At 41.0% G+C, this 144,179-nt stretch overlaps 7 protein-coding genes across 9 annotated transcripts in view; 2 read left to right on the top strand and 5 right to left on the bottom strand.

The window, feature by feature from the left end:
• The window catches only part of cenpt (centromere protein T), a 6,466-nt gene extending 3,177 nt beyond the window's left edge, over positions 1-3,289 (bottom strand). Inside the window, exons 1-7 of the mRNA XM_058400141.1 lie at positions 3,075-3,289; positions 2,223-2,334; positions 1,972-2,116; positions 1,800-1,893; positions 1,249-1,385; positions 873-951; positions 152-303 (exon numbers count right to left, since the gene is read on the bottom strand). Of these exons, the coding sequence (XP_058256124.1) occupies positions 152-303; positions 873-951; positions 1,249-1,385; positions 1,800-1,893; positions 1,972-2,116; positions 2,223-2,334; positions 3,075-3,166 (811 nt within the window). The 5' untranslated portion in view covers positions 3,167-3,289. The remainder of the gene's footprint in view (positions 1-151; positions 304-872; positions 952-1,248; positions 1,386-1,799; positions 1,894-1,971; positions 2,117-2,222; positions 2,335-3,074) is intronic.
• A 1,627-nt stretch (positions 3,290-4,916) lies between these two features.
• On the top strand, positions 4,917-7,434 carry thap11 (THAP domain containing 11). Its single transcript, XM_058401864.1, has one exon. The coding sequence runs from the start codon at positions 5,033-5,035 to the stop codon at positions 5,840-5,842; it is 810 nt and encodes a 269-aa protein (XP_058257847.1). The 5' UTR covers positions 4,917-5,032; the 3' UTR covers positions 5,843-7,434.
• Positions 7,435-7,936: 502 nt separating this feature from the next.
• cog4 (component of oligomeric golgi complex 4) lies at positions 7,937-16,674 on the bottom strand. The gene is made up of 19 exons (XM_058401426.1): positions 16,494-16,674; positions 15,948-16,030; positions 15,389-15,503; positions 15,135-15,309; positions 14,766-14,959; positions 14,581-14,686; positions 14,298-14,455; positions 14,164-14,222; positions 13,710-13,843; positions 13,420-13,538; positions 13,183-13,349; positions 10,910-11,075; positions 10,577-10,639; positions 10,369-10,485; positions 9,942-10,034; positions 9,064-9,147; positions 8,889-8,990; positions 8,331-8,459; positions 7,937-8,229 (listed from the first exon to the last, which is right to left on the bottom strand). Exons 1-19 carry the CDS (start codon positions 16,632-16,634, stop codon positions 8,095-8,097), a joined length of 2,340 nt encoding a protein of 779 aa, XP_058257409.1. The 5' UTR covers positions 16,635-16,674; the 3' UTR covers positions 7,937-8,094.
• Positions 16,675-25,334: 8,660 nt separating this feature from the next.
• LOC131360737 (myosin-4-like) lies at positions 25,335-34,796 on the bottom strand. Its single transcript, XM_058401425.1, has 16 exons — positions 34,506-34,796; positions 32,977-33,047; positions 31,081-31,287; positions 30,754-30,924; positions 30,290-30,532; positions 29,257-29,427; positions 28,793-29,035; positions 28,054-28,224; positions 27,855-27,947; positions 27,509-27,679; positions 27,310-27,402; positions 26,903-27,145; positions 26,557-26,727; positions 26,358-26,450; positions 25,631-25,741; positions 25,335-25,436 (listed from the first exon to the last, which is right to left on the bottom strand). Exons 1-16 carry the CDS (start codon positions 34,687-34,689, stop codon positions 25,344-25,346), a joined length of 2,529 nt encoding a protein of 842 aa, XP_058257408.1. The 5' UTR covers positions 34,690-34,796; the 3' UTR covers positions 25,335-25,343.
• nrn1lb (neuritin 1-like b) lies at positions 33,576-64,317 on the top strand. 2 transcript variants are annotated; one of them, XM_058401429.1, is made up of 5 exons: positions 33,576-33,624; positions 33,716-33,783; positions 60,904-60,972; positions 61,987-62,128; positions 63,972-64,317. In XM_058401429.1, the coding sequence occupies exons 2-5, from the start codon at positions 33,771-33,773 to the stop codon at positions 64,246-64,248; spliced, it is 501 nt and encodes a 166-aa protein (XP_058257412.1). In that variant the 5' UTR covers positions 33,576-33,624; positions 33,716-33,770; the 3' UTR covers positions 64,249-64,317. The 2 variants fall into 2 exon arrangements, with proteins under 2 accessions (XP_058257412.1, XP_058257414.1); XM_058401431.1 differs by having other exon boundaries at positions 33,619-33,783.
• Positions 61,998-69,053, bottom strand: dnaaf1 (dynein axonemal assembly factor 1). 2 transcript variants are annotated; one of them, XM_058401428.1, is made up of 12 exons: positions 68,996-69,053; positions 68,810-68,894; positions 68,536-68,599; positions 68,064-68,155; positions 67,763-67,984; positions 66,954-67,120; positions 66,644-66,765; positions 65,233-65,402; positions 65,069-65,148; positions 64,823-64,867; positions 64,484-64,738; positions 61,998-62,122 (listed from the first exon to the last, which is right to left on the bottom strand). In XM_058401428.1, exons 1-11 carry the CDS (start codon positions 69,017-69,019, stop codon positions 64,505-64,507), a joined length of 1,305 nt encoding a protein of 434 aa, XP_058257411.1. In that variant the 5' UTR covers positions 69,020-69,053; the 3' UTR covers positions 61,998-62,122; positions 64,484-64,504. The 2 variants fall into 2 exon arrangements, with proteins under 2 accessions (XP_058257411.1, XP_058257410.1); XM_058401427.1 differs by lacking the exon at positions 61,998-62,122 and having other exon boundaries at positions 64,276-64,738.
• Positions 69,054-74,677: 5,624 nt separating this feature from the next.
• On the bottom strand, positions 74,678-138,634 carry dok4 (docking protein 4). The gene is made up of 9 exons (XM_058401590.1): positions 138,297-138,634; positions 116,564-116,823; positions 81,776-81,883; positions 80,401-80,515; positions 79,784-79,903; positions 79,224-79,413; positions 78,362-78,500; positions 78,158-78,275; positions 74,678-76,009 (listed from the first exon to the last, which is right to left on the bottom strand). The coding sequence occupies exons 2-9, from the start codon at positions 116,627-116,629 to the stop codon at positions 75,921-75,923; spliced, it is 945 nt and encodes a 314-aa protein (XP_058257573.1). The 5' UTR covers positions 116,630-116,823; positions 138,297-138,634; the 3' UTR covers positions 74,678-75,920.
• Positions 138,635-144,179: the final 5,545 nt, after the last annotated feature.

Raw genomic sequence — 144,179 nt, 5'->3', positions numbered from 1 at the left:
TGGAAACGATAAGGTAGTAGAATAAAAGCAGTAATTATAAATAAATCCATGATGTGAGGCTGCTCTACTGTCAGAGCTGCTGTATAGAGAATTAATTGATTCATTAATCAACACCTTCTGGCCAATCAGAAGTCAGAGATCAGCGCATCACCTTGGTCATCCTGTCTCTCTAAACGTTTCTGGACGGCTTGGTCAAACGCGTCCACAGAAAGCTGCTTCCGTCGTCCGGCCGCTCTTCGCATCAGCCCCGCCCTCTCAGACGGAAGGCTCACGAACGGAGTCTTTAAGGTGAGGCTGAGTACGCTGAGACAAAGACACAACAAGAAGACACGTGAAGGTGAGCATACAATGCTGAACAGGAAGTTGTTTAAGAATTCAGCCGATCCTAGGAATCATTCGTGTGTAAACAGGACAGGGTGAGGGTGTTTCTGTGGCTCGCCTAGGCAAAAAAAAGAGTTAATTATTAGAGACAGGCAGTCATCATTACGGTGAAGTAAAAAAAAAAACCTGGTTAAATTGACTTTCATTGCTTTTTTGACACTTATATTCGACACACTCATTAATATTCATCATATGCTCATTAATATTCAAAATGCTCACATTTTCAACATTCTAAAAATAAATGTAATCTGGAATTTTAGCATTTTTTTATTTCATAAGTATTAAATAACCATAATGAAACTCTGAATGTTTGTTCTGTCATTTTCTCAGAGGAGGAGAAGAAACTGAGATCTGAATGATGATAAAATCTCACACGAGTTTGTCAGATTCCCCGAGGGTCATCGTGACAGAAAGAAAAGTCAGGTAGTAGCAGCTGTAGAGATTTATAGATTAATGACCCAGAGTAAAACCACTAGAGTGGGATGGTTTACCTTTTGGAGCCAGCAGAGAGATCCTGCTCCTTACTGACATCCGAATTCTCCTGAGAGACCTCCATCTCTTCTTCTTCACCTAAAACAGAATAAAATCCATTTGTCTCCTATTAAATCTTCTGTACTGATGTCACTGCCTCCTGCTGCTTTAAGTCAGTCAGATGGATGTGCAGAGCAAACTGCTGTGTGATGATTTCTACTGTTATACATTAAATCTCTATTTAACAAACACACAGAAGGTTAATAATCCATCACAGATCTTTTCTGAACACTGATCAGATCCCAGAAACTGTTACTGTCTTATAAATCTCCTACTGGATCATTCTGTAAAAAATGGAATAGAAGTTAATGTCTAAATGATGCTTGGATACGGAACCTGATGGTTGGTCCAGCTGTTTCTCGAAAACTGAGACGTTAAAAGTGGGCGGCGGCCTCCTGCGGCTCATCCCCCGGATAACGTGAGTCAGTGGCTCTGTGGCCAAGTCAGGCAGCTCGAGTCCCGACATGCCATCACTGAAACACACACACACACAATAAAAACAAAACTATTTTACCCAAGTATTCATATACAAAAGGAACCTTTTTTTCTTACTTCTGGGTTCAAGTCAGCAGAGGTGCATCACGTAGCTGAGCAAATCTGTTCAGAAAACTAACCTCTGATCCAGAATGCTTGTTTCAGCTTGGACGTGCCTCCTGTCAGCACTATTTTTTTATACTCTACAGGCCAAAAACCCTGGGGGTGGGGTTTTGGGACTATGGGCAGAGCTCAAACCCTGAATTGACTAATCTTAACTAATGACCTTTAAATAGCCTTAGTGTTTATTTATCAGAGGTGTGTGCTTTATACACTGGGTGCCAATAATTACTAAAATTATTTCAATGTTGAGAGACCTAACTGATCTGTATCTAGATGGTAGACATGCCCACCTGCGTCTGTTGCTATGGATACTGGCCTCGACGTCCTGCTGATCCGCTTGAGGTACCGCAGTCTGACTGGACAGCAGCAGAGACGCCTCCGCTTCTGAAAAGCACAACAAAACTCAGGAGGTGTTCACCAAGCAGACGTGAGATCCGAGCGAAGAACCTCTCCTGCACTCACCGGTCTGGATGATGCCCCTGAGCAGCCCACGAGGTGTGACATCATCATCATACAGCGCAGGAGAGGGAAGCACCGCCGGTGTACTCAGCATCCTGCCCTGAGACCTCGCACGTTTACTGGGTGGGAGCGGAGACTTAGCGGCCGACTGGACACAGAGATCAGATGTGAATGTTAACTTTTAGAACAAGTCAAAACACACAACCAGAAAAACACACATCCGGAAAAACACACATCCGGAAAAAGAGTCATACTTCGTGGACTTTTTGCTTAAGTTTGTGACGAAGAGCGACGTGAGGCATCTCAGGAGTGTCCCTCAGTCTGGAGCTCCTCCGTACACGTGACAGGTACTGATTACGGGACGTGCTGAAGGATAAGAAGATCCATTAACTACACGCAACAAAAGAACGCTACATTTCCTGCAAATAAAAGTAACCACAATGTTAAACAATGTTATTGTGAGTATCACAATAGGTGTCGTTATTTACACCGGTCAGCCATAACACTCTGAGCAGTTCCAGGTGAAGAAGACTGAGTATCTCCTCATCATGGCACCTGTTAGTGGATGGGATATATTAGGCAGCCAGTCAACATTTTGTCCTCAAAGTTGATGTGTTAGAAGCAGGAAAAATGGACAAGAGTAAGGATTTGAGCCAAATTGTGATGTCTGGACCACTGGATCAGAGCATCTCCAAAACTGCAGCTCTTGTGGGGTGTCGATATCAGGCAGGTGGTCATAATGTTATGGCTGATCGGTGTAAATGATCCTTTGGTCTCTTCAAAATATTTTGTTGATTTGTTTTGAATTGTGAATACACAAAGGGTTTCACTGGTAAATTCTTTATATATTAGACTTATATACTTTCTATCTAACTATCTACACTTAACTATCTAGCTTTTCATCTTTAGGATTAAATTATTAATTCTAAAATTATATAAATTCGAATATAATAATATAATATATATATTATTTATTATATAATATAATATAATAAAGAATAAACTGTGTAAATGTGATCATAACCGATTTATTTTTATGACAAATAGAAACACATAGCTATGCTAAGCGCTATGCTAACTAGCATAATGCAGTGCAGAGACATCACCTCCTGGTGACTGGAGAGCGCTGGGTTTCTGTGTGCAGAACATTTCTGAGTAAAACTCGAGCAGAAACATCCTCCTCCTCCACAGAGTCCATCGGTGATCTCCCTCAACTGTTTTATAAAGACGAATATCTCTGAAGTTTCACTTGAACACAGTAGCTGAGCCTTCACTTCTAACGATAACAGTCAATTCAAATACGCCCTGTGATTACGTCATCTCCCGCGCGGACTTAGGCTCGTGCATGCTTCATGGGACGTGTAGTTTTTGTAGTTCCACTTCCGGGTAATTAGGACTACAATAATGCGCCATCCGTCAATCACAGGAAAGTTTAGTATTTTTACAGTTAGATTATTTATTTATTTGATCGTTTGCTTGTTTAAAAGTGGACATTAATTGTCCTTAACTGATGTTGTGTTGCGTAGTGTAGGTATTTATTAAGTGTAATATTTAATAATATTTTGTATATTTATTTATATATTACAGCTTTTGTGCTTTATTTATAAATATAACATTATAAAAATCTGTACTATTTATTTCTCATAAAATCATAAACTGTATTTCTAGTTAAATTTCACCAAATAAATAAATAAATAAATAAATCTCGTAACAAAACAAACCTTTTATATTTATGAATATTTGTGATTCCTCCGCCCACATATTTTGTAAATACGACCCAGATTTTTCATATTAAAAAGTTTAAACAGTGCAGCTTTGTGTGTACATTTGTCTGAATAATTAAGATTTTGTTTCTTTTACGTTCACAAGGTAAGTAAATGTTGTGACGCCTCTTTTTTTATCTGTTTTTAAACAAATTTATAGATCTACGATTAATCTCACAAAAACATTTTGCAGATTTATTCGTGTGAATGTTTATTATTTTTCTTGATGTTGTAAATTTGATATTTCATTAACTGTCCACAAATATCTTTAATGAAATTTAATTACTGAACAATAATAAAATTAATAATAAATTTGTAAAATTTATATCCATAGAATATGAGAGCAAACTCATTTAGCTGTTAAATTAAAATTAAAATTTTATTTTTCACACACGCTTTTTACGACTGTCCTACATTTGAAAAAAGAAAAAGAGAGCGAAATTACAATTATAGTGTGTGGACATGAAAAATATAGGGATATAGGTAAAATATACAGAGAAAATAGGAAAAATAAAAACTAACAGTAGAAATTAAAGACATGTTAAATTATGAAATACTAATAATTATGAAAAGCCAATAGTTATTGGGTATGCATATACAAATATATGTCTATATATAATGTCTATGTATGTATTAATATATAAATAAATAATAATAATTATATAATAGAATAATATAAATAAAATATTATATATATATAATATATAATATAGTATAATATATACAACAATATATAAATAATAAATCTATAATATATAAAAATACAATATATACATATGTAAAAGACAAATATAAATGTTATGACAATAATAAATACAGTATACAAGATACAAGAATAAATATATAAAATACAAGATAAATATATATATAAAAGGCAAATATGAGTGTCCAATTGTGCAGGAATATCAGAGTAAAGTGACAGTGACGGTAAGATGAGATCCAAACGTTTTTTTTTTCATTCCAAAATTAAAACAGTTAGATTTACACCACTAAGAGACTTGTCTTTATTTGTTAAGAATTAAAAGTATTATTTTACAGGCAGTTAGATCACGAGATATATAATGTCAGTTCTGCACAGTCCTCAGCAGAGAAAAGTCTCGAACATGCGCATGTTGTGCGCAGACTACGTGCTCATGAACGCGCTCGCAGTAAAACAAAACAGGAAGTCGTAAGTATTGTGGGACGTGTAGTTCCGCTTTTAGGCCGCTGCATTTGATAACAGCGCACGGAGGAGATCAACAAAACAAAACCCAGTGAAACTTGTGAGAGGTTTTGCTTTGAGGGGGAAAAACGGCGCCGTCATGCCAGGCTTCACGTGCTGCGTGCCCGGATGTTATAATAACTCACACCGGGACCGCGAGCTCCGCTTCTACACCTTCCCGAAAGACCCGACTCAGCGGGAGATCTGGCTGAAGAACATCTCCCGGGCCGGAGTCAGCGGCTGCTTCAGCACCTTCCAGCCCACCACCGGACACCGCGTGTGCAGCGTGCATTTCCCCGGGGGCAGGAAGACCTACACCATCCGAGTACCGACGCTCTTCCCGTTACGCGGAGTGAACGAGAGAAGAAGTCGGCGCGGCAGGGGCAGGAAGGTGTACGCTGCGTCTGCGCCTGCGCCTGCGCCCGCGCCAATTCTCACCAGCGTCGGCGCAATCCACAGCGAAGCGCAGGGCGAGTCCGAGTTCGTGGTGCAGATCGGACAGAACGGCCAGTACCTCTCTCCCATCACCGGCGTATCATCTTCATCATCATCGTCATCGTCATCGTCATTAGCTGCAGCAGCGGCGGCGGACGGCTCGTGCTCAGTGTCGGCGCTGAAGTCTGAGGAGTCCTCCGAGGTGGTGGTGACGGTGTTACCGGATCAGCCCGGTCCGCTCCTGGCGCTGTACGGCGAGGAGCACTCGTACTCCCTGACCAACGGCACGACTTCAGCCGAGCTCCTGAGGAAACTCAACGAGCAGCGCGACATCATCGCTCTCATGGAGGTGAAGATGAAGGAGATGAAGAACACCATCCGCCAGCTGCGCGTGAACGAAGCGCGCCTGCAGGAGGAGTTGCGCGAGCGCGACCGCGTGCTGTCTGGTATCGGTGCCGTTCGGAAGAAAGTCTGACAAAGCATCCGGAACCGGAGCAGAACAATGGGTGGGGAGGGATCTTTTTAATTTTTTTGTTTTGAATTTTCAGTGTTTCAAAAAAAATAATTAGGAGTGAGTGATGTGTCAAAAAGCGGATGATATCGCGATATATCGTGACATTTTCACCACGTGTTCTTATGTTTCGCTTTGATAAACACCTGTGACTTCTGTGGAACATCAGTGGAGTGACGCCATGACAAAAAATGACCGGGAAATTCATTGTTTACAAACTTTTTAATGTCCGAGAAAGGAAGGTCCGCATCACGACTTATACATATGCACGAGTATGCAAATACGAACACGCCCCCAATTTCCCCGCCCCAAACACCACTAACATGAGCAGAGCTGTATTAAAGAAACCTCTAACAACCTCTGACATTTTTATACAACATTTCACAGGAACTCAGATGGTACAGAATGGAGTCGAGTTGTTCAGTATGAAGATAGAAAAGCTATGACGCCGATACATCACTGTTTATGTCAATGTATATCGCAATATCGATATCATATCACCGCATTACTCAGCCCTACACTCTCAGACCAAAAAAAAAAAAAAAAGAGTACCACACGGCACTGTGCCCTGTTTCCGGGTCAGTTCTGCCAAGTACCTTTAGTGTGTATTCGCTTTAAGGTAAATGAAGGTCAATTGATGAACATTTAGGTCAGATTTCTGGTTGAAAAATACAGACTAAAGGTACAGAATGGGTTCTGTAGGGACGTAGTTCCACCTCACGAGTACAGTTAAGTACACTGCTTTCCCAAAAAAGAAATAATTCTGCTAAAGTTTTATGATGAACCAACTTCCTGTTGTGTTTAGGGATGCACTGACCTCCATTTTTGACACTATATTCATCTCTGAGTTTCGGTACCAGTCTGATCCCGATATCCGACATCGTCTCTGTGAAAAATCAGACCCGTGATTACAGAAGAGAACTTTTTTAACCAGCGAAATCGACAGTCGGAAAAAAACGTCAGGTTTTAAAGTGTAATTAGTGACTAAAATGGCTCTGCAAAGTCTGTATCATGAGTTATGAGTTATGAATATGTATGTTTAGGCAAATTCTGGACATGACCTCCGGGCATTCCTGTCATCATAAGAGATTGAAATGATTTCATTCCAGGTTTATTTAAAGAGTAGATGAACCTGAGGGAAGATCATGCCAAGGCATCGTGTAGCCTGATGAACACCAGAGTAGTGTGTAGTGACCGAACCATGGCAGGAGCAGAACAGACTGAAGTGGACAATACACAGTTGATCTAATCACCTTGTCCATTATTTTTAGTTTGTACCAACTTTTCCCAGCGTGTATAAATTCAGTGTAGCCTTCTCTCTCTCTCTCTCTCTCAGATGTCATTATTGTATATTTAACTCCCTGTCATATTTTGATACGATTAGAAAGATCTGAGGAATCCATCCAAATCCACGGATCTTCATTGATGAATTCAGAAAGATTTCAAACAAATTCAAGTCTATATTTTTTTGATGTAGTGATCCTGTAATATTTTCAGGCGCTTGTGTTATTCCTGTTAAAATGTTTGTTCTTATTTTTTAATAAATTCTTGCAAAACCTGGCTTCATCTGCTTTATAGTCCCACATTAATATTCATAAAGCAGAGTTAGAGAAGTAAAATCGTCACTTTTCTACTGTCACATCTATTAAATGTCAGTTTGTCATTTTTTTCAATCATCTTTAAAGTCTCAGGGTCCTCACACAGCTCATTTGCATTTTGCGACGCCCACAAAACTCCATATAAGGTAAAGCGCACAGCCAGAGTGGAGCATGAAATGAGCACTCAAGGGTAAGACTGAAGAGTTATCCTGTCTCAGTTCTCTGCCAATGAAATATTTAATAATATAGAATATTAATAATATTTACTGAGTTAAATTTACACACCTTCATCAGAACCGATTTGTTTTATTTGTCTTAATTTATACGTTTGTTTCGGCTCACTTTCTTTCTTTCTTTCTTTCTTTCTTTCTTTCTTTCTTTCTTTCTTTCTTCCTTTTTAAAATTTTTTTTTAAAAAAAGTTTTATTTCTTTGAGGGAAGTAAAATGAAAAAGATGAACATTTTGATACAGAACTTTTTTAATATTTCTTTCTTTAATAGCTAGGATACAAACGAAAAAAAAACCCAAATAACCAAAAATCCCTCGATTGTGAATACCCTTTTTGTTCCATTACAATCATAAATAATGAAAAATGATCCAGTAAGATTCAGTAGCGTATTAAAGGCGGAGTCTTTTGATGTCCTCGCTGCGAAAGTCCACTCTGAGAGCCAGGACCTGTCGAACCTCAGCAGGAGTCAGACGCCATGTCAGAGGCCCCGAGTTCGGGCCCCAATAATCCAGGATCTCAGACACCTGAAACCGGACAAAGCGAACAAAATCCTGCTTAGAGCTGGACATTATCAACTGAGCTACAGATTTAACTACACATGAAATAATGTGACACAGATACGAACCCTCTCCAGGTTCAGGATGGTTGCAATCTGAGTGAGACGAGCAAATTTATCACGAATCGTCCATGAGGTGACCGAGGAGAGATACGCGACCAGAGAACGCAACTCCTTATCAAACTGCAGACCACCCAACTGTGGGGGAGAGACAGAGAGAAATAAGGAGAATGTGAGAGAGAGACACACAGAGAGGGACAGAGACACAGACAGACAGAGAAAAGAGGGAAATAGACAGAGAGACACAGAGAGGGACAGAGAGACAAAGAAGAGGGAGAGAGAAAGAGAGACAAACAGAGAGAGAGAGACAGTAAGAGAGAGATAGTAAGAGTTAGATAGATAGAATAAGTGGAAGAAAATAGCAGAGACAGAAAAAAGGAGACATAGAAAAAGAGAGAGACAGGATAAAAGAGAGAGAGAGAGAGAAAGAGAGAGAGAGACAGCTTTAGAGTGATGCTCCAGTGAGTAACATCCTGGTTTGTCCAGATGTTGCTGATGATGTCCTCAGAGGGAAGAGCTGAGCAGAGATGAACCTGAAGGAGGTGAGGGAGTTACAGAGACTCTCACCCTGCTGAAGCTGCACTTAAAGACGGTCTTCTCCAGCTCCATGGCGATCAGGCTGGTCATCAGGCTGGTCAGCATGTCATAGATGACAGGAGACAAGCCGGCCTGAGGACACACTCTCAGTCAGACGTCACGTCTCGGGAATTGTCCAGAAAGAACATGAGTGATTTTTCTTTACCTTAAACTCAGCCATGAGCTGCTCCAGCTGCACCACCAGCTGCTGAACCCACGGATCGTTCGCCTCATACTCACTGAACTCCTCCTGAAACCACAGGAAGAAACTGACTGGAATTAGTCAGAAGGTGTTGAGAACCTCACGGCTGCTTCTATAGCGATGGTCATCGTTTCTATAGCAACAGAGGACGCTACAGTTTATAATAAATGGATTAAAAACATGACATCATTGATTTGTTAGAGATGTATTCAATATTTATGGAAGGAGTCTCCAGTGTCAGCACTGTGTAATAGTGTGTGTGTGTGAGATGTGGTGAAAGGAGTCTCCAGTGTCACTTCTTTGTATCAGTGTGTATCAGTGTGTGTGTGTTTGTGTGTGTGTGTGTGTGTGTGTGTCAGTCAGAGATGAAGCTGGACCTTGAAGTTCTCCACATCTTCAGGACAGAGGAGTTTACACTTCTGTGTGTTTCTCAGTAACATGTGGAACAAACTCTGATTCATTTTTTCCCTTATTCTCTTAAAAGACCGTTTAGAGCTGATAGAGAGAGAGAATAAAGAGAGACTGCTGAGGGAAAGACTGTCTAGAGCTGATAGAGAGAGAGAATAAAGAGAGACTGCTGAGGGAAAGACCGTTTAGAGCTGATAGAGAGAGAGAATAAAGAGAGACTGCTGAGGGAAAGACTGTCTAGAGCTGCCGTAACAGAAGACACAACAGAAAGGAACATGTTCCCAGACATAAATATAACTTTACACAGATGAAGTACAGGTCTTTAACAAATAAAATATGTCCTTTTGCTGTGGAAGAAGAGGAATAAAGCACCTGAAGGCACATCCTTGTGGAAACAGAAACTCTGCTTCATCAGAACTGGGTTTATTTCTCACCTCTTCAATGTTGTGTGAAACAGACAGGAAGCTGCTGATCCACGGCTTCACCTGGGGTCTGATAGCTGTGTTATTAAGCTCCTGAAGACCCTCCTACACACACACACACACACACACACACACACACACACACACACACACACGCTATGGTAGCTTCTATACATTCATATAAATCATGAATATCATTTCTTTCCAAGAGGCAGATATCATAATTCATATAAAATCCTTCATCATAGAAATATAATTTAATCACAATCAGTTTCAGATAAAAATGAGACAATAAAAAGTTTAGAAATAAACTAAAAATAACTAAACCTTTAAAAAAACTAAAAACAGATTATTGAGAGATCTTAAACCTTCATGTATAGATATTTTTCTCAAAATTCTGACAGATCTAACTAAAATAAAGATGCTCCAGTTCTCTGACCTGGAGGAGATCCTTGAGCTTGCTGGATGTGTTCACCAAGTCAGACAGACAGCTGTCTATCTTAGCCTGAGCTTGTTCTGAACCCGCTACCTGACTGAACAACTTGGCGCAATCACTCTGAGCAACAGAGGGGGAAAAAAATAAAGTCAGAGAGAGGACACCGGTTTAAAGAACAATACCGTGGATAGATCAGATTACAGAAACAGACCTCCAGGTTCTTTTTCAGAGTGCTGATGTTCTCACTGCAGACCTGCACATTATTCAGAGTCACCTGGAAGAAAAAGTGGAAAAGATTTACTTTTAAACTCACATCTCTACCAGCTACTAAGATCTGGATCTTTTCAGATCATTTGACTCAGCTCGACAAAAAGAGTCGGCTCTTTCAAACTCCAGATCTTTCTAGTGAATCAAATCATTTGGCTCAGCACATTAATAAGATTTCAATTCTGACTCAGTGAGTCAAATCACTTGGGATGTTTCATCTCTGATACCCTCATGAATATGTTTTTTTTTTTTTATGATTTAAGATGTTATTCTTCACCAGATAAGCAGTCTTGGCTTGTTCCTGACTCTCGATGCCCAGAGATTGGATTTTTCCCTGCTGTAAGCTGCTCTGCATCAGACTGACGGCGCTGGTGACACCACGATGTAGATCCTGCAGAGTGCTGGCTGGATAACCGGCTCTCAGTTTAGTCACCAGCACTTCTCTACACACACACACACACACACACACACACACACACACACACACTATAAATGCATTTCCTGTTGCTTCTTTTCATGATCATGCAGCACATGTTAAAGCATCACATGCAAATAAAAGATTCATTTTAATGAGCCCATGTACTGAATCAGAGCAAATCATTTGACTCAGCCCATTAAAATAACTGAACTCTTTTGATTTCCAGCTCGTTTCAGTGAGTCAAATCATTTAGCTCTGCTGATTAATAAGAACTGACCCTTTTTTTTTTTTTAATCCGACTCTTTTTACTGAGTCAAATCATTTCGTTCAGTTCACTAATAAGTGTCGACTCTTTCACAGAACAGAAAAACTCCAAACTCAGTTATAATGAAAGACTAAGAGATGATGCTGAAATTTTTGTATGAATGAAGCTGTAAACGTGTCGAATCGCTCCTTTAGAGACCGAACTACTTTTTTAGAGGGAGGAGTTTGTGAGTCTCTGATGGTATACAGTGAGGGAAAAATGATTTGATCCCCTGCTGATTTTGTACGTTTGCCCACTGACAAAGAAATGATCAGTCTGTAATTTTAATGGTAGGTTTATCTGAACAGTGAGAGACAGAATAACAACAAAAAAATCCAGAAAAACACATTTCAGAAAAGTTCTACATTGATTTACATTTTATTGAGTGAAATACGTATTTGATCCCCTATCAATCAGAAAGATTTCTGGCTCCCAGGTGTAACGAGCTCCCAGTAAGGAGCTGAGATTACAGTAGGAGCACTCTCGGGGAGTGCTCTTAATCTCAGCTCCTTAACTGTATGAAAGACACCTGTCCACAGAAGGAAGCAATCAATCAGATTCCAAACTCTCCATCACGGCCAAGACCAAAGAGCTGTCCATGGATGTCAGGGACAAGATTGTAGACCTACACAAGGCTGGAATGAGCTACAAGACCATCGCCAAGCAGCTTGGTGAGAAGGTGACAACAGTTGGTGCGATTATTCCCAAATGGAAGAAACACAAAAGGACTGTCGATCTTCCTCGGTCTGGGGCTCCATGCAAGATCTCACCTCATGGAGTTTCAATGATCATGAGAACGGTGAGGAATCAGCCCAGAATTACACTGGAGGATTTTGTCAATGATCTCAAGGCAGCTGGGACCACAGTCACCAAGAAAACAATTGGTAACACACTACGCCGTGAAAGACTGAAATCCAGTAGCACCCACAACGTCCCCCTGCTAAAGAAAGCACATGTACAGGACCATCTGAAGTTTACCAGTGAACATCTGAATGATTCAGAGGAGAACTGGGTGAAAGTGTTGTGGCCAAATGAGACCAAAATCCAGCTCTTTGGCATCAACTCAACTGTTTGGAGGAGGAGGAATGCTGCCTATGACTCCAAGAAGACCATCCCCACCGTCAAACATGGAGGTGGAAACATTATGCTTTGGGGGTGTTTTTCTGCTAAGGGGACAGGACAACCGCACCGCATCAAAGGGACGATGGACGGAGCCATGGACCATCAAATCTTGAGTGAGAACCTCCTTCCTTCAGCCAGGGCATTGAAAATGGGTCGTGGATGCAGAGAGGAGTGGGTCCAAATTCCTTGAGATGTGAGATGTGTGCAAACCTGGTGGCCAACTACAAGAAATGTCTGACGTCTGATTTCCAACAAGGGTTTGCCACCAAGTACTAAGTCATGTCTTGCAAAGGGGTCAAATACTTATTTCACTCAATAAAATGCAAATCAATGTAGAACTTTTCTGGAATGTGTTTTTCTGGATTTTTTTGTTGTTATTCTGTCTCTCACTGTTCAGATAAACCTACCATTAAAATTACAGACTGATCATTTCTTTGTCAGTGGGCAAACGTACAAAATCAGCAGGGGATCAAATCATTTTTTCCCCCTCACTGTATGGATACCACACAATCTTCAGGAATGTTTAAAGTAACTGGAACTACTTTTTACTCTGTGAAAGTCGATAAAAGTCCATAAGAACAGCTTTTGGGAAGATTTTCTCTTAAGATTGTCTTATGGCTGCTGTGGAACAGCTGCAGATGTACACTCTTGTTTTATCGTGATATCTCGTATTATTTGGAGTTTGCAGAAATTCGTAGGTGCATACCTGAAATCCGTCTCGAGTACGCTGATGGCGTGATTGATCATCGCGCACACGCAGTCCGAGTTGCCGCTAGTCAGCGCTCGACTGATGCACTTCTTCACAATGTAAAACACGTCGTCCACCATGCTGGAGCTCATCTGCCCCACCTCGGCTGTATCCATGGCGACGGCCTGAACAAAAGCTGTTGTCGTTTATGAATTCTAACACACAAGACAGGTGTACTGTTTTTTACGTGTGTACCTTATTCACAGTCTCTCTCATGTAGTACTCCTCCATGGGGATGTAGTAACCAATCAGCTCCTGCATGGTGCAACTGAGCTGACAGTCCTTCAGCAATCGCTCTAAACACTGCTGATGCTCTGTAAACAAAAATAAACAGCACAACCTCATTCATTAACTTTAACACTCAAACTAAACGCTCGCTGTGGTTTCACATGCTATCGATTATACAGGCTGAGGACGGAGGGGTGCCAATATTTTGTGCAGAGTCACAGTGCCCTGCAGGAAACAAGTTAACACAAGTTCTCTACCTCGGATTACGGACTCGACTGCTGTTGCGTCCGCGACCTCGAAATCTGCCGCGATGCGGCGCTTCAGGAAGCGCAGGTACAGTTCAGCTCTGGAGTTCATCAGGGTGACCTCACATAACACCGGGTCAAGCTCTCTACACACACACACACACACACACACACACACACACAATATACTATTTGCTACAGATTTTGCATTTCTTAGAATGCATTTAGTTTATGTACTGAGAAGTGATTAATAATTCATTATGATGAAATATTTCTACAACCAGTAATTATGAAGGGTGCCAATATTTATGGATACACATTTAGCTATGCAGTTGAAGCCATGAAATCATAATACACACTTTACACAGATGTCTTTGATATCATTTATCCATTACGCACATTTTTCTCAAATTTAATAATTTAATTTGTTTACTCAACAATCCAGAATCGTTATGAAACTCGGTACCTCGGCTCGATCTTCTCCGGAGACATGCCCCTCATCATGCTGCTCTGAACAACCTGGAACTACAGAAACATCCCAGTGTCACACACACACACGCACACACACATGTAGAACCTGAGCACACAAGAAACACACACTTTGTTGAGATAGCCTCTCTGCTGCATGAACTTCTCCACCACTTTCTGCGCCTGTGCGTCACACTCTTTCTGAAGGTGTGTGAGAAGTGTGTAGAGTCGACCCGGGCCGTAGTACGTCTCCACAATGGGCTGGTGCGTCTCCACGATCCGAGCAATACCTGACACACACACAAACAAACACACCATGAGACACACAGAAAAGCACATCATGCTGTAAATCATTGTAAGTTCTTTCACCTTAATAAATAAGTGATTAATGATTGTGTATGTGGTGTGTTTTTACCCTCCAGCAGGAGTGTGAGTGTGTCTGCGAAAATCAGCGGTGCACGGCGGTCACTGAGGTCAGATCCTACAGCCAGGTGCAGGTTCTCCTCCGCTTTAGTCGCCAGCTGAGTGAGGAGCGCAAGAGAAATTTCAGGGATCAGAGAGAACATCAACACCATGTAGTTTATAAACACACACACACACCTGACTGCAGAGGTACTGGGCAAACTGTGCGAGTCCCTGCTCATGAAGGCCCAGCAGAGGGAGGATTTTAAAGAAGCGTTCCACCTGAGGCAGGTCACCTGTGGCAACCGCTTCCTCTAGTCGCTTAGTAACCAGCGCTTTCAAACTAAGCTCCGCCTCCTGCAGTAAAGCGAGACTGGCGTCGACTGCAGTGCCTGCAGAGCAAAAATTATTTTTAAAAAATAAAAATATCATCATTTGTCTTTTTAATATGCTACCTGGCAACCCGTTGCTTGGAAACAAACCCTTCAGTTCAGGAGGTTGTGCAGCGTGTAAGTGTCAGGAAGAACGTCTGCGTTAAACCCGTTTATCATCAGTTAAAGTACTCACTCTCTCCACCCTGCCTGCTCAGCTCGATCACTGATTGGTCCAGAGACAGGTAGCGGTGGATGTGGGCGGCAGCTTGTTCGTAGTCCTGATTGCGGAGAGCAGTCTGAACCCCGTCTGTACAGAACTTCAAGTCCAGAATATCGTCAGCGCGCTGGATCGCCTGGTACAGCCTTTTCTGAAGGGAACAAACACCTGCAGTCAGTCGCTTCTGAGATGTAAGTAAGCAGATGTATGGGTGCAGGAGTGTGTGTAACCTTAGTGAGGTCCAACTGTCTGACTTTACTGCTGACGTTTTCTGCAAGGCTGCAGGTGAAGCTGATCATCCCGGATAATTGTGTGGCGTCTCCTTCAATCAGCTGCAGGTTGGGCCTCGACACACAAACACACACACACACCTTATACAACTCATGCAGGATGTGAGAGCAGAATGTTGTCTTTCTGTCAACAGTGCATACTCAGCTTTGATTTATTTGTATTGGGTTTTTTTGGTGTTTATTTTGTAATACAATAATTACACCGGTCAGCCATAACATTATGACCAGTGCCAGGTGAAGTGAATAAGACTGAGTATCTCCTCATCATGGCACCTGTTAGTGGGTGGGATATATTAGGCAGCAAGTCAACATTTTTTCCTCAAAGTTGATGTTAGAAGCAGGAAAAATGGACAAGCGTAAGGATTTGAGCTTTGAGTTTGATGAAGGGCCAAATTGTGATGGCTTGTGGGGTGTTTCCGGTCTGCAGTGGTCAGTATCTATCAAAAGTGATCCAAGGAAGGTTTGCTGTTCTGTTACATGTCCAAACCCACACACTCACCCAATCCTCTGGAGAGCGAGCATCTTGGTTTCGATGGTGCTCTGTTGTCCAGAAAGAACCTCCAGCTCCTTCTGGACCTCCACCTGCACAAGTGACCACATCACACTGTTTAAAAAAACAGGGTCAAAAAATACGGAATGATCCAACATCATCTCAGGGGGAAATATGCAGAGACCAGGATTAAAGCGGGAACAGAAATACATACATTAAAAAACAAAACAAAATAAACCCCACTTCATTTTAAAGTGTTATTGACGTTACAGTATATGTATGTGGGCGTGGTTAGAGACTACTTGTAGGGGCGTGGCTAATGAAGTGACTGACAGCTGAACTGAGCACAAGCTTTTCCAATCGTTTGCCAGCCTTAAGACGTCGCCAGCGTTAATAATTCATGTCTGAAGTCTCGTACTTTCATACTAAATGTTCTAGCTGCATCATGATTAATTGCAGATAATAATGAATATAATGACGGATGAAGGAGCGGCGCTAATGTAAACACTCCTCAGTTCTGAGGAATAATAAGCTGAATGTAAAGCGGAAGTTCACCTCTTCAGCACAGAGCTGCGCATAAACCCGCTCCAGGTCTTCCAGGTCTGTAAGAGACTCGATGGTGTCGGTTCGGACGGAGGAGGAGAGCGCTGGAGCGCTGGAGCGCGGAACCGCCGGAGAACCCACTTCATCCATCATACCACGGCTCCCACATCCACACAAACCGCGTCACTTCCTTTACTTCTTCTTCCTTTGTCTCCCTCTTCTCCTCCTATAGCGCACACTGCCACCTATGTCTGCTGCACGCATTACACCTCTCTATAGCGACATTCCATTCTTTTTATGAACTCGTCCATCTACACACTTCTCTGTTATCTTCACTCTTCACACTGACCACACTGCAGCCCATCTCTCGCTTTGCGAATAGTTTTGGCGCCCGTCTACCACGTCCAATAGAGATGCACGTGCTCTGCAGTCTGAGCTGCAGTTTCTGAGAATTAATCAACACCTTCTGACTGATCACAATTACATAATCAACAGATCTGTGGATAAAGCTGGGTTTAAAACATCAACAAGAACATGATACAGCAGCAGTCAGATAGATAGATAGATAGATAGATGATAGACAGGCGGACGAAAGGACAGATAGATAGATAGATAGATAGATAGATAGATAGATAGATAGATAGATAGATAGATAGATAGATAGATAGAGGCAGACAGACAGATAGATGGATAGACAGACAGATAGATAGACAGCCAGACAGATGGACAGACGGACAGATAGATAGATAGATAGATAGATAGATAGATAGATAGATAGATAGATAGATAGATAGATGATAGACAGGCGGACGAAAGGACAGATAGATAGATAGATAGATAGATAGATAGATAGATAGATAGATAGATAGATAGATAGATAGACAGGCGGATGAAAGGACAGATAGATAGATAGATAGATAGATAGATAGATAGATAGATAGATAGATAGATGATAGACAGGCGGACGAAAGGACAGATAGATAGATAGATAGATAGATAGATAGATAGATAGATAGATAGACAGACAGGCGGACACATAGATAGATAGATAGATAGATAGATAGATAGATAGATAGATAGATAGATAGATAGAGGCAGACAGACAGATAGATAGACAGCCAGACAGATGGACAGACAGACAGATAGATAGATAGATAGATAGATAGATAGATAGATAGATAGATAGATAGATAGATAGATGATAGACAGGCGGACGAAAGGACAGATAGATAGATAGATAGATAGATAGATAGATAGATAGATAGATAGATAGATAGACAGACAGGCGGACACATAGATAGATAGATAGATAGATAGATAGATAGATAGATAGATAGATAGATAGATAGATAGATAGATGATAGACAGGCGGAAAAAAGGATAGATAGATAGATAGATAGATAGATAGATAGATAGATAGATAGACAGGCGGACACATAGATAGATAGATAGATAGATAGATAGATAGATAGATAGATAGATAGATGATAGACAGGCGGACGAAAGGACAGATAGATAGATAGATAGATAGATAGATAGATAGATAGATAGATAGATAGATAGACAGGCGGACACATAGATAGATAGATAGATAGATAGATAGATAGATAGATAGATAGATAGATAGATAGATAGATAGATAGATAGATAGATAGATAGATGATAGACAGGCGGACAAAAGGATAGATAGATAGATAGATAGATAGATAGATAGATAGATAGATAGATAGATAGATAGATAGACAGGCGGACACATAGATAGACAGGCGGACACATAGATAGATAGATAGATAGATAGATAGATAGATAGATAGATAGATAGATAGATAGATGATAGACAGGCGGAAAAAAGGATAGATAGATAGATAGATAGATAGATAGACAGGCGGACACATAGATAGATAGATAGATAGATAGATAGATAGATAGATAGATAGATAGATAGATAGATGATAGACAGGCGGACGAAAGGACAGATAGATAGATAGATAGATAGATAGATAGATAGATAGATAGATAGATAGATAGATAGATAGATAGATAGATAGACAGGCGGACACATAGATAGATAGATAGATAGATAGATAGATAGATAGATAGATAGATAGATAGATAGATAGATAGATAGATGATAGACAGGCGGACAAAAGGATAGATAGATAGATAGATAGATAGATAGATAGATAGATAGATAGATAGATAGATAGATAGATAGATAGATAGACAGGCGGACACATAGATAGACAGGCGGACACATAGATAGATAGATAGATAGATAGATAGATAGATAGATAGATAGACAGGCGGACACATAGATAGATAGATAGATAGATAGATAGATAGATAGATAGATAGATAGATAGATAGATAGATAGATAGATGATAGACAGGCGGACAAAAGGATAGATAGATAGATAGATAGATAGATAGATAGATAGATAGATAGATAGATAGATAGATAGACAGGCGGACACATAGATAGATAGATAGATAGATAGATAGATAGATAGATAGATAGATAGATAGATAGATAGATAGATAGATAGATAGATAGATAGACGGACGGACAATCAGATAGATAGAGACAGACAGACAGTCAGATGCTCAGCGTAAACGAGTACCCCCTTTGAAAAGTACCATTTCAAACAGTATCTCCAAAATGTTGATAAGTTTAATATAACATCTGTTTAACTTAGAACATGAAAGTAAGGTTAATAATATAACTTAGATTACACATTTTTCAGTTTTACTCAAATTAGGGTGATGCAAAAATGAGTACACCCCACAACAAAAATTACTACGTCTACTACTTTGTATGGCCTCCATGATTTTTAATGACAGCACCAAGTCTTCTAGGCATGGAATGAACAAGTTGGCGACATTTTGCAGCATCTATCTTTTTCCATTCTTTAAGAATGACCTCTTTTAGAGACTGGATGCTGGATGGAGAGTGATGATCAACTTGTCTCTTCAGAATTCCCCATAGGTGTTTGATTGGGTTCAGATCAGGAGACATACTTGGCCACTGAATCACTTTCACCCTGTTCTTCTTCAGAAATCCAGCAGTGGCCTTAGTTGTGTGTTTAGGATCATTGTGATGTTGGAAAAGTGCATGATGACCAAGGGTATGGAGCGATAGTAGCATCTTCTCTTTCAGTATCGAGCAGTACATCTGTGAATTCATGATGCCATCAATGAATTGCAGCTCCCCGACACCAGCAGCACTCATGCAGCCCCACATAAGGACACTGCCACCACCATGTTTCACTGTAGGCACCATGCATTTTTCTTTGTATTCCTCACCTTTGCAATGCCATACAGTTTTTAAGCCATCAGTTCCAAAAACATTTATCTTGGTCTCATCACTCCAGAGTATAGAGTCCAAGCAGTCTTCATCTTTGTCAGCATGGGCCCTGGCAATCTCTAGGTGGGCTTTTTTGTGCCTGGGCTTTAGGAGAGGCTTCTTTGGTGGACGGCACCCATGCATGCCATTCCTCTGCAGTGTATGCCGTATTGTGTCACAGGAGACACACACCCCAGTTTGGCTTTCTACTTCTTTAGATAACTGCAGTGAACTCGCATGCCAATTTTCTTCAACCCTTCTCATCAGAAGATGCTCCTGTTGAGGTGTTAACTTCCGTGGACGACCTGGACGTCTCTGTGAGATGGTTGCAGTTCCATCTTTGTTAAATTTTTGTACCATTTTTGCTACAGCAGTCTGACTGATAAGTAAAGCTTTGCTGATCTTAGCCTTCACCTTTCTGGTGTAAAGAAATGATTTTCTTTCTCAGGTCTTGTGACATTTCCATTGCTGACAGCATGAAATGGGAAGGGGTTTTCCTTAAGTAACACCCTTTTATAGTCCACTGTCTGCTGGACACCTGTGTAATGAATAATTAGACTGACCTGTGATTAAATTCTTCTTAAATTAGACATTTGTAGTCTAAAATTTAGCTTTGCTCCAGAGACTTTCAGTGGGGTATACTCATCACCCTAATTTGAGTAAAACTGTTCTCTAAGTTATATTATTAACCTTAAGTTAAACAGATGTTATATCAAACTTTTTCAACATTTTGAACATTTTTTGTGTTTATTGAGATACTGCTTAGAATCTTACTTTTCAGAACTGCACTTTAGATAGATAGATAGATAGATAGATAGATAGATAGATAGATAGATAGATATAATATAAATTAAAAATCCAGGGCAAATCTATAATAATCATAAATTCCTGGTACTATTAGTAACTAATAACTAATGTTAATAAATGATATTAACTTGTAATAATGCAGAGCTCACTTGAACAGATATGATAAACAGCACTGTGTCTAACTTGAAGGTCAGTGATTGGTATCCACAGGGTCATCAATTAAAATAAAAAGATAGACATATGCTAAAGAAAGGAGGGTTGTTTTTATAGAGTAAATTAATTCTCAGGAAAGTTTGTTAACGAGTCAAAACAATCACGAGATAAATAAGAGATAGGAGGGGTAAGGGTGCCAGGATAAATAGAGGGGATTTTTTTATTGGGGGGCACTTGACCGCAATAGGTCATTGGAGAAGACTTCAGAACCACCCTGTAGTGTGTCCACTCAGAGGGGGACTGTGAGTTACATCAGGACTCTTCATGGCCAGCCCAATCTCCAGACCTGAACCCCACTGAAATGTGATCAAGAGGAAGACGGATGGGCAGAAGATCAAACAAAGATGAGCTGCTTGAAATTCTGCACCAGGAATGGCACCAACAGCAATGTGAAAGATTGATGGAGAACATGCTAAGACTCATGACAGCTGTGACTGAAAATCAGGGTGTAAGGACGCACTCGAGGCAGGCGTGGTAGAATCCATATGCAGATCTTTATTCACAAAACGGCAGGCAAGAATCGGAATCGATATGGCAAGGCGAAAGGGTCAAAAACCGGAAAATCAAGAACTAGCGAACAGAAACCAAAACCGCAAAACCGAGACTCGTAGAAAACAGTAACAGGCAAAGATCATACACGTAGCAGGCAATCAGGAACAATAAACAAGGCTTGGTAAGTAATCCACTCGAGAGAACAATACTTCGCAGGGAACAATAGGCAGCGTGCTGCTTAAATACCCGAGTAAGACAGGAAGTGAGTTTGCAAATGTCAATATTCGGGTGATGGCTCCCTCTGGTGCTCTGGTTCTGCAAGCATCGTTACAGAACCCCCCCCTCTAGGAACACCTCCAGGTGTTCGTCGACGCGGGTGCCCCCGTGGACGAGGAGCAGGTCGATTCGGGAAGCTCAGATGGAATTCCTCAGTGAGCGAGGGGTCGAGAATGTCCTGTGCATTAACCCAACAACGCTCCTCTGGGCCGTAACCCTCCCAATCCACCAGATACTGAAGGCGGCCACCTCGACGACGGGAATTCAGGATGGTGCGCACCTGGTAGGCAAGGGAGCCATCAATGTCCAGTGGTGGGGGAGGTTCAGTGATAGCGGAGCCGGTGGTTTGAGGCTCGTGGAAGGGCTTGAGTAAAGACACATGGAAGGTAGGCGAGATACGATACGATGCTGGAAGCTCAAGGCGGAAAGAAACTGGATTAACTTGGCGTAGAATTTTAAACGGGCCAATAAACTTGGGGCTTAACTTATGACAAGGAAGTTTTAGTTTTATATTCCTAGTAGAAAGCCACACCTTCTGACCCACTCGGTAACCTGGGTGGGGGCGCCGACGCCGGTTAGCTTGGAGCTCTTGTCGTCGGATCGCTCTCTGGAGACGAACATGGGCTCTTTCCCAGACCTCCTGACTACGTCTTGCCCAGTCTTCAACTGTAGGCACATCCGAGGGTTCCCCGGACCAAGGAAAGAGCGGAGGTTGGTAGCCCAATACACATTGGAAGGGAGTTAAGCCGGTCGAGGAGTGGCGCAACGAGTTTTGGGCATACTCAGCCCAGGGGAGAAACTCACTCCAACGGTGTTGCTCATGGCTGCAGTATGTTCTTAGGAACCTCCCAATTTCTTGATTAAGCCGTTCCGCTTGGCCATTGGACTGGGGGTGATACCCTGAGCTGAGGCTGACATTGATCCCGAGTTGTTTGCAAAACTCCGACCACACACGAGATGTGAACTGTGGGCCGCGATCAGAAACAATGTCCTCGGGTAAACCATAGTGACAGAAGATGTTTTGGAAAATGGCTGTGGCTGTTTCCATGGCAGTAGGCAGACCTTTCATGGGGATTAACTTGCAGGACTTGGAAAAGCAGTCGATTACAACCATGACTGTGGTGAAACCTCGAGAGACAGGGAGGTCTGTGAGAAAGTCTACTGAGATGTGAGACCAGGGTCGGCGTGGAACTGGCAGTGGTTGAAGTAGACCTTCTGGTAGCTGACGGCTCGTTCGGGACTGTGCGCAGACCGAGCAGGAACGGATAAACTCCTCGACATTGTGGTTGAGCGATGGCCACCAGAATCTTTGTCGTACCAGCTGAATGGTTCTACGGGTGCCGGGGTGTCCTGAACTCAGGCTCTCATGGGTCCATCGTAACACTTGTTGGCGGAAACCTGTGGGTACATAAACTTTGGTCGGTGGACACGTTGGGGGAGGAGCCTCTGTTGATTGAGCCCGTTCAATTTCACTCATCAGGTCCCACTGCACAGGAGCTACTTGGACAGATGGTGGAAGGATAGGCTCTGGGCTGGATGGTGGCTCCAGGGTTTCATGGATTCGCGACAGGGCATCTGCGTTCCCATTCTTAGACCCGGGGCGGTAGGAGACTGAAAACTTGAATCGTGTAAAGAATAGCGCCCACCTAGCTTGCCGTGGGTTGAGACGCTTGGCTTCCCGAAGATAGGCCAGATTTCTGTGATCGGTAAGGACCAGGAACGGGTGGCGGGCCCCTTCGAGCCAGTGCCTCCATTCTTCCAGGGCAGCCTTTATCGATAGTAGTTCCCGGTTCCCTACGTCATAATTCATTTCGGCCGGTGTGAGCTTTTGGGAGAAAAAGGCACAAGGATGCAGTTTTCCGGACTCTGGTTGACGTTGAGAAAGCACAGCCCCTATCCCACAGCTCGAAGCGTCCACCTCCACTACGAATGGCCGCTCAGGGTTAGGATGACGGAGTATCGGAGCGGAAGAAAAACTTTTAAGTTTCTGAAAAGCAGCTCTGGCATGATCAGTCCACTTTAATTTCTTGGGCTTGTCTTTCAGCAGTGAAGTCATTGGGCTAGCAATGGTACTGTAGTTCCTGATGAATCTCCTGTAAAAGTTCGCAAATCCAAGGAAGCATTGCAAACCCTTGATGGAGGTAGGTTCGGGCCAGGATGTAATGGCGGACACTTTCGATTGATCCATTTCTACTCCTTCATGCGGGATTACATATCCTAGAAATGTTACTGTGGAACGGTGAAACTCACATTTCTCCAGTTTCACATAGAGATTGTGGTTGGTGAGGCGTTGGAGGACAGCACGAACATGAGAAACGTGTTGATCTAGGCTGGCGGAATATATGAGGATGTCATCTATGTAAGCAATGACGAATTTGTTTAGCATATCCCTGAACACTTCATTGATAAGTGACTGGAAGACGGCGGGGGCGTTCGTGAGTCCATATGGCATGACCAGATACTTGTAATGTCCATGTGTTGTGTGAAACGCTGTCTTCCATTCGTCGCCCTCCTTTATCCGGATGAGATTGTAGGCACTGCGCAGGTCAAGCTTGGTGAAGATTTTGGCTCCTTGTAACTGTTCGAGGGCTGCGGGAACCAGGGGAAGAGAGTAAGGATACGGGACTCCATATGCAGATCTTTATTCACAAAACGGCAGGCAAGAATCGGAATCGATATGGCTAAGCGAAAGAGTCAAAAACCGGAAAATCAAGAACTAGCGAACAGAAACCAAAACCGCAAAACCGAGACTCGTAGAAAACAGTAACAGGCAAAGATCATACACGTAGCAGGCAATCAGGAACAATAAACAAGGCTTGGTAAGTAATCCACTACAGAGAACAATACTTCACAGGGAACAATAGGCAGCGTGCTGCTTAAATACCCGAGTAAGACAGGAAGTGAGTTTGCAAATGTCAATATTCGGGTGATGGCTCCCTCTGGTGCTCTGGTTCTGCAAGCATCGTTACACAGGCTTATTTTAACAAAATCTATCTATCTAATACTTACCTAGAAATAGTAAAACCAGAGAAACTGATCATTTTGCAGTGGTCTCTTAATTCTTTACAGAGTTAATAAAAATTTAACAGCTGCAGTGTCAATATGACAAGAATATGGAATAATAGAGAAGTGAAAAAGAGAAAAAACAGAATTAAAAATTTACCGGAAAAATTCCTGTTAAGATGTCTGTATAAAGATCAGGAAGCTATTTAATACATTATATTTCTTATATACACAAAGAATTTGTTCTTTTTTTCATTGTTTTTTCTGCTTTCTTTCTTTCAGTGGGAGTATCACTTCTTTGTGGTCATTTCTGTTGTTGTTTTTTCTCGTAGTCTAGCTGGAGTGAGGGGTGAACAATGAATGCAAGTTAATGTCAAATGTATGGAAGTTAAAATCAGACTGGAAATCATTTGAAGGAGCCTAACGAATTCTAATTTGTTAGATAAAATGGACTACACAGTGTTCTAACTATAACCAGTCCCTGTCACTGTTCGGACCGTCTGTCTGGCCTGCTTATAGGCCAAGGTGATTATGACCCTGGATAGTGAGGGAGGAATCCATGATGACCATCTCACTCTGCTGGGGCACTGCTCCAAGGTGCTAAGAAATTAGAAAATCTACTATTTTAATGAAATCCTCTTCAGATTTCTCGAGTCATTTGAAATTTTAACATGAAGAACAGCGTGACTTTTTTTTGTTTATTTTTTTATTTTCACATCCTATAAACATCAATCTGATTCTGATAAGCATCCGCTACTTTTCAAAACGTTTTCTGGCTCAGGAAGTCTATTCTTCTTGCTTCTATGACTTTTGCCAGGTTTCTGGAAAAAGGAGAAAAAAAACAGATTTAATGCATGAAGCTTCAAAATATCCATATTCCTGCTGGCCATAACTGAGGCAGCATTTACTACAGCAGACGTGGCTTAGTGAGAAAAACATTTACCTTAAACTAGTAACTTTAAATAGAATTTAACAACACAAGTCATCATAATGACAAAGACTTTTACTTTTTTACCTTTTTAAAGATCTTCTTGAATTTGTCCCATACTGTGTCCTGCATGGCCACGTTGGTCAGACCGGACATGCCAGCTTCATGCTCATCAGTGGACTGCACAGCCATCGACTCCTGAAAGTACAGTTAAGGCTTGTTGGTTTTATTTATGTCTACAAAGGCATTCACACTCAAACTCCTCATACTCAGCATTCATGAGATAAGCAGAGAGCCATTTTCAGTTAATTATACTCCTTAAATACAAGAGATTTATATCTGAGTGCTTAATGCTTAAACATACATAAAGCCCTCCTATTATTACTAAAGAAGCTTTTTCTCACTTACATCCATGAGCTTATCACAATCCCTGTTTATCTCAACCTGCTCTTTACAGCTGGTGTTTCAGAGTATAGTACTATTAATATTTCCCATTGCAAATGCATATGAATGCTATAAAAATACTATTATTTAATCACATGAAGTCTAATACAATGTCAGGTCTCTGATTTCAAAATGAATATTGCCTTCAATATCAAAGGTGTTCACTTTTTACAAAAAGAGTCTTTTTCAGTCTGGCTGAGGTCATCAGGGTATGTTCCAGGGTACATAGAGGGGTACAGAGGTAAAAAGGGTGGAGACCCCTGCCCTGAAATGTACTGGGGAAAAGGACAAAATGTCTCTAAAAACAAGTGCGCACACACACACACACACACACAAATAGCTATTGTAGCTTCATGATAAGAATATGTACCTTCAGTAACTTCTCATTATTCGTCAGATTTTCCATCCTCTCCTGGTACTGGGACTTCAGAAGCCTGTGAGCCTCCTGCTTGTCCTCCCACTCCTAAAACACACACATTAAAAGAGCCTCAGCATGAACATGAAAAGTCCTCATACAGTCCACTTCAATTAAAAGGAGCTGCTTAATGAAAGAGTTTCTTCTCACTTACATTCTTTAGATCATCACACCGAAAGCGAATATAACAGAGCTGGTTCCCCATGTCCTCCACTATGTCTTGCAGTGTCTTCACCTGGTCTGTCAGGTCAGACTTCTCCTCCTCCAACCGAGTGATGGTCTCCACAGCCTTCTGGTGTTTCTCCTCAGTTTCAGACAGGGAGACCTGAAAAGAACAACAATTAGTGCTTATTGTCTTTATTTCCTTTTACACACACATTCAGATATTTTAAATACTGACTCATTACTCATGAGAATATCTTAAGCTGGAGAATGAACACACACACACACACACACAGAGTCCACAACAGCTGTCATAGTTTCATCACAAGAATATTTACCTTCAGTAACTTTTCACTGTTTGTCAGAGTCTCCATCATCTCCTGGTGCTCTGACTTCAGAAGCCTGTGAGCCTCCTGCTCTTTCTCACAGTGCAAGCGAGTCTCACAGAGCTGGTTCCCCATGTCCTCCACTGTTTCTTGCAGTGTCTTCACCTGGTCTGTCAGGTCAGACTTCTCCACCTCCAACAGGTTGATGGTCTCCACAGCCTTCTGGTGTTTCTCCTCAGCCTCAAAAAGGGAGACCTGAAAGAAGAACAATATTGACTTTATTTAATTTTACATACACATTCAGATATCTTTAAATAGCGACTCATTACTCATGAGAATAGTCAAAAATGTAAAAAAAAAAAAAAGTACACACACACACACACAAATAGCTATTGTAGCTTCATGATAAGAATATGTACCTTCAGTAACTTCTCATTATTCGTCAGATTTTCCATCCTCTCCTGGTACTTGGACTTCAGAAGCCTGTGAGCCTCCTGCTCTTCCTCCCACTCCTAAAACACACACATTAAAAGAGCCTCAGCATGAACATGAAAAGTCCTCATACAGTCCACTTCAATTAAAAGGAGCTGCTTAATGAAAGAGTTTCTTCTCACTTACATTCTTTAGATCATCACACTGCAAATGAGTCTCACAGAGCTGGTTCCCCATGTCCTCCACTGTGTCTCGCAGTGTCTTCACCTGGTCTGTCAGGTCAGACTTCTCCTCCTCCAGCTTAGTGATGGTCTCCACAGCCTTCTGGTGTTTCTCCTCAGCTTCAGACAGGGAGACCTGAAAAGAACAACAATTAGTGCTTATTGTCTTTATTTCCTTTTACACACACATTCAGATATTTTAAATACTGACCCATTACTCATGAGAATATCTTCAGCTGGAGAATGAACACACACACACACACACACAGAGTCCACAACAGCTGTCATAGTTTCATCACAAGAATATTTACCTTCAGTAACTTTTCATTGTTTGTCAGATTTTCCATCCTCTCCTGGTACTCGGACTTCAGAAGCCTGTGAGCCTCCTGCTCTTCCTCCCACTCCTAAAACACACACATTAAAAGAGCCTCAGCATGAACATGAAAAGTCCTCATACAGTCCACTTCAATTAAAAGGAGCTGCTTAATGAAAGAGTTTCTTCTCACTTACATTCTTTAGCTCATCACACCGCAAGTAAGTATGAAACAGCTGGTTCCCCATGTCCTCCACTGTGTCTCGCAGTGTCTTCACCTGGTCTGTCAGGTCAGACTTCTCCTCCTCCAACTGGGTGATGGTCTCCACAGCCTTCTGGTGTTTCTCCTCAGCTTCAGCCAGGGAGACCTGAAAGAACAACAACATTGACTTTATTTACTTCTACACACTCTTACATTTACATCATTTGGCAGACACCCTTATCCAGAGTGACTTAGAATTTGTCTAATTTTTTTTTACATAACTGAAGAGTCAAGGGTTAAGGGCCTTGCTCAGGGGCCCAGCAGTGGCTTGGTGGACCTGGGATCCGACCCCACAACCTTCTAATCAGTAGTCCAATGCCTTAACTACTAAGCTACCACATCCCCATACAAACCCCATACAAACACAGTTCACAACAGCAGTTGTACCTTCATTCAACAACAACACTGACTTTATTTACTTCTCCACACACACACTCTTACATTCACAGCATTTGGCAGACGCCCTTATCCAGAGTGACTTTAAATTTATCACATTTTTTACACAACTGAACAACTGAGGGTTAAGGGCCCTGCTCAGGGGCCCAGCAGTGGACCTGGGATCCGACCCCACAACCTTCTAATCAGTAGTCCAATGCCTTAACTACTAAGCTACCACATCCCCATACAAACACAGTTCACAACAGCAGCTGTACCTTCATGAGAAGATCATTTACCTTCAGTAAACTCTCATTGTTGGTCAGAGTCTCCATCATCTCCTGGTACTCTGACTTCAGAAGCCTGTGAGCCTCCTGTTCTCGCTCACACTGCAAGAAAGTCTCACAGAGCTGGTTCCCCATGACCTCCACTGTGTCTATCAGTGTCTTCACCTGGTCTGTCAGGTCAGACTTCTCCTCCTCCAACTGGGTGATGGTCTCCACAGCCATCTGGTGTTTCTCCTCAGCTTTAGCCAGGGAGATCTGAAAGAACAACAACATTGACTTTATTTACTTCTCCACACACACACTCTTACATTCACAGCATTTGGCAGACGCCCTTATCCAGAGTGACTTTAAATTTATCACATTTTTTACACAACTGAACAACTGAGGGTTAAGGGCCCTGCTCAGGGGCCCAGCAGTGGACCTGGGGTTCGAACTCACAACCTTCCAATCAGTAATCAGAGTTTCTTCTCACTTACATTCTTTAGATCATCATACTGCAAGCGAGTCTCATAGAGCTGGTTCCCCATGTCCTCCACTGTGTCTCGCAGTGTCTTCACCTGGTCTGTCAGGTCAGACTTCTCCACCTCCAGCTTAGTGATGGTCTCCACAGCCTTCTGGTGTTTCTCCTCAGCCTCAAAAAGGGAGACCTGAAAAGAACAACAATTAGTGCTTATTGTCTTTATTTCCTTTTACACACACATTCAGATATTTTAAATACTGACTCATTTCCAGTGTTGGGGTAACGCATTACAAGTAACGTGCGTTACGTAATCAAATTACTTTTACTTTTTATAGTAACGAGTAAAGAAACGCATTACTTTCTGAATTACACATTAATATTTGCGTTACTTTTTTTGTAAACTAACGCAAGTTACTTTTCAGTTAAATTAATCTTTTTTAACTGTTATGCCTTAACTGAATTAAATTTATTGCCATCACTTGCGCACATGTGCACTCATGCGCGTGCGGTAACACGCTTCAGAAACAGACATGGCAGGTCAGAGCTTTACGTTTCTGTGATGGAAATACTCTTATTATTTTGAAGTTGTTGAAGAAAAGGAGAAGGCAATAGTCATCAAATGTAGATTGTGTGCAGGTGAAAAACACAAACTCAAATATAAAAAAAGCATCTTCATGCAAATCACAGCTCTGTAGAGTTGGAAGCGAGAGAGCCGAATGGTGACGCCTGCACCCCGCCTACTGCTGAACAACAAAAGCTTGATTTCAGTTCACCACCAGGTAAAACAATTAGTTCCACTCAATAAATTGGTTTTAATTTAAGAAAAAGTAACGCAAAAGTAACGTAACGCATTGCTTTTTATAAAAAATAACTAAGCAATGCAATTAGTTACTTTTTTAGGGAGTAACGCAATATTGTAATGCATTACTTTTAAAAGTAACTTTCCCCCAACACTGCTCATTACTCATGAGAATATCTTAAGCTGGAGAACACACACACACACACAGAGTCCACAACAGCTGTCATAGTTTCATTACAAGAATATTTACCTTCTTTAACTTTTCACTGTTGGTCAGAGTCTCCATCATCTCCTGGTACTCTGACTTCAGAAGCCTGTGAGCCTCCTGTTCTCGCTCACACTGCAAGAAAGTCTCACAGAGCTGGTTCCCCATGACCTCCACTGTGTCTATCAGTGTCTTCACCTGGTCTGTCAGGTCAGACTTCTCCTCCTCCAACTGGGTGATGGTCTCCACAGCCATCTGGTGTTTCTCCTCAGCTTTAGCCAGGGAGATCTGAAAGAACAACAACATTGACTTTATTTACTTCTCCACACACACACTCTTACATTCACAGCATTTGGCAGACGCCCTTATCCAGAGTGACTTTAAATTTATCACATTTTTTACACAACTGAACAACTGAGGGTTAAGGGCCCTGCTCAGGGGCCCAGCAGTGGACCTGGGGTTCGAACTCACAACCTTCCAATCAGTAATCAGAGTTTCTTCTCACTTACATTCTTTAGATCATCATACTGCAAGCGAGTCTCACAGAGCTGGTTCCCCATGTCCTCCACTGTGTCTCGCAGTGTCTTCACCTGGTCTGTCAGGTCAGACTTCTCCACCTCCAGCTTAGTGATGGTCTCCACAGCCTTCTGGTGTTTCTCCTCAGCCTCAAAAAGGGAGACCTGAAAAGAACAATTAAGGCTTTTTTTTTTTTTTTTTTACTTCTACACAGATTCAGACACTTTCAGAAGTCATTACTCAGAAGAATACCTTAAAATGTAAAACACACACACACACAAAGTTCACAACAGCAGTTGTAGCTTCATGAGATCATTTACCTTCAGTAACTTTTCATTGTTGGTCAGAGTCTCCATCATCTCCTGGTGCTCTGACTTCAGAAGCCTGTGAGCCTCCTGCTCTTGCTGCAAATGAGTATCACAGAGCTGGTTCTCCATGTCCTTCACTTTGTCTTGCAGTGTCTTCACCTGATGTTCTAGCTTAAACCTCTCCTTCTCCAGCACAGCGATGACCTTTATAGCCTCCTGCTGTTTCCAAAAAAATGAACAGAAAATGGACAGAAAAAAGTAAGATCTTCACATCATAGGAAACTTGATTTGTGTTTTTTCCCAGAATCGACTGAGAGATTGACAAAAAATATGCAATAAAATGTTTAATAGTTTTACAAAAATAAAGGATGTCATGACAAATGAAAGCCTGATATTAAGGAAATATTTGATTTTGCAATGTTGCAGGAACATTTATAAATGTTCTCTAAGCATTTAGACAGTGGCAGACCATCAGAGCCAGCAAGTCCTTCTCTGCTGGCCTGAACAGCAGTGATCTGAATCACTGACTTGCATTTTAATATATTTAATATATTTTTCCATGAATGTGTATTAAATTATTCCCAATAGTCTATTCTCTACATTTCATAGCTTTTCTCTCGGTTCTATATTTATGATAAGAGTATTTATCCAATCACATTTCAGACAGTGGATGACATCATGTGTCGCCAGAGTGAAAATCTGCCTCAAGGCCTTCAGAATCAATAGTGCAGGCACCTGTAGCTTAAAATAAGTGGCAGTGAAACTGTTCCATTAACCAATCAGATTTGGAGTTGGCGTCACTGGGGTCATCTAGCAGGCGTATGATTACGTCAGCAATTTCCCGTCCTTTGATTGGATAACTGGAGTAGTCAGAGGCAGTGACCCGCCCATATACAGTGTTTCTATATTCACTGTGTCTCATTTCGGATGCTGCGTCCTCCGGAGATTGCAGTTTGCTGCATACGGCATCAAGAATGTCTTTTTTGAGAAAAGTAACCGTAATAAAATGGACTATTCCTTGTGAGGTGTGAAATACTGTAGACTAATTTCTTTTTTAGTTTGTTATTTAACGGTTGATTAGTATCTATTGCCGTGGCGTCCAGGGGCGATTCTAGAATTTTCATTTAAGGGGGGCTCCGCCCCAATGAGGGTATAATAGTATAAATAAATAAATAAATAAATAAATAAAATAAAATAAAATAAAATAAAATAAAATAAAATAAAATAAAATAAAATAAAATAAAATAAAATAAAAGGTTTGTCTAACAGGGTAGGACGGTAAACTTATTGCAGCATTCCACTGTATTGCATAGATGTGTATAACATTTGAGTACTGAACAATCCAAATACGAGTCTTCCTGATCTCACACACACACACACACTTGTCCTCTGATCCTCGCTCTGTGACGCCGCGGTCTGCAGATTGAAGAACGCGCTGAAGGACGGGGAGGAGCCGAAGTCTGCCACCGGGACTGAGGAGATCACTAATTTGTGTAGAGTTTATGGAGAATCGCAGAATTTTAGGAGGGCTGAGTAGAAAATGGCCTAGTGACGCCCATGGTGGTGTCATAATGATGGTATAGAGGTGGATTAATTCAGGAAGGACACTAGTGAAGGCCTAGGTGTGAAATGCACGGCCCACCACTGCATTTAGAAAAACTAAAAGTGTTTTGAAAGCATTTTGGTGGATAACCTAAAATAAAATCATAAAAAACTGAAAGAACTTTAATGTAGTGTTGAGAGACGGTGCAGAGATTTGGCCTTTATTTAAAAAGAGACTACAATGTGGCATCAGTGGAATAAAACATTGGAGTGTGAATGGTGTAAATATGAGCCTGCAGTTCTGCTGTTAGTAAGAGACTGTAAATGTACACTATAGGGTTAAAGTTAGGAGCAGAACAAACTTACCATCATCTGGTCCTGATGAACCTTTGTGGACTGGACCAGAGCCGGTTCCGTGGCCTGCTCACACACTGGACCTAAATGCAGAAAAACAGAGCCATCATCACACATCATCCTTTCTTGTTGAAGTGCTGAATTGCACATAAACAGTATTTTCATCACTTCTGATCTGAAGCTCTACAGCACAACTATTCCCACTTTTTCACGCGCCTCCAGAATAAAAACCACTTTCCTGATGGTCAGTATCTACATGTCTACTGCGGGTTTGGGCTTAAGGACACACTGACAGATTTTATTCCACATTCATGAAGCTAAAATCCTCCATGTTCCAGGACAGAGAGAGAGAGAGTGATTTCACCCATCGGTGCATCTTTCAAGCAGCGCGAGCGCCGGACACAATCTGGGTCACGGATATTAGCACGTGCGTCGCTACACCCATTTCACCGGGGCACGTGCCCCAGTACAATATCATCTCTTATTCGATTTTTTATTATTCGAAAAGTGCGAAAATTAGTCACAGCACCACCACTTTCACCTACACTACCTCTTGATAAACTCGCTCGGTCACGCACGTGAACTGCGCATGTCATGAACTGAAACACTGCACGCGCACTCAGCTCTCTGTCAGTGCATCGGCGCGTGAGGAAACAAGAGGTAGAGTAACAGGCTACATCTGAAAGTGAAGAAAGATTCCAAATAATAAGAGGAACTAATTGAAGCGATATTTTATTCCTGACTTCTGTAGATGGATATCCGAAAGTTCTCTTTACCAAGCAGAGGTAGAAGAACAGAGAGCCGAGATGGGAGTGAGAGGTAAGACGTCAGGTTACTAAAATAATAAAACAAGCTATCAAGCTAGCACAAGCTTTTGTAGGTCTGTGGCTGGGTGCAAAAGATGCCTAGGTTTTCTAACTTTCACACCTATGGGGTCATTCCTAACTTTGAACAAATGATTTCCTTACCCCATTTTAGCTCCATGTATTTTCAATGCTAATGATAAAAGCTAAGTGAAGGAGCGATGTTCTACACTTTGTAGAGCTGTAGTTGTGAACAGTCTCTCATTCAGTGTGCTGAGACGGTCAATGGAGCAGGACAGGCTTCACCTGCTGTCTTCTCAGTGGAGATGGAGGAGCTTTGTACATTGAGTCACAGTAAAGACGATAGACGGTACAGTTTCATCTCCAGAAATGAAGCAGCTCATTTACGACTCAGTGTTGGACACGAGAGGCACTCAGCCTACAGGACAAGACTTTCTGCACGTTTTCTTTACTCTTTTACTAGCTAGAAACTTTATTGGACATGGTTGACATCAATAAATCTTCTTAAGGCTACCTTTACATGGTTGTTTGTTCTATTTGTGGCTTCATACATACATACATTGTATGAATACATTAGGCATTCAAGAAAATGTGGAGTGTTGTGGAGCCTGTGCACCGGAATACATTTATAGCTAGCAACAGCCCTGCCTCTTAGCTAATGAAGAACCGAACAAATCTACTGAATTCATGTTGTTTAAAGGAGAGAAGTAAACTTACACCAGGCCGGAGAAATAATTGTTGCTTGATATTCGGTGTCCTCGGGGTCCGCTGTCTCTCCATCATCCCGTTTAACAAGATAGGAAATGCTGGCTGCTGTGGCTGCAGCTCCGGCCGCTAACAACAGGGGGCGCAGTGGAAGATCCGCTACACTCTCCATAACTGCACTAAAAAACTTCGCCATTTTATTTCTTTCGTGTTCAGAATAACGTCAGTAAACACCTTACTCTCACAAAGTTCAGCTGATTTCTGAAAGATCCGAAAGATTCTGTTCAGGTAGTTCTGTTCTGATTCTGTTCTTTAACGTCATCTAGGCAACGGACGTGACGTCACGTGACTGTGTAATGGGATTAAAAAACATCACGAGTGTGTAATGCCATTTTATATATATATATATATATATATATATATATATATATATATATATATATACACATATATATACACACATATATGTATATATATATATATATATATATTAAAAAACTCAATATTTCATAACATCAGTATTTTTTTCACCAAGACCCTAAACTGCTCTCCTATTATTAAATAGAGTATTTTGTCCTAAATGAATGAATAAAGCAGATCACTGAGTATTTAGGGCTGTGTTTGGTATTTGCTCAGTTTAGGGGTCGATATGCTCTGGGCAGAAATCAGCTGTTTTGCTTGAATAAAAATAGATTTGATTGTATAGAAATAATTCATAGAATTTGCACACAGATGCATTTCTAAACTTCTGGGTTCGATTTTCTTTTCAATAATAATCCTACACAAAGTGATTTACAAGCTGTAGGAAGCTGAAATGAATTGACTTATAACTTTATCTTATTTATTCCACAGAAACTTTTACATTCACTCCAAATGATTAAAAAAAGAGAAATAAATAGATTTGAAGGTTGAATGAATTGAAGCTATTAAAGTCTGTTATCTTCACATGACACTTTTAATTTCTCATAATAATAATAATAATAATAATAATAATAATAATAATGCATTGGAGTACACTTTGTAGTCAAAATCCAAAGCTAACTCATTAACTCTGTGTGTTTTGTGATGAAGTGAGTCTTGTCAGGTCAAAACTGGACCAACTCGATTAAATACCCATGAAAAAGTGTTCCATATAAATGAGGACAGAGCAAGACCAAGGGTTTCTCCACAATATTACACTACACTACACAATATTACACTACACTACACTACACAATATTACACTACACTACACAATATTACACTACACTACACTACACAATATTACACTACACTACACAATATTACACTACACTACACTACACAATATTACACTACACTACACTACACAATATTACACTACACTACACAATATTACACTACACTACACTACACAATATTACACTACACTACACTACACAATATTACACTACACTACACAATATTACACTACACTACACTACACAATATTACACTACACTACACTACACTACACAATATTACACTACACTACACAATATTACACTACACTACACTACACAATATTACACTACACTACACAATATTACACTACACTACACAATATTACACTACACTACACTACACAATATTACACTACACTACACAATATTACACTACACTACACTACACAATATTACACTACACTACACAATATTACACTACACTACACAATATTACACTACACAATATTACACTACACAATATTACACTACACTACACTACACTACACTACACAATATTACACTACACTACACTACACTACACTACACAATATTACACTACACTACACTACACTACACTACACAATATTACACTACACTACACTACACAATATTACACTACACTACACAATATTACACTACACAATATTACACTACACTACACTACACTACACAATATTACACTACACTACACTACACTACACTACACAATATTACACTACACTACACTACACTACACAATATTACACTACACTACACTACACTACACAATATTACACTACACTACACTACACTACACAATATTACACTACACAATATTACACTACACTACACTACACTACACAATATTACACTACACTACACTACACTACACTACACAATATTACACTACACTACACTACACTACACAATATTACACTACACAATATTACACTACACAATATTACACTACACTACACAATATTACACTACACAATATTACACTACACAATATTACACTACACAATATTACACTACACTACACTACACAATATTACACTACACTACACAATATTACACTACACAATATTACACTACACTACACTACACTACACTACACAATATTACACTACACTACACAATATTACACTACACAATATTACACTACACAATATTACACTACACTACACTACACTACACTACACAATATTACACTACACTATTACACTACACAATATTACACTACACTACACTACACTACACAATATTACACTACACAATATTACACTACACTACACTACACTACACAATATTACACTACACTACACTACACTACACTACACACTATTACACTACACAATATTACACTACACTACACTACACAATATTACACTACACAATATTACACTACACTACACTACACTACACAATATTACACTACACAATATTACACTACACTACACTACACAATATTACACTACACAATATTACACTACACTACACTACACTACACTACACTACACACTATTACACTACACTACACATTACACTACACAATATTACACTACACTACACTACACAATATTACACTACACTACACTACACAATATTACACTACACTACACTACACTACACACTATTACACTACACTACACTACACAATATTACACTACACTACACTACACAATATTACACTACACTACACTACACAATATTACACTACACTACACTACACTACACTACACTACACTACACACTATTACACTACACTACACTACACTACACAATATTACACTACACTACACTACACTACACAATATTACACTACACTACACTACACTACACAATATTACACTACACTACACTACACAATATTACACTACACTACACAATATTACACTACACTACACAATATTACACTACACTACACTACACAATATTACACTACACTACACAATATTACACTACACTACACTACACAATATTACACTACACTACACTACACTACACTACACTACACAATATTACACTACACTACACAATATTACACTACACTACACTACACAATATTACACTACACTACACTACACTACACTACACTACACAATATTACACTACACTACACTACACTACACAATATTACACTACACTACACTACACAATATTACACTACACTACACTACACTACACAATATTACACTACACTACACTACACAATATTACACTACACTACACTACACTACACTACACAATATTACACTACACTACACTACACAATATTACACTACACTACACAATATTACACTACACTACACTACACAATATTACACTACACTACACAATATTACACTACACTACACTACACAATATTACACTACACTACACAATATTACACTACACTACACTACACAATATTACACTACACTACATTACACAATATTACACTACACAATATTACACTACACTACACAATATTACACTACACTACACTACACAATATTACACTACACTACACTACACTACACAATATTACACTACACTACACAATATTACACTACACTACACTACACAATATTACACTACACTACATTACACAATATTACACTACACAATATTACACTACACTACACTACACAATATTACACTACACTACACTACACTACACAATATTACACTACACTACACTACACAATATTACACTACACTACACTACACTACACAATATTACACTACACTACACTACACTACACAATATTACACTACACTACACTACACGACACTACACAATATTACACTACACTACACTACACAATATTACACTACACTACACTACACTACACAATATTACACTACACTACAATTACACTCACACTACACAATATTACACTACACTACACTACACAATATTACACTACACTACACTACACTACACTACACAATATTACACTACACTACACTACACTACACAATATTACACTACACTACACAATATTACACTACACTACACTACACAATATTACACTACACTACACTACACTACACAATATTACACTACACTACACTACACTACACAATATTACACTACACTACACAATATTACACTACACTACACAATATTACACTACACTACACTACACTACACAATATTACACTACACTACACAATATTACACTACACTACACTACACAATATTACACTACACTACACTACACTACACAATATTACACTACACTACACTACACTACACAATATTACACTACACTACACAATATTACACTACACTACACTACACTACACTACACAATATTACACTACACTACACTACACTACACAATATTACACTACACTACACTACACAATATTACACTACACTACACTACACAATATTACACTACACTACACTACACTACACAACATTACACTACACTACACTACACTACACTACACAATATTACACTACACTACACTACACAATATTACACTACACTACACTACACTACACAATATTACACTACACTACACTACACAATATTACACTACACTACACTACACAATATTACACTACACTACACTACACTACACAATATTACACTACACTACACTACACAATATTACACTACACAATATTACACTACACTACACTACACAATATTACACTACACAATATTACACTACACAATACTACACTACACTACACTACACAATATTACACTACACTACACAATATTACACAACACTACACAATATTACACTACACTACACTACACAATATTACACTATCCAATACTACACTACCCTACACTACACAATATTACACAACACTACACACTATTACACAACACTACACTACATAATATTACACTACACTACACAATATTACACTATCCAATACTACACTACACAATACTACAATACACAATACACAATACTACACAACACAATACTACACTACACAATACTACACTACACAACACACTACACTACACAATACACAATACTACACTACACAATACACAATACTACACTACACAATACTACACTACACAATACTACACTACACAACACACTACACTACACAATACTACACAACACAATACTACACTACACAATACTACACTACACAATACACAATACTACACTACACAACACACTACACTACACAATACACAATACTACACTACACAATACTACACTACACAATACTACACTACACAACACACTACACTACACAATACTACACAACACAATACTACACTACACAATACACAATACTACACAATACACAATACTACCCTACACCACCCAATACTACACTACACAATACTACACAACACAATACTACACAACACAATCCTACACTACACTACCCAATACTACACTACACAATACAATACTACACTACACAATAATACACAATACAATACTACACATCACACTACACTACACAATACTACACTACACAATACACAATACTACACACTATTCTACAGTACACAATACTACACAACACTATTCTACAGTACACAATACTACACAACACACTACACTACACAATACTACTCTATACTACACAATAGTACACTACACTACACAATACTACACAACACAATACTACACAATACTACACTACACAATACACAATACTACACAACACCATACTACACTACACCACCCAATACTACACTACACAATACAATACTACACTACACAATACTGCACAACACAATACTACACTACACAATACACAATACTACACCACGCAATACTACACTACACAATACTACACTACACGATACTACACTACACAATCCTACACAACACAATACTACACTACACAATACACAATACTACACTACACAATACACAATACCACACAACACAATACTACTCTATACTACACAATAGTACACTACACTACACAATACTACACAACACAATACTACACAATACTACACTACACAATACACAATACTACACAACACCATACTACACTACACCACCCAATACTACACTACACAATACAATACTACACTACACAATACTGCACAACACAATACTACACTACACAATACACAATACTACACCACGCAATACTACACTACACAATACTACACTACACGATACTACACTACACAATCCTACACAACACAATACTACACTACACAATACACAATACTACACTACACAATACACAATACTACACTACACAATACTACACTACACAACACACTACACTACACAATACACAATCCTACACAACACAATACTACACTACACAATACACAATACTACACAATACACAATACTACACTACACCACCCAATACTACACTACACAATACTACACTGCACAATACACAATACTACACAACACAATACTACACTACACAATACACAATACTACACAACACAATACTACACTACACAATACTACACTACACAATACACAATACTACACTACACTACACAATACACAATACTACACAATACTACACTACACAATACACAATACTACACAATACACAATACTACCCTACACCACCCAATACTACACTACACAATACTACACAACACAATACTACACAACACAATCCTACACTACACTACCCAATACTACACTACACAATACAATACTACACTACACAATAATACACAATACAATACTACACATCACACTACACTACACAATACACAATATTACACTACACTACACTACACTACACAATATTACACTACACTACACTACACAATATTACACTACACTCATACACTACACTACACAATATTACACTACACAATATTACACTACACTACACTACACAACATTACACTACACTACACTACACAATATTACACTACACTACACTACACACTATTACACTACACTACACTACACAATATTACACTACACTACACAATATTACACTACACTACACTACACAATATTACACTACACAACATTACACTACACTACACTACACTACACAATATTACACTACACTACACTACACAATATTACACCACACTACACTACACTACACTACACTACACTACACTACACAACATTACACTACACAATATTACACTACACTACACTACACTACACAATATTACACTACACTACACTACACAATATTACACTACACTACACTACACACTATTACACTACACTACACTACACTACACTACACAATATTACACTACACAATATTACACTACACTACACTACACTACACAATATTACACTACACTACACTACACAATATTACACTACACACTACACTACACAATATTACACTACACTACACTACACACTATTACACTACACTACACTACACTACACAATATTACACTACACAACATTACACTACACTACACTACACTACACAATATTACACTACACTACACAATATTACACTACACTACACTACACTACACAATACACTAATACACAATACATTACACTACACAATATTACACTACACTACACTACACAATATTACACTACACTACACTACACTACACTACACAACATTACACTACACAATATTACACTACACTACACTACACAATATTACACTACACTACACTACACACTATTACACTACACTACACTACACTACACAATATTACACTACACAACATTACACTACACTACACTACACTACACTACACAATATTACACTACACTACACAATATTACACTACACTACACTACACTACACTACACTACACAACATTACACTACACACTATTACACTACACTACACTACACTACACTACACAACATTACACTACACAATATTACACTACACTACACTACACACAATATTACACTACACTACACTACACAATATTACACTACACAACATTACACTACACTACACTACACAATATTACACTACACTACACAATATTACACTACACTACACTACACTACACAACATTACACTACACAATATTACACTACACTACACACAATATTACACTACACTACACTCACACTACACAATATTACACTACACTACACTACACTACACAATATTACACTACACTACACTACACAATATTACACTACACAATATTACACTACACAATATTACACTACACTACACTACACAATATTACACTACACTACACTACACTACACAATATTACACTACACTACACTACACAATATTACACTACACTACACTACACTACACAATATTACACTACACAATATTACACTACACAATATTACACTACACTACACTACACTACACTACACTACACAATATTACACTACACTACACTACACTACACAATATTACACTACACAATATTACACTACACTACACTACACAATATTACACTACACTACACAACATTACACTACACTACACTACACAATATTACACTACACAATATTACACTACACTACACTACACATTATTACTCTACAGTGCACTACACAATATTACACTCCACTACACTACACAATATTACACTACACTAGACTACACTACTCAATATTACACTACACAATATTACACTACACTACACTACACACAATATTACACTACACTACACTACACAATATTACACTACACTACACTACACAATATTACACTACACAATATTACACTACACTACACTACACAATATTACACTACACTACACGACACTACACAATATTACACTACACAATATTACACTACACTACACTACACTACACTACACTACACAATATTACACTACACTACACTACACTACACAATATTACACTACACAATATTACACTACACTACACTACACAATATTACACTACACTACACTACACAATATTACACTACACTACACTACACAATATTACACTACACACAATATTACACTACACTACACTACACAATATTACACTACAGTACACTACACTACACTACACAATATTACACTCACACTACACTACACAATATTACACTACACTACACTCCACACTACACAATATTACACTACACTACACTACACTCACACTACACAATATTACACTACACTACACGACACTACACAATATTACACTACACTACACTACACAATATTACACTACACTACACTACACTACACTACACAATATTACACTACACTACACTACACAATATTACACTACACTACACGACACTACACAATATTACACTACACTACACAATATTACACTACACTACACTACACAATATTACACTACACTACACAATATTACACTACACTACACTACACAATATTACACTACACTACACTACACAATATTACACTACACTACACTACACAATATTACACTACACAATATTACACTGCACTACACTACCCAGAATTACACAACACTTCACAATATTACACTTCACTACCCTACACTACACAACATTACACTACACTACACTACACTACACTACACAATATTACACTACACTCACACTACACAATATTACACTACACTACACCCACACTACACACACATATTACACTCACACTACACTACACAATATTACACTACACTACACAATATTACACTACAATACACTACACTACAATACACTACACTACACAATATTACACTACACTACACTACACAATATTACACTACAGTACACTACACTACACTACACAATATTACACTACACTACACTACACAATATTACACTACACTACATGACATACACTACACAATATTACACTACACAATATTACAATTCCACAATTACACAAGTATTACACTACACTACACTACACAATATTACACTACACTACACTACACACTATTACACTACACTACACTACACAATATTACACTACACTACACTACACAATATTACACTACACAACATTACACTACACTACACTACACTACACAATATTACACTACACTACACAATATTACACTACACTACACTACACTACACAACATTACACTACACAATATTACACTACACTACACTACACTACACAATATTACACTACACTACACTACACAATATTACACTACACTACACTACACAATATTACACTTACACTACACTACACAATATTACACTACACAACATTACACTACACTACACCTGCACTCACTACACAATATTACACTACACTACACAATATTACACTACACTACACTACACTACACTACACAACATTACACTACACAATATTACACTACACTACACAATATTACACTACACTACACTACACAATATTACACTACACTACACTACACTACACAATATTACACTACACTACACTACACAATATTACACTACACAATATTACACTACACAATATTACACTACACTACACTACACAATATTACACTACACTACACTACACTACACAATATTACACTACACTACACTACAGAATATTACACAACACTACACAATATTACACTACACTCACACTACACTACACAATATTACACTGCACTACTCTACACTACACTACACAATATTACACTACACTACACTACACAATATTACACTACACTACACAACATTACACTACACAATATTACACTACACAATATTACACTACACTACACTACACAATATTACACTACACTACACTACACTACACTACACAACATTACACTACACAATATTACACTACACAATATTACACTACACTACACTACACAATATTACACTACACTACACTACACAACATTACACTACACAATATTACACTACACTACACTACACAATATTACACTACACTACACTACACTACACAATATTACACTACACTACACTACACAATATTACACTACACTACACTACACTACACAATATTACACTACACTACACTACACTACACAATATTACACTACACTACACTACACTACACTACACAATATTACACTACACAATATTACACTACACTACACAATATTACACTACACTACACTACACTACACAATATTACACTACACTACACTACACAATATTACACTACACTACACTACACAATATTACACTACACTACACTACACAATATTACACTACACTACACTACACTACACAATATTACACTACACTACACTACACTACACAATATTACACTACACTACACAATATTACACTACACTACACTACACAATATTACACTACACTACACAATATTACACTACACAATATTACACTACACTACACTACACAATATTACACTACACTACACTACACAATATTACACTACACTACACAATATTACACTACACTACACAATATTACACTACACTACACTACACAATATTACACTACACTACACTACACAATATTACACTACACTACACTACACTACACAATATTACACTACACTACACTACACAATATTACACTACACTACACGACACTACACAATATTACACTACACAATATTACACTACACTACACTACACAATATTACACTACACTACACTACACAATATTACACTACACTACACTACACACTATTACACTACACTACACTACACAATATTACACTACACTACACAATATTACACTACACTACACTACACAATATTACACTACACAACATTACACTACACTACACTACACTACACAATATTACACTACACTACACAATATTACACTACACTACACTACACTACACTACACTACACAACATTACACTACACAATATTACACTACACTACACTACACTACACAATATTACACTACACTACACTACACAATATTACACTACACTACACTACACACTATTACACTACACTACACTACACTACACTACACAATATTACACTACACAATATTACACTACACTACACTACACTACACAATATTACACTACACTACACTACACAATATTACACTACACTACACTACACAATATTACACTACACTACACTACACACTATTACACTACACTACACTACACTACACAATATTACACTACACAACATTACACTACACTACACTACACTACACTACACTACACTACACTACACAATATTACACTACACTACACTACACTACACTACACTACACAACATTACACTACACAATATTACACTACACTACACTACACAATATTACACTACACTACACTACACTACACTACACAACATTACACTACACAATATTACACTACACTACACTACACAATATTACACTACACTACACTACACACTATTACACTACACTACACTACACTACACAATATTACACTACACAACATTACACTACACTACACTACACTACACAATATTACACTACACTACACAATATTACACTACACTACACTACACTACACTACACTACACTACACTACACAACATTACACTACACACTATTACACTACACTACACTACACTACACTACACAACATTACACTACACAATATTACACTACACTACACTACACAATATTACACTACACTACACTACACAATATTACACTACACAACATTACACTACACTACACTACACAATATTACACTACACTACACAATATTACACTACACTACACTACACTACACAACATTACACTACACAATATTACACTACACTACACAATATTACACTACATTACACTACACTACACAATATTACACTACACTACACTACACTACACAATATTACACTACACTACACTACACAATATTACACTACACAATATTACACTACACAATATTACACTACACTACACTACACAATATTACACTACACTACACTACACTACACAATATTACACTACACTACACTACACAATATTACACTACACTACACTACACTACACAATATTACACTACACAATATTACACTACACAATATTACACTACACTACACTACACTACACTACACTACACAATATTACACTACACTACACTACACAATATTACACTACACAATATTACACTACACTACACTACACAATATTACACTACACTACACTACACAATATTACACTACACTACACTACACAATATTACACTACACAATATTACACTACACTACACTACACAATATTACACTACACTACACTACACAATATTACACTACACTACACTACACAATATTACACTACACTACACTACACTACACAATATTACACTACACAATATTACACTACACTACACTACACAATATTACACTACACTACACTACACAATATTACACTACACTACACTACACAATATTACACTACACAATATTACACTACACTACACTACACAATATTACACTACACTACACGACACTACACAATATTACACTACACAATATTACACTACACTACACTACACTACACTACACTACACTACACAATATTACACTACACTACACTACACTACACAATATTACACTACACAATATTACACTACACTACACTACACAATATTACACCACACTACACTACACAATATTACACTACACTACACTACACAATATTACACTACACAATATTACACTACACTCACACTACACAATATTACACTACAGTACACTACACTACACTACACAATATTACACTCACACTACACTACACAATATTACACTACACTACATGACACTACACAATATTACACTACACTACACTACACTACACTACACAATATTACACTACACTACACTACACTACACAATATTACACTACACTACACTACACGACACTACACAATATTACACTACACTACACTACACTACACAATATTACACGACACTACACAATATTACACTACACTACACTACACTACACAATATTACACTACACTACACAATATTACACTACACTACACTACACAATATTACACTACACTACACAATATTACACTACACTACACTACACAATATTACACTACACTACACTACACAATATTACACTACACTACACTACACAATATTACACTACACTACACAATATTACACTACACTACACTACACAATATTACACTACACTACACAATATTACACTACACTACACTACACAATATTACACTACACTACACTACACTACACTACACAATATTACACTACACTACACTACACAATATTACACTACACTACACGACACTACACAATATTACACTACACTACACTACACAATATTACACTACACTACACAATATTACACTACACTACACTACACAATATTACACTACACTACACAATATTACACTACACTACACTACACAATATTACACTACACTACACTACACTACACTACACAATATTACACTACACTACACTACACAATATTACACTACACTACATTACACAATATTACACTACACAATATTACACTACACTACACAATATTACACTACACTACACTACACAATATTACACTACACTACACTACACAATATTACACTACACTACACTACACAATATTACACTACACTACACTACACAATATTACACTACACAACATTACACTACACTACACTACACTACACAATATTACACTACACTACACAATATTACACTACACTACACTACACTACACAACATTACACTACACAATATTACACTACACTACACTACACTACACTACACAATATTACACTACACTACACTACACAATATTACACTACACTACACTACACAATATTACACTACACTACACTACACAATATTACACTACACAACATTACACTACACTACACTACACTACACAATATTACACTACACTACACAATATTACACTACACTACACTACACTACACTACACAACATTACACTACACAATATTACACTACACTACACAATATTACACTACACTACACTACACAATATTACACTACACTACACTACACTACACATTATTACACTACACTACACCACACAACAATACACTACACAATATTACACTACACAATATTACACTACACTACACTACACAATATTACACTACACTACACTACACTACACAATATTACACTACACTACACTACACAATATTACACTACACTACACAATATTACACTACACTACACTACACTACACAATATTACACTGCACTACACTACACTACACTACACAATATTACACTACACTACACTACACAATATTACACTACACTACACTACACAACATTACATTACACAATATTACACTACACAATATTACACTACACTACACTACACAATATTACACTACACTACACTACACAATACTACACAACATTACACTACACAATATTACACTACACAATATTACACTACACTACACTACACTACACAATATTACACTACACTACACTACACTACACAATATTACACTACACTACACTACACTACACAATATTACACTACACTACACTACACAATATTACACTACACTACACTACACTACACAATATTACACTACACTACACTACACAATATTACACTACACTACACTACACTACACAATATTACACTACACTACACTACACTACACAATATTACACTACACTACACTACACTACACTACACAATATTACACTACACAATATTACACTACACTACACAATATTACACTACACTACACTACACTACACAATATTACACTACACTACACTACACAATATTACACTACACTACACTACACAATATTACACTACACTACACTACACAATATTACACTACACTACACTACACAATATTACACTACACTACACTACACTACACAATATTACACTACACTACACTACACTACACAATATTACACTACACTACACTACACAATATTACACTACACTACACAATATTACACTACACTACACTACACAATATTACACTACACTACACGACACTACACAATATTACACTACACTACACTACACAATATTACACTACACTACATGACACTACACAATATTACACTACACTACACTACACAATATTACACTACACTACACGACACTACACAATATTACACTACACTACACTACACTACACTACACAATATTACACTACACTACACTACACAATATTACACTACACTACACTACACGACACTACACAATATTACACTACACTACACTACACGACACTACACAATATTACACTACACTACACTACACTACACAATATTACACTACACTACACTACACTACACAATATTACACTACACTACACGACACTACACAATATTACACTACACAATATTACACTACACTACACTACACTACACTACACAATATTACACTACACTACACTACACAATATTACACTACACAATATTACACTACACTACACTACACAATATTACACTACACTACACTACACAATATTACACTACACTACACTACACAATATTACACTACACTACACTACACTACACTACACTACACAATATTACACTACACTACACTACACAATATTACACCACACTACACTACACCATATTACACTACACTACACTACACAATATTACACTACACAATATTACACTACACTACACTACACAATATTACACTACAGTACACTACACTACACTACACAATATTACACTACACTACACTACACAATATTACACTACACTACACGACACTACACAATATTACACTACACTACACTACACTACACTACACAATATTACACTACACTACACTACACTACACAATATTACACTACACTACACTACACTACACGACACTACACAATATTACACTACACTACACTACACAATATTACACTACACTACACTACACAATATTACACTACACTACACGACACTACACAATATTACACTACACTACACAATATTACACTACACTACACTACACAATATTACACTACACTACACTACACAATATTACACTACACAATATTACACTACACTACACTACACAATATTACACTACACTACACTACACAATATTACACTACACTACACAATATTACACTACACTACACAATATTACACTACACTACACTACACAATATTACACTACACTACACTACACAATATTACACTACACTACACTACACTACACAATATTACACTACACTACACTACACAATATTACACTACACTACACGACACTACACAATATTACACTACACAATATTACACTACACTACACTACACAATATTACACTACACTACACTACACAATATTACACTACACTACACTACACACTATTACACTACACTACACTACACAATATTACACTACACTACACAATATTACACTACACTACACTACACAATATTACACTACACAACATTACACTACACTACACTACACTACACAATATTACACTACACTACACAATATTACACTACACTACACTACACTACACTACACTACACAACATTACACTACACAATATTACACTACACTACACTACACTACACAATATTACACTACACTACACTACACAATATTACACTACACTACACTACACAATATTACACTACACTACACTACACTACACAATATTACACTACACTACACTACACTACACAATATTACACTACACTACACTACACTACACAATATTACACTACACTACACTACACAATATTACACTACACTACACTACACAATATTACACTACACTACACTACACACTATTACACTACACTACACTACACTACACAATATTACACTACACAACATTACACTACACTACACTACACTACACAATATTACACTACACTACACAATATTACACTACACTACACTACACTACACTACACTACACTACACAACATTACACTACACAATATTACACTACACTACACTACACACTATTACACTACACTACACTACACTACACTACACAACATTACACTACACAATATTACACTACACTACACTACACAATATTACACTACACTACACTACACAATATTACACTACACAACATTACACTACACTACACTACACAATATTACACTACACTACACAATATTACACTACACTACACTACACTACACAACATTACACTACACAATATTACACTACACTACACAATATTACACTACACTACACTACACTACACAATATTACACTACACTACACTACACTACACAATATTACACTACACTACACTACACAATATTACACTACACAATATTACACTACACAATATTACACTACACTACACTACACAATATTACACTACACTACACTACACTACACAATATTACACTACACTACACTACACAATATTACACTACACTACACTACACTACACAATATTACACTACACAATATTACACTACACAATATTACACTACACTACACTACACTACACAATATTACACTACACTACACTACACTACACAATATTACACTACACAATATTACACTACACTACACTACACAATATTACACTACACTACACTACACAATATTACACTACACAATATTACACTACACTACACTACACAATATTACACTACACTACACTACACAATATTACACTACACAATATTACACTACACTACACTACACAATATTACACTACACTACACTACACAATATTACACTACACTACACTACACTACACAATATTACACTACACAATATTACACTACACTACACTACACAATATTACACTACACTACACTACACAATATTACACTACACTACACTACACAATATTACACTACACAATATTACACTACACTACACTACACTACACTACACAATATTACACTACACTACACGACACTACACAATATTACACTACACAATATTACACTACACTACACTACACTACACTACACAATATTACACTACACTACACTACACTACACAATATTACACTACACAATATTACACTACACTACACTACACAATATTACACCACACTACACTACACAATATTACACTACACTACACTACACAATATTACACTACACAATATTACACTACACTACACTACACAATATTACACTACAGTACACTACACTACACTACACAATATTACACTACACTACACTACACAATATTACACTACACTACACGACACTACACAATATTACACTACACTACACTACACTACACTACACAATATTACACTACACTACACTACACTACACAATATTACACTACACTACACTACACGACACTACACAATATTACACTACACTACACTACACTACACAATATTACACTACACTACACTACACAATATTACACTACACTACACGACACTACACAATATTACACTACACTACACAATATTACACTACACTACACTACACAATATTACACTACACTACACAATATTACACTACACAATATTACACTACACTACACTACACAATATTACACTACACTACACTACACAATATTACACTACACTACACTACACAATATTACACTACACTACACAATATTACACTACACTACACTACACAATATTACACTACACTACACAATATTACACTACACTACACTACACAATATTACACTACACTACACTACACTACACTACACAATATTACACTACACTACACTACACAATATTACACTACACTACACGACACTACACAATATTACACTACACAATATTACACTACACTACACAATATTACACTACACTACACTACACAATATTACACTACACTACACGACACTACACAATATTACACTACACAATATTACACTACACTACACAATATTACACTACACTACACTACACAATATTACACTACACTACACTACACACTATTACACTACACTACACTACACAATATTACACTACACTACACTACACAATATTACACTACACAACATTACACTACACTACACTACACTACACAATATTACACTACACTACACAATATTACACTACACTACACTACACAACATTACACTACACAATATTACACTACACTACACTACACTACACTACACAATATTACACTACACTACACTACACAATATTACACTACACTACACTACACAATATTACACTACACTACACTACACAATATTACACTACACAACATTACACTACACTACACTACACTACACAATATTACACTACACTACACTACACTACACTACACAACATTACACTACACAATATTACACTACACTACACAATATTACACTACACTACACTACACAATATTACACTACACTACACTACACTACACAATATTACACTACACTACACTACACAATATTACACTACACAATATTACACTACACAATATTACACTACACTACACTACACAATATTACACTACACTACACTACACTACACAATATTACACTACACTACACTACACAATATTACACTACACTACACAATATTACACTACACTACACTACACTACACAATATTACACTGCACTACACTACACTACACTACACAATATTACACTACACTACACTACACAATATTACACTACACTACACTACACAACATTACATTACACAATATTACACTACACAATATTACACTACACTACACTACACAATATTACACTACACTACACTACACAATACTACACAACATTACACTACACAATATTACACTACACAATATTACACTACACTACACTACACTACACTACACAATATTACACTACACTACACTACACTACACAATATTACACTACACTACACTACACTACACAATATTACACTACACTACACTACACAACATTACACTACACAATATTACACTACACAATATTACACTACACTACACTACACAATATTACACTACACTACACTACACTACACTACACATTACACTACACTACACTACACAATATTACACTACACTACACAATATTACACTACACTACACTACACAATATTACACTACACAATATTACACTACACAATATTACACTACACTACACTACACTACACAATATTACACTACACTACACTACACTAACACTACACTAACACTACATTACACTACACTACACAATATTACACTAACTACTACACTACACAATATTACACTACACTACACTACACTACACAATATTACACTACACTACACTACACTACACAATATTACACTACACTACACTACACTACACAATATTACACTACACTACACGACACTACACAATATTACACTACACTACACTACACAATATTACACTACACTACACTACACTACACAATATTACACTACACTACACTACACTACACAATATTACACTACACTACACTACACAATATTACACTACACTACATGACACTACACAATATTACACTACACTACACTACACTACACTACACTACACAATATTACACTACACTACACTACACTACACAATATTACACGACACTACACTACACGACACTACACAATATTACACTACACTACACTACACGACACTACACAATATTACACTACACTACACTACACTACACAATATTACACTACACTACACGACACTACACAATATTACACTACACAATATTACACTACACTACACAATATTACACTACACTACACTACACTACACAATATTACACTACACTACACTACACTACACAATATTACACTACACTACACTACACAATATTACACTACACAATATTACACTACACAATATTACACTACACTACACTACACAATATTACACTACACTACACTACACTACACATTACACTACACTACACTACACAATATTACACTACACTACACAATATTACACTACACTACACTACACAATATTACACTACACTACACTACACTACACAATATTACACTACACTACACTACACTACACTACACAATATTACACTACACTACACTACACAATATTACACTACACTACACTACACAATATTACACTACACTACACTACACAATATTACACTACACTACACGACACTACACAATATTACACTACACTACACTACACAATATTACACTACACTACACGACACTACACAATATTACACTACACTACACTACACAATATTACACTACACTACACTACACTACACTACACAATATTACACTACACTACACTACACAATATTACACTACACTACACTACCCTACACTACACAATATTACACAACACTACACACTATTACACAACACTACACTACATAATATTACACTACACTACACAATATTACACTATCCAATACTACACTACACTACACTACACGACACTACACAATATTACACAACACTACACAACACAATACTACACTACACAATACTACACTACACAACACACTACACTACACAATACACAATACTACACTACACAATACACAATACTACACTACACAATACTACACTACACAATACTACACTACACAACACACTACACTACACAATACTACACAACACAATACTACACTACACAATACAATACTACACTACACAATACTACACTACACAACACACTACACTACACAACACTACACTACACTACACAATACAATACTACACTACACAATACACAATACACAACACAACTTACTACACAATACACAATATACTACACAACTTACTACACAATACACAACACAACTTACTACACAATACACAACACAACTTACTACACAATACACAATATACTACACAACTTACTACACAATACACAATATACTACACAATACACAACACAACCTACTACACTACCCAATACTACACTACACAATACAATACTACACTACACAATAATACACAATACAATACTACACATCACACTACACTACACAATACTACACTACACAATACACAATACTACACACTATTCTACAGTATACAATACTACACAACACTATTCTACAGTACACAATACTACACAACACACTACACTACACAATACTACTCTATACTACACAATAGTACACTACACTACACAATACTACACAATATTACACTACACTACACAATACTACACTACACAATACACAATACTACACAACACCATACTACACTACACCACCCAATACTACACTACACAATACAATACTACACTACACAATACTGCACAACACAATACTACACAATATTACACTACACAATACTACACCACGCAATACTACACTACACAATATTACACTACACTACACTACACTACACAATCCTACACAACACAATACTACACTACACAATATTACACTACACTACACTACACAATATTACACTACACACAACACAATACTACTCTATACTACACAATAGTACACTACACTACACAATATTACACTACACTACACTACACTACACAATATTACACTACACTACACAATATTACACTACACTACACAATATTACACTACACTACACAACACACTATACTACACAATACTACACAACACACTACACTACATAATACTACACTACACAATACTACACTATACTACACAATACTACACTACACAATACTACACTACACAATACTACACAACACAATACTACACTACACTACACAATACTACACTACACAATACAATACTACACTACACAATACTACACTACACAACACACTACACTACACAACACTACACTACACTACACAATATTACACTACACTACACTACACAACTTACTACACAATACACAATATTACACTACACCACACAATATTACACTACACTACACTACACAATATTACACTACACTACACTACACAATATTACACTACACTACACAATATTACACTACACTACACTACACAATATTACACTACACTACACAATATTACACTACACTACACTACACAATATTACACTACACTACACTACACACTATTACACTACACTACACTACACACTATTACACTACACTACACTACACTACACAATATTACACTACACTACACTACACTACACAATATTACACTACACTACACTACACAATATTACACTACACTACACTACACAATATTACACTACACTACACGACACTACACAATATTACACTACACAATATTACACTACACTACACAATATTACACTACACTACACTACACTACACATTACACTACACAATATTACACTACACTACACAATATTACACTACACTACACTACACTACACAACATTACACTACACAATATTACACTACACAATATTACACTACACTACACAATACTACACAACACAATACTACATACATTACACAATAGTACACTACACTACACAATATTACACTACACAATATTACACTACACTACACTACACAATACACAATACTACACAACACCATACTACACTACACCACCCAATACTACACTACACAATACTACACTACACTACACAATACTACACAACACAATACTACACAACACAATACTACACTACACCACCCAATACTACACCACCCAATACTACACTACACAATACTACACTACACGATACTACACTACACAATCCTACACAACACAATACTACACTACACAATACACAATACTACACTACACAACACACTACACTACACAATACACAATCCTACACAACACAATACTACACTACACAATACACAATACTACACAATACACAATACTACACTACACCACCCAATACTACACTACACAATACTACACTACACAATACTACACTGCACAATACACAATACTACACAACACAATACTACACTACACAATACTACAATACACAATACTACACAACACAATACTACACTACACAATACTACACTACACAACACACTACACTACACAATACACAATACTACACTACACAATATACAATACTACACTACACAATACTACACTACACAATACACAATACTACACAATACACAATACTACACTACACAATATACAATACTACACCACCCAATACTACACAACACAATACTACACTACACAATACACAATACTACACAATACACAATACTACACTACACTACACAATACTACACTACACAATACTACACTACACCACCCAATACTACACTACACAATACTACACTACACAATACACAATACTACACAACACAATACTACACTACACCACCCAATACTACACTACACAACACACTACACAACACACTACACTACACTACACAACACTACACTACACAATACAATACTACACTACACAATAATACACAATACAATACTACACAACACAATACTACACTACACAATACACAATACTACACTACACAATACTACACTACACAATACTACACAACACACTACACTACACAATACTACACAACGCACTTCACTACACAATACTACACAACACACTACACTACACAATACTACACAACGCACTTCACTACACAATACTACACTACACAATACTACTCTATACTACACAATACTACACTACACTACAAAATACTACACAACACACTACACTACACAATACAATACTACACTACACAATACTACACAACACAATACTACACTACACAATACTACACAACACAATACTACACTACACTACCCAACACTACACTACACAATACTACAGTACACAACACAATACTACACTACACTACACAATACAATACTACACTACACAATACTACACAATACAATACTACACTACACAATAATACACAATACAATACTGCACAATACAATACTACACAACACACTACACTACACTACACAATACTACACTACACTACACAATACTACACAACACTATTCTACAATACACAATACTACACAACACTATTCTACAGTACACAATACTACACTACACTACACAATATTACACTACACAATACTACACTACACTACACAATACTACACAACACACTACACTACACAATACTACACTACACAATACTACACTACACAATACTACACTACACAATACAAAATACTACACAACACTATTCTACACTACACAATACTACACAACACACTACACTACACAATACTACTCTATACTACACAATACTACACTACACACTACTACAGTGTTGTACAGTGTGTTTGTGTGTGTGTGTAGAAGTCCAAGTCTAAGAGACAGAATAAGATTAGACAGATTGAAATAATATCCTGTAAGACAGAGCCATTATGGATTAAATTCTCTCCTCCTCTTTATGAAGCTCTGAGCAGATGAACATGAGCGTTAATCCCAGAGTTATTTATTTATTTATTTATTTATTTGAATAATCTCATGCCTGTACAATCCTCCCTGATATTTTACACACACACAGTTCTCTTCAAGAGCAGCTTTTTATCTCAGGAGCAAACCAGAGAGACGCTTCCTAAAGGACTGAATAACCTGCGCTTACAAATAACGTAGAGCTGGTGTGTGTGTGTGTGTGTGTGTGTGTGTGTGTGTGCAGATGTTGAGATGGCTCGAGATTCAGGATTAACAACGATGCATCTGCTGCTCTTCATCTTGCTCTGGCTCAGTGAGTAAAACTCACTCAATTTCACGTGACTTATTCAAGTTTAACTTTAAAAACTAATAATCATTATAAAGTACTCATAGTGTTGTTATAGCAACTTGGTATAGCTGTATATGTTTAATAACAACAACAAGAAGATAGATAGATAGATAGATAGATAGATAGATAGATAGATAGATAGATAGATAGATAGATAGATAGATAGAAACACCAGGAAGACCTCACTTGTGTAATGAAAATGAACTGAACTAAATTTAGAAAGGTATAATTAATAAAAGCAGATCAGATTTAATTTGAGTAAGTAATAATTGTGTGTGTGTGTTAAACTGAAATCCAGGGCAGTGTGTTGAATCAGAGTCACTGTAGTTGATTATTTTCCTCTAACAGCATGTCCCCAAAGTGTTTTATTCCTCTCACACCACAATATATGACTAATGATTTTAAGATTTTATTAATTAAAGAACATTGTCATATTAATTAATTCATTAATTTATAATTATATGTAATGTTAATGAAGCAACTTCTCTCTCTTCTCACAAGAGAAAAACAAATACAAAAAAAACAAAGAAAGTCCTGAAGATGTTCCTGTGATGTAAAAGCAGCACATCTTAATGTAACAGAATAGACACAATCATATAGTGTATATGTGTTTGTGTGTGTGAGACAGAGAGAGAGAGAGAGAGAGAGAGAGAGAGAGAGAGAGAGTCCAAGGCATACAGCGCGACATGTGTGCAGTGAGATTAGATGAGGTTTGGCCTCTGGCTGTAATCCTCAGATTAACACTGACTGATTCACTGTGCTCTCCACACATACACACACACATACACACACACACACACACACACACACACACACACACACTGATGTAACAATACACACCCATGAATCAGACATACGGCATCAAAATTTTATTGAAGGATAAAACGCGTGTAGACGTAAAGACACGTGTGTATGCCTTCTCTCTCTCTCTCTCTCACATACACACACACACACTCTCTCTCTCTTTCTCTCTATCAGGTGTGTGTAGTTGTGTACTGGGTTCTGTGGTTCCTCCGTCATGTGTCTCTGTGTATCGAGGCTTTGCTCAGTGTTTAGTGACTCTGGGAGACGAGGTGAACAGCCAGACTGACAACAACCCCGACCTCGACTCCATCTGCAGGTGGGGCTCAAACATACACACACACATACACACACATACATACATACATACATACAAACAAACATATACACATACACACACAGATTGTACATTAGGGCTACAGCTATTGATTATTTTAGTAATCGAGGATTCCATCGATTAATCGGGTATTTGTAGTACTTTTTCTTTATTAAAGAGGAATACTAAATATGTAAGAGAAAATAAGACAGGTCTCACAACAATGAACAACTAAGTTGTTTCCTATTTAGAAAAATTTTTAAAAATCTAAACCTATTTAGTGCATTTAATTGACATTCAAAATGCAAATACAAATATATAAATAAAAAAAACTTATACTTCGAAAGAAGGTAAAAATAGTACAACCTAAAACAAACAATAATAATAATAATAATAATAACTAGAATTTTGCATTTCCAGAAGAAAATGTGTGTGATTGCGAAAAGCAAAGCAGTATGTTGCTTAAACTATTGCAGTACATTGTCAAATAGTATTTAAAAGCTAAAGTCACAGTTAAAAAAGTTTAAGGTAGTTTATGTGGCTGTAGAGTAAGAATTCAAGCTGTAGGAACAGTTTAAAGATGATGCGACCATAAAAAAACCTCTTCCCTCACTCTTGCTGACGTCACACACACACACACACACACACACACACACACACACACACACAGGAGCAGTCTGAAGTCCGTGAAAAATACATTTACAAATCCATATAAAAAACTATAACACTTATCAGCATGAAAAGTAATAGCACACATAAGCAGCATTTTAGCGCTGTAAGCATGTTTCTAGCTATTATCGTTTTATCGGGCGCTCTACCAAATAAACTAAACTGTAGCTTATAACACTACTGAGATGCAGTAATGTTTTAAATGCTTGTTTACAGCATCTACAGATGCATGTTTCCAGCAGCTACCGAAAACCTCCGAGAAAGACTGAACTGTACGGAAACCAGGAAGTGAAGAAATGCATTTACAAAAATGCATTGTAAAAATGTAAAAATGCATTTACAAATTAATATAAAATAAACTACAACACGTATCAGCATGAAAAGTAATAGCACACTTAAGCATAACATGGCCAACATTTGAGCGTTGGAACCATGTTTCTAGCTATTACTGTTTAGGACTAGTAATGTTTTACATGCTTGTTTACGGCATCTCCCGAACATCTCCGAGAAAAACGAACTGTGCGCGCTCTCCTTAAATGTCCGTGCGGACACCAGGAAGTGAAGTCCGTAACAAATGCATTTAAAATTAATATAAAATAAACTATAATACTTATTAGCATGAAAAGTAATAGCACATAAGCATTCAACTAACAATCATATTGATTTAAGCTAAGTGTGAACATTCATATTGTTTTAAGCTAAGTCTCTCACACACACATGCATACACATACACGTGACACACACACACACACGTTAGCTCCTTCATAGTACACTGAGAGGTTCCTCAACTGTTCTTTAAAGGTTCATTTAATAAATTAATGCTTCTTATCCTTCTTATAAAGAGTGTAAAGGTAATACCAGAACATGTCAGTGTGTGTGTGTATATGTATATGTATGTATATGTGTGTGTTTGTGTGTGTGTGCGTCTAAACAACAGAAAGTACACCTTTAAAGTGAAGCGATCTTTAAGCTAAAGTGTAAAAGTCCTATTTTATTTTATTATACACCTCTTTATAATAAATATAATATAATGTAATGTAATGTTTTATAATATATAACCCCGCCCCTTTCTCTACAATGATGTCATTTTTCTCTAGAGAACATACAACACTGAGTACTTGTTTCTGTTCAGAAATGATTTTGAACTGTGCTAAATGTCCACAACGTGTTATGTCAGATCCTGGGACGCCTTTGAGCGGTGTGTGAACAGCGTGCTGTCTGATTGCCGTGGTAACGCAGCAGATCTTTGGGAGTCCTTGAAAGTTGAGTCACGGAAGACGCAGTTCTCAGGAAACCTTTATGAAATGTGTGCCGGTCGTACCCTGACCTCTCCTGGGACCCTGCCCACTACTGATCAGGCCAATCAGGAGTCTCTGAAAGGCAGAGGTGTGAGCAGTGGCCACACCCATTCTGTGTGCTTGCTCCTGGCCTGTGTGTTCTGTGTTCTGATCTGATTTATTTAAAACGCAGGTGCAAGTGTATAAGATAAATGATTGTTTTATTAATTAAGTCAGTATTTAGTAGATTCCTATAAGCTGTTTATTTTTTTAAACACAGTGTGGAACGGTGACAGTGTGTCAGTCAATAAAAACATTTATTTCAAGCTATTCACGATGAATTGTTATTTTAGAATATTTTTATCTTCCATTTCTATAGAAACAAATTTTTATACCTTTAACTTTTACTCACAAATCATTTCAGTTATAAACATCAGTCCAGCTCCTCAATCAGGCATTTTTTTGGCTTTTCTTCTGTCATGTGTTGCTCATCGTCTGCTCTGGGATCCATCTCTGCTTCTCTCTGCTTGGTGAAAATCAGACTCTCATCTCTGATGGATGTGTTTTTGGTAGGAACTTTGCCAAAGAGTGAGAACTCTGGAGACATATCTTCTGGTTCTGAGTCACTGCTGCTACCTGAGATGACCTCGATTATTGGACGGAACACCTGAAAAACAACATTGTTTTTCTTACGTACTGAAACTATGAAAAAAATGAGCATGAATCAAGCTTAGATAAATCTTCAGCATACTCGAGGCACTGTTTCTATGTCGACGGTATCCAGATCAGGCAGATCCTGAGGAGATGAAAACAAAACTATAATGTGTGACATGATTATGAAAGAAACAAGAGATTTGTTAAGGTTCTAGCTAAAAGAATTCAAGCCCTGCTACATGAGATCTGAATCAAATAAACTTGATAGCTAACATCTAAAGCTGAGGACAGAACCAGCTTCATTTCTGGTTTATCTCTGGATGTCCTCCTCCTCCTCTGATACCTTTGATTCCTTCTCCTCTTGCTCAATTTGCTTGAGGTCTTCACTGGACACGTTCTGATCTTCTAGAGGCTCAGAGATTCCTGAAGTGTGTATAAGAGTAGAAGTGAGAAAAATGCACAAGGAAAATAGATAAATAGCTAAATTTATGGGTTAGTGATACGCACTGATCATCTTCTGCTGCTCTTGAGCATGTCTCTGCTTCAGTGCATTTTCTTTGATAAGTCTCAAGGAATTTAGACTCTCCTCAATCTTCTTCCTCTCTCTTGTTTGCCATACTTCCCTTTCTTTACGTTCTCCTTCCAAACCTCCCACAGCCCAGGCCTCTGCACAGGCTCTGCACACACCATAGACAAAGATAAGATTCTCTCCTGTTTACTTTATTTGCATGTGATAACATGCATCTCCTAAATATTTGCCACACGGAGTGTATTAAATGATATCTTTATTAAAATTTAACACACAACAATAAAAGGGTGTAGAGTCATTGTTAGTATGTAGAAAAGTAACGATTAGGGAAAATCAACAATGTGCATTTTAATTGTTGATACGTCATTTACTTTACTTTATCATTTTATTTGCTATATTTAATAATAAATACCTGTTTTCTAATATTTTTTTGGTGGCAGGACAGATAGCACTGGGGACAACATCACACACACACATGGCAGAAAAGATTTTATGAAAATGAAAGGAAATAAAATACAATTCTGAGTTATGTTCTTAACGGTGTGTGAGTCAGGAGATGCATGTGATATTGGCAAAAGTATTGGGACACCCCTCCAAGTTATTTGAGTTCAGGTGTTGTTTTTCAGGGGTCAGGCTCAGCCCCTTAGTTCCAGTGAAAGGAACTCTTAATGCTTCAGCTTCATACCAAGACATTTTGGACAATTTCATGCTCTTTGTGGGAACAGTTTGGGGATGACCCCTTCCTGTTCCAACATGACTGCACACCAGTGACCAAAGCAAGGTCCATAAAGACATAGATGAGCGAGTTTGGTGTGGAGGAACTTGACTGGCCTGCACAGAGTCCTGACCTCAACCCCATAGAACACCTTTGGGATGAATTAGAGCGGAGACTGTGAGCCAGACCTTCTCATCCAACATCAGTGCCTGACCTCACAAATGTGTTTCTAGAGGAATGGTCAAAAATTCCCATAACACTCCTAAACCTTGTGGAAAGCCTTCCCAGAAGAGTTGAAGCTGTTCTAAAGGGCGGGACAACTCCATATTACATTCACGTGCATGTGAAAGCAGAAGTCACAGTTTCGTCCATGTCTTTATGGACCTTGCTTTGGTCACTGGTGTGCAGTCATGTTGGAACAGGAAGGGGTCATCCCCAAACTGTTCCCACAAAGAGCATGAAATTGTCCAAAATGTCTTAGTATGAAGCTGAAGCATTAAGAGTTCCTTTCACTGGAACTAAGGGGCCGAGCCCAACCCCTGAATTCAATGATTTGGAGGGGTGTCCCAAAACGTTTGGCAATATAGTGTAGATTCCTTCTCAAATCTATTTGATTTTTCCTCATTTAGGGTCATATTATAGTTCAATTTATTTTTTACAATATCTGTCCTCACCGCTCCTTTGGAAACACAGGACGGTCATCCAGGTACGTGAGCAGCTCCAGACGAACAATTACTGACTTCCTGTAGTTGGGAATTTTCTTGATGACGTTGTTACCCATGAGGTTTAGCACTCTCTGAAATGTACAGGTGTGATTTTATTTAAACATTATTTAGTATTCTTTTAGCTTATGTCATATACACTATATTGCCAAAGGTTTTGGGATATCTGCATTTACATGCACATGAACCTGATTTGGAGTGGTGTCCCAAAACTTTTGGCAATATAGTGTACATTAGTGTGTGTGTGTGTGTGTGTGTGTACCAGATTGGGCAACTTCTCCAGTACAGTGAGAATTTCTGGGTCATTGAGGCGGTTATGTGACAGGTCCAGAACACTGATGGAGGGACAGTGACACAGCTCCTGCACATCACTCACACTCTCTAATGCATTATGGGAAATCTGGAGTGTGGACAGCTCACTCAGGCAGGCTGCAAAACAAGAATGGTCCAGGAGGGTTAAGATGAAGGAATAATATGAAATATAAACTCAATTAAATGATTGTCTGGGTCAACATTGTTTATATAGAGAACATTTGAAAGCAAGGTGTAGTTGATTCTCAGATCTGACAGTGCAGTTCTGGCTATAATTAATGACAGGTTTATATTAATTATTTAATTAATTATTGCTCCTGTAGTAACAACTCATTCACAGGGACATGTACGGCAGATGCTCCACATAATCAAATCATAATTTCCACATAATCAGGTTTAAAAAACGTTTAATAAAGTAAGACTTATATTCATTGATATGGTGATGTTTTTGCTAAGTTATGGAGGATTATCAGTGCCTCTCCGTTAAACTCACGCTGAAGTGAGACAGAAGGATCAAGCGAGTGTGTGTCCGTGTGTCTGTCTGTCTGTCTTTCTATCTGTGTGTGTTTGTGTCTGTCTGTCTATCAGTGTGTGTATGTGTGTGCGTGTCTGTCTATCTGTGTGTGTGTCTGTGTGTTAGTCTGTTTGTCACTGTATATGTATGTGTGTACCTGTTTGTCTGTGCGTATGTGTGTCTGTCTCTGAGTGTGTCTGTCTGACTGACTGTGTCTGTGTGTGTATATATGTGTGTACACTCACAGATGTTCTGGATGACCTTGATGTAGTTGTTGGACACGTTTAGTGTTCTGAGTTTGGTCAGAGGTTCCAGGTTCTCCAGTGTGTGAATGAGGTTCTGGTGGATGAAGAGGCAGCGCAGTTCTGTCTGATTATGCAGCTTCTCAATCTTCCTGATGCCATTACACTCGAGCCAGAGACAGAGCAGGCCTGTGTACTCCTCCAGACCCTCGATTACAGTAAACCCTGTCACACAGCATGGACATAGCTTTATTTAGAGTGCAGCAGGGTTGAGACCTAACTTCTACTCTGGTGAGGGTTTCACCTTTAAAATGAAGATAAAGTGTGTCGTTCAAGCTCGGGGTCAGGTACAGCTTGTTTCGCTTGCAGTGCTCCTTTAAAAACTCCTTAGTGATTCTAAAATAAAAAAAAAAAGAAGAGAAAAGAGAGAGAGAGAATTAATCTGTGTCCGAGAGGTCACGTGATATCAAACCTCAGTGAGGAGGCGCCCTCTAGTGGAGGCCCGCTAACACTGTTACAAATGACTGAAGTTATAACATGTTAATTACATAATAATTACACGATCAAATAATGAATAATTGCATACTCATATCATTGTTCTACCATTTTAATCGTGTTAGTTTTATAACTTCATAATGCTTTTTAAGAGGAAAAGGCGTTTAAATGAAGATTGTTCGGGTTTTTCTGATGAAATTTATATTGAAAAAGTTTTATAAAGAGCTCTTGGAATTAGATTTATATTCATTGACAGAATTTGGACTCAGTCTGGACTTCACCTGGGACCTGGTGATGTTTTAGTCTCAACTTCTTCCACAGTGCCGCTTTTACCACAGTGTTGCTCTGGATTATCCACACACACACACACACACACACACACACACAATACCACAAACTGTCATCAGGTTTACCCATTACACGTTCCTTATTCACAGTTTTTTTAACTACATTGTTGATTTTTTTAAAAGAAATTAGTCTATAGATAAGGCGTTAATTAGAAAGCTAAGTTTAGCCCCTGAGGTAAATTTAGCTAGCTGCTTCAGGCTGCTTTACCTGCTGACTGAGACACTTTTCTCGCTTGCTCTCCGTCTCCACAGCTCACCTCTGAACTCAGCTTTGGTTGCATTTTATTTTTGAGCTATTCAATAAAAAACAACAAAAAATATATGTATATAAATAAATAAATAAATAAATAAATACGAAACAGGTGCAGTTATTTTGCTAGCCGCTGCTGCTAACCGTAGACGTGTATCCTGTTTCCATGGAGACCAGTAACGTAAACCCCCCGTGCGCGCTGAGCCTGTGCCTGACTGACTGAGTGGAATCATGCCGCATTCAAGTGTTACTGGGATTTTTAGTAAATAAAAGTTCATCACAATTGTGGCCCAGGATTACAGGAGATTACAAATATTTCGGAAATAATTTAGACACATGAGTTTCAGCATTGTGACTGAATGTTGGAGAAAGGGACAGATTCAGTGGTCAATACAAAAAAAAGCTATTTAAACCACTTTATTAAAAAATACTTTCAAAAGTAATCTTAATGATTTGGGTATTAAACTACTTTAAACAGAAAAATAAAATGCCTTTGTACAATTTAATTACAAGGTAAATTATTCCAATAATTATTCCAATAAAAATAAAGACATCATTATAAAATATTTATAATGTTATAGTTTATTTAAACTTGTTACTGCCTTACAATAAGTATAGCATGTAAAATATATAAAATATTAAAAAGTAAATTTGTGATTGCAATTTTAAATTAAATTATACAATATTTTGTAAATAATGTATGTAAGAACATTTATATTATATTAATTATATTATATTATATTATATTTATTATATTATATTTCTGAAGTGACTTGTTCAGCGACTACCAGTGGGATTGAGGACAGTGCACTAACATGTGATCTGTGGCAAAGAGCACACACTGCTTCTCCGTCATTCTGTAGGATATGATGCAGATATACACTGCTAAATGTTATAGCAGGAAGAACACTGATTTGTTGTCAAGTGGAATGTTAGTTGGGTTATCACCATAGCAACCAGTAGTAGGAACGGGGCACTGTGGGACATTCACAGTGCAGGGACTGGAGACGCAGCAATAAATCACTGTGTGTGAACATAGCTTAAACATAGCAGATTTGTCAGAAACTCTTACAGGCATGTGCAGTTATTCATCTTCTTCAAACACTTTATCCTGATCAGGATGATGCTGAATCTGTGGTATAAACCGGGCAGGCCGAGTGTGAGGCTGGAACATGTCGAGGACCAGGTGGCAATCCATCACAGGATAATACATACAGGGGCAGTTTAGAGTTACACATACACTCAACACAGTCTGTTTCTGGGAGGCAGGAGGAAACCAGCGAGCCACAAGGAGAAAGCTTCACAGACACAAGGAGAAAGCTTCACAGACACAAGGAGAAAACTTTACAGACACAAGGAGAAAACTTTACAGACACAAGGAGAAAGCTTCACAGACACAAGGAGAAAACTTTACAGACACAAGGAGAAAACTTTACAGACACGAGGAGAAAACTTTACAGACACGAGGAGAAAACGTTACAGACACGAGGAGAAAACTACAGACACGAGGAGAAAACTTTACAGACACGAGGAGAAAACTACAGAAAAGAGGAGTAAACTACAGAAATGAGGAGAAAACTACAGAAAAGAGGAGAAAACTACAGAAAAGAGGAGAAAACTTTCCAGACACGAGGAGAAAACTACAGACACGAGGAGAAAACTTTCCAGACACGAGGAGAAAACTACAGACACGAGGAGAAAACTACAGACACGAGGAGAAAACTTTCCAGACACGAGGAGAAAACTACAGACACGAGGAGAAAACTTTCCAGACACGAGGAGAAAAGAAGGAAATTGAAATCAGGAACTACAGGTGTGTGTGTGTGTGTGTGTGATTACAGCTGGACGACTAGTCAGTGTAACAAATAAAAATATTTACAGCAAGTAGAAGTTAAAAGGTTGAATAATTTATAGGAAAAAACAATTAAGTATGAAGATGTAAAAACTGTGAGACACACAGACTCGGCAAACACTGTTTTTAACTGTGATGTGTTTATTTTCCTTTATTGAAAATTTCCCCAACAAAGAACTGCGCAGGACATCCGACAAATTTATAGCGCAGTCCATCATACAATCAAACACACAAAACAGCATGGTCCTCATTCTGCTGACTGACATACAGTGATCACTCGATCGGAAATAGTGTTATATACATGTGCCTTGTGGGGTGACAGAGAGCTATCTCATATACACACACACACACACACACACACAGCTCTGAAAAAGACAAACATCAGAATTTAGCCCTTTTTTGTTTAACATAAATAATATACATTATGTGCATGTGTGTGTGTATCTGTGTGTGTGCATATGTGTGTGCATTTGCATGCATGTTTATGGACTCCAGCATTAAATAAGCACTTAAACATTTAGACATAAGGCTGTTCCACACATTTGAGGAACGTGAACAGCACAAACCTTTCTGTGCTGCAGAAAATCATAAAGACAGAGAATCCGAATCCCACCCGAAAGGAAAGACGTGAAAATGTGAACGTTTATTTGAAATGTTATGTTCAAAGGGATGATGGTGAATACAGTGAGGTGTGTAGGATTAAAAATTAGCATCAGTCATGGACTCTAGAGTGCAGAAAATCTCATTGAGTCGCTAATCTGATGCTTCCAAACCTGGTGCTTTTTGAGCATAGTGAAGTTGAGCAAAGTTAAACTCCTCCCTGAATCACCTGAATATCTGTGGTGTGTTCAGGAGTTCTGTTGTTAATGTTATTGCTTGTGCAGTTACAATTGAGTGTATTAGAAAAAAAGTGATCAATGATCTCAAATATAAGTGAAAACAGTCAGGTTTCTTTGTTAGATCCTTAAAACAAACCTGCTTTTCTGACACAAAATCCATCATAGAAATATCGAAGACACTGAAAGCTGGACTTAAAGTTGGTGGTGAGGAGCGGGTGATATAGATGGAGCGGGTGATGTAGGTGGTGAGGAGCGGGTGATGTAGGTGGTGAGGAGCGGGTGATGTAGGTGGTGAGGAGCGGGTGATGTAGATGGAGCGGGTGATGTAGGTGGTGAGGAGCGGGTGATGTAGGTGGTGAGGAGCGGGTGATGTAGGTGGTGAGGAGCGGGTGATGTAGATGGAGCGGGTGATGTAGGTGGTGAGGAGCGGGTGATGTAGATGGAGCGGGTGATGTAGGTGGTGAGGAGCGGGTGATGTAGATGGAGCGGGTGATGTAGGTGGTGAGGAGCGGGTGATGTAGATGGAGCGGGTGATGTAGGTGGTGAGGAGCGGGTGATGTAGATGGAGCGGGTGATGTAGGTGGTGAGGAGCGGGTGATGTAGATGATGAGGAGCGGGTGATGTATATGGAGCGGATGATGTAGGTGGTGAGGAGCGGGTGATGTAGGTGGTGAGGAGCGGGTGATGTAGGTGGTGAGGAGTGGGTGATGTAGGTGGTGAGGAGCGGGTGATGTAGGTGGTGAGGAGCGGGTGATATAGATGGAGCGGGTGATGTAGGTGGTGAGGAGCGGGTGATGTAGGTGGTGAGGAGCGGGTGATGTAGGTGGTGAGGAGCGGGTGATGTAGATGGAGCGGGTGATGTAGGTGGTGAGGAGCGGGTGATGTAGGTGGTGAGGAGCGGGTGATGTAGGTGGTGAGGAGCGGGTGATGTAGATGGAGCGGGTGATGTAGGTGGTGAGGAGCGGGTGATGTAGGTGGTGAGGAGTGGGTGATGTAGGTGGTGAGGAGTGGGTGATGTAGGTGGTGAGGAGCGGGTGATGTAGGTGGTGAGGAGCGGGTGATGTAGGTGGTGAGGAGCGGGTGATGTAGGTGGTGAGGAGCGGGTGATGTAGGTGGTGAGGAGCGGGTGATGTAGGTGGTGAGGAGTGGGTGATGTAGGTGGTGAGGAGCGGGTGATGTAGATGGAGTGGGTGATGTAGGTGGTGAGGAGGGGGTGATGTGGGTGGTGAGGAGCGGGTGATGTAGGTGGTGAGGAGCGGGTGATATAGGTGGTGAGGAGCGGGTGATGTAGATGGAGCGGGTGATGTAGGTGGTGAGGAGCGGGTGATGTAGGTGGTGAGGAGCGGGTGATGTAGGTGGTGAGGAGCGGGTGATGTAGGTGGTGAGGAGTGGGTGATGTAGGTGGTGAGGAGCGGGTGATGTAGATGGAGCGGGTGATGTAGGTGGTGAGGAGCGGGTGATGTAGGTGGTGAGGAGCGGGTGATGTAGGTGGTGAGGAGCGGGTGATGTAGATGGAGCGGGTGATGTAGGTGGTGAGGAGTGGGTGATGTAGGTGGTGAGGAGCGGGTGATGTAGATGGAGCGGGTGATGTAGGTGGTGAGGAGTGGGTGATGTAGGTGGTGAGGAGCGGGTGATGTAGATGGAGCGGGTGATGTAGGTGGTGAGGAGCGGGTGATGTAGGTGGTGAGGAGCGGGTGATGTAGGTGGTGAGGAGCGGGTGATGTAGATGGAGCGGGTGATGTAGATGGAGCGGGTGATGTAGGTGGTGAGGAGCGGGTGATGTAGGTGGTGAGGAGCGGGTGATGTAGATGGAGCGGGTGATGTAAGTGGTGAGGAGCGGGTGATGTAGATGGAGCGGGTGATGTAGGTGGTGAGGAGCGGGTGATGTAGGTGGTGAGGAGCGGGTGATGTAGATGGAGCGGGTGATGTAGGTGGTGAGGAGCGGGTGATGTAGGTGGTGAGGAGCGGGTGATGTAGATGGAGCGGGTGATGTAGATGGAGCGGGTGATGTAGGTGGTGAGGAGCGGGTGATGTAGGTGGTGAGGAGCGGGTGATGTAGATGGAGCGGGTGATGTAAGTGGTGAGGAGCGGGTGATGTAGATGGAGCGGGTGATGTAGATGGAGCGGGTGATGTAGGTGGTGAGGAGCGGGTGATGTAGGTGGTGAGGAGCGGGTGATGTAGGTGGTGAGGAGCGGGTGATGTAGGTGGTGAGGAGCGGGTGATGTAGGTGGTGAGGAGCGGGTGATGTAGGTGGTGAGGAGCGGGTGATGTAGATGGAGCGGGTGATGTAGGTGGTGAGGAGCGGGTGATGTAGATGGAGCGGGTGATGTAGGTGGTGAGGAGCGGGTGATGTAGGTGGTGAGGAGCGGGTGATGTAGGTGGTGAGGAGCGGGTGATGTAGGTGGTGAGGAGCGGGTGATGTAGATGGAGCGGGTGATGTAGATGGAGCGGGTGATGTAGGTGGTGAGGAGCGGGTGATGTAGATGGAGCGGGTGATGTAGGTGGTGAGGAGCGGGTGATGTAGGTGGTGAGGAGCGGGTGATGTAGATGGAGCGGGTGATGTAGGTGGTGAGGAGCGGGTGATGTAGGTGGTGAGGAGCGGGTGATGTAGATGGAGCGGGTGATGTAGATGGAGCGGGTGATGTAGGTGGTGAGGAGCGGGTGATGTAGGTGGTGAGGAGCGGGTGATGTAGATGGAGCGGGTGATGTAGATGGAGCGGGTGATGTAGGTGGTGAGGAGCGGGTGATGTAGGTGGTGAGGAGCGGGTGATGTAGATGGAGCGGGTGATGTAAGTGGTGAGGAGCGGGTGATGTAGATGGAGCGGGTGATGTAGGTGGTGAGGAGCGGGTGATGTAGGTGGTGAGGAGCGGGTGATGTAGATGGAGCGGGTGATGTAGGTGGTGAGGAGCGGGTGATGTAGGTGGTGAGGAGCGGGTGATGTAGGTGGTGAGGAGCGGGTGATGTAGGTGGTGAGGAGCGGGTGATGTAGGTGGTGAGGAGCGGGTGATGTAGGTGGTGAGGAGCGGGTGATGTAGATGGAGCGGGTGATGTAAGTGGTGAGGAGCGGGTGATGTAGATGGAGCGGGTGATGTAGGTGGTGAGGAGCGGGTGATGTAGGTGGTGAGGAGCGGGTGATGTAGATGGAGCGGGTGATGTAGGTGGTGAGGAGCGGGTGATGTAGGTGGTGAGGAGCGGGTGATGTAGGTGGTGAGGAGCGGGTGATGTAGGTGGTGAGGAGCGGTTGACGATCGTGTTAATGGCTGATGTGTTGAACTGAGTGTACAGATAAGGAGGTGAGAAAGCTGGACAAAGACGAAAGCACTAAAGTGCCGCTGCATCGCTCTCTTCAGGTCTAAATCTCACTGCAACACTATCAGCAGGTAGTCGAGCGGCATTGTGGGTAATATAGGAAAGCATTACCTAGAGTGAAAATAGATCAACATGTCAGTAATTATTAATGCGTGACTGATGGGATTCAGGGCGGAGTTTTCCTTTAAGCGTAATCCAAAATCCGTTCACCTTGTGCTTGGTTGATTAACACAGATACACAAATCTGATCTAACGTGTAACTGTATTCCTCATCATCCCACAATTTCTGTATCAGGACAGATCTCACAGCTGTGACACTCAGAAGATCATCTCAATGGATCTTCAAAAAGTCATCAGTTTCATCACTGCGTTACGGCGCGGTCACAGGAAATACAAGATGCAGTACGTTCTACAGAAGACTGGAAGATAAGAAATCATCTTATGATGATGAAAAGAGAAACAAAACACTGGTGAAGGACAGGTGGTGTGTTCCAGAGTTCCTCAAAGTTCCCCAGAGTTCCTTGTGAACTTCTGCCCCCTCCTCAGATTAAATCTCACACACCATGTTACAGTTCAAATGGAAGCCTTCTCTAGTTCTGCTCGTTCTTCTCTTCATCCTCGGCAGTAAACAAAGTGATCTACACTAAACGCAGTCCTGCTACTAATCTCAAAACTGCTCCACAGTCAAAGAGGACATGCACCAACGACACACAGACACAGACAGGGATACTGACCATTGTGCATGTGATAGAGAGAGAGAGATACAGAGGTGTTCTAACCCTAAAGCCCCACCCACTTTTCAGAGGGTCGATAAAATGCAATAAACGTGCGCCACTACTGTTCTGTTAGAAAAAAAAGATCCACTACAAATGTTCCGTACGTCACGTTTCACAGTGCATTCCCTCTCAGGACACGTCTCCAGCCACCGGGACTGACTCGGGCATCGGGGTATAGCAGATCTGCCCCCGGTGCGGGGAAAGCAAACGTGAAGAGGGTGGAGGACAGTGTGGAGGAAGGTCCAGGCCTGAATCCTGAAGGTGAGTAGGTGAAGCTCCTCGCTGGCCGGGTTAAGTGGAGAAGTGCGCTGGATGTTTGTGGTGCTCTGTGGAGAACAGGTCCGATTCGGCTCCTGACTGAGACGCCGTGAACATCTCACCTGCACACAGACAGCACGGGATTGAGGAGGCGTGGCTAATGACAGAAACGTTTTACAGTAAAGGTAAAGAGGTTCAGCAGTAAAATGAGATTTGTTTTTTTCTTCAGCTGAACTAAACCACAGCAGTGACTGATGTATTCAGTAATATATGACACTCATCAGCTTTCTGTCTGAGTTACGCCTTTAATGTATAAAAGGGGTTATATAAATAAACTTCACAAAAAATTAAATAAACAATAAAAGAAATAAATTGTCACAAACCTGTCCACAATGTCTCTTCCCGTCCAGCGGAGGGAACCCTCACCTGAATAAAAGGACTTCTGGTATTTTGCTTCCGCATTTACAGACTTATAAACACGCCAAACAATTATTCGCGAAGTATCGTCGGTTTCAGCTACGTACCGAGCCTTTGTACACGTATTGTCATAAGTTTTGGGACACCCCTCCAAATCATTGAGTTCAGGTGTTGTTTTTCAGGGGTTGGGCTCGGCCCCTTAGTTCCAGTGAAAGGAACTCTTAATGCTTCAGCTTCATACCAAGACATTTTAGACAATTTCATGCTCTCAAATTTGTGGGAACAGTTTGGGGATGACCCCTTCCTGTTCCAACATGACTGCACACCAGTGACCAAAGCAAGGTCTATAAATGAGATGAATTACAGTGGAGACTGTGAGCCAGGCCAGAACTGAGACGTCTGCCTTTCCATGCATGATAAATGGAAATGAATGTAATATGGAGTTGTCCCGCCCTTTGCAGCTATAACAGCTTCAACTCTTCTGGGAAGGCTTTCCACAAGGTTTAGGAGTGTGTTTATGGGAATTTTTGACCGTTCCTCTAGAAGCACATTTGTGAGGTCAGACACTGATGCTGGATGAGAAGGTCTGGCTCACAGTCTCCACTCTAATTCATCCCAAAGGTGTTCTCTGGGGTTGAGGTCAGGACTCAGGGGTTCTCTGGGGGTGCAGGCCAGTCAAGTTCCTCCACACCAAACTCACTCATCCATGTCTTTATGGACCTTGCTTTGGTCACTGGTGTGCAGTCATGTTGGAACAGGAAGGGGTCATCCCCAAACTGTTCCCACAAAGAGCATGAAATTGTCCAAAATGTCTTGGTATGAAGCTGAAGCATTAAGAGTTCCTTTCACTGGATCTAAGGGGCCAAGTCCCTGAAAAACAAGGGGTGTCCCAAAACTTTTGCCAGTATAGTGTAGTTTGCTACTTGTTTGTTTCGTGTATGATCTGTTTCTGGTTTCTTGGATTTTACAATTTGGGATTTACAATTTTGCTCTCTGGTCCTGGTTGCTATGCTGATTGTATTTTCTGGTTTTTGACTCCTTGCTTGTTTTCATGACTCCGTCCTGTCTTACATTTTGGATTTTATTGCTCGATTCATGAAAGAGGTAACTTTCTGCACATAGATCCAACTCAGGTTCCCTTACATAAATAATAAAAATAGCAATAAAATTCAGATTTACAAACAGAGAGATGAGTTCATAGTTGATCCACTGAAACATTGTTACTTTGCTGATCTTGTTAAAAGGGGGGTTGGGGGCCTTGCTCAAGGGCCCAACTGTGGCAGCTTGGCGGTGCTGGGGCTTGAACCCCGATCTTCCAGTCAATGACCCAAAGCCTTTGCTAGTTGCTTTGTTGATTGCGTTATTTTGTTAACATCACTGATATTTTGTTACTTTAGGAGTTTCTTTAGCATTGCTGTTTGTTACTTTTTTTTGTTACGTCATCATATTATTACTTTTGTAACCAATGCGGTTACTTTAGCTGCTACTTTAACAACACTGTCTGTTAGCTTGTTGATAGTGTTACTTTGTTAATGTTGCTGTTGCATTGTTATGTTTCATCACTGATACTTTGTTACTTTGTTCGTTTGTTTACAGGATTTTCGCTAAATTAATGCTGAAATTCCTGGTTTATTAATGTTAAATAAAATCATGCTAGTTGAAGGAATCTTTATAGAAGAGATCGATATTTTTAAATTAGAAATAAAATTGAAAAAAGTCTTCCATCAGCCAGCTTAGCTTTACAGTATTTCTGTAAATTTGTCTGTGATTTCAAGCAATGATTTGATATCGTATTTAGCTCTGCGTCTATCATCCAGGCTTCTATATTCCAGTGGAGGTTTTATTTTTTGTACCGTTACTTGAGTCCATGGCCCCCTGTGATCCTGTGATGTGGTGCCAGAAGGCGCTGCGGGGCAGGATGGCTGTGGGTGTGCAGGGGTAGGAGTCTGGGTCTGAGCCTTTGGATAATAGCTAAACACACAAGAACATGTCAGTTTGTATGGAATGTTTTTTTTTTTTTTTTTTTAAGTAAACACGCGTGATGTTGCGCTGCTCACCCTGCTGTTCTTCTCCATCTCCAGGAGGACCTTCTTGTGCTGCTCAGCGATGGCAAGTGTAGAAGAGTGAACCCTTTGGTAGATCTGCTCACCTTCACGCGTCTGGAATGTGTACAGGCCTTCACCACTGTCACACATTCTAAAATACACACACACACACCTCACATCAAAGAGTGTTCTTAGTTCTTAGATTAGCATTGCTGTGCTTGTTCTACATGCTAAAACCTCTTATACTGTTATTTTCATGTAAGAGAAGGAAGTTATTTTGTTCTGTTGTTTAAATCGCACTCTACAACTTTTCCTACTGAAGGTAATGAACCTGATGGCCACCAGAGGGCAGCACACTGCACGTCCTCCTGACTTCTACTCTTTCTTATCTTTGTCCTTTCATCCTGCAGGCATTACAAACCTTCCTTTATTATTTGATCAAAGTGGCAGGAGGAGATAAGAACACACACTCTTCACTGAATTTCCTTTTAATCTATTCATTCAATCTCTTTATGAGGTCCTCAGTTCAATAGAGCTCAGTCAACTGGCACAAATCTACTGGTCTGGGTCATGCACTTACGTGCCGATACAATGGACAAGATGCAGTGCTGGATTTTCCCAAAAAATTAAATGGACATAAACATACCGCTCGAAAGAAGACGTATGATGACGGGAACTCGACTGGTAACAGGATAGAAAGCTGCTCTAAATCTCGGTATAGAAAATTAATCACCACCTTCTGACCAATTAGGATCCAGAACTCAACAGCGCTGTGAGATCAGATCAGTAAAACTTTTTGCTCTATGTCTGAAAGAAGAGCTGAAAGAAAGGTTCCTGTTCTTAACTCCGCCTCGCTCTCAGTCGTAGTGCATACCTGCCGGCCTCAAAGGTAAAGCGGGTGGCGTCCCGGCCGTAGCGGCGCAGCGAGCAGAGCGGCCACGTGACCAGCTTTGTGCGAGGATTATGGATGTCCCATAAGTAGATGTTCTCGTGGGTGATCTGCATCATGCACTCTCCATAGATGTCCAGGTTGGGACACGGCAACAGGAACACGTTAAAACGTTCTGAAAATGAGAAAGTGTATGAAATTTCAGCCAAGGTTCTTCTCTTCTGTTTTTGAAGAGTGAAGAAGGAAGAACAGCAACACTACAAACTCGTTTAGAAAGGAAGTGTAGGAAGGGAAGGGCAGATGTTGACCTTCTTGTATTTTTGTTTTCATGCTTTCATGAACTTGTCAGTTGAAGGTGTGTGTGTGTAAATGAAGCTGGTAAAGTGTGAAGTCATGTGGTTCTGAAGTTCTGACACAGAACTTCCAGTAAAGGGGAAAGAAATAAAATTGAATAAAAAGTCTGTCTCATTACGAACACCATAGGTGGAGCAGCAGTTTGAACACTTTCCACTAGCAGTGAATTTCTTCATCAGAGCTGCACTGACCTGTGTGCTCACACTGAACTCCAGCTGCCAGAAGGTCTGGTTCTCCTAGACTGATGTCGTTCAGCCGTGTACCCAAACACTCGATGGTCAGTGTCTTAAACCACTCCTCAGCCTCCAGCTCTGTAGGACAGAACACACACGGAAATCGTTACAGTGGGATTGTGGAAATCTTGTGGAATTTCCCCTCTGGTGAAAAAGTGTAACAGCAGCGAGCTCTGTGTGGATGAATGAACTCAGGGCTGTGTCCCAAATCATACAGTGTACTGAGTAGTAAGGGCACTGAGGCACTATTTAGAATGTTATGTTACAGGCATTTTGTCAGAAATCTAGTGAGTTAAAATATAAAAAAACTAACACCTGGTTTCTTTGAGTATTTTGTTTTTCTGTGATCTTTTTTGTTAACCCAGTTACCATCATCTCCAAGTGAAGCTGGATTAGTTGCCCAGTTAGATGTGAATATGTTGGATATATCTAGGCTGCTATACAGTGTGTGTGTGTGTGTGTCTAATTTAAGCCCAGACTTGTGAGTGTTACACGAGTGTCAGAGCAGCTCAGGAACATGTAAAACATGTAAAGTAAACATGTAAAGTAAAAAATAACACTCCCAGATGTTTTACCTGACTCACAGGTGAAGGTGCGGGACGTGTCGTCAGTGAAGACGATGGCCACAGCCTGGCGCTTGGTGTCACGTGGCAGTCTCGTCACGTTTTTAACGTTACTGATCTCCGTCACCTGTAAGCATTTAGTACATGCACATGACCTTGATGTTTCTTTCAGTCTGCGTAACAGATCTCTGTAGTTCTGTATCTAAAAGCTGCTGCTGTAATCGTAAAGTCCTGTTACTCTTCCCAGGATTTGGGCTGAACTTCCTGTACACACACTCCGGACTCTTTACTCTGTCTGTTCTCTTTCACTCGTTTCTCCTTCGTCTTGGAGTTTTTCCTTCTCCACTCCTGCTCCTCCTCTGCCTCTGTTTGTTAGGGGTCTTAAATCTACTACATCTGGATTTCTGCAACACAAATGTCCGACTAATGACGTAATAATCTTCTCTACAGGCTACAGAATGACGTTGGAGTCAGAGGAACGTCTCTTTCTCAGTTCAGGTCTTAATTCACTTGTTAAATCAATACAATTCTTTTTCGACAGAGAGGCTCAGTGTTCCACAAGGCTCTGTCCAAATACGCTGACCATCACATCGGCTAATCTAAAGTGATAGCAGGAACAGACACTATTTTTAGAAGATGGATCATTTTTGACATTTTTCTAACCACACCCCCTGGCGAAAAACAAATAAGACAAGTAAGGGGAGAGAGAAAGAGAGAGAGAGTGGCAGAGAGAGAGAGAGAGAGGGAGAGAGAGGGAGGAAAAGACAGAAGGCAGATAAACAGCACAAAGATAGGGAGAAAAATAGAGAAAAAGAGCAAGAGATAGAAGGAAAGAGAGATAAACAGAACTGAAGAGACAGAGAGAAAGACAGACTCAGGGAGTCCAGAAATAGACAGAGAAAAAGGGCGAGAGAGACAGTGAAAGTGAGACAGAGGTGAACATACATACATACATACAGACAGACAGACAGACAGACAGATAGACATACATACAGACAGACTGTCAGGCAGACAGACAGACAGACAAATAGATATACAGACAAACAGAGACAAATTGGCAGAAAGACAGACAGGCAGACAAACAGAAAAAAGGCAGACAGACTGTCAGGCAGACAGACAGACAGACAGACAGAAAGACAGACAGATAGATAGACATACAGACAGATAGATATACAGACAGACAGAGACAAATTGGCAGAAAGACAGACAGACAGAAAGACAAACAGATTAGAGTGTTGAGATGTTGGTTATATTTTCTGAAATCTCTGATCATTACATCACATGATCTGAAGTAAAAGGAGACACCGCCTCACTGCCTCAATCCACGCTTTTAAACACCAGAGATTTCTCTTCACTTTCTGACGTCTCAGTGACGTGTCTGGTTTACCTTTGGACAGGCTCTGATGTAGGCTGATTTCTCATCGGGGTATTTCTCCAACCGGCGTGGCCCTTTACTGGATGACTTCTTAAACACGAGCCAGCAGCGACGGTAGATCTGAAAAACACACACACACACACACACACACACACACAGAGTGGATTACAGACTGCAGTGTTTATGAGCCACTGGTGCATGATGAAGTCTGAACATTAAAACGTTCCTTCAGAGTTACTGATTAAACCTGAGAAGATCTGGAGCTTTATCTTGAGCAAGGATCTGCTTCACACCTTATTTATCATCTCCATAAACATCACGCCGTACGAATCCCATCAACTCGGTGAGTTCAGATGTAAAGATGAACGAAATCAAAGAGCTACTAACGAATCAGAACCACAGACACGTATCTGGACTGAGACACGGAAGAATCCATTGAAGATGAAACGATTAAAGTGAGACACATACACACACACACACACACACACGAATATGTAAAAAAACATCAGCACCCAGACAGAGAAAGAAAGAGGGTACAGAGGGAGAGAGAAAGAGAGATAGTGATAGAGAGAGAGAGAGAGACAGAGAGAAAGAATAAGAGAGAGAGAGAGAGAGAGAGAGAGAGAGACAGACAGACAGACAGCACAGAAAGAGAGAGGGGAGGATAGTTTCAGACAGCACAAGAGAAAGACAGAGAAAAAGGGCAAGAGAGACAGTGAGACAGAGACAGACAGACAGATTGATGTTGAGATGTTGGCTGTATTGTCTGAACTTTATTGATGATGCCTATCATCACCTTTCATTTCACAGTGATTGAGTTACAGCTCTCTCTCTCTCTCTCACACACACACACAAATATACATCAGCACCCTGCATGAGAAACTGCTGCTTTGCTGCAGAGGTTTTAACACTGAGCTACTTCGAGTTTTAACTCCATTAAAACAACGAGTCTCTGTCATAAAAACAAACCGTCTCTGATGTCCTTCAACAATCCTACCTACAGTTACCACGGTAACCTCATGCTGAGGACACGCACACACACTCACACTCACACAAAGCCTCAAACAATATTGTCTCCTGTGTGTCGTTTCCTTTAATAAGATTTTTCCGCAGGACTAAAAATAAGTTTATGAACTTTTCATTACTGCTGAGAACACAAATGTGCAAACTGATCCAGAGTTTTAGACATCCTGTCATATTTCTGGAGTGATATGACATCTGTCTCAATCAGATAAAGACACACACACACACACACACACGGTGCAGTGCAAATGAAAACTTTTGTGCTTAAAGCTGTGTTGTGTGTTACCGTGGGGCAATAACAAGCTGGTGGAATATCATCTGAAATCCTTCTCTGTCCACTCACTCGAGTTAAAATGAGTGTGGACTTGGACTAGTGTGAAAGATTCAAATATTTCAAAACAATCAACAGCAGCTCATGAGTGAACGAGTCAAATCTCAGTGTGGAGTAAATCTCAACAGTCCAGTTAACAACTAAGTGGAAAGTTCAGGAAACATTTACAGAGAGAGAAGGAGATGGATTTCACGAGAGAGAGAGAGAGAGAGAGAGAAAGATGGAGAGAGAGAGAGAGAGAAAGATGGAGAGAGAGAGAGATGGAGACAGAGATAGAGAGAGAGAATTGAATTTGAAAAAACCTTTATTTACATCTTCTCAGTGAATACCAATAAATAGAGAAAAATGTCAATTAAAGGATGGGGTTAAAAGGTAAATAAATAAATAATTAAGACAGTGTATGTGCAAATTGCAGTTTTTCATCGACAACACAACACAGGGCTCCTCTACAACACCAGGTTTCCTCAAACACAGACAGGTTCTTTGTTTTTTTATAGAACACAAAGTCAATCAGAATCCTGGACTTTATGAGTGCTGTAGTGACCATTACAACATTGCGACAGCCATTTTGTTCAACCTGGTGCTTTCGACTGATGTAAATGCCCATTTTCGCTTGCCCCAGAACAAAGTTTAAAAGCTGGCATCGAGCTCGTCTTTTGTGTGTGTACCTAAAACCAAGAATAAATACTTTTAGTGAAAACTTTTCGTTAAAAACGCTAAAAATGTTCTGTAAAACGGTAAAGAGAGACTGTAGTCTGGAACATTCTGTGAAAGCATGAAAGATAGTCTCTCTTTGATTACAGAAGGGACACGAGTGGCTGGCCTGGGGACAGAGAACAGAGATAAAAGCATTGACCGCAACAATACCATGTAAAATTCTCCATTGTAAATCCCCAGTTCTTTTCGGCAATGGTGGCTTATAGAGTGACCTCCACTCTGGACGCTCTTCCTCACTCAAACCGAGGACAGTGCGCCAGGGTGTGTCCACTCTCCCCCTCAGCGACCGCATATTAAAAGCTTTGACACATGCTTTATAAAACGTTTTCCCAGTCACATTAAAAAAGTTCATGTTTGTGATATTTTTACAGTCCAAAAAGTGACCAGTGCCTTCCTGTCCACAGTCCACAGACAGTGCAAGTTCAGGAAACGGGTCCTCTGAGTCGGGGCTTTCAGTTCCACTGGAGTAGTCCATGAGCATTTCCCTCTCCTCACGCGAGATGACCAGAGTCCACTTCCGCAGCAGCTGGCTCACCGCCCTCTTTGACCTCACGCCTAGCCGAGCAGCTACTCCATCAACGTTCTGTAGGTGAGGTCCGGCGACGTCCACCAGGTGTTTGAGGGTGGTGACACCAGATGCGAGGAGAGACTGCGACAGTGAAGAGTCCCCGACGTCCAGGCGTGCCCCGTATACCAGAGGCTCTTGAAGTAGCCAGTGAAGAGAGTCTGTGGCTGTGGTTCTTTGCACCCTAAAAAGTCTCCAGATTCTGAACAAGTTGTGATAAAAAGCAGGCAGTCTTGCAGTGTTCAGTCTCTCTGGATTCATTAAAAAGAGTGCCTTGTCCATTCTCATCTGCCCAAAAGATCTTAAAATGGCACTGGACACTTGTTTCCAGCTAAAAGACTTTGAGCCGCATAAAAACTTCTGTAAAAACTGTAAACGAAAGGTTGCAGTTCTGCTCTGTAAATGTATAAGACCTTGCCCACCTTCCTCTTTAGGTAAGTATAAAATGCCGCGTGGCACCCAGTGCAACTTATCCCAAAAAAAGTCTAATAAAATCGACTGGATTTTCATTAAAAGGTCTGTAGGAGGGTCTATGCAGGCTATTTTATGCCACAGAGACGATGCTACCAGATTGTTAATAATTAGCGTTCGCCCCCTGTAAGACATTTTAGGCACCAGCCACTTCCACTTTTCTAGGCGACCAGTTACTTTTTCAATGACCCCTTCCCAGTTTCTCTGTGCGAACGAGTCATTACCCAGGTACACGCCTAGATACTTAAAGCCTTCGCTTTTCCAACTTAGGCCTCCGGGGAGTTTAGGTACCTCGCCTACCCACTGGCCGACTAAAACAGCCTCGCTCTTAGACCAGTTTACCTTTGCAGAGGAAACCGCTCCAAAGTCCTTGGACACCCTGTGTAACATGTCTATATCACTCTGACTGTCGACCAGTATTACAACGTCATCTGCGTAGGCCGACAGGCGGATAGCGTTCGGGCAGTCAGGGATTAAGACACCTTTCAGCTTAGCTCTTAGCGTATTCAGAAAGGGTTCAATGGCCAGAGTGTAAAGCATCCCTGAGAGAGAGCAGCCCTGCCTTACCCCCCTACACACCTTAAACGGAGCACATAAGCCACCATTGAGTTTCAGTACACTTTCTATGTCACAGTATAGAATTTGGAAATAAAATCTGAGCTAAAACCAAAAGCATTAAGGGTTTTCCAAAGGTAGTTGTGTTCAACTCGATCGAAGGCTTTCTCTTGGTCTATGGAAATGAAACCCATATTCAGCCCAAAAAGTTTGGAGACACTGAAAATGTCTCGAACTAATGAGATGTTGTCAAATATGGACCTCCCGGGTATGCAGTAGGTCTGATCTGCGTTTAAAACCTCTTCCAGAACACTTCCCAGTCTTGTAGCTAAAACTTTAGACAGCATCTTGTAATCACTACAAAGCAATGAAACAGGTCTCCAGTTCTTTGTCTGTCAGGTCCCCTTTTTTGGGTAAAAGAGTGAGGACTGCTCTCCTACAACTTAATGGTAGCAGTCCTCTTGTCAAGTTGTCGTTCAAAACCTCAAGTAAGTCATCCCTTAAAACATGCCAGAAAGATTTATAAAACTCAGACGGAAGCCCGTCTATGCCAGGCGCTCTGCCACACTCCATACTCATTAATGCTTTGTGCAGCTCTGCTGGTGTTATATCTGCACTCAGCTCTGTGTTGGAGTCATGAGACACTCGGGGCAGGTCTTCTAAAAAGCTCTGTTCTGTGGTGTGTTCTCTGTACTCACATTGATAGAGTTTTTCATAAAAACTAACCGCCCTTTTCCTAATGTCAGCTGTATCAGATAAAAGGTGTCCAGACTCAGAGCGCAGGCTGTGAATAAAACGTTTTTGTCCATTCTTTTTTTCAAGGCTAAAAAACAACTTTGAGGGGGCGTCCATCTGGTTTGCGTTCTGGAATCGTGACCTTATTAATGCACCTTGTGCTTTAAACTCAAGGAGGTCCGATAACTTTTTCTTTTTGACTGTGAGGGTCTGAATATGGTTCTGGTTCTCTGTGGATTGTGCTAACAACTGAAGTTCTGTTATCTCATCTTCTAGTTGTTTCATAGACCGAGCCAAATCCCTTGTGACATTATAAGTGTACTGTTGACACAACTGTTTTATTTGAGCTTTCCCAAAATCCCACCAATGTTGCAGAGAAATAAAAGCACTTTTTTCTTTCCTAAAATTTCTCCAGAAAAAAGTAAAAATCTCTATAAAATGCTGGTCATTCAGTAAAACTGTGTTAAAATGCCAGTAAGAACTCTTCGGTTTAATACAATTTAAAACTGAAACACATAAAACCAAGCTGTGGTCTGAAAAACCAACCGGACTAATAACACAATTTTTTATGGTGTTCATGTGATGCTTTGGAACATAAAACCTGTCTAACCTTGCTAATGATACCTTTCCATCAGCAGCATGAGCCCAGGTGTACTGTTTTTGAGTTTTATTCATATTTCTCCAAACATCACTTAACTCGTGTTTTTCAACAGTGTGTAGGAGTCTTCTTCTTGAAGGCATGTGTGGCTCTATATGGTTGCGGTCACTGTTTTCTAAAGTACAGTTAAAATCACCACCAACAAATAAAAACTCCTCTGCATCACAAGTTTCTAAAACGTTGCATAATTTATCTAAAAAAGCTATTCTTTCCACTGGGGAAGCCGGGGCATACACACAGATAAAAACCATAACATGGTTCTCTAAAAGAGCTCTGACTTTTAACAGTCTGCCAGCTACTATCTCTTCCACGCTGTAAGAGAGAGGTTTAAAAGTCTTTGAAAACAAAATAGCTACTCCTCCACTAGCAGAGGTATTGTGGCTTAAAAACAAGGGGCCAGCCCACTCCTGTGTCCAATCTACTACGTTTTTAGCGTCACTATGGGTTTCCTGTGCAAGTAATACGTCTATTCTTTTTTGGGTCACTAGTTCATAAAGTTCAGCTCTCTTCCTGCAGTCTCTAGCACCGTTAACATTCAGGGATGCGATGTGAATGTCCTGCATGAGCACACAGAAAAGAATAAGCACAGGAAAGGGCCTCTGCGGTCTGTGAGGACCGAGAGAACTATGACGTGTCATCATCATTACTTAACAGGGTGTTGATTTTAGTGACAATCTTCTTTAACCTGTAGCTCTTTGTCCTCGAAACACCCTTCACCCATAAGACGCTTTATGGCAATGTGCAGTTTGTTCAGGTCTGGAAAGTATTTGTTGATCTGTACCATTTTCATGTTCTTTGTGATCTTAAGAAAGTGTTTAATTTCACTCGCGTTGTACTTTTTACCGACCCAGTGACCCTCAGTGGTGACACAGACAGTGAGGTCAGGAGAGGGCCCTTCACTGTCCAGCTCACTAATACTTTCTACCTGCTTCTTTTCTGCTTTTTTCGCGGCTTTCACAGTTTTGTCATTGTCTCTTGTCTTTCTTTTTACGGGTGTTTTGAGAACGGTCAGCTCAGTTTCCATCATCGCTTCGTCTGCATTTTCCGGTAAGACAACAACATTATTCTCAGTAACACTGTCCTGACTAATCATCATTCCAACATCAGTTTCAGTTTCTATTTCTATATGCGGCTCAGGTGAGGCCTGCTCAGCCTGAGCAGTGGGAACAGTGGTACCAGTGTTACTCACCCCATCACTGGGTACTGGGTCGGTCTTGGTGTTTTCGCTCACGTTAGGCTCTGAGTTTTCTGGTTCTCCCGCCGTAGCTCTAACAGAACCCGCATGAGAGACGCCCGCTCCGTCCGTGACCGGAGAGTCCGCCTCGACTACTCCGTCATTCTGATCAGCTCGATCCAACCCGTCACTGCCCCGAACCGACACCTCGCTCACATCAGAGGGGACTGTACCGCTGTCTGCGCCTTGGGGACAATCACGCACTAGATGCCCAGTTTTTCCGCAGCCGAAACACCTCATGGACACGGTGGACACATAGATAACAATCAAACCCGTCGATTTTGAATGTTAGCGTGCGCTCGAATTCAGTGCTGTTATCATTGAGGATCATGTAGGTGAACCTCCTGAATGAGCGCACGTGTTTCGCCAGGTCTGATTTGCTACCTATGTTCATTTTCCTTATCGGAGAGACGAGCTTACTGAAAATGGAGAGCTGTCTTTCCAGTGTTTCATTAGAAATAAACGGGGGCACGTTGGACAGCGTGACTTTTTTGCAGGTGTTGCGAGGGAGAACACATCAGTGAGTGAACCCCTGAGTATAATGCCCTTCTGCCCTTCTGGACGCCGCCAGAACATTCCGATGCCCGACCACCTCCCCTGCGGCCAGGCAGCACTCCTCCACCCCCGCACCGGCCAGCACTCCTCCACCCCCTCCCCGGTCACCACTCCACCACCCCCGCCCGCGTAACCGCTGCTCCACCCCCGCCCCGGTCACCACTCCTCCACCCCCGCCCCGGTCACCACTCCTCCACCCCCGCCCCGGTCACCACTCTAACGCCATGGCTGCGCGTCAGGTTATCGAGGGGGTCTCTACCCTGGGCCGCCATGCTCTCCAGCGGGAAATCTGGTGCTGACGGCCAGAAAACTGCTCTGATTAAACAGAGAGTTTAGATGGTATGAAAAAAAAGTAAATTGTTCAAAAAAAAAATACATATATATATATATATATATATATATATATATATATAGATAAATCAAGAAGTTATTAAACGTTAAGCAATGAGAAACGTGTCAACCACGCTCACACTCAACGCGCTCCGCCCACTCCCAGCATGCACTCAGAGAGAGAGAGAGAGAGAGAAAGAGATGGAGACAGAGAGAGAGCGAGAGAGAGAAAGATGGAGAGAGAGAGAGAGAGAGAGAGAGAGAGAGAGAGAGATGGAGACAGAGAGAGAGCGAGAGAGAGAAAGATGGAGACAGAGAGAGAGAGAGAGAGAGAGAAAGATGGAGAGAGAGAGAGAGAGAGAGAGAGAGAGAGAGAGACTTTTTTTGACTTTTTACGCATCTTTATTTACACAAGTCACATATAAAAGTCACAGTGACTTAATAAATAAGTAAATAAATAAATACGTATTAAAATAAATGTCAATAAATTATTTTAAATATGAGTGATTAGTTTAGTTCTGCTGCAAAGTTAAGTTTCCTTTCTGCAACAGAACACATTCTCACAACACCACACACATTTAAACATATCCAACTCATTCATACTTTTATAAAAATTAAAATCAATTGAAATTCTAGATTTCATCAGCCTTTTCAGAATTTTTATGGCGTCACAGTCAGTGCTTTGTGCAATTTGGTTTTTCCAGCTCAGGTATATTGCCATTTTGGCCTGACCAAATATAAAATTGATCAGTTGGCACCTGAACCGGTGTTTTCTGACAAACTTAAAACCAAAAATAAGACACTGAAAAGTAAAAACAACATTAAAAGCCCTTAAAATGCTCCGTAAAAACACAAACAGTGACTGTAATCTGGAGCAATGAATAAAAGCATGAAAAACTGTTTCTCTCTGTGAACAAAAAGGACAATCTTGTGCAATATCAGGATTTAAAACAGAAATAAAAGAGTTCACAGAGATAATACAGTGTAAAATCCTCCACTGGAGGTCGGCAGCTTTTAAAGTTAACGGTGGTTTATACAGTGCGTCCACTCTGGTTTAAAATCATCAGTAAAACCATGTACACTTCTCCATGGGGTGTCCACCCTCCGCTTTTTCTTATTTAAAACCTTTACACACGCTCTGTAGAGCAGCTTCCCCGACACTGACCCAAAGTCCATCTCCCCTTCGCCCCGGCACTCCAGGAGGGGGCCTGCACACCCGTCGAGGTCAGGAGTGATGTTCAGCTGGGGAAAGGGTTCGTCCTCTGTAGGACCAGTCTCTGTGTGTGAATAGTCCATTAGCTGAACACGCTCCTCTGATGTCAATGCAGATTTCCAGCGGTGTAGGAGCTGATTGACAACACGCAGGGACCGCAGTCCCATACGCGCTGCCAGGTCCTCTGCCCTCGACAAGTCCGACCCCGCAATGTTCACAAGCTCCCGGAGCGTTATAATCCCTGAGGAGATGAGAGTTCTGGACAGTGCAGGGACGGTCACACTGGAGATGTCCAGTCTCCCGCCGTACACCAGAGGTTCCTCCAGCAGCCAGTGTAGCGTTCTACAGCCCTTGTTTTGTTTCTTAAAGCAGTTCCAAATTTTAAAAAATCCACGGTAAAAGGCTGGTAGTCCAGAAATGTCCAGCATTTTTGTGTCCATTAAAAACAACGCTCTGTCCAGCCCCAGTCCTTGAACTGTGCGTAGTAGTCCACTGGCTGCTGCTCTCCATACTAAGTCTCTGGGTCCAGTGAGGAGTCTCTGGATGAACTGGAGGCGGAAGGCTGCGGCTCTGCTGGACAGCTGGACCAGCCCCTGTCCTCCTTCCTCCTTCGGCAGATGAAGCACACTCTGTGGAATCCAGTGTAGACCGTCCCAGAAGAAGTCCACCAGCAGGGCCTGGATGTTTGCCAGCAGGTTCGGCGGTGGATCCACACATGCCAGCTTGTGCCAGAGGGACGACGCGGCGAGGTTGTTGATGACCAGCGTTCTCCCCCTGTAGGACATCTTTGGGACCAGCTGCTTCCACCTGCTCAGTCTGCCCTTCATGTGCTCTACAGAACCTTCCCAGTTTTTACTTAAAAACTCATTGTTCCCCAGGTAGACACCCAAGTATTTAAAACCACCTCTTTTCCACGCTAAGCCTCCTGGTAGTGACGGTTGCCCACCTTCCCACTCCCCAACTAAAATGGCTTCACTTTTAGACCAGTTAACCTTGGCGGAGGATAAAATTTGAAAGTCATTTAAAATATCAGTTAAAACATTGACATCATTTTGTGTGTTTATCATCACTACCAGATCATCTGCATAAGCTGATAAACATATTGAGGCATTAGCATGTGGAATATTAAAACCAGAGAGATGACTTCTTAACTTATTTAAAAGAGGTTCAATAGCTAGAGAGTACAACATTCCAGAGAGGGAACAGCCCTGCCTGATCCCTCTGTACACTCTAAAAGGAGCACATAAACCACCGTTAACCTTCAGTACACTCTCAATGTTACTGTACAACACCCTGATCATGGCTATAAAACCTGGGTTGAACCCGAAGGCTTCCAGCACCTTCCACAAATATTCATGTTCAACCCGATCAAAAGCCTTTTCCTGATCTAGAGAAATCAGACCAGTTTTTAAGCCCCATAGCCTGGAGACGTCCAAAATGTCACGAATTAGATACACATTATCGAATATGGACCTGTCAGGCACACAGTACATCTGGTCCTGGTGAATGAGCTGCTCCATTACCTTAGTCAGTCTCGAGGCTAATGCTTGTGAGAGCAGCTTGCAGTCAGTGCACAGTAGTGAGACCGGGCGCCAGTTTTTCGGGTGGGTCAGGTCTCCCTTCTTCGGTAGCAGGGTCAGGATGGCCCTCCTGCAGCTCAACGGGAGTTCACCTCTCCGTACGCTGTCCCGTAGGACATCCAGCACGTCCTGCCCTATGACGGCCCAGAATGCCTTGTAGAACTCGACAGGGAGACCGTCTATACCTGACGCCCGTCCATTCTCCATCCCCTGGAGAGCCTCATGAACCTCCTCCAGCGTCAGCTCCCTGTCTAGCTCTCTCGCCGCTTGCTCAGAGAGCTTTGGCAGGTCCATGAGGAAGCTGTCCTCCACCGCTTGTGCCCCTGACCACTCACTGCTGTACAGCTTCGAGTAGAAGCTTACTGTCTGCTGGTGAATTTCAGTGGGCTCAGATACGAGATCCCCTGATTCTGTTCACACAGCATGTATAAATCTTTTCTGTCCATTCTTCTGCTCTAAACTGAAAAAGAACTTTGAAGGAGCGTCCATCTCAGCAGTGCTTTTAAAGCGTGAGCGGACCAGTGCCCCCTGTGCTGTAATGTCTAACAGGTCATTCATTTTGGATTTTTTACGTTTGAGGGCTTCAACATGCCCTCGATTTCCAGTGGCCTCCAAACGCTGGAGCTCCACTATTTGGATCTCCAGAGCTTTCAGAGATCTAACAATGTCTCTTGTGACATTGAGAGTGTACTGTTGACAGAATTCTTTGACTTGTGCTTTTGTCACATCCCACCACAGCTGAAGTGAACTAAAAGCTGCCTTCTCATGTTTAAAACAATTCCATAAAAAAATAAAAGACTCCCTAAAATTAGCATCTTCTAAAAGTGCAGTGTTAAAATGCCAGTAGGCACTCCTTGGTTTAACCTTCTCTTTAGTAATAGTACACTGTACCATACTGTGGTCAGAGATACCTACTGGAACAATAAAACACTTTGTAAAAAACGTCAGCTGATGCTTAAAACCATAAAAACGATCTAATCTCGCCAGGGAGAGTGTGTTATCTATGGCATGGGCCCACGTGTACTGTCTCTTGTTCTTATGAAAAGTTCTCCATATGTCGCTCAACTCGTGGGCCTCCACCATCTCCCACAGACGCTTACGGGAAGCCATGGGAGGTTCTGTGTGGTTCCGGTCTAAAATATCTGTAGCACAGTTAAAATCACCACCCAGAATTAAAATTTCTGCAGTGTTGCAGTCAGCAATGACATTGTTCAGAGTATCTAAAAACATCATCCTCTCCACTGCACTGGTGGGAGTGTACACACAAATAAAAACTAAAACCTCATTCTCATAAAAAGTTTTCACTTTTAAAAGCCTCCCATTTAAAAATTCTTCAACTGAATAAGAACAAGGAATAAAACTGCGAGCAAAGAGCAAGGCAACACCACCACTAAGCGTTGTGTTATGGCTTAAAATCACCAACCCATCCCACTCCTTCACCCAATCAGCAGCATTGCTGGTATCACTGTGGGTTTCCTGCAGCATGGCAACGTCAATGTGCTTCTGCTTTAAAACTTCATACAGTTTAGCTCTCTTGATTTGCTCTCTTGCCCCATTAATATTTAAACTCGCAATATTAACTCCTTTCATAAAAATAAATAAAAGAAATAAAATTAAACAGAGGGTAAAAACCACTCTACCATAAAAAAACACCACATTAGTCATCATCAGAGTTTTCCTTATTCACTCGTGATCAGTTTCTTCAGACGGAAAATTTCAACATCGATGGATGCACCTTCTCTTCTGAAGAACTTCACGTCGTGAATAAACTGCTTACGGTCTGGGAAAAACTCTTCCAATGCTACATTTTTCTGCCATTTGGTGTTCCGTAAAAATTCTTTAATATCATCAGCGCTGTACACAACATGAACCTGTTCCTCCTGAGAATCGAACATTAAAACAGAGTCTGACATGCAGTCATCACTGTCTGATTCTCGTTCCCCCATCTTTGTGTCCTTTTTTGCCTGCTTTTTTCCCCGTCCCTTACCTTGCTTTTTCCTTTTATTCGGCACTTTAAAGACGGGCTCATCCACCAGGTCCACGCCTCCCCCGTCCCCCTGCACTGGTGTAGTGTCCGGTGTTTCCGGGCGTTCGCTCCTGGATGATCTCATTGTACCAAGCAATGACATTTTATCACAGCATAAAAATGTTCCTTTACAATCCTCTAAATTGGGCATTAAAAAGAGACTGGGGAAGTGGTCATTCCTGTTTGGGTGTGTCAGTTCCTCTGTGTGTTCTTCAAGCTTTATAATGTCCTAGTGATGGTGGCTTTCCATTTCCTCAGTATCTGTGCCAATACTCGGGTCGACTTCATTTTAACTGCCTCGGCAACTGACTCGATGTTTGAAAAATTAGGTCCAGCTAGTCGTACTATGTCCCCGAGTGTGGTCACACGTGCTTTGAGTAGTACCTGTGTGAAAGCAGGGAAAGTCCCATGATGTGACAAGTCCATTCGCGACCCAGGGATCAGCGGTTCCTGCAGCAGCCAGTGTAAGGAGGTCGCAGTTTCAGCCCTGTGTACCTTAAAAAGTGACCAGACTTTGAACATGCTATGGTAAAAAGAGGGCAGTCTCGTGAGATTAATTTTCTGAGGGCTCATCCAAAACAAGGACTTGTTAAGGCCCAGCCCCTCGAAGCTCCGCAAAATGACAGCACAGAGAGAGAGAGAGAGAGAGAGAGAGAGATGGAGACAGAGAGAGAGAGAGAGATGGAGAGAGAGAGAGAGAGAGAGAGAGATGGAGACAGAGAGAGAGAGAGATGGAGAGAGAGAGAGAGAGAGAGAGAGAGAGAGAGAATGTGAGAGTAAAATATAGATATAGGAGAGACAGAGGAAGATAGACAGACAGAAACACACACACACACACACACACACAGACAGATACACAGTACTGACACTGGAGACTCCTTCCATACATCACACACACACACACACACACACACACACACAGACAGACAGAGTATTTATTATGTACGATTCCTCACATGAGATTATTTGATTATTATTAACTGAGCGTCTTCTGTACTCATCCCCATGACTGGGTTGTTACTATGATCATGTATTTATCTAACCTGTGATCCTGAGGTCCGTGTGCTTTGTCCTCTTCTGATTATTTTAGGTCACAGGATTAGGCTGGAACATGTCTTACCACAAAGCCTCAGGAATCACTTAAGGAGCAGAAGAAGTTTAAAGCATCTCAGATGCGCACTGGGAAATGGAATTGATCTCTTTTATAAAATTCCTTCTCCGCAGCGATCCCAGACATCATCGCCCAGTGGAATTATGGGTAGAGATTAAAACTGACCTAAAAAAAACTTTCGCTCACCACTAATGTTCAGCTGGGATTAGAATAGAACGGCAAATCGTGTGTCGCCTCCAAAACAGCAGTGCAGCGAGAGAAAAGCGTCTGAGGAGTAATTACGGCCTCAGAGCTGTGCAGAGCCGCGCAGACGAGTGCAGTGCCGCGCAGACGAGTGCAGGGCTGCGCAGAGCCATGCAGACGAGTGCAGACGCGTAGTTGAGTGCAGAGACACAACAGCTCGCAGTACAGCTACTGAATTCTGATTAGACTCAGTGGAGCTGTGGGTCTGTACAGCTCTCTGTCAGGGAGTGAGACAGGCAGACAGACAGACAGACAGACAGAGGGGCTGAAGGAGAGAGAGAGTCAGATAGATAGATAGATAGATAGATAGATAGATAGATAGATAGATAGATAGATAGATAGATAGATAGAAAGGGACAGAGTGAGAGGGAGTGAATGGGGGAGGGCCAAACAGACAGATAGATAGGCTGATGTATAGAGAGAGACAAAACGACAGACAGAGAGACAGATGGAGAACAGTGGGGGGAGGGGGGGGCGATTGATGAAGGAAGTGAGGGGAAGGCAAAGGACAGAGAAATGGAAGGAATGGAAGGAGAAATAGATAGATAGATAGATAGATAGATAGATAGATAGATAGATAGATAGATAGATAGATAGATAGATAGATAGATAGATAACAAACCAGTTACTTAGAGAGGAAGAGGAAAAAAGACAGTTGTTGGAGAGGGAGAGAGAGAGAGAGAGAGAGAGAGAGAGAGAGAGACTGTGTGTGTGTGTGTGTGTGTGTGTGTGATCTAACATTTCTCAGCGCCAATAGTTTCATTGTGGAGTTGTTGACAGAATGTCACTGCCGAGACAGAACAGCAGACAAAATTCCGAAATATTCTGCTTTAAGAGATTTAACAGCAAACGAGCGGATAACAAAATGTACACCACAGAGCAGTATAGCAGAGAAACACCTGACGAGGAACATCACCAACACACACCATGAAGCTCAGAAGATATCAACAACATCTCAGTAACATTCACTGTTGCTAACATTCCTGTCCGGAATACTGGGAGTTAGGTGGGAATACACAAAAACACACACTCATTCACACCTGGGGTCACTTCTCTCAGACAGTCCACACACTGGCAAGTTCTTCTGAGGAGGGAGGAAACCGGAGAACACGGAGGAATCCCAGACGGAGCAGCAGGTCAGGACTGGACCCTGGAGCGTACACACTGCTGTACTGAGCTGTGGAGTAAATACACCGTGGGGATGAGTCAGGAGTCGTGTACGGATTCTCTCTCTCTCTCTCTCTCTCTCTCTCTCTCTCTCTCCCTTCGCTTTGTGTCTGAAATACAACTCCATGCGCTGGTGCTGCGCCAGAGGAAATGCAGCATGCGGGATGTAAATAGCATTAACACCAAATGCGCAGGAGATGTGCGATATTACACTCGCGCAGGACCATAATATTATACAGCCCAAAGAAAATCCACTTACAGTAAGAGGAGCCATTCGTTACACAATGAACGAGAGACAACAGAATCCTATTTACACACACACACACACACACACACACACACAAACACACACACACACACACAAAGGGTGATAAAGAGAAAGAGAAAATAAAAGACAAAGAGGAGGTGTGTGTGTGTGTGTGTGTGTGTGTGCGCAGTCTCAGGTAATCTGCCTTTGCTGCTCTCAGAGGGGAATCATGTGTCACACAATCCTGCTGACTAAACAGATCAGCGTTCAGCCTTATGCATGGAAGTCACACACACACACACACACACACACACACACACAGTCAGTATCAGAGCTCTGATGCTCCTCCTGCAGATGGAGGTGTGTCAGTACAGCAGGTGTGTCTCTAAGGGTCAGTGTGAGGTGTACTGAGGTCTCAAAGCTGAAGCTGAGGTTAACTCCACCTCTGTAACCCTTTAACCTCCTGTTCCTCCTCATCTGAGGAGATGAGGAGGAAAAGTCCAGAAGACTGGACACGCCACCGTGACCTGCTATAAAGGACAACCCGATTCCGTGTCAGTGTCCGAACCACCGGCATTTCATTTTATTCCAGAGGAAGAGTATAACCTGAAGGTCAGCCGTAAAACTCAGGTAGGAGTTAGCTCTCAGTCTGACCGTTCCACATTCTCAGCCTCAGAACACTTCAGGATTAAACCTCAGAGAGTTTTTACCATGAAGATGTTTTAGTGGACATGAAGTGTTTTCAGTTTAAAGAGGAATCTGTTCCTCAGTGCAGAGATGAAGCTGCTTTTAATCACACTCACGATTACACGTGTTACTGAGAGAATGATAACACAGAAAATACAAACATCTTTTACTTACATAATAAGTGTGTTTGAGAGTGTGTGTTTGAGAGTGTGTGTTTGAGAGAGTGTGTTTGAGAGTGTGTGATTGAGAGAGTGTGTTTGAGAGTGTGTGTTTGAGAGTGTGTGTTTGAGAGAGTGTGTTTGAGAGTGTGTGTTTGAGAGTGTGTGTTTGAGAGTGTGTGATTGAGAGAGTGTGTTTGAGAGTGTGTGTTTGAGAGTGTGTGTTTGAGAGTGTGTGTTTGAGAGAGTGTGTTTGAGAGTGTGTGTTTGAGAGTGTGTGTTTGAGAGAGTGTGTTTGAGAGAGTGTGTTTGAGAGTGTGTGTTTGAGAGTGTGTGTTTGAGAGTGTGTGTTTGAGAGTGTGTGTGTTTGAGAGTGTGTGTTTGAGAGTGTGTGTTTGAGAGTGTGTGTTTGAGAGAGTGTGTTTGAGAGAGTGTGTTTGAGAGTGTGTGTTTGAGAGTGTGTGTTTGAGAGTGTGTGTTTGAGAGTGTGTGTTTGAGAGAGTGTGTTTGAGAGTGTGTGTTTGAGAGTGTGTTTGAGAGTGTGTGTTTGAGAGTGTGTTTGAGAGTGTGTGTTTGAGAGTGTGTGTTTGAGAGTGTGTGTTTGAGAGAGTGTGTTTGAGAGTGTGTGTTTGAGAGTGTGTTTGAGAGTGTGTGTTTGAGAGTGTGTGTTTGAGAGAGTGTGTTTGAGAGTGTGTGTTTGAGAGAGTGTTTGAGAGTGTGTGTTTGAGAGTGTGTGTTTGAGAGTTTGTTTGAGAGAGTGTGTTTGAGAGAGAGTTTGAGAGAGTGTGTTTGAGAGAGTGTGTTTGAGAGTGTGTGTTTGAGAGAGTGTGTGTTTGAGAGAGTGTGTTTGAGAGTGTGTGTTTGAGAGAGTGTGTTTGAGAGTGTGTGTGTTTGAGAGAGTGTGTTTGAGAGAGTGTGTTTGAGAGTGTGTGTTTGAGAGAGTGTGTTTCAGAGTGTGTGTTTGAGAGTGTGTGTTTGAGTGTGTTTGAGAGAGTGTGTTTGAGAGTGTGTGTTTGAGAGAGTGTGTTTGAGAGTGTGTGTTTGAGAGAGTGTGTTTGAGAGTGTGTGTTTGAGAGTGTGTGTGTTTGAGAGAGTGTGTTTGAGAGTGTGTGTGTTTGAGAGAGTGTGTTTGAGAGTGTGTGTTTGAGAGAGTGTGTTTGAGAGAGTGTGTTTGAGAGTGTGTGTTTGAGAGTATGTGTTTGAGAGTGTGTGTGTTTGAGAGAGTGTGTTTGAGAGAGTGTGTTTGAGAGTGTGTGTTTGAGAGTATGTGTTTGAGAGAGTGTGTTTGAGAGTGTGTGTTTGAGAGTGTGTGTTTGAGAGTGTGTGTTTGAGAGTGTGTGTTTGAGAGAGTGTGTTTGAGTGTGTTTGAGAGAGTGTGTGTTTGAGAGAGTGTGTTTGAGAGAGTGTGTTTGAGAGAGTGTGTTTGAGAGTGTGTGTTTGAGAGAGTGTGTGTTTGAGAGTGTGTGTTTGAGAGTGTGTTTGAGAGAGTGTGTTTGAGAGTGTGTGTTTGAGAGTGTGTGTTTGAGAGAGTGTGTTTGAGAGAGTGTGTTTGAGAGTGTGTGTGTTTGAGAGTGTGTGTTTGAGAGTGTGTTTGAGAGTGTGTGTTTGAGAGTGTGTGTTTGAGAGTGTGTGTCTGAGAGAGTGTGTTTGAGAGTGTGTGTTTGAGAGAGTGTGTTTGAGAGTGTGTGTTTGAGAGAGTGTGTTTGAGAGAGTGTGTTTGAGAGTGTGTGTTTGAGAGTGTGTGTTTGAGAGTGTGTGTTTGAGAGAGTGTGTTTGAGAGAGTGTGTTTGAGAGTGTGTGTTTGAGAGTGTGTGTTTGAGAGAGTGTGTTTGAGAGTGTGTGTTTGAGAGTGTGTGTTTGAGAGTGTGTGTTTGAGAGTGTGTGTTTGAGAGTGTGTGTTTGAGAGAGTGTGTTTGAGAGAGTGTGTTTGAGAGTGTGTGTTTGAGAGAGTGTTTGAGAGTGTGTGTTTGAGAGAGTGTGTTTGAGAGTGTGTGTTTGAGAGTGTGTGTTTGAGAGTGTGTGTGTTTGAGAGTGTGTGTGTTTGAGAGTGTGTGTGTTTGAGAGTGTGTGTGTTTGAGAGTGTGTGTGTTTGAGAGTGTGTGTGTTTGAGAGTGTGTGTGTTTGAGAGTGTGTGTTTGAGAGAGTGTGTTTGAGAGTGTGTGTTTGAGAGTGTGTTTGAGAGAGTGTGTTTGAGAGAGTGTGTTTGAGAGTGTGTGTTTGAGAGTGTGTGTTTGAGAGAGTGTTTGAGAGAGTGTGTTTGAGAGAGTGTGTTTGAGAGTGTGTTTGAGAGAGTGTGTTTGAGAGTGTGTTTGAGAGAGTGTGTTTGAGAGTGTGTTTGAGAGTGTGTGTTTGAGAGTGTGTGTTTGGAGTGTGTGTGTTTGAGAGTGTGTGTTTGAGAGTGTGTGTTTGAGAGTGTGGGTTTGAGAGTGTGGGTTTGAGAGTGTGTTTGAGAGAGTGTGTTAGAGAGTGTGTTTGAGAGTGTGTTTGAGAGAGTGTGTTTGAGAGTGTGTTTGAGAGAGTGTGTTTGAGAGTGTGTTTGAGAGAGTGTGTTTGAGAGTGTGTTTGAGAGAGTGTGTTTGAGAGTGTGTTTGAGAGAGTGTGTTTGAGAGAGTGTGGTTGAGAGTGTGTGTTTGAGAGAGTGTGTTTGAGCGAGTGTGTTTGAGAGTGTGTGTTTGAGAGTTTGTTTGAGAGAGTGTGTTTGAGAGAGAGTTTGCGAGTGTGTGTTTGAGAGAGTGTGTTTGAGAGTGTGTGTTTGAGAGAGTGTGGTTGAGAGTGTGTGTTTGAGAGAGTGTGTTTGAGCGAGTGTGTTTGAGAGTGTGTGTTTGAGAGTTTGTTTGAGAGAGTGTGTTTGAGAGAGAGTTTGAGAGTGTGTGTTTGAGAGAGTGTGTTTGAGAGAGTGTGTTTGAGAGTGTGTGTGTTTGAGAGTGTGTGTTTGAGAGTGTGTGTGTTTGAGAGAGTGTGTGTGAGAGTGTGTGTGTTTGAGAGAGTGTGTGTTTGAGAGTGTGTGTGTTTGAGAGAGTGTGTGTTTGAGAGAGTGTGTTTGAGAGTGTGTGTGTTTGAGAGAGAGTTTGAGAGTGTGTGTTTGAGAGTGTGTGTGTTTGAGAGAGTGTGTTTGAGAGTGTGTGTGTTTGAGAGTGTGTGTTTGAGAGTGTGTTTGAGAGTGTGTGTTTGAGAGAGTGTGTTTGAGAGTGTGTGTTTGAGGGTGTGTGTCTGAGAGAGTGTGTTTGAGAGAGTGTGTGTTTGAGAGTGTGTGTTTGAGAGTGTGTGTGTTTGAGAGAGTGTGTTTGAGAGAGTGTGTTTGAGAGTGTGTGTTTGAGAGTGTGTGTGTTTGAGAGTGTGTGTTTGAGAGTTTGTGTTTGAGAGAGTGTGTTTGAGAGAGTGTGTTTGAGAGTGTGTGTTTGAGAGTGTGTGTTTGAGTGTGTTTGAGAGAGTGTGTTTGAGAGTGTGTGTTTGAGAGTGTGTGTCTGAGAGAGTGTGTTTGAGAGTGTGTGTTTGAGAGAGTGTGTTTGAGAGTGTGTGTTTGAGAGAGTGTGTTTGAGAGAGTGTGTTTGAGAGTGTGTGTGTTTGAGAGTGTGTTTGAGAGTGTGTGTTTTAGAGTGTGTGTCTGAGAGTGTGTGTCTGAGAGAGTGTGTTTGAGAGTGTGTGTTTGAGAGAGTGTGTTTGAGAGTGTGTGTTTGAGAGAGTGTGTTTGAGAGTGTGTGTGTTTGAGAGTGTGTGTTTGAGAGTGTGTTTGAGAGTGTGTTTGAGAGAGTGTGTTTGAGAGTGTGTGTTTGAGAGAGTGTGTTTGAGAGAGTGTGTTTCAGAGTGTGTGTTTGAGAGTGTGTGTTTGAGTCTGTTTGAGAGAGTGTGTTTGAGAGTGTGTGTTTGAGAGTGTGTGTCTGAGAGAGTGTGTTTGAGAGTGTGTGTTTGAGAGAGTGTGTTTGAGAGTGTGTGTTTGAGAGAGTGTGTTTGAGAGAGTGTGTTTGAGAGTGTGTGTGTTTGAGAGTGTGTGTTTGAGAGTGTGTTTGAGAGTGTGTGTTTGAGAGTGTGTGTTTGAGAGTGTGTGTCTGAGAGAGTGTGTTTGAGAGTGTGTGTTTGAGAGAGTGTGTTTGAGAGAGTGTGTTTGAGAGAGTGTGTTTGAGAGTGTGTGTGTTTGAGAGTGTGTTTGAGAGTGTGTGTTTGAGAGTGTGTGTTTGAGAGTGTGTGTTTGAGAGAGTGTGTTTGAGAGAGTGTGTTTCAGAGTGTGTGTTTGAGAGTGTGTGTTTGAGTGTGTTTGAGAGAGTGTGTTTGAGAGTGTGTGTTTGAGAGTGTGTGTTTGAGAGAGTGTGTTTGAGAGAGTGTGTTTGAGAGTGTGTGTGTTTGAGAGTGTGTGTTTGAGAGTGTGTTTGAGAGTGTGTGTTTGAGAGTGTGTGTTTGAGAGAGTGTGTTTCAGAGTGTGTGAGTGTGTGTGTTTGAGAGTGTGTTTGAGAGTGTGTGTTTGAGAGTGTGTGTTTGAGAGAGTGTGTTTGAGAGAGTGTGTTTCAGAGTGTGTGTTTGAGAGTGTGTGTTTGAGTGTGTTTGAGAGAGTGTGTTTGAGAGTGTGTGTTTGAGAGTGTGTGTCTGAGAGAGTGTTTGAGAGTGTGTGTTTGAGAGAGTGTGTTTGAGAGTGTGTGTTTGAGAGAGTGTGTTTGAGAGAGTGTGTTTGAGAGTGTGTTTGAGAGTGTGTGTCTGAGAGAGTGTGTTTGAGAGTGTGTGTTTGAGAGAGTGTGTTTGAGAGTGTGTGTTTGAGAGAGTGTGTTTGAGAGTGTGTGTGTTTGAGAGTGTGTGTTTGAGAGTGTGTTTGAGAGTGTGTTTGAGAGTGTGTGTTTGAGAGAGTGTGTTTGAGAGAGTGTGTTTCAGAGTGTGTGTTTGAGAGTGTGTGTTTGAGTGTGTTTGAGAGAGTGTGTTTGAGAGTGTGTGTTTGAGAGTGTGTGTCTGAGAGAGTGTTTGAGAGTGTGTGTTTGAGAGAGTGTGTTTGAGAGTGTGTGTTTGAGAGAGTGTGTTTGAGAGAGTGTGTTTGAGAGTGTGTGTGTTTGAGAGTGTGTGTTTGAGAGTGTGTTTGAGAGTGTGTGTTTGAGAGTGTGTGTTTGAGAGAGTGTGTTTGAGAGAGTGTGTTTGAGAGTGTGTGTTTGAGAGAGTGTGTTTGAGAGAGTGTGTTTGAGAGTGTGTGTGTTTGAGAGAGTGTGTTTGAGAGTGTGTGTTTGAGAGAGTGTGTTTGAGAGAGTGTGTTTGAGAGTGTGTGTTTGAGAGTGTGTGTTTGAGAGAGTGTGTTTGAGAGTGTGTGTTTGAGAGTGTGTGTTTGAGAGTGTGTGTTTGAGAGAGTGTGTTTGAGAGAGTGTGTTTCAGAGTGTGTGTTTGAGAGTGTGTGTTTGAGTGTGTTTGAGAGAGTGTGTTTGAGAGTGTGTGTTTGAGAGAGTGTGTTTGAGAGTGTGTGTTTGAGAGAGTGTGTTTGAGAGTGTGTTTGAGAGTGTGTGTTTGAGAGTGTGTGTTTGAGAGAGTGTGTTTGAGAGAGTGTGTTTCAGAGTGTGTGTTTGAGAGTGTGTGTTTGAGTGTGTTTGAGAGAGTGTGTTTGAGAGTGTGTGTTTGAGAGTGTGTGTCTGAGAGAGTGTGTTTGAGAGTGTGTGTTTGAGAGAGTGTGTTTGAGAGAGTGTGTTTGAGAGTGTGTGTGTTTGAGAGAGTGTGTTTGAGAGTGTGTGTGTTTGAGAGTGTGTGTTTGAGAGTGTGTTTGAGAGTGTGTGTTTGAGAGTGTGTGTTTGAGAGAGTGTGTTTGAGAGAGTGTGTTTCAGAGTGTGTGTTTGAGAGTGTGTGTTTGAGTGTGTTTGAGAGAGTGTGTTTGAGAGTGTGTGTTTGAGAGTGTGTGTCTGAGAGAGTGTGTTTGAGAGTGTGTGTTTGAGAGAGTGTGTTTGAGAGTGTGTGTTTGAGAGAGTGTGTTTGAGAGTGTGTGTTTGAGAGAGTGTGTTTCAGAGTGTGTGTTTGAGAGTGTGTGTTTGAGTGTGTTTGAGAGAGTGTGTTTGAGAGTGTGTGTTTGAGAGTGTGTGTCTGAGAGAGTGTGTTTGAGAGTGTGTGTTTGAGAGAGTGTGTTTGAGAGTGTGTTTGAGAGTGTGTGTTTGAGAGAGTGTGTTTGAGAGAGTGTGTTTGAGAGTGTGTGTGTTTGAGAGTGTGTGTTTGAGAGTGTGTTTGAGAGTGTGTGTTTGAGAGTGTGTGTTTGAGAGTGTGTGTCTGAGAGAGTGTGTTTGAGAGTGTGTGTTTGAGAGAGTGTGTTTGAGAGTGTGTGTTTGAGAGAGTGTGTTTGAGAGAGTGTGTTTGAGAGTGTGTGTGTTTGAGAGTGTGTGTTTGAGAGTGTGTTTGAGAGTGTGTTTGAGAGTGTGTGTTTGAGAGTGTGTGTTTGAGAGAGTGTGTTTGAGAGAGTGTGTTTCAGAGTGTGTGTTTGAGAGTGTGTGTTTGAGTGTGTTTAAGAGTGAGTGTTTGAGAGTGTGTGTTTGAGAGTGTGTGTCTGAGAGAGTGTGTTTGAGAGTGTGTGTTTGAGAGAGTGTGTTTGAGAGTGTGTGTTTGAGAGTGTGTGTGTTTGAGAGAGTGTGTTTGAGAGTGTGTGTGTTTGAGAGTGTGTGTTTGAGAGTGTGTTTGAGAGTGTGTGTTTGAGAGTGTGTGTTTGAGAGAGTGTGTTTGAGAGTGTGTGTTTGAGAGTTTGTTTGAGAGAGTGTGTTTGAGAGAGAGTTTGAGAGAGTGTGTTTGAGAGAGTGTGTTTGAGAGTGTGTGTGTTTGAGAGAGTGTGTTTGAGAGAGTGTGTTTGAGAGAGTGTGTTTGAGAGTGTGTGTTTGAGAGTGTGTTTGAGAGTGTGTGTTTGAGAGAGTGTGTTTGAGAGAGTGTGTTTGAGAGTGTGTGTGTTTGAGAGTGTGTGTTTGAGAGTGTGTTTGAGAGTGTGTGTTTGAGAGTGTGTTTGAGAGAGTGTGTTTGAGAGAGTGTGTTTCAGAGTGTGTGTTTGAGAGTGTGTGTTTGAGTGTGTTTGAGAGAGTGTGTTTGAGAGTGTGTGTTTGAGAGTGTGTGTTTGAGAGAGTGTGTTTGAGAGAGTGTGTTTGAGAGTGTGTGTGTTTGAGAGTGTGTGTTTGAGAGTGTGTTTGAGAGTGTGTGTTTGAGAGTGTGTGTTTGAGAGAGTGTGTTTGAGAGAGTGTGTTTCAGAGTGTGTGTTTGAGAGTGTGTGTTTGAGTGTGTTTGAGAGAGTGTGTTTGAGAGTGTGTGTTTGAGAGTGTGTGTCTGAGAGAGTGTGTTTGAGAGTGTGTGTTTGAGAGAGTGTGTTTGAGAGTGTGTGTTTGAGAGAGTGTGTTTGAGAGAGTGTGTTTGAGAGAGTGTGTTTGAGAGTGTGTGTGTTTGAGAGTGTGTGTTTGAGAGTGTGTTTGAGAGTGTGTGTTTGAGAGTGTGTGTTTGAGAGTGTGTGTCTGAGAGAGTGTGTTTGAGAGTGTGTGTTTGAGAGAGTGTGTTTGAGAGTGTGTGTTTGAGAGAGTGTGTTTGAGAGAGTGTGTTTGAGAGTGTGTGTGTTTGAGAGTGTGTGTTTGAGAGTGTGTGTTTGAGAGTGTGTGTTTGAGAGAGTGTGTTTGAGAGAGTGTGTTTCAGAGTGTGTGTTTGAGAGTGTGTGTTTGAGTGTGTTTGAGAGAGTGTGTTTGAGAGTGTGTGTTTGAGAGAGTGTGTTTGAGAGTGTGTGTTTGAGAGAGTGTGTTTGAGAGTGTGTGTTTGAGAGTGTGTGTGTTTGAGAGAGTGTGTTTGAGAGTGTGTGTGTTTGAGAGAGTGTGTTTGAGAGTGTGTGTTTGAGAGAGTGTGTTTGAGAGAGTGTGTTTGAGAGTGTGTTTGAGAGAGTGTGTTTGAGAGTGTGTTTGAGAGTGTGTTTGAGAGAGTGTGTTTGAGAGTGTGTGTTTGAGAGTGTGTTTGAGAGAGTGTGTTTGAGAGTGTGTGTTTGAGAGTGTGTTTGAGAGAGTGTGTTTGAGAGTGTGTTTGAGAGAGTGTGTTTGAGAGAGTGTGGTTGAGAGTGTGTGTTTGAGAGTGTGTGTTTGAGAGTTTGTTTGAGAGAGTGTGTTTGAGAGAGAGTTTGAGAGTGTGTGTTTGAGAGAGTGTGTTTGAGAGTGTGTGTTTGAGAGAGTGTGGTTGAGAGTGTGTGTTTGAGAGAGTGTGTTTGAGCGAGTGTGTTTGAGAGTGTGTGTTTGAGAGTTTGTTTGAGAGAGTGTGTTTGAGAGAGAGTTTGAGAGTGTGTGTTTGAGAGAGTGTGTTTGAGAGAGTGTGTTTGAGAGTGTGTGTGTTTGAGAGTGTGTGTTTGAGAGTGTGTGTGTTTGAGAGAGTGTGTGTGAGAGTGTGTGTGTTTGAGAGAGTGTGTGTTTGAGAGTGTGTGTGTTTGAGAGAGTGTGTGTTTGAGAGAGTGTGTTTGAGAGTGTGTGTGTTTGAGAGAGAGTTTGAGAGTGTGTGTTTGAGAGTGTGTGTGTTTGAGAGAGTGTGTTTGAGAGTGTGTGTGTTTGAGAGAGTGTGTTTGAGAGAGTGTGTTTGAGAGTGTGTGTGTTTGAGAGTGTGTGTTTGAGAGTGTGTGTTTGAGAGAGTGTGTTTGAGAGAGTGTGTTTGAGAGTGTGTGTGTTTGAGAGTGTGTGTTTGAGAGTGTGTGTTTGAGAGAGTGTGTTTGAGAGAGTGTGTTTCAGAGTGTGTTTGAGAGTGTGTGTTTGAGTGTGTTTGAGAGAGTGTGTTTGAGAGTGTGTGTTTGAGAGTGTGTGTCTGAGAGTGTGTGTTTGAGAGAGTGTGTTTGAGAGTGTGTGTTTGAGAGAGTGTGTTTGAGAGAGTGTGTTTGAGAGTGTGTGTGTTTGAGAGTGTGTTTGAGAGTGTGTGTTTTAGAGTGTGTGTTTGAGAGTGTGTGTCTGAGAGAGTGTGTTTGAGAGTGTGTGTTTGAGAGAGTGTGTTTGAGAGTGTGTGTTTGAGAGAGTGTGTTTGAGAGTGTGTGTGTTTGAGAGTGTGTGTTTGAGAGTGTGTTTGAGAGTGTGTTTGAGAGAGTGTGTTTGAGAGTGTGTTTGAGAGAGTGTGTTTGAGAGAGTGTGTTTCAGAGTGTGTGTTTGAGAGTGTGTGTTTGAGTGTGTTTGAGAGAGTGTGTTTGAGAGTGTGTGTTTGAGAGTGTGTGTCTGAGAGAGTGTGTTTGAGAGTGTGTGTTTGAGAGAGTGTGTTTGAGAGTGTGTGTTTGAGAGAGTGTGTTTGAGAGAGTGTGTTTGAGAGTGTGTGTGTTTGAGAGTGTGTGTTTGAGAGTGTGTTTGAGAGTGTGTGTTTGAGAGTGTGTGTTTGAGAGTGTGTGTCTGAGAGAGTGTGTTTGAGAGTGTGTGTTTGAGAGAGTGTGTTTGAGAGTGTGTGTTTGAGAGAGTGTGTTTGAGAGAGTGTGTTTGAGAGTGTGTGTGTTTGAGAGTGTGTGTTTGAGAGTGTGTGTTTGAGAGAGTGTGTTTGAGAGAGTGTGTTTCAGAGTGTGTGTTTGAGAGTGTGTGTTTGAGTGTGTTTGAGAGAGTGTGTTTGAGAGTGTGTGTTTGAGAGTGTGTGTTTGAGAGAGTGTGTTTGAGAGAGTGTGTTTGAGAGTGTGTGTTTGAGAGTGTGTTTGAGAGTGTGTGTTTGAGAGTGTGTGTTTGAGAGAGTGTGTTTCAGAGTGTGTGAGTGTGTGTGTTTGAGAGTGTGTTTGAGAGTGTGTGTTTGAGAGTGTGTGTTTGAGAGTGTGTGTCTGAGAGAGTGTGTTTGAGAGTGTGTGTTTGAGAGAGTGTGTTTGAGAGTGTGTGTTTGAGAGAGTGTGTTTGAGAGTGTGTGTGTTTGAGAGTGTGTGTTTGAGAGTGTGTTTGAGAGTGTGTTTGAGAGTGTGTGTTTGAGAGAGTGTGTTTGAGAGAGTGTGTTTCAGAGTGTGTGTTTGAGAGTGTGTGTTTGAGTGTGTTTGAGAGAGTGTGTTTGAGAGTGTGTGTTTGAGAGTGTGTGTCTGAGAGAGTGTTTGAGAGTGTGTGTTTGAGAGAGTGTGTTTGAGAGTGTGTGTTTGAGAGAGTGTGTTTGAGAGAGTGTGTTTGAGAGTGTGTGTGTTTGAGAGTGTGTGTTTGAGAGTGTGTTTGAGAGTGTGTGTTTGAGAGTGTGTGTTTGAGAGAGTGTGTTTGAGAGTGTGTGTTTGAGAGAGTGTGTTTGAGAGAGTGTGTTTGAGAGTGTGTGTGTTTGAGAGAGTGTGTTTGAGAGTGTGTGTTTGAGAGAGTGTGTTTGAGAGAGTGTGTTTGAGAGAGTGTGTTTGAGAGTGTGTGTTTGAGAGTGTGTGTTTGAGAGAGTGTGTTTGAGAGTGTGTGTTTGAGAGTGTGTGTTTGAGAGAGTGTGTTTGAGAGAGTGTGTTTCAGAGTGTGTGTTTGAGAGTGTGTGTTTGAGTGTGTTTGAGAGAGTGTGTTTGAGAGTGTGTGTTTGAGAGAGTGTGTTTGAGAGTGTGTGTTTGAGAGAGTGTGTTTGAGAGTGTGTTTGAGAGTGTGTGTTTGAGAGTGTGTGTTTGAGAGAGTGTGTTTGAGAGAGTGTGTTTCAGAGTGTGTGTTTGAGAGTGTGTGTTTGAGTGTGTTTGAGAGAGTGTGTTTGAGAGTGTGTGTTTGAGAGTGTGTGTCTGAAAGAGTGTGTTTGAGAGTGTGTGTTTGAGAGAGTGTGTTTGAGAGTGTGTGTTTGAGAGTGTGTGTGTTTGAGAGTGTGTGTTTGAGAGTGTGTTTGAGAGTGTGTGTTTGAGAGAGTGTGTTTGAGAGTGTGTGTTTGAGAGAGTGTGTTTGAGAGAGTGTGTTTGAGAGTGTGTGTGTTTGAGAGAGTGTGTTTGAGAGTGTGTGTGTTTGAGAGTGTGTGTTTGAGAGTGTGTTTGAGAGTGTGTGTTTGAGAGTGTGTGTTTGAGAGAGTGTGTTTGAGAGAGTGTGTTTCAGAGTGTGTGTTTGAGAGTGTGTGTTTGAGTGTGTTTGAGAGAGTGTGTTTGAGAGTGTGTGTTTGAGAGTGTGTGTCTGAGAGAGTGTGTTTGAGAGTGTGTGTTTGAGAGAGTGTGTTTGAGAGTGTGTGTTTGAGAGAGTGTGTTTGAGAGTGTGTGTTTGAGAGAGTGTGTTTCAGAGTGTGTGTTTGAGAGTGTGTGTTTGAGTGTGTTTGAGAGAGTGTGTTTGAGAGTGTGTGTTTGAGAGTGTGTGTCTGAGAGAGTGTGTTTGAGAGTGTGTGTTTGAGAGAGTGTGTTTGAGAGTGTGTTTGAGAGTGTGTGTTTGAGAGAGTGTGTTTGAGAGAGTGTGTTTGAGAGTGTGTGTGTTTGAGAGTGTGTGTTTGAGAGTGTGTTTGAGAGTGTGTGTTTGAGAGTGTGTGTTTGAGAGTGTGTGTCTGAGAGAGTGTGTTTGAGAGTGTGTGTTTGAGAGAGTGTGTTTGAGAGTGTGTGTTTGAGAGAGTGTGTTTGAGAGAGTGTGTTTGAGAGTGTGTGTGTTTGAGAGTGTGTGTTTGAGAGTGTGTTTGAGAGTGTGTTTGAGAGTGTGTGTTTGAGAGAGTGTGTTTGAGAGAGTGTGTTTCAGAGTGTGTGTTTGAGAGTGTGTGTTTGAGTGTGTTTGAGAGAGTGTGTTTGAGAGTGTGTGTTTGAGAGTGTGTGTCTGAGAGAGTGTGTTTGAGAGTGTGTGTTTGAGAGAGTGTGTTTGAGAGTGTGTGTTTGAGAGTGTGTGTGTTTGAGAGAGTGTGTTTGAGAGTGTGTGTGTTTGAGAGTGTGTGTTTGAGAGTGTGTTTGAGAGTGTGTGTTTGAGAGTGTGTGTTTGAGAGAGTGTGTTTGAGAGAGTGTGTTTCAGAGTGTGTGTTTGAGAGTGTGTGTTTGAGTGTGTTTGAGAGAGTGTGTTTGAGAGTGTGTGTTTGAGAGTGAGTGTTTGAGAGTGTGTGTTTGAGAGTGTGTGTCTGAGAGAGTGTGTTTGAGAGTGTGTGTTTGAGAGAGTGTGTTTGAGAGTGTGTGTGTTTGAGAGAGTGTGTTTGAGAGTGTGTGTGTTTGAGAGAGTGTGTTTGAGAGAGTGTGTTTGAGAGTGTGTTTGAGAGAGTGTGTTTGAGAGAGTGTGTTTGAGAGAGTGTGTTTGAGAGTGTGTGTTTGAGAGTGTGTGTGTTTGAGAGTTTGTGTTTGAGAGAGTGTTTGAGAGAGTGTGTTTGAGAGTGTGTGTTTGAGAGTGTGTGTGTTTGAGAGAGTGTGTTTGAGAGAGTGTGTTTGAGAGTGTGTTTGAGAGAGTGTGTTTGAGAGTGTGTTTGAGAGAGTGTGTTTGAGAGTGTGTTTGAGAGTGTGTTTGAGAGAGTGTGTTTGAGAGTGTGTTTGAGAGAGTGTGTTTGAGAGTGTGTGTTTGAGAGTGTGTTTGAGAGAGTGTGTTTGAGAGTGTGTTTGAGAGAGTGTGTTTGAGAGAGTGTGTGTTTGAGAGAGAGTTTGAGAGTGTGTGTTTGAGAGAGTGTGTTTGAGAGAGTGTGTTTGAGAGTGTGTGTGTTTGAGAGTGTGTGTTTGAGAGTGTGTGTGTTTGAGAGAGTGTGTGTGAGAGTGTGTGTGTTTGAGAGAGTGTGTGTTTGAGAGTGTGTGTGTTTGAGAGAGTGTGTGTTTGAGAGAGTGTGTTTGAGAGTGTGTGTGTTTGAGAGAGAGTTTGAGAGTGTGTGTTTGAGAGTGTGTGTGTTTGAGAGAGAGTTTGAGAGTGTGTGTTTGAGAGAGTGTGTTTGAGAGAGTGTGTTTGAGAGTGTGTGTGTTTGAGAGAGTGTGTTTGAGAGAGTGTGTTTGAGAGTGTGTGTGTTTGAGAGAGAGTTTGAGAGTGTGTGTTTGAGAGAGTGTGTTTGAGAGAGTGTGTTTGAGAGTGTGTGTTTGAGAGTGTGTTTGAGAGTGTGTTTGAGAGAGTGTGTGTTTGAGAGTGTGTTTGAGAGAGTGTGTGTTTGAGAGTTTTTGTTTGAGAGAGTGTGTTTGAGAGTGTGTGTGTTTGAGAGTTTGTATTTGAGAGTGTGTGTGTTTGAGAGTTTGTGTTTGAGAGAGTGTGTGTTTGAGAGTTTGTGTTTGAGAGAGTGTGTTTGAGAGAGTGTGTTTGAGAGTGTGTGTTTGAGAGTGCGTGTTTGACAGAGTGTGTTTGAGAGTGTGTGTTTGAGAGTGTGTGTTTGAGAGTGTGTTTGAGAGAGTGTGTTTGAGAGTGTGTGTTTGAGAGAGTGTGTTTGAGAGAGTGTGTTTGAGAGTGTGTGTTTGAGAGAGTGTGTTTGAGTGTGTTTGAGAGAGTGTTTGAGAGTGTGTGTTTGAGAGTGTGTGTTTGAGAGTGTGTTTGAGAGAGTGTGTTTGAGAGTGTGTGTTTGAGAGTGTGTTTGAGAGTTTGTGTTTGAGAGAGTGTTTGAGAGTGTGTGTTTGAGAGTGTGGTTGAGAGTTTGTGTTTGAGAGAGTGTTTGAGAGTGTGTGTTTGAGAGTGTGGTTGAGAGAGTGTGTTTGAGAGAGTGTGTTTGAGAGTGTGTGTTTGAGAGTGTGTTTGAGAGTTTGTGTTTGAGAGAGTGTTTGAGAGTGTGTGTTTGAGAGTGTGGTTGAGAGTTTGTGTTTGAGAGAGTGTTTGAGAGTGTGTGTTTGAGAGTGTGGTTGAGAGAGTGTGTTTGAGAGAGTGTGTGTTTGAGAGAGTGTGTGTTTGAGAGAGTGTGTTTGAGAGAGTGTGTTTGAGAGAGTGTGTTTGAGAGAGTGTGTTTGAGAGTGTGTGTTTGAGAGAGTGTGTGTTTGAGAGTGTGTGTTTGAGAGAGTGTGTTTGAGAGAGTGTGTGTTTGAGAGTTTGTGTTTGAGAGAGTGTGTGTTTGAGAGAGTGTGTTTGAGAGAGTGTGTTTGAGAGTGTGTGTTTGAGAGAGTGTGTTTGAGAGTGTGTGTTTGAGAGTGTGTGTTTGAGTGTGTGTTTGAGAGAGTGTGGTTGAGAGAGTGTGTTTGAGTGTGTGTTTGAGAGAGTGTGGTTGAGAGAGTGTGGTTGAGAGAGTGTGTTTGAGAGAGTGTGTTTGAGAGTGTGTGTGTTTGAGAGAGTGTGTGTTTGAGAGAGTGTGTTTGAGAGAGTGTGTTTGAGAGTGTGTGTTTGAGAGAGTGTGTTTGAGAGTGTGTGTTTGAGAGAGTGTGTTTGAGAGAGTGTGTTTGAGAGTGTGTGTTTGAGAGTGTGTTTGAGAGAGTGTGTTTGAGAGTGTGTGTTTGAGAGAGTGTGTTTGAGAGAGTGTGTGTTTGAGAGTGTGTGTTTGAGAGTGTGTGTTTGAGAGAGTGTGTTTGAGAGAGTGTGTTTGAGAGTGTGTGTTTGAGAGTTTGTGTTTGAGAGAGTGTGTTTGAGAGAGTGTGTTTGAGAGAGTGTGTTTGAGAGTGTGTGTGTTTGAGAGTTTGTGTTTGAGAGAGTGTGTTTGAGAGAGTGTGTGTTTGAGAGTTTGTGTTTGAGAGAGTGTGTTTGAGAGTGTGTGTTTGAGAGTTTGTGTTTGAGAGAGTGTGTTTGAGAGAGTGTGTTTGAGAGTGTGTGTTTGAGAGTGTGTTGGGTGTTTGTGTTGAGGTGTGTGTTGTGAGAGTGTGTGTGTTGAGAGTGTGCATGTTTGAGAGTGTGCATGTTTGAGAGTGTGTGTGTTTGAGAGTGTGTGTGTTTGAGAGTGTGTGTGTTTGAGAGTGTGTGTGTTTGAGAGTTTGTGTTTGAGAGAGTGTGTTTGAGAGTTTGTGTTTGAGAGAGTGTGTTTGAGAGTGTGTGTTTGAGAGTGTGTGTTTGAGAGAGTGTGTTTGAGAGAGTGTGTTTGAGAGTGTGTGTTTGAGAGTGTGTGTTTGAGAGAGTGTGTTTGAGAGAGTGTGTTTGAGAGTGTGTGTTTGAGAGTGTGTGTGTTTGAGAGAGTGTGTTTGAGAGTTTGTGTTTGAGAGAGTGTGTTTGAGAGTGTGTGTGTTTGAGAGTTTGTGTTTGAGAGTGTGTGTTTGAGAGTGTGTGTTTGAGAGAGTGTGTTTGAGAGTGTGTGTTTGAGAGTGTGTGTGTTTGAGAGAGTGTGTTTGAGAGAGTGTGTTTGAGAGAGTGTGTTTGAGAGAGTGTGTTTGAGTGTGTTTGAGAGTGTGTGTTTGAGTGTGTGTGTTTGAGAGTGTGTGTTTGAGAGAGTGTGTTTGAGAGAGTGTGTGTTTGAGAGAGTGTGTTTGAGAGAGTGTGTGTTTGAGAGTTTGTGTAGTGAGAGTGTGTAGTGAGGGTGTGTTTGAGAGTGTGTGTGTGTTTGAGAGTGTGTGTGTGTTTGAGAGTGTGTGTGTGTTTGAGAGTGTGTGTGTTTGAGAGTGTGTGTGTTTGAGAGAGTGTGTGTTTGAGAGTGTGTGTGTTTGAGAGTGTGTGTTTGAGAGTGTGTGTGTTTGAGAGTGTGTGTTTGAGAGAGTGTGTGTGAGTGTGTGTTTGAGAGAGTGTGGTGTGAGAGTGTGTGTTTGAGAGAGTGTGTTTGAGAGTGTGTGTTTGAGAGAGTGTGTTTGAGAGTGTGTGTTTGAGAGAGTGTGTGTTTGAGAGAGTGTGTTTGAGAGTGTGTGTGTTTGAGACAGTGTGTGTGTGAGAGTGTGTGTGTTTGAGAGAGTGTGTTTGAGAGAGTGTGTTTGAGAGTGTGTGTTTGAGAGTGTGTGTGTTTGAGAGAGTGTGTTTGAGAGTGTGTGTGTTTGAGAGAGTGTGTTTGAGAGTGTGTGTTTGAGAGAGTGTGTGTTTGAGAGTGTGTTTGAGAGAGTGTGTGTTTGAGAGTGTGTTTGAGAGAGTGTGTGTTTGAGAGAGTGTGTGTTTGAGAGTGTGTGTTTGAGAGAGTGTGTTTGAGAGAGTGTGTGTTTGAGAGTTTGTGTTTGAGAGAGTGTGTTTGAGAGAGTGTGTGTTTGAGAGTTTGTGTTTGAGAGAGTGTGTTTGAGAGAGTGTGTTTGAGAGAGTGTGTTTGAGAGAGTGTGTGTTTGAGAGTTTGTGTTTGAGAGAGTGTGTGTTTGAGAGTTTGTGTTTGAGAGAGTGTGTTTGAGAGAGTGTGTGTTTGAGAGAGTGTGTTTGAGAGAGTGTGTTTGAGAGTGTGTGTTTGAGAGAGTGTGTTTGAGAGAGTGTGTTTGAGAGAGTGTGTGTTTGAGAGTTTGTGTTTGAGAGAGTGTGTTTGAGAGTGTGTGTTTGAGAGAGTGTGTGTTTGAGAGTTTGTGTTTGAGAGAGTGTGTTTGAGAGAGTGTGTTTGAGAGTTTGTGTTTGAGAGAGTGTGTTTGAGAGAGTGTGTTTGAGAGAGTGTGTTCGAGAGAGTGTGTGTTTGAGAGTTTGTGTTTGAGAGAGTGTGTTTGAGAGAGTGTGTGTTTGAGAGTTTGTGTTTGAGAGAGTGTGTTTGAGAGTGTGTGTTTGAGAGTGTGTGTTTGAGAGAGTGTGTTTGAGAGTTTGTGTTTGAGAGAGTGTGTTTGAGAGTGTGTGTTTGAGAGTGTGTTTGAGAGTTTGTGTTTGAGAGAGTGTGTTTGAGAGTGTGTGTTTGAGAGTGTGTTTGAGAGAGTGTGTTTGAGAGTGTGTGTTTGAGAGAGTGTGTGTTTGAGAGTGTGTGTTTGAGAGTGTGTGTATGAGAGTGTGTGTTTGAGAGTGTGTGTTTGAGAGTGTGTGTTTGAGAGTGTGTGTTTGAGAGAGTGTGTTTGAGAGTGTGTTTGAGAGTGTGTGTTTGAGAGAGTGTATTTGAGAGAGTGTGTTTGAGAGAGTGTGTTTGAGAGTGTGTGTTTGAGAGAGTGTGTTTGAGAGAGTGTGTGTTTGAGAGAGTGTGTTTGAGAGAGTGTGTTTGAGAGAGTGTGTGTTTGAGAGTTTGTGTTTGAGAGAGTGTGTTTGAGAGTTTGTGTTTGAGAGAGTGTGTTTGAGAGAGTGTGTTTGAGAGAGTGTGTTTGAGAGTGTGTGTTTGAGAGAGTGTTTGAGAGAGTGTGTTTGAGAGTGTGTGTTTGAGAGTGTGTTTGAGAGTGTGTGTTTGAGAGAGTGTGTTTGAGAGGTGTGTGTTTGAGGAGTGTGTGTTTGAGAGTGTGTTGTGTGAGAGTGTGTTTGTGAGGTGTGTGTTTGTGAGTGTTGTGTGTTTGAGAGTGTGTGTTTGGGAGTGTGTGGGGTGTTGAGAGAGTGTGTTTGAGAGAGTGTGTTTGAGTGTGTTTGAGTGTGTTTGAGAGTGTGTGTTTGAGAGTGTGTGTTTGAGAGTGTGTTTGAGAGAGTGTGTTTGAGAGAGTGTGTTTGAGAGAGTGTGTTTGAGAGAGTGTGTTTGAGAGAGTGTGTTTGAGTGTGTTTGAGAGTGTGTGTTTGAGTGTGTTTGAGAGAGTGTGTTTGAGAGAGTGTGTTTGAGAGTGTGTGTTTGAGAGTGTGTTTGAGAGAGTGTGTTTGAGAGAGTGTGTTTGAGTGTGTTTGAGAGTGTGTGTTTGAGTGTGTGTGTTTGAGAGTGTGTGTTTGAGAGTGTGTTTGAGAGAGTGTGTTTGAGAGAGTGTGTTTGAGAGTGTGTGTTTGAGTGTGTTTGAGAGAGTGTGTGTTTGAGTGTGTTTGAGAGTGTGTGTTTGAGTGTGTTTGAGAGAGTGTGTTTGAGAGTGTGTGTTTGAGTGTGTTTGAGAGAGTGTGTTTGAGAGTGTGTGTTTGAGAGTGTGTTTGAGAGAGTGTGTTTGAGAGAGTGTGTTTGAGTGTGTTTGAGAGTGTGTGTTTGAGTGTGTGTGTTTGAGAGTGTGTGTTTGAGAGTGTGTTTGAGAGAGTGTGTTTGAGAGAGTGTGTTTGAGAGAGTGTGTTTGAGTGTGTTTGAGAGTGTGTGTTTGAGTGTGTTTGAGAGAGTGTGTTTGAGAGTGTGTGTTTGAGTGTGTTTGAGAGAGTGTGTTTGAGAGAGTGTGTTTGAGAGAGTGTGTTTGAGAGTGTGTGTTTGAGAGTGTGTTTGAGAGTGTGTGTTTGAGAGAGTGTGTTTGAGAGAGTGTGTTTGAGAGTGTGTGTTTGAGAGAGTGTGTTTGAGAGAGTGTGTTTGAGAGAGTGTGTTTGAGTGTGTGTGTGTCTTTGAGAGTGTTTTTGAGAGTGTGTGTTTGAGAGAGTGTGTTTGAGTGTGTGTGTGTGTTTGAGAGTGTGTTTGAGAGTGTGTGTTTGAGAGAGTGTGTTTGAGTGTGTGTGTGTGTTTGAGAGTGTGTTTGAGAGTGTGTGTTTGAGAGTGTGTGTTTGAGAGTGTGTGTTTGAGAGTGTGTGTGAGCAACTTCAAGTTTATACACACTCTCTCTCTCTCACTCACACATGCACACAAACACAAACACACCTGTGCACACACACACACACACACACACCTTAAAGATTACCAATAAGAAACAGTTAGTGGATGTTACAGTGAACAGGTTGATGCTATAGAAACAATAAGGTATTTGATGAGAATAAGCGCTGCTCTCAGAGCTGCTGTTATTTCCGGTCCTTTAATCTGATTAGACGAGCGATGTTCCAGGTGTGTTTATATTTAATGTAACCAGAGCAGGACATCTCACTTCACGTGTCTTTGTTGGAGACATACAGCAGAACTGGTTAAACACTAAAATCCTAAACTTTACTGAAATTGTAAACTGGGAATTGTTTGAAAATCTGACTTTAATTCAAGATAAATTTTACTCGCTGTCATTTTCCTGCAGTTTATGTCGTTCTGAAAAACGACACTTCACCACACTGCACAGAGGTCAGGATCTGATTGGTTATCCCAACAACACGTCTAGCCACGCCCCCTACTAATACAGCCATTCATCCAAAACACACTTGGTTGCCTATTTTTGTCGATCTGCTTTGTTCGACGTGTACAACAGAAAGAGTTCCTACAGCAGAGTTACTGACATCATCAGCAGACGTGGGACAGCGTACCTTCCTCATGAAAGTTACTTAAAATTATGATGAAAGCCCGTCAGATGAAGGAGAACAGGAAGAAGGAAGGAAGATCATTTCATCAGAACTGGAAGGAACAAATCGTGGTGATGGATCTGTTTCTGTTCACAAACTAAACGAATGATTTGTCTATATTGTGTGTGAAATGTCTCTTACCTGATAATAATTTTATTTATAAAACATCACGATATTGTTTAATGAATCCACACTTTACTTCAGCACAGAGAACAGAACATCACCGAACCTTCAAACATTTACACTAAAGTCTTCCTTCCCACTTTACCACATTCCTGAACAACTTCACTTCCAGATGGTCACAAAGAAAATGTCTGAAAAATGGTGGGAAAAAAAAAATCAATCAGATGCCGATTTGTCAGTTCTGCATTTCCTGCGCACTCACCCCCAGCTTCCTGCTCCGCATCCGGACGTAGCCCTGCTTGACGATGTCGTTGAAGTTGGAGGCCATGTCTGAGGCACCTGGCAGCTGATGGATGCTGGCATCCAGCCTTTTCTGATACGACCAAACACCTCCTTCCCGTCTCTCACTTCTTCTTCTTCTTGTTTGGCCCCTTCTTCACTCGCTTCTCGCTCTCTCCGACTCTCAGACGAAGCCGTCAGTTCAGCCGAGCTTCCGAGTCTCTCGTCACTCCAGCATGATCTCTGCAGAGGGGAAAAAAGCAGGACATGTATTATTGATGCTGGGTCAATGGAGAATGGAGGTGGCCCGAGCTGTGCAGGCACGCAACATTACCATAGATTATTTATCGACTCGCCAGATGCTGTGTTTCAGAGCGCACCATGTGACTTCACTCATCTGACTACTAGCCTCGGCTTTTATAGCTTACAGGAATTCGGCTCGACCCATTACTGTGACGGGGTTAAATGAAGCGAACTGGGCCTCTTACTCCATCCAGAATACTTCGATACACACACAGGAAAAATGTCCTCATTAATCAGCAGTCAGTATTTTGCGTAAAAACTTGTTCGAGAGCAGGCTGAGAATCTAAAACTTAATTTATATTCAAGATATTTTCACTCGGTTTTCTGCAGTGATATGAAAATGACACTTTACTACAGTCCAAAATATCAATCAATAGTGGAAGTGGAAGTAGGACAGAACCGCCAGGAACATCAACATTTCCCTCAGATTTGATGCTAACTTCTCTGTATTACTGAAACGACACTGTAAATACACTTAGCATCTACTGCTACATGACACAAAGGAGAAGAGCTGATCTGACTGGATATCCCAACACCACATCTAGCCACGCCCCCTAATAAATGTGTTCATTCGTCCAAAACACACTCTGTTGCACATTTCTGTCGCTCTGCTGTATGTCACCATCTGCACCAGTGATCACAAACAATATAAAAGTGAAAAACGCTGTGATCTGATGTGGTGGTCTTCTGCTACGTTCAGTAAAAAAAACTCTGTGTTTACGCAAATGAATTAATCCATAAATCCAGTAAAACGTCTTCGGCTGCACAGCAGTAAACTGATAAACCTCACGTTTATATTAATAGTGAAGTTGTTTCAGTTTAAAATGCACAGCTGTCTTTTATATGGAGTTAATTGTGAGTCTGATAAACTGATTGATTTTATTGATTATATAATCTCAAACATTTTCAACAATATAAAGTTCTTATGCTTGTAAAATCAGCATCCTGCAGTTCTTCTGGTTCTTTTCGGCTCCAGAGGCAGTGATGGGGAGTTTTTTTTGTGAACGTGACAGTGTTTGTGACAGATAAACAAGCAGAGCTGTCAATCAAATAAACCCCACCCCCTAGCTCCTGGTTATTGCTTTGAGACAATGTCCATTGTTAAAAGTGCTACACAAGTAAATTGAATTGAACTGAGTTGTGACTTTGATCCGGACTCATAAACGAGATTAAGACTCGATTAAAGTGTAAAGTTTCACATCTTGACATCGTTGACTGCATCATTTCACTAAAGTTGCCCTTTAAACAATCCTCTAACTGTCTTCTGTCCTAATAAAATGTTTTTAAATAAAATCCCTGATACTGAATAATGAGATCATCATCGTTTTGCTGAACGTCATCCTGCGCAGAATGTTTCCACTGGACGAGCAGGAGAGCAGTGGGGTCGTGCTGACCGCAGCGGAACGCTCGCATTAAAGTTTAAAAAGCAGCTCATTAGCCAGGACTGAGGCGGGTTAATTGTTCTCAGCACTGTTAGCTTTAAAAAGGTGCTTGCTGAAGAGAGGAGGACGATAACACACACACACACACACACAGGATCAGTAAAGTGCAGGTGTTTACTGCCGTTATCACTCACAAAACACACACATGGCATGATCAAGTGAAGCACAGCAACACAATCCAAAGTGCTGAGAAAGTTAAGCCAAGATGGAGACTGTGAGCTAACGCTAAAGCTTAGTGGAGTCGATTAGCATTAATAACAGCTCGCAGCTCATTAGTTCACATTAAACTGAATTAGAAACAATTAGCATACAAGCTATACACCAAAACACACCTCTGTTCCATACAAAATATCAGTCACGGGTTTTGTAATCAATAAATATAGCTTAAATGCGCTAATGTGTCATACCAAGATATTGATGTATGCTAACATCTGCTAGTTTTAAGAGGCTTGCTGAAATAATGGCTTGATGAAGTGACTGTAGGAGATGCTAAACATTGTGTTTATTGTTATTTAACGTCAGCCTTTGTCCAGCAGAAGTAACAACTAACATCAGCTGCTAATTCAGCCATCGTGGCCTACCTAGCTAAACAAAGTGAACTGAAATACTAATACATGATTACCTATGTTAGCTATCCTGCTAGTGCTGTTCAGATAGTTCATGCTAACATTATAGCCAGTGTAAACAGTGTCCTGTCACTTCATATAATCATTCTTTAAATGTAAATCTGTTTTTGGTGTGTGTTTAGTTAAGTTAGATTAGTTAGGCTAAGCAGGGTTTTATTCCGTCCATCCTGGACCTTCTGTAATACATATATAAACGTGTCAGCTAAGACATGTACATTCATCTAATTTGTACCTTTGAGATTTTTATTCAGCAGTTCAGCCTTTAGATCGTTTATATAAACAGAGTAAAGACTCAGTGGAGATGACTGAACCGCCAGGAACATCACCATTTCCCTCAGATTTGATGCTAACTTCTCTTTATGACTGAAACTACGATGTAAATACAATTAGCATCTACTCCCAACACAATGCTCATAAATTCCACCATATTGAGAATCAGTGCTGATCTTTCACACACACACACACACACACAGCTAATCAAATCAAATGAACACCATTAAGATTTCTCTTCATTTCTATTGAGATTTAATGTGTTTCTGATGCTCTGTAACACAAGTGTACTGGATTTTAACAGATAAATATAACTTCACTGTCCTGCTGGTCATCAACCCCATGAAAGAAGGTTCTACTAATTGGGTTCTAGTGGACCATTCAGCTAATCCACATTATGTGAAGGAAATCATTAGGAGACCATTTTCCTAATCTCTGGTGAGTTTCCAGGTTTTTTCTTCCAACTTGGTTGATTTTTTTTGGTTCTCAGAATCTCCATGAAACAGGATTTCTTTCATTCCTCCCAGTTGTGTAGAACGTGGACACCAGTTCAGCTCATCTTCAGTATGACCACAAAGCGAATCAATAAAAAAAAAAATCCTAGCCCTGTAAGTGAACATCTCTAACAGCTTGTTAAGATGCAGGCTGCACTCCTGAGGAGGAGATTCAAGCAGGAACAAGCCTGGAACATCTGTTTTCACTCTTAAGTACTGCTATTGACCGAGAGCTGAGAGCAGAGCGCAGACAGGAGCTGTCTCTGCTAACTGCCAGACTGATGACAGGCCTGTGCTGCCTCGTCGCCGAGACTCGACAGAGAAACAAAAAACACCACAAACTGGGTCCTTCGGTTTGTTCATTATTTCAAGGAACAGTGGAGTTTTCATTCAAAATGATCACCTCAACTCACATATATTAGCGTTTATTCCTTCTTCTTCTTCTTCTTCTTCTTCTTCTATCCAGCCACATCTACATCCATTTTAGCTAACTAAGTGATGATGAGGAAAGAATCTTATCACTTTCATGTTCACACAGAATGAAACCAGTAAACTCCAACAAAGTAAACTGATATAAATAAAGGTTCCACCAGGAACTTCACAACAGACTTCTATCATCTGCAGATTATTTTAGGCCTAAATACAAACTAAGCTTTTTTTTTTTTAAACAAAATCAAGGAGATGGAGATTTTAAAAAGTGCAGCGTTACCATGGGAACTGCAGCAGGTCCCCAGAGCTAAGATTAGGACGTAGCGGGTCATGTCGCAAAACCCTGAAATTAAACCGAGCCAAAACCGTATTGATTTCTGTTTGAGAAAACAGCCGATCTTTCAGACTCTCCTGGGTTTATTTAACACATTTACATTTTCAGTTTCTTTTTTAATGAAATGTAGATGATGTAATTGAATCGTTTTGCTTTATTTTCACACAGAGAGAGATCACGACATCCTCGTCATTTCATCTGGTGCTGTCTTGAAGAACATGGCTTCCAGCAGCATACATGATCTCCTGACCTGGTCTTTCTGCACAGAATGAAAGGGAAAAAAATGTAATACCTGACTGAAGCTAGCATAAAGCTGGTCATTACTTTCTCTGAAAAGGTTGTGAATGTTTCCTAAATATCAAATTCAAATTCTATTTGTCACATACATATACATACACAGTATGACATGCAGTGAAATATCACAAATTACTGATTTTTATACACAGATCAGGTATAACTCTCTGAGCAGTGACCAGTGAAGTGAATAAGACTGAGTATCTCCTCATCATGGCACCTGTTAGTGGGTGGGATATATTAGGCAGCAAGTCAACATTTTGTCCTCAAAGTTGATGTTAGAAGCAGGAAAAATGGACAAGTGTAAGGATTTGAGTGAGTTTGACCAAAAGGGACAAAATTCTGTTGGCTAGACCACTGGATCAGAGCATCTCCAAAACTGCAGCTCTTGTGGGGTGTTCCCGGTCTGCAGTGGTCAGTGTCTATCAAAAGTGGTCCAAGGAAGGAACAGTGGTGAACCGGAGACAGGGTCATGGGCGGTCAAGTCTCATTGATGCACGTGGGGAGAGAAGGCTGGACCGTGTGATCCGATTCAACAGACGAGCTACTGTTGATCAAACTGCTGAAGAAGTTAATGCTGGTTCTGATAGAAAGGGGTCAGAATACACAGTGCAGGACGGGTCAGGGCTGTTTTGGCAGCAAAAGGGGGACCAACACGATATTAGGCAGGTGGTCATAGTGTTATGGCTGTTATGGTGTATATCCGTATAATCTTGGACCGAAACCTCCTTTCCATGTTAATGATTATTAATAAAATTTAATAACAGCTTTTCAGGCATCAATATTTTGACGGCTAAACAGTTACCTGAAGAGCTCAGGTTGATTGATTTTACACTAAAAACACACTCACTACAATCTAGAAACCTTCCTGTTATAAAGGAACGTCTCTGCGAATTAAAGAATACTTAACTAACTTCCCATAAGCAACTTTTTAAAACGTCTTATTTTTTAAAAATGTTTAGAATCTATGACTAGGGTTGCCAGATCTGTGTAACAAAATAAGTCTGACAAGAAAGTAATAAACACTGTGTCCGAGTGTGTTACAGTGAAATACTGAGTTACTATTGATTAGTTTCCTATAAGAGCAGTCCTATAAGAGTCTTTCATTCCTCTTACATCACAGCTTTTTAGCTCACCATTATAGTGAGTTTATTTATTAAAGTATGACACAGCATTTCTATCCATTTAGAGTTACAATGAACACTGGGAAGATCCACACAGCTTGTTCTTCATGTTACTGAAAACAGTAAGTACTGAAGTAAGAAGTGTAAACTCCTCGGTCATGAAAATGTCAGAAAACAAAGTTACAGCTTTAGAGACTGCTGCGCAAGCTGCTGTTACAGACTATTAATCAACACCTTTTGACCAATCAGAACCCAGAATGCAGCATAAGCATTATTAAAACAAGTAATTTCCCTGAAGACTTCCACAGTGGTGCTAAAATAATCCCGCATTATTGTGTTAATTAAAGAATATCTGTTAACTGAGTAAATACGCTCACACAGGAGCGCACCGAGCTCAGGACTAGAGCAGCATCAGGACGCAGAAGATGCCTTTAATAATTTAATATATGTAATAAATCTAATGTATGCAAAACGCCTCCAAACCTCACTAATAAAATCTCCATGTTGATTTCAGTGTGCTGACGTTACGCTTTTCTGCAGTCGTCCCTCTAATGTGTATGTATGAGCGAAGGAAAAAGCACTGCAACATAATACATACATTATCAGAAATGCAGAAAACAGAAAACAACTGACAGAGTGACATCATGACAGAATGAAAGTCACAGTGACAGAGTGACACAAAGACAAAATGACAGTGACAGAGTAACAGGATGACAGAATGACAGTGATAGAGTGACAGGATGATAGTGACAGAATGATACAATGACAGGATGACAGTGATAGAGTGACAGGATGACAGTGATAGAGTGACAGGATGACAGTGACAGAATGATATAATGACAGGATGACAGTGACAGAATGATACAATGACAGGATGACAGTGATAGAATGACAGGATGACACTGACAGAATGATACAATGACAGGATGACAGTGACAGAATGATACAATGACAGGATGACAGTGATAGAATGACAGGATGACAGTGACAGAATGACAGGATGACAGAGTGAAATGAATAACAGTGACAGAATAAAAGAATGACAGGGTGACAAAGTGACAGAATAGCAGAATAATAGAGGCAGAGTAACAGAGTGACAGTGTGACTGTGATAGAGTGCCAGTGTGATACAATGACAGAATGACAGTGTGTTGGAGTGACACAATGACACTGACAGGGTGACCGAGTGACAGAATGACAATGTGACAGGATGACAGTGACAGAGTGGCAGGATGACAGAGTGACACAATGACAGTGTGACAGAATGACAGTGGGATAGAGTGACAAAATGACAGATTCTCTAACAGAGTGACACTGACAGAATGACAGACTGAAGAGAAGATGCAGGAGGGAAAGACCAGCGTTTGAGTCACAGCTGATGGATGATCATCAGCTTCAGGTCGATTTAATGAGCCTTCTCACTTGTATTCTCTCCAGAGAGATGAAAGTGAAAGAGCATTGATCAAGAATGGGGACAAAGGCTGAGCTGCTGAGTGACAAAGCTCACTTTCATTACTTTACTCTTATATTGATGTTGTTAACAAGTAAATTCTAGGAGGCAGAGAGAAAAAACAACAGCATATGTTCTACAAGACGGCTAATTTTTTGGGTAACTTCACGCTATAATTTGAAACTCCTGAAATTTATTTTTAAAAATAAAGTTTCAGCTACAGAAGCAACTACATTTCCCACACGTTCTGCGTCCTTTCCCCTTCAGTGAAGCATCTATTCCACCATGTGAAGTTTATTCTTGAACCTCTGTGGAAGCCTTAAATGTTCTTCAGTTGATCCTCTAGAAGAACCCTTAAAGATTCCAAGCAGAGTGTTTCCACATCAGAAAGGAAAAACTTCAGAAATCCATTTGGAGGCAGCAAACCCTTCAAGTACACGAGATATTAAGAAGAAATCCTGAGCGATAATTAGTTTGTACTGCCCTCTTACCCCGTTAATACACACACTGTTAGAAAAAAAAACGGGTTCTTCAGGGGTTCTCTGGATTATTAAACTGTGTGTAAAGCTGCTAGGACTCGCATTCCTCTGAAGGTCTTCACTCTAATTCACTTTAGATGACGGTTAAATTGGCTGAGGTTACAAATGCTTAATTATCCAACGAACCTTGAAGAACTCTTGAAGACCCCCTAAAAAATAACAAGACAGTTAACGTGTTTCGGATATTAACAAGAAAATTATGGTTTTGATTTTTGTTTTTTTACCTCATGCTTACCGAGTTTATACATGCACTCTTTTTTTAAAGGGTTTGTTGAATGTTCTTTAAGAGTTCTGTGAAGAACTAAGTATTCTTAGTTTCTAAGAACAGATAAGAATGATTTTTCACCATGTTCCAGCCTGATCCTCTCTCCTCCTTTTTTTCCTGCTCTCTCTCATCCATACTCGGCCCATTTGCCCTTCACTGTTCCTAAACATCCTCCATTTTATGGGTTCCGGGGGAAAACCAAGCCGTTCCTCGAGAGTCTGAGAGGTATTATATGACACGCATTAGCCACAGGAAGAGGCTTCCTCTCAGATTTCCCCTCTCTGCCACCCCGGGACTGACAGCTGGCTGGCACACTTGGGGCAACTGGCAGCTGGCACGCAAGAGCACAGAGCCAAGAAGAAAACCAGAGAAAAGCCATCAAAGAATTGAGCACACAAGGAAATAGATGGAGGTGATCAAATGGAGAAAAGCGGTAATGACAACAATTATCCCAGGATAGCTCTCTCTCTATCTCTCTCTCTCTCTCTTTCTCTCTCTCTCTGGGTTTCCCATCTGTGTCCATTACTTCTACGTATTCATTCATTAAAGGAATACTCCAGCATTTTTCACTCTAATCTCCGTGATTATCACTGATGAGAATTTGGACTCATTTCACTGCACTGAGAAAACAGTAGAAGTCTAAGGGCAGATGTTCATCTCTGCTATTTACATCATCGGACTATAAAACACACAAATCTGCACAAAGCTGCAGCCGTTACACACAGACAACACCACCGACGTCAGGGAAAATCTGCTCAGAAGAAGATCTCATGGACATTTATCCAACATTTAAAATAAATAAGTTAATAAAAAGTTGTTTTTAAAAGGTTTCGTGGTGATATCAGACTCACGAAACCTCCCTCGGAAAAAGTAGTTCCTTCTCTGAAGGAGCAATTCGACACGATTACGGCTTCATTTAATCACAAACACGCCAAAATGAGTAAACAGTAAAACAGTAAAGAGAAAATGTTCCTGAAAAAGTTCAACTTCAAGAAAAAAACAAAAACAAGATGGAATTATTTTTCCGACAGAACAGAGATTACAAACTGCAGCAGGATCTACAGAGCTTTTAATAATCAATTTTTTTGTGTGTGTGTATATATATATATTTTAAAAAAGGGCAACACAAAAGCAGGTTCAGAGATGACGGTGTGAGGTCACTGTGTCTCTTTGTTCTGCCTCTACACGTGAACTAGAAATATAACTGGAAATAATGAGCGAAAAATGAGTTTAATCTCAGCTTGGAGAAGCAGTGTGACATCTGATCGAATGCTCAGTTACCCAGAACACATCCAGTCTCGATCTGAGCGCGGCCTGTTCTCCATAAATTACACTGCTCAATGTTGGGCTGCATCTGAGCTCCGAAACGTTCACATCAATAAACCACTCAATACAGCACACACAGAGAAAACCCTGAGGAGCAGCAAGACCTCCATCACATGACCTGAACACCGGGAATATACACACGAGAGAGAGAGAGAGAGAGAGAGAGAGAGAGAGAAATAACAAAGAGAGTGAGGGAGAGAGAAAGAAAGAAGGAAGGAAGGAAGAACAAAAGACATGAAAGAAGAAAGAAAGAAAGAAAGAAAGAAAGAAAGAAAGAAAGAAAGAAAGATGCTAGACAGGTTTATAATGTCCATTTGTGGTGGATTACTCAAATCCTTCAGGACCTGCTGCTTCACTGTGTTCATGATGTGTCATGATTCTCATTACTTTGTTTGGTTAATTGTCCAGTTCATTAAAAGCATGCTGCCGGTCAGGGATCTGTGAAAACCGGACACGAGTGTGGCACGCAGTCTCACTTCTGAAGAACAGGACAAACGTTTCCTCTGAAAAACCTGAGCCTGCACATGCATTTTTAAACAGCTGTGAAGATGCAGGACTACATTACCCATCAGCCCCTGCAGGTCACATGATCATGCCACCAACCTGTGTCCTATGAGCTTCTATTTAATCTGCTGTGTTTCAGCCTTTCACACTGAATACTGACTCTGTTCTGTTTATTATCGTTTACTGCTCCTTATAGAAGATTTTGTTTAATGTAAAAAAGTCTCATTTTATTATTTTTTGCTTTACAGAATTTATTTGCATGTGTCTGTGAGACGTAACTGTAGCTGAAGGAGTATGAGGAAGTCCAGTGTCGAGCTTCCTCTTCAGTTCCATTATTTATTTTTTACCTTCAGCTGAATCGCCTTGCTCTTCCTTTATCAGAGAAAGAATCCAGTGACATCATCAAAGAGCAGGAGAGAGGAGTCTAAATACCCTCATACACACACACACACACACACACACACACACACACAAGTATGTAAATAAAGTAAACCCCAGTCTGGTTCCGGTCCAGAGGAGAATCCTGATCAGTGTCAGGATCCTTTAGTTCTAAGTGTAGTCACATTTCCTGCCATATCCTCACCGGTTGTCATGGTAACGACGTAGGGACATGTACATGTTGTAGTAAAAGCTCAGAGAGGGCACACTGGAGCTCCTGTTCTGTCCTGTCCTTCACCTGCCCTCATGCCCTCATGCTGGTGTTCATCCATGCTGCTGATGAAGATAAAGATGTTCCTGATCCAAATCTCTAACATCAAAAAGCAGCAGAAAAAAAAATCTCTTCCAGAGCCTGTGACCTGGTTCTCCTCCCTGAGGCCTTTCCTGGATACAGAGAACCCTCAATTATCCAGTGAACCCCTGAGGAACCTGTCAGATCTTCAACATTTCACTTCTTTATACTTAGTACACTTTTGGAAAAATGACTTTCTAAAGGGTTCTTCAGGGTTCTAGGTTTCTAAAATGGTTCTACTAGAAAAACTTTCTACTGTACACAGCTGTAGGGTTCTACTGTACATAGAACTTTAAGGTCTTAAAGAGGAACAATGAATTTTCAGAAATGATTACATCACACGAGACATCACGTCTACAAACTGCTATCCACCTCAGATAACTCAGCAGCCATAATCACACGCAACCACACACACACACACACACACAGACACACTCACAAACAAACAAGCCATCATCAAGACGTGACACTTTGTCTCCTGACTGCTACATCAGATTACAGCAGATAAAAGAAGGTGGAGATATGTACACACACACACACACCCCTAAAGCTAAAGCTGACTGCTCGAGTGAGCGAGTGTTCAGTTTCCATCGTCTTCCAAAAGACGCTGAAGTTCAGTGAAAGTTGAATTTCCAGAAGCTCCACACACACACACACACAGGCCCAGACCCTGCGGTACACCAGCTCTAATCTACACAAAGTCATTTCACGACAGCGTAAATAACACACAAGCCTCTTCATCACTGTGAAGGTGCTGCTAAACCTCTGAGCACTTCAGACACTATCATCCTCCCAACTCCTCTATTAACACCTTTTACAGCCAGAAAACTTATTTCTCCTGTTTTTATTGTGTCCATGTTGATGACTGAACGTCTTTGTCATGTTCCACTCCACAGTGGAGGTTAATATGAAGCTCAGATGAAAATACACACTTAAGAATTTGTAATGCTTCAGAAGTATTTATGTTTTTCTCTAGCATACTAGGGGCAAAATATCTATCACCCTGTCTAGACAGACAGGACAAACAATTGACACAAACATACACAGAGCACTTCCTGAAGACAAAGAAGCTGGAGTAATGTGACTTAGATGTCCTTTTATGGTCTTGCTGGCGCTCTCTGCTTCGTCACATGACCTACCCGAGCCGATAACTCGGCGTGATTTCACACAGAGCTTCAGACACAACTTCCACATCGAAGCATTCCCACAGTGTCAGCCATGACACAGCGTCGAATTCCCTCGAAAGGGAGCTCCTAGATACTTTAGACCATTTAAGACCTCCAGGTAAACTCAGTTCTCCCCCGTCCCATCTGTCTACCAACTATGCAGTGCTTTTTGGCCAGTTTACTTTTGATGAAGAAATTTTTCCAAAGCAATCTACAATGTTCCTAAGCTTTTGTACATCACCGATTCCATCTCTTTCCACCATGATGTCATCTGCATCAGCTGGCGTACGGGTAAAAAAAAAACCTTTAGCTAGCTTAACACCTGCTTTCTTATTTGGCATAGCATGGGTTCAACTGCCAGAGAGTACAGCATTCAAGACATTGCAAAGCTTTGCCTTATTCCAGGTTTTATAGAAAAAGGAGCACTTAAACCACCGTTGATTTCCAGTACACTCCCAATATTACAATAAAGCACCTTGATCATGGCAATAACACCAGGGGAGAAACCTCCATCACCATGTCCTGGTATAAATGTTTCAGGAAGGGACATGTGTGCTGATTTCCTTCACAAGCTCAGCTCTGATCTCGATATGAATGAATGACTAGTTTTAAGTTCACACAAAGCATCATGGGCCGTAGGAGACGTGTGGATGTGAATGATTGTCAGATAGGCGTGTGGCTGTCATAGAGAACGTGCTCGTGTTCACCGGGGCAGAACTGAAGGACTGAAGGTTCTCTGTCTGTACCCCAGTTTAAAATAATTTAAGTTGACATTCTCACATTTATCACACAGATTAGTTTGAGACAGATATCCGTGCCAGGGGACGAGTTTGATGCTCCGTGTCAATACGGTGGGTAAGTGGGTTCATTTGTAATAGAGAGAAAGTTAGAGACACAAACAAACCGCAAGGCACTCTCTATCTCCGGCATAAATTATGGATGATATCTGATCTCTGCTAACTGCGCTGGGCTCTCGGGAGATTCCCTCTGAGAGGAAATAAAAGTTAGAATGCGAGAGGCCTCCTCTTACAGAGCTTTTAAGAAGAAGAGAACCGCAACATGCTGTACATATGACTCCAAAACCATTTCCACTCGTGATTCCGACGGAGCGCTTCAGGAGCGTCATCCTCCAACTGGAACGTGCTTTGAAAAAATTCCGGAGAAGTGAAGTGAGTTTTTCAATATCCTGCTGTACTCACAGGGTTATTACGCTCACAGAGCGGTGGCGGTGCTTATCCAAGCTAAATGCGAGGATTATAACAGAATAATACACACGCTCTCTGGGAAAACTTTCAAACTAATAACACAAAAGCTTTCTATCCCTCTTCAATACTGTTAAAAAAACTCTCTCATTCCGCAAAAAAAAGAAGTATAAATTCATAAAAAAGAAGTATAAATTCACAGTATTCAAATTCATTCCACAAAAAAAGGAATAAGTATAAATTCATATTTATTCATATAAATTCATTTAAGGCTCTGGGTCATTGACCGGAAGATTGGGGGTTCAAGCTGCCACTTTTGGGCCCTTGACTAGGGAAAGACTGTTTAGAGCTGATAGAGAGAGAGAATAAAGAGAGACTGCTGAGGGAAAGACTGTTTAGAGCTGATAGAGAGAGAGAATAAAGAGAGACTGCTGAGGGAAAGACTGTTTAGAGCTGATAGAGAGAGAGAATAAAGAGAGACTGCTGAGGGAAAGACTGTTTAGAGCTGATAGAGAGAGAGAATAAAGAGAGACTGCTGAGGGAAAGACTGTTTAGAGCTGATAGAGAGAGAGAATAAAGAGAGACTGCTGAGGGAAAGACTGTTTAGAGCTGATAGAGAGAGAGAATAAAGAGAGACTGCTGAGGGAAAGACTGTTTAGAGCTGATAGAGAGAGAGAATAGAGAGAGACTGCTGAGGGAAAGACTGTTTAGAGCTGATAGAGAGAGAGAATAAAGAGAGACTGCTGAGGGAAAGACTGTTTAGAGCTGATAGAGAGAGAGAATAAAGAGAGACTGCTGAGGGAAAGACTGTTTAGAGCTGATAGAGAGAGAGAATAAAGAGAGACTGCTAAGGGAAAGACTGTTTAGAGCTGATAGAGAGAGAGAATAAAGAGAGACTGCTGAGGGAAAGACTGTTTAGAGCTGATAGAGAGAGAGAATAAAGAGAGACTGCTGAGGGAAAGACTGTTTAGAGCTGATAGAGAGAGAGAATAAAGAGAGACTGCTGAGGGAAAGACTGTTTAGAGCTGATAGAGAGAGAGAATAAAGAGAGACTGCTGAGGGAAAGACTGTTTAGAGCTGCTGTAACGGAAGACACAACAGGAGAGAACTGTCAGGAACAGCTGGACAGTTCCCTGCCAGGCCCAGAGAGGGCGCTGGCAGGTGAACCTTGGAAGCCTGCTTCTTTGTGTGTCTTTTGTTACGCCCTTCCTATTGTTCCTATCCTGATTGTGTCACCTGTATCCCATTAGCCCTAATGTCTACTCCTATAAATAGGGATCCTTGTGTTTGTGTCCTTGTCCATGATTGTTATCTGTACTGTGGTTTCTGTTGGGGTTTTGTTTGCTAGGTTCTATGTCCACGCTAAGGTCTAGGTTTAGTTTAGTTTAGTTTTGTTTAGTTAACCACGCCATGTCTAGTGTTACGTTTGTTTCCCTGTGTCGCGTCTTAAATGTAATAAAAGCAGTGCTTCGCTGAATCCTGCGCATGGGTCTCATTACACCGTTTGCCGGCGTGCGCACACACACCACGGGCGTCTGGGGTCCAGCCCCGCATAGGGCGGGGGTTCCAGACGTTACAAGAACATGGTTCTGTGATGTTCCACAGAATTAAACGTAACTATAAGCAGATAAAAATATGATTTAATGTTCTTAAAAACATTGCTGCATTAATATGAGAAATAAAACACTTGAGCAGGAAAATAATCAGCTTTATAATCTTTATAAGCTAAATAACCAGAGTGACCTCCACACCACACACCACACCACACACCACACCACACACCACCACACCACACACCACACCACACACCACCACACCACACCACACCCCACACCACACCACACCCCACACACCACCACACCCCACACACCACACCACACCCCACACACCACCACACCCCACACCACACACCACCACACACACCACACACACCACACCACCACACACCACCACACACACCACCACACACCACACACCACACCACACACACCACACCACACACCACCACACCCCACCACACCCCACACACCACACCACACACCACACCACACACCACCACACCCCACACCACACCACACACCACACACCACCACACCACACACCACACCACACACCACCACACCACACACCACACCACACCACACACCACCACACCCCACACACCACACCACACACCACACCACACACCACCACACCACACACCACCACACCACCACACCACACACCACCACACCACACACCACACCACACACCACACCACACCACACCCCACACACCACCACACCACACCACACACCACCACACCACACACCACCACACCACACACCACGACACCACACCACACACCACACCACACCCCACACCCCACACCCCACACCCCACACCACACACCACACCACACCACACCACACCCCACACACCACACCCCACACACCACACCACACCACACACCACCACACACACACACACACACACACCACACACACACCACACAGCACACCACACACACCACACCACACACACCACACAGCACACCACACACACCACACCACACACACCACACACCACACACACCACACCACACACCACACCACACCCCACACCACACCACACACCACACCACACCCCACACCACACACCACACAACCACACACCACACACCACCACACACACCACACACCACACCACACACCACACCACCACACACCACACCACACCACACACCACACCACCACACACACCACACCACACACCACACCACACCACCACACCACACCACACCACACCACCACACACCACACACACCACACCACACCACCACACACACCACACCCCACCACCACACACCACACCACCACAACACCACACCACCACACACCCCACACCACACCACAGACCACACCACAGACCACACCACACACCACACCACACACCACACCACACACCACACCACACACCACACCACAGACCACACCACACACCACACCACAGACCACACCACACCACATAGCACACCACACCACACACCACACCACCACACCACACCAGCACACCACACCACACCACCACACCACATAGCACACCACACCACACACCACACCACCACACCACACACCACACCACACCACACACCACACCACACACCACACCACACCACACAACCACACACCACCACACCACACCACACACCACACCACACCACACACCACACCACACCACACACCACACCACACACCACCACACCACACACCCACACCACCACACCAGCACACCACACCACCACACACCACACCACACCACCCCACACCCCACACCACCACACACCACACCACCACACCACACACACCCCACACCACACACACCACACACCACACCACCACACACCACACCACACACCACACCACACACCACAGACCACACCACACACTACACACCACACCACACACCACACCACACCACACACCACAGACCACACCACACCACATAGCACACCACACCACCACACCACACACCACAGACCACACCACATAGCACACCACACCACACACCACACCACCACACCACACACCACACCACACCACCACACACCACACCACCACACCACACACCACCACACACCACCACACCACACACACCACACCACCACACACCACACCACCACACACCACACCACCACACACCACACCACACCCCACACCACACCACACCACACACCACACCACCACACACCACACCACACACCACACCCCACACCACACCAGCACACCACACCAGCACACCACCACACACCACACCACACACCACACCACACCCCACACCACCACACACCACACCCCACACCACACACCACACCACCCCACACCCCACACCACCACACCACACACCACACCACACACCACACCACACCACCACACCACACCCCACACCCCACACACCACACCCACCACACCACACACCACACCCCCACACCACACCCCACACCACACCAGACCACACCACCACACACCACCACACACCACCCCACACCACCACACCACACACCACACCACCACACACCACCACACACCACACCACCACACCACACCACACACCACCACACCAGACCACATCACACCACACTACACCACACCACACTACATCACACCACACCACATCACACCACACCACACCACACCACATCACACCACACCACATCACACCACACCAGACCACATCCCACCACACCACACCCCACACCACTACACACCACACCACCACACACCACACCACACCACCACACACCACACCACACCACACACCACACCACAGACCACACCACATAGCACACCACACCACAACACCACACACCACACCAGCACACCACACCACCACACCACACCACCACACACCACACCACACACCACACACCACCACACACCACACCACATCACACACCACACCACACCACATCACACACCACACCACACCACATCACACACCAGACCACATCACACCACACCACATCACACTACACCAGACCACACCACATCACACCACACCACATCACACCAGACCACACCACACCAGACCACACCACACCACATCACACCACACCACATCACACTACACCAGACCACACCACACCACACCAGACCACATCACACCACACCACATCACACCACACCAGACCACACCACACCACACCACATCACACCACATCACACCACACCAGACCACACCACATCACACCACACCACATCACACTACACCAGACCACACCACACCACACCAGACCACATCACACCACACCACATCACACCACACCAGACCACACCACACCACACCACATCACACCACACCACACCACACCACATCACACCACACCACACCAGACCACATCACATACCACACCACACCACACACCACACCACTACACACCACACCACACACCACACACCACCACACCACCACACACCACCACACACCACACCACAGACCACACCACACCACATAGCACACCACACCACCACACCCCACACCACACACCACACCACACACCACCACACACCACACCACCACACCATACCACACACCACACCACACACCACACCACACATCACACCACACCACATCACACCAGACCACATCACACCACACCACATCACACCACACCAGACCACACCAGACCACACCACACCACATCACACCACACCACACCACATCACATCCTTCTGTTGCACAACCCACAGTCGTTTATTTCTCACTCACTCAGCAAACAAAACATCAGTATCATAACTAGACAGGTTGCAGGTTTGCTGTCCACTACACAGCATCCACCACACAGCGTCCACCACACAGCGTCCACTACACAGCATCCTCCAAATGGGAAACATCATGCATTTTCTGGTTATTTGTGTGCAATAAATAAAGCAGCGCTGACCACAGAAATGACAACTGCAAAACTCATAAAGGAAAAACTCATAAAGGAAATGGCCGCGATCAGAGAAACGTTTAAACCCAACGGTCATCATGTTAAATGGAAATCTATGCACTAACATTAGCTGATGAGATTCTTTCTGTGGAGCAAGACTCAAGACTCAAACACAACAATGTTCCTGTGGAGGAGATTCAGTGACCCAAATATCACATGGTCCCAGGTTCTGATTTGTGGTTCTGCTACTTCCTTTGGTTCTGGATGCAGCAGCATGAACACGCTCGAAGGAACATCAATCACACGCCCGGCTACTTCCTTCTAATCCTTCTCGTTTTTCCTTAGCTGAATAAATCAGCACTGCAGCCGTTGTCCGTCTTCGCCATGTCACGCACTGTTTTTATCTATTTGTTTTCTGTATAATTCCACACGTGGACTCAGCCACCTCTCGGTGTGCTCGGAACCGTTATATCCTGGCTTTCAGTGCCTCGTGTTCTCTGGTGGTTTGAAGGAAAAGTCCACAAACACACAGCAGATGGTCTGTGAGCAGAACGTCTCAAACTGAAACTATTTCAGAATTAAAACACAGAAACACCGAGATATTATTCCCATTCAGCTTGGTTTCACTTCTGATACATTTCCTGATGCTTTTCCCCACAGATTTCTGGAAAAAAAAATCCTGGTAAAAATTTCTGACACATATTTTCCAAGACATCTCACTTCTGAAAAATTTTCTAATATAATTCTTGATATACTGCTCTATAAACTTTCCAGTAAACGTCTGCAGACCCTTTTTTGATAAACTACCTAATACACTGATAGACTTCCTGGAATACTTCCTCACTTCCCAAATCATTCCCTGAAAAATTTCCCAGTACACTTCCTGATAAACTTCCCTGGAAGAGTGAAACCGGCTCACAAGATGTGAGGACACACTGGAGCAAATAATGTACCCTAGTTAGCCCTGTGCACTGTGATACACACACACACACACACACACAATTTCATCAAAATCAGTTGGTTTCAGTCAATACAACAGCACACACCTTCCACACAGAGCTGACAAGCAGTAAGGGGGCTGGATGTGTTATATCAGTGTGTGTGTGTGTGTGTGTGTGTGTGTGTGTGTGAGAGAGAGAGAGAGAGAGAGAGAGAGAGAGAGTCTTGAGGAACTGGAACTAAAACAAATCAATGCAGGTCTTGAGCAGGAGACTGATGTGAACTCGTCAGGTTTGGAGACACGTTGTGGTCTTTAATAAAAATCAAAAAGTAAACAATGCAGTGAAAAAAAGGCTAGTAATGTCAAAGTGATGATGTCAGGATGGTCATGTGACCTGCAGGGTCGAAGTTATTGCCCTGTTACATTCATGTGGTCAAAACAGAAGCAAATGATGGACATGAGGCAAAGGTCAAGGGTCAGACACACAGACCAGTCCAACACAACCATTCCTGTTGGGTTTGTTTTGGGGAAATAAAATGATAGAGAGAGAGAGAGAGAGAGAGAGAGAGAGAGAGAGAGAATGAAAAAGAGAGATAAGAGAGAGAGATACAAAAAACAAATATATGAATAGTCAGAGAAAAACAGAAACACTGAAAGAGTAATAAGAGACAGACAGACAGACAGACAGACAGAGCTCTGGATAAACTCACTCAGGTTTGCTAGACGCCATATCGTCAAACCAGTCTGTAATTTACGGAGGTGGAATGTAGCATTCAGTCACGGGTGCTAATTACAGACTGTTCATCTCTCTCTCTCTCTCTCTCTCTCTCTCTCTCTCTCTCTCTCAGCCTCTGTTTCTCTCTCTCTCTCTTTTGTCTTTCTTATGTATCTTTCTCAGAATGAGCCAGCTAAGCAGCTCCCATACCACCCTAGATTTGGCCCCCCCCCACACATACACAGACACACACACACAGTTAATCATTTCATACCTATGAATCAAAGCAGGACAGACTGGAGAAATAAAGACAATGCAGCCAGAGGCATAATTGCAGGAAATAATACAGGATTATTTTGCTGAATAATTCGTCTAGCTTCATTCATCTATCTCACTCTCTCCCTGTCTCACTCTTATTAAGCACACTTCCTGTGCATGCCTCCAGTCTCGCACGTCTCTCCTGGAGTGCTGCACGAGCGAGCATGTCTAAAAGCTGTCACTAACCTGCATTCATCCTCCTCCCCATGCTGACGACGTGCTTCAGCCCAGGCTCAATTATTCCCTCAGCCAGGCGTGTGTGTATCCAACACCACACACACATACACACACACATATACACACACACACATGCTGCACATTTACTCCTTTTTTCACTGAATGGATGCAACATTGTTTGTTCATTTGTTCCCTTTATTCCTCCTAGCAACCAGATGTGTGTTTTTGCCCTCAATTATAAAGAGAGAGAGAGAGAGAGAGAGAGAGAGAGAGAGAATCCATCACACAGATGGCAAGACAGAGGATGAGTTGTCTGACTGAATGGACCAGAAAGACGAAGGAAAGGAGTGAGACTTGTGAGTGAGAGGAAAAGCGAATGATGGAGGATTCACAAATTTTGGGTTTTGTTGTTCTTTGTTGTTGTTTTTCTTTTTTCCTTCAGTGCTCTTCACCCTGGACATCAAGAGCTGCACAAAAAAATCCTGCTAAGATGTGCAGTTTGATGAAACAAAGAGACAAAACATATGATAAATAAGTGCAAACCCTTTCATTTAACGCTCTCTGTGTCTCTCAGAGGAACTGGACCCTGACGTTTACTTCTTCTTCCACCGTTTCGTGTGTGTGTGTGTGTGTTATTGTTATATCACAGAAGGTTTTGTTGTATAGTAAGTGACAAAGGAAAACCATTAGCCGTGTTTATTAGCCACTTTAAGAAGCTGTTTACAGACAGATAAAAGCAGATCGTTTCTCATCCTGTCGTTTATTAGACGCCGAGAGATCTTTTCACGTCAGAGACACGGAGCTCAGGATAGTTGGGATGAAAAAGGTCGAAGTGACGCTGAAGCCTGCTACCACCACACCCTCATACACTTCTGTTTTACCTTTTACTCCTCAGGGCAGATTTCTGGTTCAATGACATGCAGTGTGATATGCAAATGAGGCAGGAAGTCATTCAGTGTGCGATCATTTGCATACAATAGTTTAAACAATATTCATGATTTTATATTTAGCACATGACAAAGTGAGTCAAGATATCTGAATATAAGTGTGTTACGCTCTGGATTTAAGAGAAATAATGTGTGTTCCTCTTTTAATCTCAGAAACGTGAGAACATAAACATCTTCATAACTAACAGAAAGACAGGAAGTCATTAAATCATCCAGAGAAATGTTTCCTGAAATCATAAATCATTAAATATGTAAAAAATAAAATAATAATAATAAAAACTGTTAGAAGAATAAAATGTTTATTATTATTTACTGCTTTACAAGGTGGCATCATTACGTCATGCGTCGTTATGACGTGTCCGACAGGCAGCTTTATATTTGTCCTAGCTCTCTTTTTTTCTTCTTCTTCTTATTATTATTTTAAAAGAATAAATAAGCAAAATACGCAAGATAAGCTTCCTCGTGCGCCTGCACGCGGTCAGGTGTGCACAGCTAGCCTACCTGTCAGAGGGTTTAAAAAGCTACCTGGTCCTGGTTTGATGACGTCGAGCAGAAAACACACCGTTGTGGCTGAAGAGCAGAGCAGCAGGTCGTGTTCATGCGTGGAAACGCGTCAGCGCTGAATGAGGAGGTTATAACCTGCGTATGCGTTAGGCTATAACACACACGCGCGCGCGCGAGAGAGAGAGGGATTTGATTTTCTCTTGCTTACCTTGAAAAAGACGGTGATGGTGGTGATGATGATGATGATGAAGGTGTGGAGATGCGCCGAGGTGACGCTCCGTTAAAAGCAGCAGCAGAGACACGGAGTCGATCCGAGACAGAAGGAAAAGCGATGTAACGCAGCAGCAGCTCAGGTGTAAAGGTGTGTTTCAGACAGCTTCAGTAATCCTCACACCGCGCAGGGGGAATAAACACACACACATACACACACACACACACACACACACACATACACACACACAGATTAGATGTCAGGAACACACACTGGACTGGACTGAAGCCCCGAGCTGCGCGAGCTCACACAGCGGCTCCTCACTTTACCGTAATGTTCCGACAAAACCGAGCACTGAGAAAACACACACACACACACACACACACACATGCACGCACGCGCACGCACACACACACCTCCTGCTCTGGAGTTTCTTCCGTGTGACAAATAACCAATCCGCATCATCTCCGGTGAGAAGCGCCATTTATCTCTATAATAATAATGTAATTATTATAGATTATAGTCCTGCATCTGTAAAATGATTGAAAAATAAAATAGCGATAATGACGTGAATGCGATAATGACGTAAACAGTGCTCCAGCATGAAACAGCCTATTACATCACCTTCATCTAGTGGAGGAAGCAATGCAAAAAAGTCTGACATCTGAGTTTAAAAAAATAAAATCATTTCAAAAAGGAAATAAAACAGAAGCTTTTAGAAAAAAATCAGACAAAGAAATTCAATCTTCACTAAAAAAAATTCTGGTAACAATTTCCACACTATAAAAAAACTCTTAATTAAAGCATATTGTTTACCTGCAGCATGAATTATTCTCCTAAAAATATTGTAAATAAATCAAACTAGCAGCTTTCCTGTTTTATAAATACATTTTCCTCAGATTTGGAGTTGGATGAAATAAATAAATCTCAGCACACATCATCTAAACATCATCACTGAGATCTTTAACTGTTCCAACAGAGAGTAGCCAGTGAGTGTGTACACACACACACACACACACACACACACACACACACACCTGAATCAGAAACACAGGCAAGAAATCACAAAAAACTTTACTGAAACTCTCCATCTCTCAAAATACACTGTATTGCCAAAAGTTTTGGGACACCCCTCCAAATAGTTTAATTCAGGGGTTGGACTCAATTCAATGATTTGGAGAGGTGTTCCAAAACTTTTGGCAGTATAGTGTATTTCTTAATAAAACAGCATTAAACCTTAAATCTCACACAAAACAAAAAATACTGATCCAATTAACAGGAAACAGGAGCATTACTGTGGTAATTACTGTAATTACTGTAATTAAGCATTACTGTGGCTTCATCATCATCTTCATCTTTTTCTTCGTCTTCATCATCTTCATCTTCTCCCTCTTCTTCTTCATCTTCTTCATCATCTTCTTCATCTTCTCCCTCTTCTCCTTCATCATCATCATCTTCTTTTTTTCTTCTTCAACTTTATCTTCTTTTTGTTCATCATCTTTTTCTTCTTCTTCTTCATCTTCATCATCATCTTCTTCTTCTTCTTTTGCTTCTTCCTCTTCTTCTTCCACTTCCACTTAGGAGTCTAAAGCAGCACACAGAACACTTTGAACACTTTCTTTAATGAAATTTGCCACAGTGATAGCAGACAGTCTCAAACACCTTTACACCAATTTTACTGTATGCTGCTCAAGACCTCTAGCGCCACCAACAGGCCAAGTGAGGAAAACTTTTCACAGCATTACGTGCACAAAGGAATGTAGTAGAAATGCAATTCCACTTCTAATGATGACTTTACAGTTCCACACTGAGCCTGAAGGACAACCTGGTGAAAATTACAAGACTAGGTTTAGTTTCATTAAAAACCAAGCACTATATTCTTTTCTTTTTGCATCCAACCAGTGAGCTGACCAAAGCACCAGATGGAAAAACTCCCTTCTAAAGTTATTTGAATTTACATTAACAGATGATAAAACTGGAGTGGAGGATCTTCCAGTGCTTAACATTTTCAGCTGTTGATCTGATCAGAAGGTTGTGAGATCGAATCCCAGCACCACCTGATTGATGTCGGTGCTGCATGGCGTCTTCTCCGAGATCTCGTCTTATCTCTTTTTATGAATCTTGTTTTGAAAATCAAAACACATGCACTTCGAGTGTCAATTCTGTACAGATTTACTTTTTGATGTTATTAATGTTATTAATATGATTTTTTTATGATGAGTGTTTGTGTTATTTTATTCGATCTTCATGATTTCATTCTGCATGACTCTGTAAATCACTCACCAATGACTCTTTGTGTATGAAGTGCACAGTGAACAGTAAAGCCGTCCTCACCTGCTAGGAGAACGTGGAGAACGTTATTAACAGCTGATCAAATATTTTTTTAAAAATCCTTTTTCATCAGTCCTATTTGCTTTCATGTAAACATGTTGCTGTACTCTTCCTGTTCCTGAAAAGCTGGACCGTTTGCTGCACTTGTGTTTTAAATGGTGACTGTAGACACGAGACGGGGTGAGGAGCCGTGAGAAGGTGCTGAACTCCAGCAGCAGTGATGGATCATCAGAGCATTACGCTGACTTTGCTACTGCTGATGCTGGAAGTTTTCTGGTCTGGTACGAGTGGAGCGAGAGAGGCCGTGTCCTCCTCATCCGTCACAGCCACCATGCATCATCACTCATCTCCTGAATGAGACGGATGCAGGACGACCTGTTGGGAAAACGCTGGGAAAATGCCAACAGAAGGGGATTTTAAAATCCTATAAAACCTGCTGTACAGGAAAGGAAGAAGTTCACACAACAACAACAACAAAAGTGATGACATCAGTTTCCAGCTGGTTCAGAGATATTGACCCGGTATAATTAACTGCAGATCTGACAGTAGAGCAGCTGTGCATCACAACTGTATTTATAATTAATGCACTCGTTCTGATATGTTATCATTTCTATAGCAACAGCTCCTTCACAGGGACGTGTACAGCACACACTCTGCTAAAAATAAACAGATTAAAATAGAAAAGAGTGTGAATGATAAACAATATTGTGAGGAGATGTGTGTGTAAGGAGTCTCCAGTGTCAGTGCTGTGTATCAGTGTGTGTGTGTGTGTGTGTCAGAGGTGAAGCTGGAGCTTGAAGTTCTCCACATCTTCAGGACAGAGAAGTTTACACTTCTTTGTGTTTCTCAGTAACGTGTGGAACAAACTCTGATTCATTTTTTCTCTTATTAACTTAAAGAGAGATGAGCTGTATGATGGACAGATGGATGGATGGATGGAAATGGTGGTTTTGTTGGATGATAGAGAGAAGGAGGAGAGTGAAGCAGTGAGGAGGAATTTCTCTTGAGGAAGATCAGAGCTGCACTGCAGATTAACAGAGTGTGATAACACACAGAGAGAGAGAGACACACACACACACGCATACACACATGCATACACACAGACACACACAAACATTATATATATATATATATATATATATATATATACACACACACACACACACGCTCCTTACTTAGTGTATCTTTTCTCTTTCTGAATCTAACAGAATTATTCTTCAGTAAATTGTTTATCTTTAAAATGTTTCACTCAGATCTGTTTCTGGATTAAATCCTGATTTTTGTCTTTGTTTAATTTTGGACTCTTGTCTTGTTGTGTGGTTTAAAAGCTCACGCTGATGTTTCATGATCAGTCCTTTACTTTTATAAGAACTTAAAGCTCTAACTTCCTGCTACTGAACCACTGCTTAACAATATCACAGAACTGAAATCGTCATCTGCTTAAAATCCAAACCCGACCTCGTTTAAAGGCAGTGTCTCGGTGAGGAAGCAGTTCTTATCTATGAGTGTTTTATTTAATCCTCAGGAACAGGAGTGAGTCGGTTCACAGGACTGCAGCAGCTCGCTAATTTCATCAAACAAACACAGAGGAGTTTCTGTCTGCCTCACTTTCCTGAGGTCCTGCCAAAGGAGGAGTAATGCCCCGCCCCCACAGTGTGTCTTGCTCTATAGTAGCAGCTCAAAGTGGGAGGAGTTTATGATTGTGGAGTGCATTCCAGACTTTTACTTGGTCTACGGTTTGAGTCGTAGTTAAAGTGGGCGGAGTCTATGATTGCAGTCTTGTCTAGATTTTTGCGTGGTCTAGGGTTAAAGTCGTAGTTAAAGTAGACAGAAGCAGGTGAGAAATCCTCCATAACTCTCCTCTATAATTATCTCACTCTCAGGTGTGTTTAGATCAGAAGAGGGTGTGGCATGGCATACCTCAAATGGCATTGGCTGATTTGTAAATCAGTCAACATGCCCTCGCCAATGCCAAATCTGATCACAGCTCTGATGAGACGATTCATTCTGACTTTAAAGCTCCAGAGAGACAGAAAGGTTGTGACCTGTGAGAAGGATGAGAGCCGATCGAATAAACAGTAGCAGGATAAATAAATGAATAAAAATAAATTCAGGGATAAATAAATAAAGTCAGAGGAACACAATGATTTCCAGAAGCCATTATCTGTTAGCGTTCACCTCCAAACACTAATCAATCAGCTAGCTGAACATTTCCAGCCTTGAAGCTCAGATCTGCAGACAGGAGCATGTGCCTGCAGCGCTGCCACTGCGTAAGAGCAGCCAGTAATTTAGTGAAATTACCAAACTGCATCGAGGAAGGAAACATTGCCAAGAGCTCTGATGCAAATGAGGAAGAATGGAGCAGGATCAATAGAGAAGAGAAACCTCCTGCTGCTCGCTAAATTATCTGGGAATACTTCGCTCATTTATTGCCAGATGGTTAATGTTTTTATTTCAGTTGTCACGCTGTTCAGAAATGACGAGTCTATGTGCACCTTGAAGTCACAACCTTCACACACACACACACACACACACACACACACACACACACACACACAGAAACACACACAGAAGCCAAGTAACATAGCACTGACACTGGAGACTTCTTCCACACAACACACACACACTCACACACACACTTGCACACACTTATACAAACATACACAACCACAGTCTTACACAGACACACACTTGCACACACACAGAAACACACACTCACACACACACACACGTGTCCATGTGCACCTTGAAGTCACAACCTACAACCTAGTCGTCGAGCTTTCCTGACTCCTTTGTGACTTGGGTTTTGTGTGTGTGTGTGTGTGGTTTTGGGTGTGCTGTAGTGAAGCTGATCTCTCAGTGTATCAGTGAGCTAGCACATTTCTCCTCCATGATACGAGCATCTATTATCTGTGGGGGTGATGGATGAGAGCAGCAAGACAGAGAAAGCAACTCCTGCAGTTTTATGTATTAAACTTCTCCGAGCCGCTGCGCAATACATCTTCCACTTTCTCACTAATGGGCTGAAAAACACTGCGCTGTTGTTCTCAATGGCAACACACACACACACAGATTAAAACTCATCTGCATACACACACACACACACACACACACACACAGATTAAAACTCATCTGCATACACACACACACACACACACAGATTAAAACTCATCTGCATACACACACACACACACACACACACTCACACACAGATTAAAACTCATCTGCATACACACACACACACACACACACACACACACTCACACACAGATTAAAACTCATCTGCATACACACACACACACACACGCTCACACACAGATTAAAACTCATCTGCATACACACACACACACACACACACACACAGATTAAAACTCATCTGCATACACACACACACACACACACACTCACACACAGATTAAAACTCATCTGCATACACACACACACACACACACACACACACAGATTAAAACTCATCTGCATACACACACACACACACACACACACACACACTCACACACAGATTAAAACTCATCTGCATACACACACACA

This window comes from Hemibagrus wyckioides, linkage group LG10 (genome assembly GCF_019097595.1).
Source record: "Hemibagrus wyckioides isolate EC202008001 linkage group LG10, SWU_Hwy_1.0, whole genome shotgun sequence".
Classification (NCBI taxonomy): Eukaryota; Metazoa; Chordata; class Actinopteri; order Siluriformes; family Bagridae; genus Hemibagrus; species Hemibagrus wyckioides.
The sequence above is the reverse complement of the archived record's forward strand: the minus strand, read 5'-3'. Positions and strand labels throughout refer to the sequence as shown.

Excerpts from the sequence above, each read along its gene's own strand:
- thap11 (XM_058401864.1), top strand. The coding sequence starts at position 5,033 with ATGCCAGGCTTCACGTGCTGCGTGCCCGGATGTTATAATAACTCACAC.
- cog4 (XM_058401426.1), bottom strand. The coding sequence starts at position 16,634 with ATGATGGATGAAGTGGGTTCTCCGGCGGTTCCGCGCTCCAGCGCTCCA. Across the intron at positions 11,076-13,182 it reads GTACTCGAGACGGATTTCAG|AGAAGTGCTGGTGACTAAAC; the intron begins GTATGCACCTAC and ends GTGTGTGTGTAG. Across the intron at positions 10,486-10,576 it reads CTCTGAAAAAGAACCTGGAG|AGTGATTGCGCCAAGTTGTT; the intron begins GTCTGTTTCTGT and ends TCTGTTGCTCAG.
- nrn1lb (XM_058401429.1), top strand. Across the intron at positions 60,973-61,986 it reads CTTCATCTTGCTCTGGCTCA|GTGTGTGTAGTTGTGTACTG; the intron begins GTGAGTAAAACT and ends TCTCTCTATCAG. Across the intron at positions 62,129-63,971 it reads GACCTCGACTCCATCTGCAG|ATCCTGGGACGCCTTTGAGC; the intron begins GTGGGGCTCAAA and ends GTGTTATGTCAG.
- LOC131360737 (XM_058401425.1), bottom strand. The coding sequence starts at position 34,689 with ATGGCGAAGTTTTTTAGTGCAGTTATGGAGAGTGTAGCGGATCTTCCA. Across the intron at positions 30,925-31,080 it reads ACAATGAAAAGTTACTGAAG|GTCTCCCTTTTTGAGGCTGA; the intron begins GTAAATGATCTC and ends TGTTCTTTTCAG. Across the intron at positions 27,680-27,854 it reads ACAATGAAAAGTTACTGAAG|GTCTCCCTGTCTGAAGCTGA; the intron begins GTAAATATTCTT and ends TGTTCTTTTCAG.
- dnaaf1 (XM_058401428.1), bottom strand. The coding sequence starts at position 69,019 with ATGGAAACAGGATACACGTCTACG. Across the intron at positions 67,121-67,762 it reads CAAGGTCATCCAGAACATCT|CCTGCCTGAGTGAGCTGTCC; the intron begins GTGAGTGTACAC and ends CTTGTTTTGCAG. Across the intron at positions 64,868-65,068 it reads AAGAGGAGAAGGAATCAAAG|GATCTGCCTGATCTGGATAC; the intron begins GTATCAGAGGAG and ends TCATCTCCTCAG.
- dok4 (XM_058401590.1), bottom strand. The coding sequence starts at position 116,629 with ATGGCCTCCAACTTCAACGACATCGTCAAGCAGGGCTACGTCCGGATG. Across the intron at positions 79,904-80,400 it reads CACCTTCACCTGTGAGTCAG|AGCTGGAGGCTGAGGAGTGG; the intron begins GTAAAACATCTG and ends TCTGTCCTACAG. Across the intron at positions 79,414-79,783 it reads AGTTCAGTGTGAGCACACAG|AACGTTTTAACGTGTTCCTG; the intron begins GTCAGTGCAGCT and ends TCTCATTTTCAG.